Raw genomic sequence first — 104,303 nt, forward strand, 5'->3', positions numbered from 1 at the left:
ATTGCCAAAGCAGAAGGATTGCCTGCATGTTTGCTTTGTAATGAGAAGTTGTCCAACAACATAAAGACATTTGGAAAGACGTTTCCAGGGAAGGCATGCTAAATTTGCTGCCGACTACCCAGTTGGGAGTGAGAGAAAAAGTGCGATTGCACTACTTCTGGAGAAGTTAGAGGAGCGCAAAGGTGGATTTAAGAAGTGGATTGCTTCTCCAAACTCTACCACTGCTGCAAGTTTTGTTGATAATAAAATGTGGAAAACTGTTGACGGATGGTGATCACATGAAGGATTCATTCATCAAAATATCAGAGCACCTATTTTCAGACTTCATAAACAAAACCGATATAATCCAGAAAATGAAAGACATGCCTCTCTCCGCGAAGACGGTGAAAGAAAGGACCATAAAATGGCAGGCCACGTCACCGATCGGCAAAGCGAGGACATTAGTTCAGCTCCAGGGTACTCAAGTGCCCGTGATGAGTCGTATGATGGGATCGATATCGAACAGAAAGCGCTGTTATGCAGTTATGTGAACTCTGATGGGCCGTGAGAAGAAATGATGGAATTAATACCAATGAAAGGCCAAACGGGGGGGGGGTATATCTGAAAGGGCTTTTCCACCAACAAGAACCAGGTTCTAGTTCGGGGCCGGTGCCAGAGCCGGTTCTTAACTGAGCACCACCAAAGAACCGGTTCTTTTTCCACCGTTAACGGAGCCAAGTGAGAGTCACGTCACTGCGTCACTCCAAAACGTGATACGTCACTGATTTCAACAATGTGGCGCTGACAGCCTCATACAGGAACCAGGAGACGGACTGGATTCATCGGTTTAGTCCGGGTCGCTCCATCTAGTCTGACCTGAACCTCAGATGCACCAAAGAGCCAGAAGACATTACGTCTCTTCGTATCTCTATTGGTGTTTTTTCACGTCCGTCTTGTTTTAGTCTGGAGCCCCAGAGTGGACATAGAGGGGGAAAAAAAATAACGCGTGGATGAGTTTGGGGCTTATTTTTCAACATTTGGGCGTTACATTGTGAATATCTGCTCCTTTCACTTTATTTCTGGACGTGTCTGAATCAAATGCTTCAACATCGGAGAAGAATGGAGGTTTAATGTGATAGAACGAAGCTCTAAAAGCTGTTTCCAATGGTAACCTCCGTAAACACTGATTAAAGTTCTCTTTCACATGAAGCCGTTAAAAGGCTCATTTTATACCTATAAAATCCAAGCTTAGTTGCTGATGAACCAAAAGTATTCATTATAAAGAAGTTCTGTGGGTTAGAAAATAATATTGGAGCGTCTCGGAGCGGAGCGCCCCCTGCTGCCTCACACTGCCTTGCTCAGCGGCTGCAGCTCCTCAGCCGGCGGTCAGAACGCTAAATAAGACCTGGACGTGATGTTAGTTAGAATAATGTCACCATGAAAAGTGTGAAAAATAAACGACAGTAGAAAACTGCTTCTAAACTATATCTGACGTAGCGGACTGACAGCGGAGGAGCGCGGCAGCATCTCGAGTGCCGTGGCTCCGCGAACGCGAATTAAATAATCCCGTTCCCTCGTATTATTAACTTCAGAGAACGACTTATTATTTCATTCCCACGCGTTTTTTTAAAAAAAATTTCTCTATAACCTCTCCGGGGCTCCGTGTTCGCTGGAGTTTTCAGAAAGCCGGTTCAACCTCGCTTCCACCTTGTAGGCAGTGATACCTCCAGAGATACCTCCAGAGATAACTCCAGAGATACCTCCAGAGATAACTCCAGAGATAACTCCAGAGATACCTCCAGAGATACCTCCAGAGATACCTCCAGAGATACCTCCAGAGATACCTCCAGTGATACCTCCAGAGATAACTCCAGAGATACCTCCAGAGATAACTCCAGAGATACCTCCAGTGATACCTCCAGAGATAACTCCAGAGATACCTCCAGAGATAACTCCAGAGATACCTCCAGTGATACCTCCAGAGATAACTCCGCCCCCAGCTGGTGACGCGTCAGGTCCCAGTCTAGCTCCTCTCTGGTCCAGTAACGAAGTGGGACCAGCGTAGCACCAGTTTAGCCCCTGATAGGCCGGGGCTTTGGCAGTGGAAAGACAAAGAACTGGTGCTAAGTCTGGCCCTGGACCAGAACTAGAACCTGGTTCCCTGGAAAAGCCCCCTGTGAAGCTGTGCTGAAGTGTTTACATAACAAAAGACTAAACACCAACCACCTGATATCCGTGGCCACAGTGGGGGCTCCCAGTGTGAGAGGGTCACAAAAGGGGTTTGTGACTTCACTACAGAAAGCGTTGGATTGAAATCTGCTTGCATTTCACTGCATCTGGCACCAAGAAGCACTCTGTGCTCAAACAATCCCACCGGAGTGTTTGGAGGGGAGGAACCTTGTCATCCAGATCGTGAACCAGATAATGCTAAAAGCATTAAACCGCCGTCAGTTCTGTGAATTGCTAGATGAAGTTGACAGCGAATATTCTGATCTCCTGCTACACAACAAAGTTCTCTTTGTGTCGCTTTGTTCCGTGTTTAGAACACGTGACAACATTCCTGAAAAGCAAAAAGCTGAACTACCCACAACTTGAAAACTGGAAAACTGCACTTTATGGTGGCTTTGACAAGTCACCTCAACCTGCTCAGTAAAAGCCTCCAGGGCAGGGAATCACCGCGCTGCTAACACTGGAGGCTGTTCTGTCATTCGAGCGCAAACTGACTGTATTCGCCATGGATGTACAGCGAGGCACGCTCTCTCTCTCTTCCCCTCCCCGAGAGAGTTTAAAGATGCCAATCACGATCACACGCCCAACGGAGGTTATTTACAAAGTGTGATTGTTGATATACAAGCTGCGTTTGGGAGCAGATTTAGCGAGTTCCCACAAGAAGAAATGACACTGGCGTTCCCTGTCACACGCCTGGACATTGACCCGTCCTTGTTGAACACCTTCCCAGGAGTAAATCAAGCCGACCTGGAAATACAAATGGCCGATACAGCAGACAAAGATTTGTGGGTGTCAAAACTCCAAAGTCTGACGGCGGCGCTTGGAGAGGTCACTCCCCAGAACGCCTTCGCCGCCCAAAGCCTCAGATGGAGCGAAACTGAAATCCTCCCAACACCTGAGAAACTTGTGTTTGAAACATGGAATGCTCTTCCTGACCGTTAAAGGTGCAGGGAGAAATATGCATTTGGAGTATTATCCATCTTTGGATCAACATACACGTGTGAGCAGATATTCTCAAACATGAACTACATCAAGTCCAAATACTGCGCCCGCCTCACAGAGGAGAGCTCTGACCTCTGCCCTCCGTTCTCCATCTTTTCATTCCTCTTCTCTCTCCTCAGACTCTCCACCTCGGCCATGGCTTCACTGAGTCTGGCTGTCAGAGCATCAGGACATGTGGGCAGTGATAGGAGAGGTCCTAGTGAGGACCAGATGGACCTGTTCAGAGTCCTGTGTTATCACATTAATTCACTGCTTGTGCAACGTGCAATCAATTGATCTGCTATCCTAATCAATATATATAATAATACTGTCTGTGTACATGTCAGTATGTCTAACAGGAGTGAGGTGTGACATGTTGCTCAGCTGTTTGAGAACAGCCAGACAGAACTTCCTACTGGGATCAGGCTGAGGTTCTCCTGCTGGAACAGGCGGGGAACAGAACACTGACTGGTTCTGAGCAGCTCATTTATTTTGAAATGTAATATTCTACACACTGCAACTAAAATAGTCTCCGTTAGATGAACCCAATAGACCTTGATATTGTTATTGTTGTTGTTTGAGGGCGAGCTTAAGCCAGGGAATAGAGAGCATTTCCCACGGCTCCAGCTCATCTATGTCCCACGTTAATGTTATATGAGCTAAACACAACAACAACAACAATAAATATGTTTGTCCTCCCTGTCGAAGGTAATCCCACACAGTCCATTGTCCTTATTTTGTCTGTTTGTTCAAACAAAAGCAGAACAGTGATGCGGTATCGTTGCTGAAGTCCTGACAAATGCCCCTCCCAAGATGGCGGATGCACTGACGTATGTTCCTGCCAGTCATGAGGCGTCTAGTGTTTGTGTCTATGGGTTGCACAAGGACATAACATTGAAAGTGTATGGTCAAGAAGTTGAACCGGTTAGAGTGGTGTGATTTCTGGGCATGTGGCTGGATGAGAAACTCTGCCTTTCAGGAAGAGACTGGGGAGCATCGAGCGCATCACTCTTTAATATCTACCAGGAAATGATGAGAGCAACAATAGATTATGGAAGTATAGCCTCCATGTCAGCAGCAGAAACACATCTTGAAAAATTTGATGTTCAACAAGCACAAGGACTGAGAATATGTAGTGGAGAGTTTAAAACATCTCCAACTGCAGCAATACAAGTTGAAATGGGTGAACAACCATTAAGATTAAGGAGATTGAAAATCTTGTTGGCCTAGTGGATGAATATCAGGGGACATGGAATATCTCACCCAGTCAAAAATATATTAAGAGACTGTTGGGAGTATGAACACGTAGATGTAAACGGCTTTGGCTGTATTGGGAATGTGATCGCGGAGCAGGGAGGCTTAGGACAGATTAGTTTTAGTAATACAGTCCCACTATCAAATATCCCTCCCTGGTTATTTAATTCAAGAAGAAGAAGAAGAAGAAGAAGAAGAAGAAGAAGAGGAGGAGGAGGAGGAGGAGGAGGAAGAAGAAGAAGAAGAAGTAGAGTGATCAGGTATCTCCTCACAGACAGGAGGATCACAGTGAGAGTTGGCAACAATTACAGTGAAAGCTATAAAGTAGAAAATGGAGCTCCTCGAGGCAGTAGTATCAGACCAATTTTATTTGCAGTCATGATTGATGAAATATTCTCTAAAACAAGCAGATCTACCGGGTTTCATTATTTGCAGATGATGGAGCCATGTGGAAAAGGGGACGAAACATTAAATTCATGATAAAAGAAATACAGAAAGAAATTAAAGAAACAGAATCGTGGGCACTGAAATGGGCTTTCAGGTTTTCAGTTACAAAAACAAAAGTCATGATCTTCACAAATAGGAAACGACAAAATCTTAAACTATATGAGCAAGATTTAGAAATAGTAGGTCGTTTCAAATATTTAGGGATTTGGTTTGATAAAAAAAATCACTTGGAAAACACATATAGACAAAATTATTGAAAAGTGGAAATTTAAAAATAAAATATTATTAGATGTCTAAAAGCAAGAGATTAGGGAGCACATAGAAAAGTATTGAAAATAATCTTTATTGGTTTGATCAGGTCTGTTCTGGACTATGGATGTCTGATTTACGAGTCAGCTTAAAAAACACGGTTTAAAAAAACGACATCATCCAAAAGCAGGTTTTAAGACTGACGGTGCTGTGGAGCATCAACAAGGCCAATTGCAGCCATACAAGTAGAGATGGGTGAGACGCCTCTGGAGTTAAGAAGGGAGCAAAGAGCACTGACTTATTGGGCAAACTTAAAGGGACACGGGGACGATCATCCAACCCAAACAATACTCACATCATGTCAAGAAAAAGAGAAGGGGAAATCCCAGTTTAGGATTAGGGTCAGGGATGGACCATTGAAAACAGGATCAAGGAGAGTCGGCTGGAACATAAGAGTGTGAGTACTATGGTAAGATTTTCCATTGTTCCACCGTGGACACTAGAAGAAGCACGTGTAGACCTCCGTCTGTTAAACAATGAAAAAATGAAGTGTGGGAAAGAGAGTGCAGTAAACAAATACATCAGGGAAAAATATTCACAGTTTCTAAAAAATATTCACAGACGCCTCTAAATCAGTAAATGACCTGGTCGGGATAGCTTTCCTAGTTCCAGAATTAGGCATTATATTAAATGAAAGAAGAAATGATAACTTAGCAGTTCTTATGGCACTGAGGTGGGTGGAGGACGTCAGACCACACAGGGTGTTAACAGGGTCAGATTCCAGCAGTGCAATAACCAGGATCGGGAACTTTCATTCAGAAACAAGACAGGATATAGTTTAAGAGATAGCACACACAATACAAAGGGTTGAGAGCTTAGCAGTCCAGGTTCAGTTTATTTGGGTTCCAGCACACAGGACTAGAAGGAAACGAACTAGCAGACACGTATGCAAAGAGGACAACAGGGAAAGAGGGTGTAGGAATGAGTGTAGATTACAGTAAAGCTGAAATAAAGAGCATTGTAACGATAGAAATGAAAAAGAAGTGGCAGGCAAACTGGAATAACAACAATAAAGGCAGACACTATTTCAACATTCAAAACAAAGTGGGAGAGATGAGAGAAAGCAGCAGAAACAGCGAAGGAGAAGACATCGTCTCTCGGTTGAGATTATGACATACAAGATTAAATAATTCACTACACCTCATCCAAAAACACCCAACAGGAAACTGCGTTTACTGCGGAACGCAGGAGACAATTCAACACGTACTCACACAATGTCAACAGTACCATCACCACAAAGAAATACTCAAAGAAGCACTCCACAGACAGAAAATAAATCTGAACATAACGGAAATACTGAGGAGGAACTCAGAAGACAGTATATACAAGGACATCTTCACATTTTTAGGAAAAACAGGATTAGTAAACAGGATTTAGATTAAAAACCAGTCTGCTCCACACTCCCATTCAGTAGATGGCGGTAATGCACCCAACTGTGTATGCCAACCGCCATAAAACAAAAGAAGAAGAAGAAGCAGCAGCAGCAGCAGAAGAAGAAGAAGAGGACGAGGACAAGCTAGTTGTTTTGTCACGTGACCGGAAGTATGTGTTGGACGTCCCGTGTTGTTCGGAAGTGTTTATTTACCATCTAGACTGACACTTCCAGGAACTCTCGATTCACGACAATCAGCTTAATCCCCGGACAGGACCCCCCCTCTGCCCTTCAGGAGAACCGGGACTCGCTGGAGCCCCCCTGAGCCGCTCTGAGCCGCATTCCGCCTCCAGCCCGGAGCTCCCAGCCGGAGGCTAGCTGTAGCTCAGCGGCTAACGACAACCTTGTCCCGTCCGTCCCAACACGCGTGAGCTCCGAGCCGCGTCTGGTGGAGTGTCGGGTCCGGGTCCGGTGCTGGTTCTGGATCCTGCCGGGTCATCTGCTGATAGTCCACGGTCCACATCCAGATTGGCTCTGACAGGACAGACTCAGTCCAGTCCACCGAGAGACATGGAGGCAGAGCCGTCCCCGTAACACTGCGGCTGTGTCCGGCGGTGAGTGTGTGTGTGTGTGTGTGTGTGTGTGTGTGTGTGTGTGTGTGTGTGTGTGTGTGTGTGTGTGTGTGTGTGTGTGTGTGTGTGTGTGTGTGTGTGTGTGTGTGTGTGTGTGTGTGTGTGTGTGTGTGTGTGAGAGAGAGAGTGTGTGTGTGTGTGTGTGTGTGTCTCTGTGGAGGTGGAGGTGGAAAGAGTTCTGAAAATATGTACTCAAGTACAAGTACTGTGACATTGCTTCAATTGTACTCAGTTACAGGTAAAAGTACTGGTGTTAAAAATAGCAGGCATTCAATTTGATTTAAATGTATAAAACATCTAAGTTCAAATCACATTTATCAGATGAGAAACGTATATAAAAAAATAAAATCACACTAAAGCAATTTGTTTTGTAAACAAATGCAAATATAAAGCCGGCATTTCACTTGTTAAAAGAAAGACAGGAATGTTTCTGAACCTGCATAGAACAGTTCCAACTTTGAACGTTTCGCCAGACACTGAGAACAACAGGCAGGTACGTCTGAAACATCAACACAGTGGCAGTTCTGATTCACTTTACTTTCTGAACCTTTTGTTCAGTTTCAGCAGGAGCTGCTTTTCTACCTGAACTGAGTCAATCCGGCTCGGTTGAGCTGTGAAGAGTCGTCCAGTCCAGCCCAGCTAAAAGGTCGTCACTGTGATAGACTGATATCAGACAGCTGATACATCAGTCGGGCTCTACTCTGCTGCTCTACGTCAACCGAGAGCTGGGAACCTGGAGATTCATTTGAAATGCAGCTCCACTGTGGGCCAGGTTTTATTTATTTATTTGTTTAGTTTTTTTAACAGCTCACCTTATTCACTGAAATTGCTGCCATGAAATGACTATTATGAGGTAAGACTGTAAACACATGGCACACATGAATATATTGGGCAGTTTTCCAGTCAGCCCTAATTTATCCAACTGTAACAGTGTTTAAGGACCCCAAAATGTAGGAATAACAAGAGACAAGAGGGCAAATTACATTAATACAGCACGCAAAATAACTGGGTGGGTTTTGCACACAACTGCAAGGGATTGTGGTGAAGTGGACGCGTCACGGTTCAATTTCAATGGATGCAATTTATGTTCAGGCCTGTTGAATATAGGCCTGTAAGTAATAAATAACTACAGATTTATTTTATTGTAATCCCAGTGTTTGTCCAAACATCAAGCTAAAACATTTCCAAGAATTGTAGCTCAATCATCCATTGTTCTTTGCTGACGTCACAGGTTCATTGGCGCCAACGCGATCGGACAGCCTTATTGGCTGATGAGAGATGAGAGATTTGAATATTGTCTGCAAATTGTGGGTGTACTCGGTAGCGACTTACGGTTTTGAAAGTAACGAAGTAGATTACATGGTGTAAATTGTACTCAAGTATGAGTAAAATTACACACTTGAAAAAAATACTCTTAAAAGTACCAAAAAAATCTTCTTAATTGCAGTAACTTGAGTATTTGTAATTCATTACTTCCACCCGTGGTCATCATTAGTATTCAATCTCCCCACACGGTGTTCCTGGAACAGCTCCTGTGTTACAACTCAAAACCACACTCAGGACAGGATTAATGCCAGGAGTGTAGTATGGAGGCAATCGTGTATCATCCGCGGCCTGAATATTCCAATAATCAGGTCCAGCCCAAGTATTTTGGCCGTCTTTGTGTCCTCAACTTGAAATTTGCCGGGAAAACCTGTCCGTGGTCCGCGTCAGGCAGGTTGTCCCCTCATCACGGTGTGTTAACAGTGCACAGCGATGTGGCCGCTCAGTACAGGGTGTCCGCTCTTACCGGGTCACCTCCTCAGAGGTTCTACTCTATTTCACTCTATGTGTCATGAGCCTATATCATAGATGGGTTTGACTTTCTGAAATGACTGACAAACAATATTGAACATTTTCATGATATTCAAAGTTTTGGAGTATGAAGAGGCTGTTCATCTTGCCCTGTTGTGGAGTAAATTCTGGCATGATGGCTCCTGTGTGCAGGCCAGGACAAGTGAGTTTTACTTTATTAGACTTAAAACTAGGATTTAAGTTTGTTCATATTTTCACTGCAGATCAGATCAAGATTTAGTTTGCGTGAGCACACAGCGCGACAGAAAAGCAGCAAAATGACACAGGTGTAAAAGAGACAATGATAGCTCTCCCTCAGGGTCAGTCCTGGAGCGGCAGTCTTGGATTGGCGTGGGACATCGGCCATCTCCACGTTAGAATATAGTAGGACTTTCAGCCTCAATGAAACCGTCCTCTCTCTTCATGCCACTGTGTTGTGTCCTTCAGGTCGTGAAGAGCCTCACAGTCAGCAGTTTCCACCCCCCCACGCTGAGAGGATGTTGGAGGGTCTCGCTGCCTGGGTCCTGAACACATACCTGGGCAAATATGTGAGCAACCTGAACACAGACCAGCTCTCCATCGCTCTGCTGAAAGGTAAGAGCTTGTGCTGCATGCACGCAACCTTGTATGAATGTGAATTATTATGACTTTACGAGACGTAATGCAGATCACACTGTTTAAATGTGTTTTGTTCCTTCTCCGGTGTGTGAAAAAAAGAGACTTTTTAAGAAATCAATTATGTTAAAGATGTGTTGTGTAGGAACCAGGGCAATAAAGCCACGTTTCCACCGCAGAGGGTTTGGTTAAACTGTAGGCGGGGTTTAGAGCTCCGCAGATATGTGACGTTGCAACAGTAATCTTAGCCGGGAGCGACAGATCTGGACCTTATGAATCCTCTGTTGTTGTTTACATCGCCAGCCGGTTGGCTCCGTCCACGGCGACGTGACAGCCGCAACTTCCATGCTGGTTCCAAAAGAGCAAAGGTCGCCCCGACTTTGTGACACCAGAACGCACACCGGGGTCACAAAGCCGGTCGGTGCCGCTGGTTGTGACGGCTGCAACTTTCGCATGGAGGCAAAGATCGCTGACATGATGCCAGGACAGACACACGGGACGGACAACGTGACGCGACACGACGAGTGGACTTGGTAGAGCATAAATTACGGCCGTAGCGTCTGCTCCAGAGTCCCGGTCTCCGTCGTGCCTCTCGTCTGCTCTTTCAGAACGAACGCGAGAGTTACACAGCAAAAAACTAAACAAAAAAACCAACCAGTGTAAAGCTGAATATGTTAAGAGGATCTTTGACGAGTCCATGTCCCTGGATCATCACTGGAGACAGCTGGTAAAGACCTGCTTCTTTCAGTTACCTAACATCACCAAGCTCAGGTCCATGATGTCCAGAGAAGAACTCCAAATGATTATCCACGCATTTGTGTCGTCACGCCTGGACGACTGCAACAGCCTCTTCACAGCCTCAACAAAGAAGAGCTGCTCGGTTCCAGTTAGTCCAGAACTCAGCCTCCAGACGTTAGACCAGCACCACCAGGAGGAACCATCTTCCCCTGTGTTAAGATCTCTTCACTGGCTCCCTGCTGAGCTTCTTGTTCAATATAAAATCTTGGTGCTAACGCCTCGAGCCCTACATGGTCCAGCTCCTCCTTACATTGCTGACCTCATAAAGCCCTACATGGTCCAGCTCCTCCTTACATTGCTGACCTCATAAAGCCCTACATGGTCCAGCTCCTCCTTACATTGCTGACCTCATAAAGCCCTACATGGTCCAGCTCCTCCTTACATTGCTGACCTCATAAAGCCCTACATGGTCCAGCTCCTCCTTACATTGCTGACCTCAGTAAGCCCTACAGCTCGACTCGGAGCTTGAGATCGTCTGGGCAGAACCTGTTAAAGGTTCCACGTACCTTTTTAAAACCCGGGGGGACCGATCATTCAAAGCTGCTGCGCCCCGACTTTGGAATAAACTCCCACTGGACCTGCGCTCTCTGGACTCAGCGGACATCTTTAAAAAGTTCTGGACTCAGCGGACATCTTTAAAAAGCCTAAAAACACATTTGTTTGCTAAAGCAATCTAGTCCAATCGACTCACGCCACCACTGACTCTCGGCATTTGTTGTGTTTTTAAAATGTTTATCTGTTTTTATTTGTTTTTACTGTGAAGCACTTTGTGACTCTGTCTGCGAAAAACGCTATACAAATAAAATTTATTTTCTTACTCATACAGCCGACAAATTACAATATTGAGGGCGTGTGGTAAATCACTGACCAATCGGCAAACTGCTCCTCAAATCCTGACCCGCTCCATGGTCCTGAGTACCCCCACGGAGGGATAGCGGAAAAGCGTCCACCTTTGGAGCGATATTTTCCGGAAAATCACAAATTCTTGCGGTGGAAATCCGAACACTAACGGACTATACCAGTCCATTCCCGCACTTTTTGTGCGGTGGAAACACTCCTTAAGTTGGTTTCGACTGGGCCCAGACCAGAGCTCTTTATTCTGCAGCTGTGCGGCCACATGTGGCTCTTCAGCCCTTCTGTAGTGGCTCCATGAAGCTCACACACATTTAGATAGAAGTAAACAGTTTGAACTTTGTATTCATTTTATTATTTGTTCATTTTCATCTCTGACTCCGTGTCTCTGTGGGTGAACCTGACGGTGGCAGGCTCAACGGCTACAGAGACGTTGTTGTTTCTGAGGGCCTTCTCTCTTAGGTGCCATCTGATCTGATAGTTATTGGGCTGCATCATCCAGTGTCTTAACAGACAGCTAATCGGATCCTCTGGCTCAGCGCCGGCGAGATTTATTTGGGTCAACCACTCGACCTGTTTGTTCCATAACCTTCAGGCTCTTTTTATCCATCCACCCATTCATCACGGTTATCAGGGTATACCAGTCTGTCACAGGGCAAACACAACCACACACATTCACTTTCACTTTCATTTTGGACTGTGAGAGGACGCTGGAGTACCTGGAGGAAGCCCACGCACACATGGGGTGAACATGCAAACTCCACACTGGTCGTACTTGAACCCACGACCTTTTCGCTGTGAGCCAAGAGCGCTAACCACTGTGTGGCCCTCAGGATCTTTTATGAAATTCAAAATGACTTACTCCTTCCAGCCTCAGCAGCCATACAAAGTCTTGCATTTTTGTAACTGGTCGTACAATTTTGATCAGGAGTGTATAAAACTTGAACCAGTTTGGTTTCAGTTCATCAATAATTTTTGTTTTAAAACTACTCCAGCAGCGGTTAACTGTGTGCTTGTTATTTTCAGGAGCGGTGGAGCTGGAGAACCTGCCTCTGAGGAAAGATGCCCTCCGAGAGTTTGACCTGCCGTTTGAAGTCAAAGCGGGTGAGACCGGCTGCAGGTTTTGCTATAATCATGCCTCATTAATGTCACAGTATGAGTGATATGTGGGCTTTAACACACAACTTCTGCAGGTTATTTATGAGCCTTACATAAAAAGCTATTTGTTATCCTTCGCTACACTTGCGGTTAAAATAATAAGTCTGTGAAACCTTTCCTGGTTTATTGAATATAAACTGTGATCCATTCAATATCATAGTATTAATAAAGACTGCTCCCAATAAATGGATTAGGCACTTCCATTGGTGTGTGAATGTGTATGTGAATGGGTGAATTATATTTACCTTTATATCGTGCTATATACAGTTAGGTCCATAAATATTTGGACAGAGACATTTTTTTTCTAATTTTGGTTCTGTACAGCAGTGGTTCTCACTTTTTGGGGTCCTGGACCCCCTACATATTTAAGATCAACCCTGAGGGACCCCCCGCGGGTGGGGACCCATGTAAATGTCATAGGAAAAGGGTCCTTAATTATTTCCCCCCCGAGGGCCAAAGTCAGACCAGCATGTCAAACCAAAGGCTGGAACAAGCCCGGGGTTTTTTGCACTATGTCAAATCAAGTCAGCTTTATTTATATAGCACAAGTAGTGGTAGTCAAGGTGGTTTTAATAATAATTTAAGCCTGGGATTTTCAAAACTTGTGTTGAGGGTCACTTGAAAAAGCACTCTTGAAAAAAAAAAAAAAAAAGTGTAAAACCAAACTATCTACATATTTACACACTGAGAGAGACAGAGACAGAAATACAATGAGAGATATACAGTTCCTAAATCCTCCACTCTTCTTGTCGCAGTATTATCCCACAGCGGCAGTTGCTTAAAGGTGCGTTTACACATCAGCACCATGAGTTCCTGAGTTCATTCCTGACATTCTTAATGTGACCTCATGCATCTGAAGATGGTTCTGGCATTCCTCATATTCCTGGAACATCTTTTTAGCTCCAATGAATCTTCAAGAATATCAAGAATAACCTGTATTGGTGAAGTTAGTAACTGAGCGTGTGGATTAGTAGTGATGTGTGTTGATGTGTTCTACAGAGTGACAGCATTCGCTCCCTGCAGCATCCTCCTCTCTGATCAACTCCATGGAGTTTCTCTGAATGCTGAGCGATCTGGAGTGTGTCAACTGTTCAGTAGCTGCTGGTAGAAGAACTGGGGGGGGGTGGAGTCATGGGGGGGTGGAGTCATATGTTTTTAAACTCAGTTGTGGACCTGACCTGTTTTACGCCCTGGGTGAACACCCGCCTCCACCAGACGCACCTGAGAAGGTGATTCTCATGTCCTCTGGTTCTCGGTGTGTCCTAGCGGCTGGACACGTCTCTCATAGCAAAATCCACAACTGAATATAAGAAATTCTCCCGATTCTCCACATTCCAGACAGATTAATGAAAGTGACGATGCACAAAGAAGCACAGCAGCCTGCCGCAGCGCGCAGCTTTGAGCATATTAGTTTGCAACACCGCGGAACAATAATGCTGACGATGTGTAATGACTCGTGATGATCCGCCACCGTTTCCTGCTCTTACTTGTAACTCATGATAAAAGGTGTCGACTGTCCGTGACGGCGTGACGCCTCGAGCCTGAATCATGGAATTCAGGTTAAAATCGTGATCCGCGATCAATAACTGAGATTTGTGCCAAACTTGTCGTCGTTATGTGTAAACGCACCTTTAACAGCTCCACAACCGTTTTCTTTCTTTTCTTGCCGTGACTTAAAACTTCATCAACCATATTAATTGCGCTTTTTTTTTTTTTTTTTTTTTTTTTTTTAATTACTTCAGCATCAGCAAATTGTTTCTTAGCTTTGGCAAGGTTCCATGAAACAAGCGATGTTTTGCTCACTTGTACCAATGCCGACATACTGTAGACACGGAGGGCTTGCATCACGTTATGTTTTCATTTTCTGTTTTGCGGCTGTGGGATTTTGGAGGGCGGTTAGCATTAAAGCTGGCGGCATGCACAAAGTTGAAGTGATGATCCACTTTGCTGACAGCTCCGGTCTGCGTGCAGCTCAAGCATGGGCCGGCAATATAAAACTAAACTGTTCATTCCCGTCAGAGTTCAACTGAAGCTTTTCCTGCTCGACTTTTTCACGCTGCAGGCCATGTTGTTTCTTTTTGTTAATTTTGACTCACTGTTTGATGACCTTTGGTTTCGCGGGTCGTGAAATTGAAATCTGTAGACGTTCGAACAGGGTAACGCATTGACGTGATTACGTCCGATGCACTTAGACTTTGGCTTTGACTACGGTGTGGGATGAGGATTAAAAAGGTAGAGCAGCACTTTTTTTTTTCACCCACAAATTGCACCTTATTTCACGTTGATGTGCAGCTAATGGGCTAATGGGCCAGACAGGTGGCTCCTGCGGGCCGCCTATTGAGGACTCCTGTCATAGGATCCTTTTTTAAGAGATATTTGATTTTCACGGACCCCTTGCAATTACACCACTGGCCACTAGGGGTCCGCAGACCCCCGGTTGAGAATCACTGCTGTACAGTACTGAAATGAATTTAAAATTTAACAATTCAGATGCAATTGAAGTGCAGATTTCAGCTTTAATTCAATTGGTTGAACAAAAAGATTGTATAAAAATCTGAGGAACTAAAGCATTTTTTAAACACAAACCCTTTTTTTTCAGGGACTCAAACGTAATTGGACAAACTAAATAACTGAAGATAAAATGTTCTTTTCTAATACTTTGTTGAAAACTCTTTGTTGCCATTGTCTGCCTGGAGTCTTGAACTCATGGACATCACCAGAAGCTGGGTTTCCTCAGGTACTAGCTTAGCATGCTAGTTACCATGCTAACAAAGTTAGTTCAATTGAGTTGCTATTTGAGGGAAGGCCTAAAGTGGGGGCTAGGGTTACGGATCACTAGCTAATTAGCCGGGTCTCGCCCACTTTTGACCCAACCCTAGGGTTAGGGTCACAGGACCAACCCTAGCTGAAAGTGGCATGCTTTGTGTTATCTAAACACCAACCCCCACCATCCACGCCCACTATAGTATATTCTTATCTCTGGACAGCAGAAACATTAGGGTTGGGGTTAGGTGGTGGCCTATATGCCACGAGCTACATTAGAGTTTAGTTGTCTTTCAAAATAAAAGGCCCCCACATTTTTCTAAACAAAATTCCTTTTTTGTTAAAATCTTCAAAATTTATATTTGATCAATATTTAAAGGGGCCAGTGTCCATGATTGGGCCGACTCCGACCAGCCAGAGTCCAGAATGCAAGGTCCCGATCAAGGATGCTTGCAGCTTTAATTAGGGACCGAGCACCTGCAGGCCAGGACCCTATTGTATTTCATATGTTTCCTATTCTTTTTTCTTTGACTCCTCATGCCTCTTTGAGCCCAAATCTGACCCAGTAAACAAGCTCAAAAACTCAACAAATTCTGGCCAATCATCAAGACTGGTGAAACTTATAAGGAAAAGTAAAAATTAACCCCCAGATTGCTAAATTGTGCTTTCTAGCACCACCTAGAAACACTAAAACGGTCACCATGGCCCGTAGAAATGTTCTAGGGAGATCAAACCAAAACTGGATTGTTCATCTTATCAAAACCTAAAAATCACGCGCCGATACCCCTGACTTAAAGTCAACAGGATATCTGCAATTTGCCTTTCAAAGTAAGATTTGCACCCAAAAAAGGCCCTCATGCAAACGCTATTACCTCTGAGAAAGAATGAATTTGACCCCCTAAACATGCTCAAAAGCTCACCAAATTTGGCACACTCATTACCGGTTAAGAATATAGGAAAATGTAAAAAATAACCCTCAGCGTGACAAAATGTGCTCTCTAGCGCCACCTAGAAACATTAAAACGGCTACCTAAAAACACTAAAACAGCCACCACGGCCCAGAGGAATGTCGTAGAGACATCAACCCAAAACTCAATTGTTCGTCTCATCAAGACCTAAAACTCAAGTGCCGATACCCATGACCTAAATCCAACAGGGAGTCCGTAATTTGCCTTTCAAAATAAGATTTTGTTTTTATTAGCCGTCAAAATTCTGAACGCCGAATGCTGCTGCCTCCCTTCTCTCATTCAAATACATGGGAAAACCAAAATGTCTCCTCAAAAACAGCCATGACAGAACACCCCGAACAAGTGGCAACTGTGGCTAAACCGTGACTCTGAGCGACAAAACGAGCAGATCAGAAGTGCAACAAGAACCTGCCAAACAAGACGATGTAACACATGAGGGGAAAATTCCATCAAACATGACGTTTTTGATGAGAGAGAACAATGCTGTCATTTTTTTTCCCGCCGCGATTTTAAGATTGAGTCAAGATTGAGTCAGATGGAGCAAAATCGTGCATCTGCGTCAAACAGCGCCTCCTAGTGTCTAAGGTTTACGCCTGACTGCTTCGAAACCCACACACACTGAAAGACGACAAATTTTCCTCTCAAGAAATGATAATTTTATCAAAATATTTGCCCGGAAACTGTGGATTCAGAGACGTTGTTTCCAAAATATGTGGATAAAATCCGTCCTCTCTCCCACTGTGGTGACATCATTAACTGCAGGTGCGTCATCAGTGTTTGGATTACACAATACCACCAAAGTCCTGCCTTATGAGCTAACCTGCTAACATGTGCTACGTAAGTCCTTGTTCCTAAAAAAATGGGTATTTGGGGATTGACTCGATGTTAATGCTTTCAAAGTTTTTTTATGTTTTTTAATGCTAATGCTAGGCGAATGAGCTTAGCAGATCAGCATGTGAAATAAGACCAGATTCCAGGTCAGGGACACCTGGGGAGTGACCTGTGTCATTTTCAGGTAGATAACAGATATTAGCCTGCTAACAAAGTTTGTTCATTTGAGCTGATATTTGGGGGATGGCCTAAAGGGGGCGCTAGGGTTACGGATCACTAGCTAATTAGCCAGGTGCCGCCCACGTTTGACCTCAACCTAGGGTCAGGGTTACAGGACCAACCCGACCTGAAAGTGGCTTAATAGATCCTTATCTATGGAAACCAGAAAGATTAGGGTTCGGATTGGGGTTAGGTGGTGGCCTCTATGCCACAAGCTACATTAGAGTTCAGCTGGCTTTCACATTATTCAAAATAAAAGTCCCTTTTTGGTAAAACCTTCAAAATTTAAATTTGATCAATATTTCAATGGGCGAAAGGCCATGATTGGGCCAGAGGCCATGATTAGGTCGAGCCCGACAGGCCAGAGGCCATGATTGGGCCAGAGGCCATGATTGGGCCAGAGGCCATGATTGGGCCAGAGGCCATGATTGGGCCAGAGGCCATGATTGGGCCAGAGGCCATGATTAGGTCGAGCCCGACGGGCCAGAGGCCAGAGTCCAAGGTCCCGATCAAGGCTGCTCGCAGCTTTAATCAGATTAAACTTACTTCTGCAAGTTACTGTGTGTTAATATTGTTGCGTCCTGCAGGATGTTGGAAAGGAAGACGAGTTTCTTGTCTTTAAAGCCGCCTTATTTCTTAACAGAACCGCTTCTTAATTTTCCTCCAACCGGATACACACACACACACACACACACACACACACACACACACACACACACACACACACACACACACACACACACACACACACACACACACACACACACACACACACACACACACACACACACACACCTGACTCCACTCCCAGCAAATCACAGGCCAACTCGCTCTAACCAACATCATCACTAAACCTTGACATTGCATCAACAACACAATTGCAGACATGTTACACTATTTTTGTAATTTTATTGAGTAAAAAGAAATATTGGCTGGAAGCCCCCCCCCATTTTTATCCTGAGATGGTGGTGTTTTCGGTAGCTGGTGAAAGTATCTAACTTAGTTAATTTTAAAAACAAGTAATCAGTAAAGTAACTAAGCTACTTGTAACTAGTAATCAGTAAGTGTGGCAACACTGCCAACAGTACAGTAACATGCTGAAGGTAACTGTGACAAATTGAACTTTCTATATGTTTGAGTCTTACACTCGTCCATGTTCCAGACTCTTTCACGTCTCCTTCCTGATTTGTCTTGCTGAAATATATATCGAATTGTTTTAACCTCATTTTTCAGTTGTAGCTGCTGTGTGCAGTTTTACTGTGTTGGTCCAGTTATGTCGTCACTTCAGCTTCATGTTGTCATTTCAACCAGGTTTCATTGGAAAGATCACCCTCCGGATCCCCTTCTACCGGCCCCACAGCGACCCGTGGGTCATCTCCATGTCCCAGCTCAACCTGATCATCGGCCCATTGCAGCTGCTGGAGTATGACGGAGAGAAGGAGAGAGAGGAGGAAAGCAAGCGCAAGAAACTCCTCCTCAAGGCTCTGGAGGACAAATTCAGGGTGGGTGGATTGACAGGGCAGGAAGTAACTTAAGAAATTATACAGGAACACATTGTCCAGGATCACAGTTGAAATCAGATTCTGGTCCGAAGATACACTGACTATTCTGCAATATGAAATATGTGCAGCTCATTAAAAAACTCTGAGGTTACACGGAGCATAACAAATCCCAAACTATGTAAACACCTCAATCAGATCAGATTGGTCAAGTCTGATTGAAATGACGATGGGATAGTCGGTTGTGGAGGAACTCTGTTTACGAGCTGATCAGAGTCCATGTAACCAGCACATTGGATTACTTCCTGCTATCTGACCTCGTGTTCGTCTGATGTCATGATGGGACCCTTCACATACAGTATGGAAACACTAAAAGGTCTTCTTTGCTCGCTGCCGTCTGATCAGACTCTGAATAAGGAGAAAGTTTGTTCAATACTTCAGAGTAAAGCTGGAAGTGGTATCATGTGTCACAGAGGTCTTGGTGCAAAGCATCATGGGATTGATCCATACCTTAACCTGCACATCAACCTGATTACTTCATGCAGTCTTCATGGAAATCCACCAAACTGGAATCTAATCCTTAAGAGAAAAAAAAGTAAATACAGCTGCTTCATTATCTACTATTTTCATAAAGATTACCTCGACAGATGTTAGAAAATACTGTGTGTTGTAGAATTCCCGCTGCTTCCTCTGTGATACTCGGGTTCAGAAGGATGACATTGACTTGATGCTAGAGTGTTTATTCAAAGAAACAGTTGGAGGCCTCCTCACAGTCATGCAGACACAGACAGATCACAGACTCATAACAGACTGCCCCATGCCTCCTCGTGCCTTTACTTAAGTTCTGTTTCCCAGAGAATGTCTGATATTCACATTTCCCCACAACGTTAGTTTGCCCATATGTGAGACATTTGCTACTGTCGTAAAGGGGAGCCGCTGTCAAGATAGACAATACAGCAACTCCTCTGGAGTCAGTGAAGATTTGGTGTTACTTCAGATGAATGGTTTTCTTTCATTAGCTGCCTCCAGTCAGTATTAATGTAAAGGGGCCTCCTCTATAAAACATTGCGTAGGATCCATACTAAAAATGCACATGCAACCAAAAGCTGAAAATGGCCTGTGCCAAAGAATATTCAGATCTGTAAAACCGTGTGTACGCAAACCTGCATGTACTTTCCTTTTATAGATCACAGTCCACCTGGAAGGTTGCACAGTTCTATTTCATTCTGTTAGACTGCCAGAGGAAGTGCTTTAAGCACTGGATTATCGTCCTTGCGCATACGCACATCAAGAATATTATTACAGCAAAGTCACTTGTGACCTCTCGGTGGCTCATGTGAGTCTATATAGTCACGTGACACCGGAAGCTCAGTTCCTTTTCACCTTCTCCCCGCAGGTTTGTATATGTGGTTTGTCGTAACGATATTACTAGTTTCCACTACTTTCGAATTGGTTGCTGCTTGTTGCCTGTAGCGCTGCGCCCTGCGGTCGGAGCTGCGAGTCGTCTCGCCCTCCAAGGGCTGCACAAATGGCATTTCTGCGGACTTTTGATTAGAGCCGAGTAGTAGGCATTCAACACCTGGTGAGTACGTTGATTGTGTTTCCGCCGATGTGTTATGCTCGGTAGATTTCATTTGTAGCCTCCTGGCTTGCTGCACTTTATTTGAAGCCACAACTCGGCTTGTTTGGTCGATTACACACCCTGTTGGCTGTGTTTATCACATGTTTTGCGGTTTACGGCTGCTTCAGTTTGAATAGTTTTTTTATGGCTGCTTGCTTGTTTTTATAAAAAGCGACAGTGGTCTACTTATATTGGATCTGTTACAGAGCCTGTTACGAACCGGTAATGGCATCTCTGCTCGACCTGGTTCAGGGCCTTCAGGCTGAGCCTGGCAGCAATGTGGTCACTCCTCGGGGCTGGAAGTGGCATCACATGATGATGTGATGTCCGTGGCTGCTTCTGATACAATATTTCAAGGGAATTATGATCTATTAAGCTTCCGAGTCTCCGAGGCAGGCTCCCATACCTCTACGGGCTCTCAAGCTGCGAGGTAGGAATCTGTGACTGGGGCGATAAGAACTGGCCTTAGCTGATTGGGAGTAGAGGTGCCAGTTTGGCAACAGGCCCCCACTAATGCTTTCTTCCAATGCCAATCAACTGCAACGTTTTTTGGTGTTCCCCCTTCGGAGGAATACGTTCGACTGCGCTTGAGGTCCTCGAGCGCACCGCACAGGCGAACCGCACTAGCCAGCAGTTGGCGGGACTCCAGAGACACGCCCCTCAGCCCTTGAGTACCGGAGCCGCAGCTTCTACTGGACGGAGGTCAGTCCCATACAATCCTTTTCCTGAACCTCGTCGGCAGGGCTTCAGACCTCAAGCGCAGTCGAACCAAACAGTTCCTCGGGAACCACTGGTACGCTCCTCAACGTCCTATTGCTACGCTCCGGCAGCGGGGACTGTGCCAGCCAAACTTGACGCCAGGTCTAAACCAGAGTGGACATTGCCGTTAAAGCAAAAGCCTGCAGGGATGCATCCATTAAGCCCTGTGCTGGCTGGTCGTCATGCCGGCGAACAACAGGCTAATTGAGATGCAAAAATATTGACGAGGCACTTTGCATTGACCATTTATGGTAGTGTCGTGGATTTTCTGTTGCTGTTTTGTTGCATTGTTGTTGCTGCTGTTTGGAATAAAGTGTTAAAACAAGGTTTTTCTGTCAGGAGAAGTTTATTGGGGTCCCCAAGGCACAGGATCCTGCAGAGTGCATTCAGCTGTCTGCAGGATAGAGTGAGCGTCTCACAAGTTGCGCCTGTGAGTGTTAACCAGTGTGGAACAGGAGGGGTTTGAAGCAGAACAATTGAACTTTGAGTTTTGGCAATAGTGGACTGTTGACCTTGGTTCCCAGGCAGATAAGGCCTTGTTGGAGAAGGGAGTGAGGGAATCTTTACTTGTTGAAAGACGGCTGGAAAAGGGAGTGAACCAAGAGTTGCTAGCTTAAAGCCAGGAAGGTAGGAAGCCTATGATGATCAAATATAATGAGTATAAGGCCAAGATATCATTTTACCACAACAGTAGAAAGTGGTGACCAGAGGTCAAAAGGTCCTGTTCGGCACCCCCGCGCTTCTAGAGCCGGGCGGCCTAACCAGCGTCCCCCCAGGCCCCCCAGAGCCCAGGGCACACGCAGATGAGACCTGTCGTCCGGCAGTCAGAATTTTAACACCCAGGCATCTCAGTCTTTGTGCTGCCCGGAACCCAGAAACTTGATTATTGGCTACTCTGTCCCAGGGGTACCACATTCAATTCTGCCTTCGGCCTCCTGTACATGGTCGGGTCAAGATGACTGTGATTCAGGACCCGGTCAGGGCACAGACACTGTCACAGGAAAGGTGCTATTTGCCTGTGGACCCCCTGCGGGACCAGGTTATTTTTTATTCAAGGTACTTCCTAGTTCCAAAGAAAAAGAGCGATCTGCGCCCTGTTCTGGGACCTCATTTATAAAACATTGCAAAAGATTCCTACTAGAAATGTACGTGTGCCGAAAAGCTGAAACAAATTCAGATCGGTAAAACCGTGCGTACTCACATCTTCATGCACTTTCCTTTCATAGATCACAGTCCACCTCGAAGGTTGCGCAGTTCATATCCCACCCTCAACACGCCCGCTTTCTGCCATAAATGGTCACTGCAAAGTGCCTCGTCAATATTTTTGCATCTCAATCAGCCTGTTAATCGCCGGGATTTGACGCTAAACTCTGGCAGAAAAGGCGAAGAAACAGAATTTTACAGTGAGCGAAATAGTCATGGGGGAGGTAGAGGTCAGGAAAATTATATTATTTGGTTGTCACAGTTGTGAAATCACTAATAAAAGAAAAAAACGATCGGCAGCGCGTCGTCACCGCTGTGTGAGAACCACTGAGAGGTCAAAGACTGCAGAGGTGGAGAAGAAGAGTCTGATCTGAAGGTGGAGGTCAGAGGAGAGTGACATCATGGGGGGCAGCACTCGAGCTGGAGACCAAAACAGCCCCCATAGTTGTGACGGCCAGCGTGTGTGTCAGTGTCTGAAACATTTAGGTGGAGACCACGGCAGACCCATAAAGTTCACTTTTATCTGTTTATTAAATGTCTGAAATAAATATTTGAAGAGGGACTTGTAAAAAGGTTCAGTGGACTTTGTGTTTTAGCCTCAGTCACTCGAGAGTTGGAGGAGGAGGGTGACGAAGAGGTCGCCTGTTTCCAGCATCAGTGCGTCCCGAGCGCATGACCTTGCGAGAGGTTAAGGGACTGAGTTTCTGGTGTCACGTGACTGTATCGACTCACGTCAGCCACTGGGAGGTCACAAGTCACTTTGTTGTCATAATATTCTCGACCTGCGTATGCTAAAAGCACCACCTCTGGCGGTCATCCGGCATTCATGGAACCGTAGTTACATACCTAATTTTCGTTCATATCCGTCCACATTCTTCCATAAATGGTCAATGCAAAGTCCCTCAGGAATATTTTAGCGTCTAAATCAGCCTGCTGAACGCTGGCAGACTGGTGGCAGATCAAGGCAGATCGGTGGCAGGCTGGTGGCAGGCTGGTGGCAGGCTGGTGGCAGATCAAGGCAGATCGGTGGCAGACTGGTGGCAGGCTGGTGGCAGATCAAGGCAGGCTGGTGGCAGGCTGACTCGTGGCAGGGCAGACATTCTGCCTGCGAGCGCCTCGCTGTCGGGGATCATAATGTTTTCTTGTGAAATAAAGAGTGATTAAAAGCCTTTAATCTTTAAGTCTTTCGTCCAGTTTTTCTCTGTGAAAGTACTTTGAGAGGACTGGTGCTTTTAATGCTTATAAATCAAACTGAATCCACTTAACATGAGAGGCGAATCACTTTCAACAAAGACGCTCCGAGTTCGTTCAGGAACCTGGTCACACCAGGCTCACTGCCTGTTTTGGAAATCTTTTATGTTTACAGATTGTGTTTATAAATACTTGTTTAAGGGTTTTCTCATTATGGTTCATGTTATCCACAAATGTCTTAATGTTTTATACAGATAATAAATATACAGAGTCGTTTTCCGACCTTGTGCTCAGCTGAGGTTTTCTAATGGATCGTTCCTCTGACTCCACAGAGTGAGTGTGAGCAGAGAGGAGAGTCATACTGGTACTCTGTTACTGCGTCTGTGGTCACCAGGATCGTGGAAAACATTGAGGTGAGACGTCCAACTCAAGTATTCGACTCTACAAAATACAGTGTTTATATACTATATCAAACGTTCACATTGGTGTGTGAGTGGGTGAGTGTGATTAACGATGCGCGCTTTGGGAATGCTCAAGCAGTTGAACTTTAGAAGTGAAATCCCGTCACCATAAATCAGCAGGTGCAATAAGCCTGATAGTTCTTTGACATGCCAGCAGTTTTGGCTGTTTCTGCTTTTTACTGGCTAGTTTTTATCTGTTTTAACTATTTCACTGAAGGCTGCACAGGATCTCATTAACATGTGATCATTTGGAAATATCATTTATCACAGTTTAGTCAGCCTTTGAGATCTTTGTGTTTTACACGTTATTGCCAAATTGATGAATATGTGGTGTATTGTGTACCCCTAATTTGAGCTGTTTTAACTCTTGTATTTGTTTAGTCTTTTTAGCTGTTTTTGCTTTTGATTTCTAGGTGGAGGTTTTAGCTGTTTTAGCAATTTTAGACATTTGTAGCAATGTTATTGTGAGACTTTTCTTTATTTAGATTTAATCGGGGTTATCTTACCAAGCGGAGACTTTGGAAACTCAACATTCCTCAGCTGAAGTGAAAAAAAGCATACCCAGTCGGAGGAGACTCAGATTTTATTGGTTCAATTGTTCAACCTTTCTTTACCTTCATCTGGAAATTAATTTCCTGTTGTTAAGCCTGTTTTTTTAGATTGAATCTGTTATTTGGACCAATTAAACTGTGGTTTTCTGCCATCTGGGTTCAGCTGAAGATCCAAGACGTGCATCTTCGGTTTGAGGATGACTTCTCTGACCCGGAGAAACCTTTTTCTTTTGGAGTTTGCATCAACAACGTCTTCGCGCAGAACCCTTCAAAAGACACCGTAAGTACTTTCTACAGTGAATTAAAATGTTTACGTGTAAGTGTTACTGAAAATGAAATACATGCATAGAGACACACCAAAATACATTTAAAATACATTTACACATAATTATACAAACCATCTGAACAGGACTTCTTTTGGGATAATATATTATTGAGTTATTTATTTGTTCTCTTTTGTTTTTTTGCTGCTTTCTGTAACTTCATATCAAATACATCCAGAGACGTTTTGAAAGGTCTTTCTCAGCATTTGCATGATGCAAACTGAAATCAGACTGGAAACCTGCACACACACCTGTATTGCTTTGAACAAAGAAAGTGGTTACCTCAGTCATTGATAAACTGCAGAATTATCTGACTCACACCACTGGTATACATGTAATACAGTTTAAAGGTCAGATATCATGATGACTCTGGATCTATAAAATCCAGTTATTGTTATTAAAATGTTTGCTGTGCAGGTGGCTGGATTTCAGTATTTTAACGGGTTAATGGGAATGTGGATTCTCTTGTATTTGCAGGCCCAGAAGCTGCTCAGACAGAAGCAGTTGGAGATCCAAGACTTCAGTGTGTACTGGGATACGGAGTGTGAAATACTCGGGAAGCTGCCCACAAATGAGATCCAGGTGAGCCACATTTGTGGCTTCAGCACCGTGGAGCTGTTGTTAAGATTCTGTTTCCACACTGAGGCGCTTCAGGGGCTAAGGAAATGGGTTTCTATGGTCAAAGACGAGGGAAATGGGGAGGCTCAACTTGAGACGTAAAGTTCTTATCAGTCCAATAAAAAGATGACGACTCAATCATGCTCATGCAAACAGAGCAGCTGGTGGCTGACCTCTGTTAGTCTCTGCCAGAGACTGTGGCAGAGCTGTGCAGTCTGAGCTGCATTGAGTATTACCTGCATGAAGGAAACTTGATCAGCTGCTGCTCCTCTTCCTCCTCCTCCCAGTTTGCAAATCAAATGACAGTTAGTGTAATGTTATTTTACAGTGTAATGTTATTTTACAGTTTAATGTTATTTTACAGTTTAATGTTATTTTTCCCATAAACGAATTGAACCTGTCAATAATAAACATCGGTGTGTCAATGATGAGCCCGATCGAGGTTGGAAGGAGGAAGGAGACGATGTGTCACTTCGTGGAGGTGCAAGAGGAGAAACAGCAGCCAGCAGATAAACATCAATCACTCAGGCCATTTCAGCATTTCCACACCCACTCCTGCTCTCTTATCACTGCATATTTTGTCTGCTAAGTCTCGGGTGTGACCTCAAATCAGACATTTGCTCAATGTCTTCAGTTCTCACATTTTGCTTCATCACAGGGGGTTTTATTGTCGGCTTTCACTCAGATTAGATTGTTTCCCCACATTATATTGTAGAACTTTCTGTCTATTGTTTGGAGATGACTCTGTAGTAATCATTCATTTAGCTAAAACTTTACATTTCTTTCATTTGAATGGATGCAGATGTAGAAGTGACAAGGTCAGCTCAGGACTGAGGATGGCTTAAACCTTTATCTGTGAGGTAACTCATGTCCAAAATGAAGGAAGGTACTAATTAAAGTGGTGCTGCCTCATGGGCTGAACCACACGTCTGCCACACTGTGGACTCAGACATGTAGAAATCCTGCTGCAGACACCTGAAAAACTCAGGAAAAGTACCCCTACTCTCTCTATTGCATCAAACACAGCTTCAGCTCTTCATGACATTCTATTGCTTTTATTCTTCTTTAAAGAGTGGAGGTCACAGACTGGCTGACATCCACTCTAGAAAAACTGGCTTCACCAATGACTTGTTACCGTTCACAGAGAATCAGTCTATGGCAATGGTGTGAAAGTTTTAAAAGCAGTGTTTTTAGCGTGTGTGATTGTTCCTCACTTTGTAGGAGGCCCTGACGCGGTGCATGCAGAGCCGTGCGCATCACTACATCTTTGAGCCGGTGTGTGCGTCTGTGCTGCTCAGAAGAAACGCCTCCAAAGAGCCGCTGAGGTCCCGACAGACCCCTCGGATCGAGGGCCAGGTTCAGCTGGAGCCCCTGTCCCTGCGCCTCTCACAGGTCTGGGTGGAGTCCTTCATCATCACTAGCAGAAAGTTTAAAGAAAATATTAAAACACATTTATTTGTGTTCATCTTTATCTGCTTTAATCACTGAGCAGGGAAGACAAACTGTAAAAGGGGATGATGGGTAATAGAACTAGATGTAGTGGAAAGCTGCACAATGTGTTACGAATATAATTTTCCTGTAATTTCTGGCACATTCCTGACATAATGCATCTGAATAAGGTTCTTAAATGGGTGTGTTGGTGTGTGACATTCCTGATATTTGTGGAGCTGCCAAAACAATCTTCTAAGAATAACAAGACTCGCCTCAATACGTGAAGTTCTCAGCTGAGCATGTGGATTAGTTGTGATACGTGTTGATGCGTTATACAGCGTGACAGCATTGGCTCCCCTGCCACATCCTCCTCTCTGTGCAACTCTATGGCATTTCTCTGGATCTGGAGCGATGTGAACTGGATGGTAGAATTGGCACCCAGCACAGTGGAACAATATTGGTGACCATGCGTAATGACTCGTGATGATCCGCCACCATTTCGTGCTTTTACTTGTAAGGCATGATAACAGGATGCCTCTGCCCTGAATCTTATAATGCAGGTCAAAGTCGTGATCCGCTGTCAGGAATATAAATTTGTGCCATTCCTGACTTGTCGTCGTTATGTGTAAACACACCTGAAGCTTTGTGTTTTTCTGGAGCGTCTCTTGTGTTTTTTGTTCTGTCATGTAGGTCCAGTACCAGCAGATCATGGAATTTCTTAAAGAACTGGACCGCAGAGAGCGAGAGCTGCATTATAGAAAGTGGAGACCCAAAGTTTCCATTTCTGGGAAGTAAGTTCACCATTTTCTATCCAACGAAATGTCAACTAACCATTTAAAGATGACAGAATGACACTGTGTGATAATATGTGACTGAGATGTGCTTTGTCACTCGTCCTGCCTCCAGCTGCCGGCTGTGGTGGATGTTTGCTATTCAGGCGAACCTGAGTGAGATTCGGGAGCAGCGGAGGAGGAACAGCTGGGGGTTTGCTCTGCAGCGAGCTCAAGACGCTCAGAAGTACACCAGCCTGTACTTCAGGAAGCTAAAACAAGCCCCACTGGATCATCAGGAAGAGGTGCATCTCTGTTAATAGTGTGTCTGTCAGTCAGTGCACCTTCACGTCCTGAATAAGGATCAGAATGGTGATTCTCAACAGCAGAAACCCTTCATTTCAATACAAGAGCTCACAAAATGTTCCAACTTCAAGATATAACATCTAATAAGATATAAGACATCTAACACATTGAGACTAAAGAAGCAGAGTAGGACTTTTTTGTGAGACATTTAAATGCCTAGTGGACGTTTGATTATAACAAACAGGAGCTTCAACACTGATTTACTCAAAGCCATAACCTGCAGTGCAAATAAAGAGAGCACGACATGAGTTCTGCTTTAGAAAATGAGCTGCAGAGATCCGGTCCTGGGCTTTTTTTCTAAGTTTATCGAAGTTTTCTTTCATTCAGAAATAACTAAAGTAGGTTTTGTGAGCCTCACCGAGGCCTCAGCTGCAGCTGCTGCTTTGGAAACTCAGCACTGACTGTCTTCTAGCCTCTGAATCAAAGCTCAGGATGTGAGAGACGATCACAACTGACTGGCTGGAGGCAGCGAGCAGCATGGACAGACTGCCCCTCCATCACAGGAAAAATGCAGAGCCCTCAGGCAATCTCACAGCCACCTATCAAATGGGGGTACTAAGAGGAAACCGTGCTGACAGGTAGAACATGCAGACTCCACACAGAGGCTCATGAACTGTGACTCAGGTTGGGGAGCAGGCAGCTCTCCACTGTATCACTGTTAGAAAGGCTTCAGTGACCCGGCTGGCAGTCACAGACACAAGTGGTACATTACATTGTCGACAAGAATAAAGCTAAATGTCAGGGTTTAGGTTCGGTGCCTGGACGTTCAGCATCTTCCAGCATAACTTAGGATGAGCACATAGCAGCTGTGATCTCTGATGAGTAGTACTTTGTGTTGGACTTTGTACAGCAGCTGTTGTTTGGTCGCACTTTGTTTCTTTTGAAGATGGGCAGACAGCAGTGAGATCTGATCTGATCTGATCTGGTCTGGTCGGGTCGGGTCTGGTCTGGTCTGGTCTGGTCTGGTTTGGTCTGATTCGGTCTTGATTATTATCACTTTGGGCTTAAATTTTTCTGTTGAGTTTATAATAAAGTTTTTCTTTGTAAAAGTGCGTTGAGAGGATGATGTTGTATTTGGTGCCATATGAATGAAGTTGCATCGAATTGATAAGATCAAATTTAACAGCCTCTTCAGGAACTCTGTGAGATTTAATAATGTGATAACCGCCACATAAAGTAGTGATTATGAACAATTCAGTTGGAGTAAAGCCAATAACGGGAATTCTCACCAATAGCGTGATTAAATATATTGGCCAACATTAAAATAACATTCTGCCAATGATTAGGAAAGTGATGACAATATCGAAGTAAGCATTTAAAACTTCTATACGTGGTGGGTATCATAAGTGAATGTATAACAGGGACAAATTGAATAGAAAACACAAACAAATAGAGTTGAGTATATAAGCTAAAAACAGAATAAAAAGGAAAATCTAAGAAATGCAGCCAGTAATATTACCATACGTATAGATCTGTTTTCTCTAACAGAATCTGAAATGCTTTCAGACAAGCATGTTGGACTGAATTGAATCAGGTTTTTGACATTTGACATTTCTGATGACTATTTGTAAAACTCCAAAGAGAGGAGTACAGAGGAACAGTCAACACGAAACTCCTGTCATTGTAGTGCTGCAGTGAAAGAACAACTCCTTTTTCTGGAGAAACGAGCAAAACGAAGGTTGGACTGTTTGAATGTGGATGAGAATACTTTTCATCATCATGTGGTGGACCACTGCAGTCTGACTTAGTCCATTGTGCTGATCTGTTTTCACCACACACTTTTGTGTCTCTTTTGTGCGTCTTTTTGTTTGTGTCTGTGTCTGTGTCTGTGTCTGTGTGTTTGTGTTTGTGTGTCTGTGTGTTTGTGTTTGTGTTTGTGTTTGTGTTTGTGTCTGTGACTTTGTGTTTTTGCTGCTGCCTGTCTTGACCAGGTCTCCCTTGGAAAAGAGGTTGTTAATATCAAAGGGACCAACCTGGTTAAATAAAGGTTAAAAACAACCCACTTCTCTTCTCACTCAGGTTGAGCTGGAACGAGTCGAGGATGAGCAGACGATCGAGGAGCTGCAGAGTCTTCGAGAAATCGTCCACGACTGGTTCAGAAAGCAAGATGAGATTTCAGAGGTAGAATTCTGGTGTTTTGACCATCTCAAACCTTCAAAATGATTTTGTAAGCCACATTTCAGTTTGCACTCAACGCACATTTGTCTTTCAGAGTGTCCGAGAACCGAGTACAGACCCCCGGCCCTGCTCTCCCACCACGTCCATACCAAAGAGTGGCAGTTCTGGGATGGTGCAGTATCTGCAGTCCTGGTTCCCGGGCTGGGGGGGCTGGTACAGAGAGACTCATGATCCGGACAGACCTGAGGAGCTGCTTCCAAGTCCGTCCTCGTGGGATATTCTAGGTCAGAGACTCACCACAACCCTCCACACCATCAGGAGAACTTTATTGTTGTTTCCATCACTTCCAGCACCCTCGTTGCAGAGGTGGAGAAGTTTGTTAACTTAGTTCATTTGCATCATTAGGGTCCAAGCACTGAAAGTACTGAAGGACCTTATTGAAACTGTAGGTATTATTATTATTATTAGTATTATTATCATCTGTCAGCTTGAATGGAGGTGTTTTTGAGGGCCTTAGCATAGATAACTCTTTGGGAAACTTTGCACACTTGCTCGGCTCAACGAAAATTTCCATAATTTGGGGGAGTTACACATTTGACCTGCAAAATTGGAAAAGAAAAGCCCCAGAATCCCGTTTCACCGAGAGCTACAAAAATCGGCACCCATATGTAACAGACCAAGACGCACACAAAGTCTCTTATACCCATACCGGAAATTCAACAGGAAGTCTGCAATTTTGAAATATATATTGGTTTTTCGCAGATTTTGGACCAAATTGAATTTTCTGGACAGAACTATTCTGAAGGGGGTAATTCCAAATGACCTGAAAGTTGGCGTGGTGATAGAATAGAGATTGGTGAGCAAGGCGTATCAAAATGGCACCATAAGATCTGAGGGCGTGGCCAAAAATGGACGTTTTGCCAAGAAACAATGTAGTGTAGTGTAAAAACAGGAAGTGACGTATTAAAGGCATTAACATCACTTAATGGGCGACAAACTCGACAAATTGCATCAGAGACCGGCCTTCATCACAACCATATGATTGCTTTTGCTTGTATGCTATTTGGGGGTGTGGCAATGGCTAATCACACCACCAAACAGGAAGTGCAACGTAAATAGCTTGTACATGGTCAGATCGGCCTCAAAGATGACATATTACATCAGAGACCCCTCATCACAACCATATGATAAGTTTCAGTCATAACGCCATTTGAGGTCATGACCTTCGCCATTCTCGTGATGGAACAGGAAGTGCAATGTACTGTAAAAGGCCTTAACTTGATCGGCTTCAAATTTGACACATTACATCCGAGTCCGGCCTTCATCACAACCATATATTACTTTTACTCGTACCATGTGGCAGTGGCCAATCACGCCATGAAACAGGAAGTGCGATGTAAATAGCCTGAACATGGTGTGACCTACATCAAAGTTCACACATTGCATCACCGGCCTTCATCACAGCTACTTCACACGACCATCACCAAAGCGCCACCAGCTGGAAACAGGAAATGGGGTGTACATGCTTGGATCTGGCTCAAATTTCACACGTTGTATGAGAGTCCACGTCTGATCACAGTCAAAAGACATTTACAGCCATCGGGCATAGCGCCACACCATTTAGCATCTGCGTTAGCGTTTGCAAACATGCTAATTAGCACATACATTAATTATCATGGACTAACATTAGCATACGCTCAAATTAACATACATATGTGACATATTTCCCTGTCGCTGCTATGTGCTAGCTTTAGCTATCTTCATCTGCATATCCAGCAAGTTCTTAATGGCACTTAGTGTATTATTGTGATTTTTACCTGTCTACCAGAGTTTTGTATCTATGTAACAGAGATTTTAGGTCTTCTCTTTTTTTAATTTTCACTCTTGTTTGACTGTCAGTGACTTATGGCACTTTTTCACCATTTCCTCCTCAGCTTTACTTGAATTGACTCTACTCGCTATTGAGCTTTTTCCACTACGTGTTAATCCCCGTTACCAGGTATTTTCGTCGTTACTTGTACGGCCCAAGTTTCAAGTGAGCTAAGGCGAGTAGAAAATGTGACGTTGGGAGATGGCAGGCCGCTGATTGGCCGGCGCATCACGACACAGATGAGTCAGAAGGCGGCTCATTCACCCCGTCATTTATTTTTGGAGACTTTTATAGTTTTTTGCTTTTTCAAAAAACATGCATGAACATTCAAAACAACTGAGGGCAAGAAATGTACAATTTTATATATATATATATATATATATATATATATATATATATATATATATATATATATATATATATATATATATATATATATATATAAAATATACAGTACAGACCAATAGTTTGGACACACCTTCTCATTCAAAGAGTTTTCTTTATTTTCATGACTATGAAAATTGTAGATTCACACTGAAGGCATCAAAACTATGAACTAACACATGTAGAATTATATACTTAAAAAAGTGTGAAACAACTGAAAACACGCCTTATATTCTAGGTTCTTCAAAGTAGCCACCTTTTGCTTTGATTACTGCTTCGCACACTCTTGGCATTCTCTTGATGAGCTTCAAGAGGTAGTCACCTGAAATGGTCTTCCAACAGTCTTGACGGAGTTCCCAGAGATGCTTAGCACTTGTTGGCCCTTTTGCCTTCACTCTGCGGTCCAGCTCACCCCAAACCATCTCGATTGGGTTCAGGTCCGGTGACTGTGGAGGCCAGGTCATCTGGCGCAGCACCCCATCACTCTCCTTCTTGGTCAAATAGCCCTTCCACAGCCTGGAGGTGTGTTTGGGGTCATTGTCCTGTTGAAAAATAAATGATGGTCCAACTAAACGCAAACCGGATGGAATAGCATGCCGCTGCAAGATGCTGTGATAGCCATGCTGGTTCAGTCCATGCTGGTTCAGCCATGCTGGTTCAGTATGCCTTCAATTTTGAATAAATCCCCAACAGTGTCACCAGCAAAGCACCCCCACACCATCACACCTCCTCCTCCATGCTTCACGGTGGGAAGCAGGCATGTAGAGTCCATCCGTTCACCTTTTCTGCGTCAATGTCACCAGTTAACAGGGGCACCAGTGAAACCAAAACACTGGACAGTGAAGCACGATCATAACAATTCACGTTGTGTAATATTATCAATAAACATATAAAAATATATTGACCTTATTCTGCTCCGCCCACTTTCAATTCTCAGTTCTGCCGTATTTTGTCTTAGCATTTCCAATACTGAAAATTACATTGTGGTGGACGGCAGCCCAGTTTTTCTATCTCAGCTGTCAAGCCACAGAGCATCGATCCTCATGAGCAATGTTTAAAACTTTAAATTCAGAGATAGATTGTCAATCCCGTTCACCGTCCAGACAGTGACCACTGGCCAGCTGCTACTACGAGCAATGACACAACACTACAGTAGTCTCACCCACCGGAACTTGTTAGCCAAAATGATGCAATATGGCAGCGCCCTACTTTCGGCGCAGAATAAGGTCATTACTATTTAATTTATTATTTGAGCTGATATACAATGCACGCTCGCTCCGCATTATATCAGGGGTGATTACTTGTACATGACGAGGAAAAGCTCAGATGACTCAGCCCACGCCGTGGTCGTACTATATTGTAATGGTAGGCGTGAACGCGCACACGTCGGTCTGGGTTGAACCAGAGAGTTGATAACCTGCTTGATGGTAACGGTGATCAGGATCGTGCACATTTTGATAAGTCAACCCAGGAAACAGAGAGATCCTGGATATGTCGATCACGGTTCGTAGTACAGGCCTCGGGTCTGAAACATTAAGTAACTAAGTGAAAAACAATCTATATTCTACACCAGATGTTTTATTTGAAAATTATTCGGAATGTCTTCTCTTCACGACTTGAAAAAGCGCAAGCTATATTAGAGATATATTGTTGAACTTTGAGCTGCTCCTGATGGAAACACGGGTGGTTTGTGGAGTTGTCCCACACTCCATGACTCTTTAATGCTGTTCTCCACTCTCCGGATATCACTACACACTCTATACACATTCACATCAACCTGATGGGTGGGGCTTTGTACAGTAGGACTCCACCTGATTGTTTAGATATGTTGTCATGCAGAGCAGGAATGTTCAGTGCAGTTTAACATCATTGATCACATTTCACTCAGGATTTTGTGACTTTCTTTGGAATATTTTCTGCAGTTTTAGTGTCTTTATTCTGTTTATGAGCCCCAGCAGAAGTTTATGTTGCGACATTCCTGCATCATTTTCTCCACCAGGTTTCTCGGTGCAATGAGGGAGAGGGGGAGGGAGGGAGGGAGGGAGGGAGGGAGGGAGGGAGGGAGGGAATGTGTTTTACTGTAGTGAATGAGGGAAGGAAGGAAGGAGAGAGGGAGGGAATGTGTCCTACCCCATGGAGGGTGGCGGGGGGAATGTGTTTTATGATAACAGGTAATTGTGAATCAGATATTTACTCAGTGTATTGTGTGTATTTCTGCTTGTCTGACGTATCTTGGTGTTGTATGTACTGTTGTTTCCTCTTTTACCCTCTGAAAAGCTCTTCCAGGGACAAGAGTTGCAAATTAGTGTCGAGCTTCATACTCTATGTGCAACACATCAGATATTTTCTATGTATATTGCACTGTCCCTGATAAATAAATAAACTGAAATTGAAGTATCTTGAAATATCTTGAGTGAAGCTGCTGATCTTGTTGATTCCAGCCGAGACAGAGGACTTGTTTGACCCGCTGGAGGACTCCCACACTCTCAACACCTTCACAAAGAGAGATCACCTGTTTGCCCGGCTGGAGTTCTTATTGGAGGAGGGCAAAGTGACGCTGTTCAACCAGGACCGGCGGGACAACGCGCTGCACAAGAGTGGAGTCATTCAGCTGGAGTTCTCAGGTCAGACGCATTCAAACAGGATTAAACAGGAGTAATGAAGCTTCACTCTGAGGGCGGACAGTTTACACCTCACGGCCACAAGGTCCCTGTTCAAGTCCAGGTGAAGGCTTTTCTGTGTGGCGGTTGCATGTTCTCCTAGAGGGGGGGGACTCTAGAAGGGCTGGGTATCACCAGATACCTAGCAATACGATACGATCACGATATTTTGCCCACAATAACGATAATATCGCGATACAGCGATTCTGCGATAATCGATATATTGCAAGAAATTTCATCAGAATCAGAAGCATTTATTGTCACTCTACAAGTACAGGTACAATGAAATTGCAAATAAAGCTTGAGGGGAAGAGAGACAGCAAGAGGTGAGAAGAGGAGGAAAAAAAAGCAGATTTCAGACTGTGCTCTAACGGAGTACAGTTTGTAATTAGGAAAAAAACCCACCTCAGCACATTTAAAGCATCAACACGGATTACAACATATCTTCGGTACAAGCACATGTGCGTATTGGGGGGGGGGGGGGGGGGGATTTGCAGCTCGCTGCCGGAGGGAGGGGGGTCAAAGCGCGCTGCCACTTCAAAGGTGCGCCAGAATCTTCCACGATACATCATGATATCTGTGTCACTGAAGAAATTCAGAATTTATTGACTGCACTGAAAACAAAGTGTGTCCTGCACAGTGGCTCTTCTTAACACACATCGACCATAACTAGTCCAATATCCTTGTGTTACGTATAAGGTTATCTTTAAGGGAAGACTGATACAAAATAATGCTTCACCAAAATAATGTGTGTGCAAATGAACATAAAATCATTAAAAGCAAGTATAAAGTTTAACTTTAACCTGCACTGCATACTGCACATACACTTCAGTGCTAACACTAATTTGTTCTTTGTAAACTTGAAAACATTTAACTTGTGCTTCGTACTGAACTTGTGTAAAGTTAACCTAAACCTTTACTGCACACACATTTCAAACTGCATGTTCTTCTTCAGGAAGAGCAACTGGTCAGTGTGCTCAGAGGTGAGACAGCTCCTCTGAGACCTGATTATGTCGCCTGCGGTAGGAAAGACACGTTCCGCCGGTACACTGGTCCCTGGTCCCTGGGACACATAGATGTCTTTGGGCCAGCTTGGCAAGGAGTGGGTAGATCAAGCATCAAGGTATTGCTTGAACTCTGTTTCAGCTATGGAAGTAGCCGACAGAGATCAGCAAGTGCAGACTTCCTCTTCTTCTTTGGTGTGTGTGCATTGGTCTCTGGAGTCTGCTGCTCAGTGCTTCCCTCCTCCTCATCAGTAGGAGTAGGGCTCTCTTGAGATTCATCTAAGTCTGTATCTTCCTGTAAGAAGATTAACAGTGACACACTATTTACATTACTGTTACTATGAATTTTACATTTTTATGTGTCTCTTTTTAGTACCAATAATAACTTTGATTGATTTATAGATTTTTATATATTTATTTTTGTGCATGTTTGGATTAGATAATGACATCTAGCAGAAATTAAATGCACAAAAGAAACTATGATAAGATGACTTACTACTGTTAAAATGAATCCTAATACCTTCAGAGCAGCAGCCATTTACGTCAATTTGGCAGACGTGTCCTGAACATCTTGTGGCAATAGGAACTGCAGAGACTTACACCTGGGGTCTCAGGCTGATGAGATGTGCAGGAGGTTTTTCTGCTCCACAGAGACAGGTCTTGGTGGAAGGTGGTCTTAATCTCTCTGACAAAAGAGGGATCTTCAATGGTGCTGGTTGTGTCACTCAGTAGCTGGGCATGGAGCGGAGCGATGATGGAGATTGTTGGGCTCTTCTCCTCACACATGATATTTGTGGCCACCAGCATTGGCCTGAGTGCTTACACAACCTCTTCGGTATTTGTGGTGTCAGTCTCATTTAAGGTGCAGATGTCAGTGGTACTCTCTCTTACCTTAATGAAAGAACACAGGACAGAATAGAACTTTCATTATAAATCTGAATTTAATGTACATTTACAATTTTCATATTTATATTATTACAAATTCTAACCAATTTATATGTTGTTATTTGTAACCTATCAAAATTCAGCTTGCCTATGCTTTAATGCAATAACAGCGCATCATAGAACTACAAAGAAATAATGAGATGATATTGAAATTAGGAGCCTATTTTAAGCTATATCATTTATTCACAATCACAACCTTATTAAAATGTAATCTAATCTATATGATGTACAAACTAAACGGATGCACACGTAGATTTTAATACACAAACGTTACGTTATCAACAATATAAGGTTAGATTAGAATAAATAACCTACCTCGGGAGATAACAGGGCAGCACTGATGGCAGACTGCTGCTCCAGAAACCAGGCCAGCATCTCATAAGCGCTATTCCACCGCACAGCAACATCTGTAATGAGCTTGTGACGTGGCAGTCCAAGCATCCTTTGGTTTCTCTTAAGTGCATCGGCGGCTGAGGTGCTCCTGTTGAAGAACGTAGAAATCCTCCAGACTCGAGCAACGAGCCGAGCAACAGCTGTCAGTTTCAGGGCATGCTGTGAGGCGAGGTTCACTACATGTGCAAAACACCGAATATGTTGGTGTCCAGTCGGCTCAACAGCAGCAGTCATATTAGATGCGTTGTCTGTGACGACTGCTGGGTCCTTCCCTGTAAGCTTCCACTCCACCGTAGCCTTTCGCATGAGTCCTGCCATGTTAGCACCGGTCTGAGACTCGGACATCACTCGAGTCTGGAGGACGAAGGACTGCAGTTCCAATGTGCAGGGATTGTCACAAAGTACTCTGTGGCCCTGGAAGTCTAGGCATCGCACTGAGGTGCATTTTCCACTTTTGCTTTGGTCTCTGCGTCCAATGCAGGGACAGCTTTCTCAGTGAAGTATTTTCGACAGGGTATGTCATACCTTGGTTCCAGTGGATGGAGCATTCGGTGGAAACTGTCATTTTCGCCGACACTATATGGTCTTAGATCTTGTAGGCTGGCTTACAGAAACTTTAGCATTAGCATTGCTAACCGTCTTCTCCTCCACGGCGAGCACAGGATGATGGCGGACAAGGTGGCTATGCATGTTCGTTGTATTGCCGCTGTACTTCACCTTTGCGAGCCAGTTCTTGCAGATTGCAAACTCTTTATTAAGTGTTGTTCTATTGTCAGTAAAGTAAAAGCCGAAGTGGGCCCAAACTTTAGAGTTGAGATTCAACGGTGCGTCTTTCATGTGTTTTTCTCAGCTGTTTGCTAATCCTCCGCCTTGAGCCATTTTCCTCCCGTACTTCTTTTTTTAATTTCCTTTCAAAGAGCGACCGTAGCACCCACGCTCTTGCCAAGCGCCATCATGTGGAGGCTTGAAGTACTGATTGTGTGAATCCAAACTGTAGCAGGTTTTTGTGAGAGAATCTATTTAGAACGGCTCTATGTTTATTGTTTAAATATTGATATTTGGCGCCAGTGTATCAATAAAGTACGGCAAGACGAAATCTGGTGATATATCGTAGTATCGATATTTTGGCACACCACTGGACTCTAGGTTCTCGGTGGTGGTGGTGGTCGGGGTGGGTTGAGGTTGGTTCCCCTTCCAGTTGGTACAGTTGCTTTTTTTACTCCTTCCAGTGAAAGTTGAATGTGTGTGTAATGCATGTTCACATGTTTTGCAGCTTTAATTCTACTCATTATGGATGCCCACTGGTCCCACAGGCTCAAAGTCTTTTCTCTGGTGCACCACTTCCTATCTCTGAGTCTTCTGCATTTCTGAACAACAAGCAAACTCCACACAGAAAGCTCAGCCCTGACGAGAACTCCTGACACTACTATTTGAATTGTTCGTGTCGTGTTTGACCAGCATGTGGCTGGCATCTGCATCAGAGCACTTTTTAATGCAGAGAAGTCCAACATCTCCCTGTTTTCTGGTTGTTTTGACCGGGTTTGTTGCATTTGTCCACTCAACCATGCCTGTGCAGGTGTGAAGGTGATGTTGGAGTCTCTCCCTCGATCCGAGTCGTCTTTACTTTCCGTGAAGTTGGGAGGTTTGTTCCTCAGAGATTTGACCACTCATGGATCCGTCTTCCCGGTCCTGGTGTCACCCAAAACGGTAAGCAGTGATCCAGAAAGTATTTCTCTACAGTTTTTATAGTCTACACATTCCTCAGGATTTTAACAGTGGCTTCTTGTTTTAGGATAAAGTTGTTGTGGCCGTTAACCAGTCGATGAGCCAGTCCAGCATGGCTTCTGGTAAGATTTCTGTCAAAATATTCAAGCAATCTTTTTATTGTTAAACTTCATTCTCAGTCTAAAATATTTTTCCACCTACACCATTCTGAGAAGTGTGGCAAGTGGAAACAGGACCAAGACATGCGACTCACACAAAACAGTTGCATATAAATGTGTTTTTTGGATACATTTGTGCTTTGGTTTGTACATATATTAATTGGATATGCTTTCTAAGTTGTGAAAAATGTTCATTACACATGTTTGTGGCTCTCAATATAAAAAAAAAAAATCTAACTTCTTCCTAATTGAATTTGGTATTTTTATCTCCAATGTGTTCAGCCAGCATATCAAAATGAGTAAATAATTGTAGAATCACATAGGTGAGGTTGTGCTGGAAAAAAAGACACCAAGCTTTCAAGTTAACAAATTTGTTAAAAACCCCCTGACCTCAAAGTGTTAATATAATACAGCATTTAGAAAAGTGCTGAGCAGAGAATCTTTCATCATCTCACTTATCATATCCTAATGGTGAAGATGTGAATCACGTGGATATGGAGAAAATGGCTTTCTCCTCAAACCACCTGCTGCTTTGGCAATGAGAGTCAGTTCGCGTTAAATCACCCGTCAAAACACAGAAAGATACCAATCACAGAGAGGTGTGTGTGTGTATATGGTTTAAGAGTCCTGTTATTATTCAGCCCTCCTCCGACCACCAGTTTATCCACATGACACTTTCACAGTGCCATAACATAAAATCTTGTGATTGTTGGTTTGTTTTCAGGAAGCGCTGTAGACTGTTCGCCCTCCCCAGTCTTTGAGATGATTTATGAACGAAACCCGGTGAGGTGTAAGTTCGAGAGGAGACTGGAAGTGAACACGAGTCCACTGAACATCATCTACAACCCACAAGCAATAAAGAAAGTCACTGAGTTCTTCTACAAAGGACGAGTTCATTCCTCAGGTGAATATTAAAGCCTGATCTCCTTTATTTGCCGTTTTCTGGTTTATCGCAAAAGTCTTCATGATGGGATTTTTTCTCTCTCTAATATTTCAGTTGTGATGTCCTAATAGCCAGCCTGAAATTCAGATCTGGAATCAAGTTCAGTTTGCAAAGTTATTTACTGCTGCATCTTAGAAAATGTAAATAATAGTTTTGAATGTTCCCAATTAAATATCAAAATCCCAGTAATTCCTAAATTAGACTTGTGATAACTTTAGCTTCCCATTAAAATTAGAGGAAAAACATCATATTATATGATATTTTAATATTGAAGAACTTGAGATGTGTTTGTGGTTTTTAAGCTGAGATTCGTAGGAATTAAACAAAAAGCCTCCAATATCTCAGATTATCTGTAAATCCTAATTATGTCGAAGTTTGAATTTAATAAATAGATCTTTAAACAAACTTAATTGTTTCTGAGATTTGACCTCGTTGGTTTGCCTGCAGGCTTTGGCTACCAGTCCGAGTTGGAGCTGAGGGTGGCAGAAGCGGCCAGGAGGCAGTACAACAAGCTGAAGATGCAGACCAAAGCCGAGATCCGACAGACCATCGATCAACTGCTTGTCGGCGAGTTTATTGTAAGAAATGTTTTCTAAATGATAAAATATCATGGCTGATAGCTGGACGATTTCTGATTGATTGCTAAAATGTTTGTAGGAAAACAGTAAGCGCTGGACCATGAAACTGGACATCTGTGCGCCTCAGGTGATTTTCCCCGACGACTTCCAGTCTGAAGATCCCATGCTGGTTGTAGTAGATTTAGGAAGAATTCTCCTGACAAACTCTCAAGGTAATGAATGAATGATTGAATGAATCAACCATGAACTTTCCTCCTCACGTTCTAACCTAGTTTCTTGGCTTAATGTTTGTTTTTCAAATTTTTTTTTGAAGATCACACCAATTCCAGCTCCAAAGCTGCTCAGCCTGAAGGAGATGACATGAGTGATGACGAGTACCAAACTCCCCTCGCTACACCTCCAGAATCTCCACCTCCTGAACTCGACTTGCCCTCCAAAGCAGATCTCAAAAGCCCTGAAATGCCCTGCCCTCGATCCCCTGAAGGGGCACAATCCTACATGAGGAAGCTGTATGAGAAGTATTCCTTAACCTTTAAAGACCTGCAGATAATGGTTGGTCGCTTTAGGGACAACTGGAAACATCTTCAGGAGAGTGAGGTCGGTCCTACGCATGTGGTGGAGAAGTTCAATGTGCTGCTTCAGCTGGAGCAGAGGCTGCGCTACACGTCGGATCCTCAGCTGCCCGGAGCTGTGCTGTCAGGATCCTTACCGGACCTCAAGGTCCACATCAACCTGGAGAAGATGACGGCTCTCCGGAGCTGCCTGGCCAGGCTCAGCAATTCAGCAGTGAGTGAAGCCGGAAGAAACCAGGACAGAGGGTCCAATATCAGGTCTCCTGATCCACTCCGTCATGACAAGATCTTCCAGAGGGAAGACAGCTCCTGGAAGCTGCAAGGCTCCACCAAGAACCTGACCCAGAGTGTGATGACGTTGGAGCAGCACACACGGGAAGTCCTGGTGGAGTCCCGTCTCCTCCTGGCTGAATTCAATATCAACTACATGCAGCTGGGAGTGGAGAGTGACGGCCGCTACATATCCGTGCTCAAGGTTTTCAGCACTAATGCTCATTTTGTCAAGCGGCCTTATGATGCTGAAGTCTCCCTCACAGTCCATGGCCTCCTGCTGGTGGACACCCTGCAGACATATGGCTCTGATTTTGACCTGCTTGTGGCTTCTCACAAGCATCTCAGTTTTGACGTACCCACTGGCAGCCTCCGAGAGAGTCAGCCATCATCCCCTTTACTGTCTGACAGCAAATCTCCAGAGCACCAGCCTAGTCAGACCAATGTGTCCTCTGGTGTGTCCATGGACAGGATCTCCCCTCTCAGCTCCTTCCTCAAAGACCAAGATGCTCTAATTAGACTCGAGTACCAGTTTGTAAGCTCAGACTGCCCCTCAATGAACCTGGACAGCTCCTTTCAGGTCACCAGTATGCAGGTCAATAACTTGGACATCATTCTCAACCCTGAAACCATGGTGGAGCTCCTCAAGTTTCTACAGAAGTCCTTCCCCAAAGAGGAAGTTAGCTGGACATCACCAGTGCAGCAGAATCCAGCACAAGCCCACAGTGCGGACGAGGCGGAGACATATCAGGTCACCTATGACCAGAACAAGGACCTGTCGGTGGAGATCCACCGCCTCAACGTGCTGCTTCTTCGGACCGTGTCCACCGGCACCGTTCTGGGTGCTGAGAAGAAAGGCTTAAAGATTGCCACTGCCAGCATTACTGGTACCAAGGTAAATGTGTCCATGGGCAGTCGGCTGGACATCAACGGCTCTCTGGGATCCATGCAGTTAGTGGACTTGACTCAGGAGGGAGGAAGAAGCCAGTCTGTCGTCAGCATTGGTACTGTAGAGGACAGCTCCTCCGGTTTCAGCAGGATAACGTTTCTTTCCAATATGGATTCTTTGTCGGAAGCTTTGAATTTCCATCTGAAGGAAAAGTCCCCGGGGGAATGCTCTCTGCAGCTTCAGATGGCCTCGCTGCACTACAACCACTCAGCCAAGTTCCTGAAGGAGCTTAGTCTGTCAGCCAATGAGGTCGAAGACAACTTCCGCTCCATGTTGAAAAGTGCTGCCACCAAAGTTTCCACAGTTCTCGCCACGAAGACGGCGGAGTACAGCGGCATGGTTTCACTGTTTGAGACCCCATCAAGAAGAACCCGAACTTTAAGCCAGAACTGGGCTTATCCATTTGAGGAAGAGGAGGATGTTTCCATGGAGGAGCCCGGGTCCGCCTTGGACACCTTCTTAGTGAAGCTGACCCTCAACATTAGCATCGAATCACCAGTTGTGTCCATTCCTCGTAAGCCTGGGAGCCTCGAGCTGCTCATCGGACACCTGGGAAGCATAACGATACAGAACTTTGTGACTGGGAAGGACTCGGAGGGAGAGAAACTGCAAGTTTTGGTGCAAGACATCCGACTGTACTCTCTCAACCCAAGTCATCTGGTTTTGAATAGGACACAGAAAGGAGAGAGCTCTGGTAACACGGTCCCTTCCACCAGTGAAAACATCCTATGCGATGAGCCTCAGTTCACCCGTCATGATTTCTTTGAGTCCTTAAGCCGTGGACAAGGTGAGAAGTTTTCACAGGTTGTAAGTGGTTACATGTTTTGAATTTTTTTTAATCCATATGATTAGATAGCTGTGGACTTTAGGCTTCAGAGTGCATTTGGTTCTCATTCAGTCCAAAATGCTTATTTAGACAGTATATAACGGCTTCAGGTGCTCAGTAATCTGGGGCCTCACTTATAAAGCTTGCTTACGCACAAAACAGGTCCTGAAAGATGCGTACGCCACTTCCCACGCAAAGGTTGTGATCTATAAAAATAAACTTTGCGGGAGAATGTGCGTACCGGAACGCAAACTTTGAACCACGCACATTTTGGAGATGAGGAACCTGGTGGCTCCGATTGTGAGGTGGAGAATTGAAGCCAGATTCATCTCATACGTTTAATATCTTCATATATCAGACTTACAGAGAAACGTGATCATAAACAGCCGATCTGCAGTGCTATAGATGTTTCTTTAGTGGAACGTTACTGCTGAATCAGCAGCACAATGATCACAAGTCATAGTTTCATCTTCAAATGATCCAGAGCGATGGATAGAAGTGATTGATTACTAATGATATAGAGTGGATAGAACTGATTGATTATCAACTGTGACAAAGTGTGTAATGATCAGTCTAATTTCAGAGTAAACACATAAATAGTGCGGTGACAGTCGAGAGTAAAGCTGCAGTGTGGATGCTCCAGTGTTTCCTGTCCATGAGAGGACACACTGATTGTCTGTCTCCAGTCTCTGAGGACGTCGGTTCTTTTCCAGCTGCTTTTATTAGGATTTACAGCTATAAACATACAAATATACTAAACTGTATGAACACAGTAACAACTAAAGTGAGTCTCTGGGAAAGTCTCAGGCAATAAAAATGGCAATTGAGATGATTTACCAGTGGGTTACATGTAAGATAAAGAAATTATAGATTTTATATTGCTTATTTTATTATCATACATACGTGATACGAAATAGAGTTTAGTATATTTTTATGTTCTGGCTGTAAATCCTGCTAAAAGCCGCTGGTGTGGACGGGTACGGTCATGTGCTCAGGAAGCACTGCTGCTGGAGACAGACGACCTCCTCCACCCTCCTCCTCCACCTCCCGAGTGACTGAGGATAAAACCCAAAGTCCCCTGAGCCCTTTTACAGTCCCTGTTCAAATATTTAATTAATTTATTAAATAAACAGATAAAACAGAACTTTATCAGTCCGCTGTGTCTCCACCAAAATGTCTCCTTCCCTCTCCGACACGCTGACACAAGCTGGCCGTCACAACCGTGAGGACTGATTTGGGGTCCAGTAGTGAGCTCAGGTGCTGCCCCTCATTATGTTTCTCTCTTCTGACCTCCACCTTCACATCAGATTCTTCTCCTCCACCTCTGCAGTCACTGATCTCTCTGTGGCTCTCACACTATTTGCAGTGGTGACGATGCGCTGCCGATCGCTTATATTTTCTTCTATTGGTGATTCCACTACTGTGACACCAAATAACATCATCTCCTGACCTCCACCTCCTCCATCACTATTTCTCTCCGTAAAATTCCTTCTCTTTGTCTTTTCTGTCAGGATTTAGTGTCAAATGCTGTTGATCAACAGGCTGGTTGAGATGCACAATTATAGACGAGGCACTTTGCAATGAGCATTTATGGTAGAACGTGGGCGTGTTGAGGGCGGGGTATGAGCGGCACAACCTTCCAGGTGGACTGGGATCTATCAAAGTAAAGTGCAGATGTGCGTACGCACGGTTTTATACATCCAAATTTCTTTGGGCGCACGCCATTTTCTACTTTTGGGTGCACGTACATTTTTAGTAGGAATCCTACGCCAGGTTTTCTAAATGAGGCCCCTGGGCTGTAACTCTTCAGACCTTCAGATTTACTCAAAGATTGATTCCACTTACATCTTCAAATGATCATCAGTTGCTTCTCCTTCATTCACTTAATAAATGTGGCCTTGGTTAAGGGGTGTTGATGTCATCAGGCAGTGTCCTCTGATCATCATGTACAAAGACTCGTGTGGATTTCCTCAGATCCAGAAAACTTTGTACGCACAAAAACATTGCGATGTATGAATCTTTGTGTATGCGTGAATCCAACCACATTTCCTGTGTACGTCCTGCCTTGCCTTTGTACATCTTGATCAACATGGAGTTGAGCATACATGTTAGAGTACCCGATTCCTCCCTGTCCACGTCCCTATTTGAATATGCAAATCATATTGAGATGAGCAGATTTCCCTCTCTGCATGATCAGAAATGAAAACAAAAGTAAGTAAGACGTAAGAAGTCCTTCTCACCATGGGCGCCGGTTTATTATTTTGCCTGTTGGTGTCCTCCAGGAGGTTGTTGCTGGTCTATCCCGGCCAGTCCAGCAAAAAGTAACCCAATTCTCTATCTTTAACCACTGACTATTAATGAAGGTATGAAGACGAATAGTATTTAGGGGCCAAATACTCAATGCACATGACAGGGATTAATATTAAGTGCCCCACCCATGTCGCCATGTGGTCAAGAACCATTAACACCCCCCCTTGTTTCCACATGGGTTGTGGTTGTTACAGTAAGGCTGTCCATATAACCTCTAACTGGGTTATTTTTGGATGCCTCAGTCCATTTTTTGGCCTTTTGCTTCTTTACCAGCAGCTGTTTTTAGGAGGTTCACTCCCATAATGAAGAGGATGGGGAAGCTTGTGCAGCCAGTTATGATCCCTTTCTGCAGGTTTTGCCACTGGCTTGTAAAATGGGTTGTTTTAAATCCTAGCTTTGTATGCACCGTACTACACAATCTCACATAATGCTCTTTTTCCATCAGCCTTCCACATATTGAAAGACACAACCATCCAGTTCACCCTGGAGAAGGTTACTGTTGAAGACAACATAATCAACTTCCTGACTGTCGAGGAGAGCTGCCAGAGCTTGGGTCTGCTGAGGATCGAGGGCAGATTCGTCAACCCTCTTCAGGTTAGCAACAACTTTCTCCTTCATAATAAAACAACTATTATTTCAGTCATTGTGGAAAGAATTCAATATGACAATCGTATAACAGCTCATTAATCCACTGCAGAACTTCAGGTGCTTATTAATCATGTCTCACTTTGTTCTGTTTGGCCCACAATCACTGAGTGTTTGGATCATCATCAAAAGGCTTTGTTACAATCCAGTTTCATTTGTATATGATCATCTCTCTGCACTTATCAAATTTAAATACAAGGAAAAACCCAACTATTTTCTTCCACTTGTCACAGGCTAAAGTTTTATCTCCTTCTCTGGTAGCTGCTGGTACAGGCGCCCATCCTGTGGGTGCTGAAAAGATTGGGCACCCACTAAACGATTAAAAGCCAATTAAAAGATAAAAGTAAACATATTTGAATGAATTCTTAAAAAAAAATGTTGCCTAGACTAAGATTTAAACCCCGGCCTCCTTACATGTCAGGTGAGGATTATTAAAAAATTTTTAGCCATCTCTTTGTCTTTTATATGAACAATGTACAGCTAAACAACACACATTACAAAAGTCCAAAAAGAAAAAAACTAAACAAAACAAAAAAACAACAATAACAACAGCGGCCCTACTAACAATCAAATCTGTTCATCCGTCCAAATCTCATTAAAGACCGAGCAGGAACGGCCAGGACCCGATTGTATTTGGTTCGTTTCCTGTTATTATTATTAGGGGCCGAGCACAAAAGGCCAGGACCCTAATGGCTAATGGGGGGGGCGAGGGTTACGAATCATTAGCTAATTAGCCAGGTCCCGCCCACTTTTCACCCCACCCTAGGGTCAGGGTTACAGGACCAACCCCAGCTGAAAGTGGCTTAATAGATCCTTATCTATGGAAATCAGAAAAATTAGGGTTGGGGTTAGGTGGTGGCCTCTATGCCACTAACTACATTAGAGTTTAGTTGGCTTTCAAAATAAAAGCCCCCCACAGTTTTCAAAATAAAATTCCTTTTTTGTTAAAACATTCAAAATTTCAATTTGATCAATATTTAAAAGGGCCAGAGGCCGTGATTGGGCCAGAGGCCGTGATTGGGCCAGAGGCCGTCATTGGGCCAGAGGCCATGATTGGGCCAGAGGCCGTGATTGGGCCAGAGGCCGTGATTGGGCCAGAGGCCGTGATTGGGCCAGAGGCCGTGATTGGGCAGACCCCGACGGGCCAGGGTCCAAGGTCCCAACCAAAGCTGCTTGCAGCTTTAATTGTGTATGGCATTACTCTCCAGGAAGTTGTAGACAATAGTCCAGATCTTCCAAAATGTGTCAAGTTTGTTTTTTGAAAAATAGCTCATCCTTTCAAGAGCCAGAAAGAGAGTCATTCCTTTAAGCCACTTAGAGACACCACAGATTGCCAGTTTTATCATTTTGCCTCCAGGAAACACACATTGAATAAATACTTGACATCGTTTGAGAGTGAGAAATTTTCAGGATAGTTATTAGGAATACACAGTTTAGGGTTAAGAGGCACCTTTTTACTAATAATTTGACTGCACAGATCCAACACCTTTTCCCAGAAGCATATAATTAATGGACACTCCCACATACAATGAAACAGTTAGTGTGAAACAGTGTTAGGGATAATCGGGTTAAAAAGTCTGGTATACTGTAACAATTTGGAGTGTGTATTAACTGTATGAGTTTGAACTAAGGAGCAACCTGCTGACCACTTCTCAACTGTTAAATCGATCTGTAAATCACTTCTCCAAGCTCGTAAAATATTTTCTGAGGATTCTTTGCACTTGTTTATGAGCAAGTTATATAGTAAAGACACCTGTCGCTTGGATTGAAGATTTAAAACGGTATTCTCTAGGGTAGTTAAACATGGAAGCTCTAGGCTGTTATTTTGCCGAGACATAATGAAACTCCTGAGCTGAAGATATTTGAAAAAAGTGCTTTTTGGGAATGTTGTAAGTTGCTTAAAGTTCCTGAAATGACATTAATATGTTATCTTCGTAAAGTTCAGACACTTTGACTGCACCCTCATCAGCACAAAATTAAATCCTGATCACTTGTTCATGTGCTATGCCGGGCCGCGGCGGGGTTTGCCCCTCACTACACAACGCCTTTCCCACTGGGTTGTGGAAGTTATGAGGCATGCCTATAGCTCACAGGGGCGTACACTGCCTGCTGGTGTATGTTGTCATTCGACATGGAGCTTGTCAACATCCTCGGCGGATGTGTGGGGTCCCACTGGACGTAATCTGTGAGGCAGCCTCATGGAGGTCGCAAACAATGTTTGCGAGATTCTACAAAGTAAATATGGCGGCGCCCCACCCACTGGAGGGGGTTCTGAGACAGCAGCGTTCTGGGTCGTGAGGTTTCCTGAGTTTTTGATTCCTCGGGACTTTGTTGTTATTTGTCATCCAGTGCTTAAAGCTCCGCCTCTGGCGGTCTGAAGGGATGAAATAGGAAGAAAGTTACGTATGTAACTACAGTTATATGAATCCTGGATGACCGCCAGAGCGTTAAGTCCCTCAGAATTCTTGTGTGCTTGCGAGAAGCTACAGGACTGAACTTTTGGTGTCACGTGACAATAGAGACTCACGTGAGCCACCAGGAGGTCACAAGTGACTTTGTTGTCACAATGTTCTCGACCTGGGTATGCATAAGGATGATCATCCAGTGCTTAGAGCACCACCTCCGGCTGTCACTCCATGTCTCTCGGCGGCTCCTCCTTTATGAGCAGAGACGTGATTAAGCACCTGATGTGAATCTGCCTCACCTCTCTGCCACAAGCACGTTGAGTCTGATAAATATAATTTGAATAAGTGGATTAATCTCTTTTCTTCAGAAAACCATTTGTGTCCCATAACTGCCTGAACGTATTGAGGCTGCTGTTGTCGCCATCAACATTAATAGAACTTCATCCACAGTTTTTTTCATTGACTTTGCACTGCTGGCTCAGAACTGCCTAACCTGTTCTTCAACAATGACGATAGAGATTTAATCTTTCCTGTCGTTGTTTGTTCAGCTGTGATTCCAGGCTCTGTCAGGTTTTAAAAGGTGTTACCTGTGGAGTTATTCCCTGATCATTGTCTTGATTATGTCTTGATGGCAGGTGTTCCTGTGTAAACCTGTGTACGAACAAGTCCTGCAGACTCTGGACAATTTGTCTGTGACTGAGGAACATCGTGTGACACCGAGCCAGCCGCCGACACCTCCTCCACCCACTCCCTCCTCCACCAGACCGCACCGCTTCCCTGACCCCCAGGGGGGGCTTTTTGCACGGGATCCTCCTCATATCAGCTTCTCCCACTCGTCGCTCTCGTCTCCCTTGCCTCTCCAGGCTCACCAGCCCAGTGCTTTCCCTCCCTCCTTCACTCAGGTGAAGGTCACCTTGAATGTGACAGAGCTGCAGGTCCAGCTCAATGCTGACCTGACCCAGGGCTCACAGGGCTTAGTCAGCCTGCGCTTCCAGGACCTGGAGGGACACTTCTCTAAAGATCACCCTCACTTACTTGAAATCCAGCTGACTTTGCGTTCACTGCTGATGGAGGACCTCCTGGAGCAGAATCCAGAGTCCAAGTACAAACATCTGATGGTGTCTCGTGGAGCTCCCAAACCCTCTACTTTCACTCCAAAGGAGTACCTGTCACAGAGCTGTCCTTCAGCATCTAACGCTCAGTTCCCCGACATGCCCCGCTCGCTGCCTTCCCACATGGAGGAGGCCCAGAACGTCTTCCAGCTCTACCAGAGGCTTCCCAACACTCCCTCATCCAACACCCGCAAGTCCAAGAGAGACCCCAACTGCCCCAGCACGCCACCCCCTTCTCCCACTCGCCACTCGCCCTGTCCCGAGCTGTCTCCGGACTTCGATGATTCATTAGTTCACATCAGCATGCTGTTGGTGGACCAGAACCACCCGGAGTTCAAAACACGCTATGGCAATGTGGGGAGAAGCATGGACATTGACTTCAACTGTCTGGATGTTCTCATCACGCTGCAGACCTGGGTGGTCATTTTGGACTTCTTTGGTATCGGTTCCACAGCCAACAATCATGCAGTGAAGGTGTGTCTGTCTCCCCAACCTCTGCCGGGACATCCTCAGTTCGAACCAGACTTCAGTGAGGAAGAGACGACTGAGCCCGTCAACACCAAACTGGACCTGAAGGTAGGTTCCAGGTCAGCAGCTGTTAGAATCAGGTCACGTCATCCAACAGTGAAGGACTTGATCAAAATCCTCTTTCAGTTAGTGACATTAACTATTAGGTCACTGATAAATCAGAGGAATACCAGCATAATTTTCCTGGGCCTCAGTGACAGATTAGCATTTCATCCACATTTAATGTGTATAATCCAAGATTGGGCATATTGAATCATGAAAATGCCATCTTCTCTACCACAGGGGTTATTTAACAGTGAATAGAATGACATCTGGAAATGAAGAGAACACTAAATGGCTGTAAATAACTGTTGAATGGAAATACAGACTTTGACACAATCCCAACTGCACCTCGTTAGTTTTTAGTTTCATTTTCTTGTTGTCTACATGTATGTCAAGCATGAATTCACAGTACATACATCAGTGCAGTTTCGCCACGCTGGTGTAGTTTATATGTCTCATTGTGATTCTTTTCAATACATTCTGAAGCCTAAAACTGTTGACATTATTTTCAGGTTCATTCTCTGTCTCTTGTACTGAACAAGAAACTGAATGAGCTGGCCAAGGCGAGCGTATCCAAACTGTCCGCTCATGTGGAAATGCTTGGTACGTATTAATACCAACGCAACAATGCCGTCCAGTCTGTTATCCTGGTGATTCATTAATTCTAATATCTTGTGTGGAACTTCAGATGGTAACCTGTCATTACAAGGCAGTTTGGGAAGTTTGTCTCTAAGTGACCTGACCCCACATGGCGACCTCTACAAAGAGCGCTTCACCACACAAGGAGGGGACGCACTCATTTTCAACATTCTCAAGTTTGTATTGTTTAACTTTCTACCTTTAAGTACTCTACAGAGTAATAAACAGAAAAGCTGTCCTGCTTGTGTTATTGACTCTGTCCTGGTCCCCTCAGGTACGGGCTGCCCGATCCTTTCCTGGAGCGGGAGTGTGACATCAAGGTGTGTCTGCAGATGGCGTCGGTGCAGTACATCCACACCCAGCGCTTCCAGGCCGAGGTGGTGGCCTTCATCCAGCACTTCACACAGCTGCAGGATGTTCTGGGCCGACAGAGGGCTGCTATGGAGGGCCAGACAGTGAGTCCCGCCTGCAGGGGGCACTCACTATCACATCAAGACATTGGAAATTATTCAAACTAAACCCAACGGGTTTTTCACGATGATCTTAGATTCTGAGCTCCTTCCTGGGTTTGATGTGTTGTTTCACGTGTTGACTCTTCTGCTCTCATCCTCCTGCAGGTTCGTGATCATCCTCAGCGAGCCTCCAGGGTTCTGCTGGACATTGAGGCCGGCGCTCCAGTTATCATCATCCCAGAGAGCTCGCGCTCACCCAGAGTCATCGTCGCTAACCTCGGCCAGCTGAAGGTGCACAACCGCTTCCTGCCAGCAGGGGCTCCCGGGACTTTTTCCCTCCAAGACAAGGTAGAGAAACTCACCATGGCTCATGCCTTTTTCCCTTCTCTGGTGAGTCCTTCTGCAACCTTCACTTCTTTATACAGCACCCCCCGCCTCCCACCTCAATAACTGTATTCATTACTCATTTATCAGCATTGTCAACAAAAACTCTTTATTCTGTATCACAATATCATCATTGGAAGATCATTTCATGTGACATATCTCTGAAATGCTGAAAGATTTTCTCGTTGAGAAAAGAAAAAAGATGAAATGCTGAATGAATACAGCTTTGCCTGTTTTACTGTGTGTGAGGCATGCCTTCATAACTGCGTTTCTACCACCTCTTGACTTTTTTGTGATCTTATGAAAGAAACCTACAGAAGTTTGACTCCTAAGATTTGTAACTGAAGTAAACTGGTTAAACCATCATAAAACTCAGTCTCATGTGCTGAACTGTAGAGAGATTCGTTCAATAGGGTAATTCAAAGGCAAATAATTGAAAAAATAAATGGAATTTTAAGGGCAAACAGAGTTTTGCCTATTGTTGTTCATTCATAAGAAGACTCCGTTAATATTAATAGATGATTGGATTTATTATCTGGGGGGTTTTCAGTGGAAATCAGTTTTCTATTTTGTGCTGGGCACACAAAAACTGTTAGAGAAGTGAAATGTTGTCTAGTTCGAATCCCACTGCAGACGGACCTGTGGGCTGAAAGGCAATGGTGACCAGAATCAAGTTTCAGTGACATTTCTGTATTGTGAAACGTTTGTCTCCACTAGAAAATAAGAAATTGTATTTCCAAGACTCAATAAAACACATGGAAAGCTAATTATACTTTGAAAATACTGTTGGGATTTATGTTTTCTTATTAGCATTAAATAACTGTAAATAATATGTAATTTAACTGTAATTAATAGATTACTGAAAGTAATCACTGAAACTAATTTATGAATAATTGAAATTAATTAGTAGAAGTAAACTATCATTTACTCTAACAACTCCTAAAGTAATTAATTTACTACTTAAAGTTGATAAATTATCAAAAATGATTTATTACAGAAAAATTATTTATTTAGTTTAGTTTAGTTTATTAGTTAGTAATAAAAGGGGCAAAAAAAGGAAGAAGGTTTATTCAAGTTAATATTTCTGTTTAAAAATATAACAATCTTAAATAAAAGGGAAGGTGTGAGATCCGAGCACAGACTGTTACAAACCAGTGACTTGTCAACAATAAATACACAATAATCATGAGGAATCATTCAGTTCAGCAAACAGGCGTTTATTAACAAAAATGTATTAATTCACAAATAATTATGAAATCATCTCATAAATCAACACATCTAAGCAGCTAACGTCATCTAACATGGAGATCTACTCTACTAAACAGCAAAAACTATGTACAAAGAGTGTGTGTGGAGTTGGAGTGTGAATGCGTGTAATGACCTTCAGCGTCCACCAGGGAGAGGCAGACGTGGGAGGGTCAGTGTAGTGACCCACGCGGCCACTAGGGGGTGCAGGGGTGCGCTGAGGGAGAATGCGATGACTTGATGCGTCCGCCGGGCGGCGGTGCAACGAGAGATTGCGATGATCGATGTGGCTACTGGAGGTGTTCGGCGCGCTCTTTCTGGGATAGCGTGACGTCACTGGGCTTCGTGCACGGCTCGTTAGGCAGCGCTGTCTAGCCATTTTTAATTGGGGTCAAATATGCCTCGAGTTTATTCAAAAAACAATTACAGAAACATATTACAATGTATTTAATGGTCCAATTCTTACATTACCCAATCTTATAAGTTTCCATTAAACTTCGGGCAAGTAAAAATTTGTCCGGACAAGTATAAAGTTGTAAGCACTTGTCCGAACTTACAACTTGTCAAGCCCTGGAAACATAGAATAATCAATTTATTGTAGTGAACAGGCATTACAAGAAGGAGTAGGAGTCTGATTAAACAAAGCAAATGATCCACCACCTTGGTTTTAATGTTTTCTACAATGATGCATGAATATGAGCTAATAAATCAAGCAGCAGTCTGTTGTATACTACGGAAGAGTTTTAGGGCCACTGAAGAAAAAAACATTTCGGAGGCTAATAATAAAAAAAAAACATCTTTGTGGCCTCATAAAAAGTCAAAAATCAAATTCAAGATTTTTTTTTTTCACGGTGGAAAAAAAAGTCCATCCATCCACATGCCAGCGCTGTGACTGTTTCCTCAAACTGCATCAGACGGTTTAATGAAGTGATGAAAAGATGCTTCAGGACAGAATGCAGCTCATAAACACGGAGCAGTTATCATCAGTATCAGGACCAGAAGAGACAGAGCAGCTGCTGCCTGGTTCTGTAGAGGAACACAGTTATCATCAGTATCAGGACCAGAAGAGACAGAGCAGCTGCTGCCTGGTTCTGTAGAGGAACAGTTATCATCAGTATCAGGACCAGAAGAGACAGAGCAGCTGCTGCCTGGTTCTGTAGAGGAACACAGTTATCATCAGTATCAGGACCAGAAGAGACAGAGCAGCTGCTGCCTGGTTCTGTAGAGGAACACAGTTATCATCAGTATCAGGACTAGAAGAGACAGAGCAGCTGCTGCCTGGTTCTGTAGAGGAACACAGTTATCAACAGTATCAGGACCAGAAGAGACAGAGCAGCTGCTGCCTGGTTCTGTAGAGGAACAGTTATCATCAGTATCAGGACCAGAAGAGACAGAGCAGCTGCTGCCTGGTTCTGTAGAGGATACAGTTATCACCAGTATCAGGACCAGAAGAGACAGAGCAGCTGCTGCCTGGTTCTGTAGAGGAACAGTTATCATCAGTATCAGGACTAGAAGAGACAGAGCAGCTGCTGCCTGGTTCTGTAGAGGAACACAGTTATCAACAGTATCAGGACCAGAAGAGACAGAGCAGCTGCTGCCTGGTTCTGTAGAGGATACAGTTATCATCAGTATCAGGACCAGAAGAGACAGAGCAGCTGCTGCCTGGTTCTGTAGAGGAACAGTTATCATCAGTATCAGGACTAGAAGAGACAGAGCAGCTGCTGCCTGGTTCTGTAGAGGAACAGTTATCATCAGTATCAGGACCAGAAGAGACAGAGCAGCTGCTGCCTGGTTCTGTAGAGGAAGTTCATCGAGTACGAAGGACAAAGGCTCGGATCCCGGCTGCTTATTTAAATGTTCTTATTAATCAAGGAAATCCTGTGTAAAATCACACGTCCAGGAGCAGTAAGCAACCCGATATAGTCAGAATTAATTCATTTAATGTGAATTCACATCTACGGGCAAATGATGAGGGACAGACGACGTCTCTCCGTGAAAAAAAAAAAATCTCGAATTTAATTTTCGACTTTTTTTGAGGCCACGAAGGTTTTTTGTTTTTTTTTAGGCTCCGAATTTTTTTTTTTCTTCAGTGGCCCTAAAACTCTTCTGTAGTATGCAGTACAGTTACACAGCATCTTGCAGTATTTTGAATCAGGTCATTATAAAAATTATAATCACTGGAGAACTTCAAGCTGTCGCTGCACGATGTGCATAAGCCATTGCCTAAGCAAACGTGCAAAAGCCAATTTCACCACACAGCAGAAGGCAGATGATGAGGGAGGCAGGGGGTGACTACATTCTGAGCTGCTTTTCTAGTTTTTTGCCACCATAAAGGAAGAAAACTGCACCTTGCAACACAAAATGTAGCATTTAAAGAAAATCAATTGTTATTTCTATGATCATGATTTTAATATAACATGAAACTGTTTTTGTTAAACAAAACATACTTCACTGGGTGCAGGACTAGTGCAACCGATGGCTCACTAGTCCGCTCAACTATTCGGAAAGAAAACTGAACTCTATCCCTGGTTGTGATTGGGAGCCTTCTGGTGTCACACCAGTTTTTGCTCTTGCAACAGGAAGAGACTTAAGACCTCTGCATCCTCCCTTTTTGAACCCATAAGAACAAGAAGAAAATTCGGCAGTGACGTCAGCCAGCTGCTGAAAAAAAACCTTTTTCGTCAGGACTGTTCATACTCCGATAAGAAGCTGCCAAACTTGCAGGCCACGCCCCCTCACAACAGGCCACGCCCTCTCACGGCAGGTCACGCCCCCTCGCAGCAGCCACACGTCTGTGATGCGGCGTTTAAACTTTTCAACTGCACAGTTTATTTCTCACCTCCAGTGCTTTCAGAAATACATTTCTCTGAACTGTTTCAGTTATAAAAGAGAGTTTTTGTCCGAGCCACGATGTTGGTCTGGTTTTAACTACAGGAGCTGACAGCCGTTCGTGATGCGTTCAGGTGCATCATGTAAAAGCCTGCACTCCGACATTTCAATGAGCTGCGGCGCTCGTACAGTAGCGATGTTACAAGCTAATTATGATTAAAATATGACTGATAGTGATGAGCGAACTGGAACACGCATGCACAGCACACGGCAGAGCAGAAGTTTAGGCAGTGCAGCTCCTACATAGTTCGGCAGGATGGTTGGCACAGCCCAAACAAATTTCAAATGACGTCATTTTGTTCGACAGGACCTGCACTGCCGAATGTTCGTCTTGTTCTTATGGAGTATGAAGAGGTCTTTAGAGTCTCCTCCTGTTGCTGCCTTTATTAGCAGTTGGTATGGCTGCCGTAAACGACCAGGGGGGAACGCTCAAAGAGAGAGAGAAGAGAGAAGATTGAGGGGATGAGGTGGGGGGTTGGCAACATACAATACCCTTGTTAGTGCTACAAATATTAATCCTGGCGGCGGCATCCTTTGGTGGTGTTCTCAGTGTTCCGGTGCGTTCCGCTCCTCCTGGTGGACCGAGTCGGTGGATCCCCCTACCAGTGGAGTGCAGTGATGCAGCTTACAGGAGGGGGATCGGGGGGCCACCTGATGGGAATCCCGTGACCAATGGTGATTCCGGCCATGCGGTCAACACGTTTCTTTGTTCTCAAAGAAAACGTGGTACCCCCCTCTTTTCATGAGGGTGAATGAACTATGGATTTTGGCTCCAATAATACCAACACAGCGATCAGACCTGAGTGTTTATGTTTTGTTTTTACTGTGTTGTAAAACTGTGGATGTGCTTTTATGTTCATGTAAGTGTGTTTGTCCTTGTGCTCTTTCTCGTGAAACAGACGCAGGTGTTGAGTGCAGCAGAAAGGATCAGCGAGAAGACGAAGACCTCGAAGGAGTTCACCCTCAGCAGACCACGGGTTCCCCACTCTGGAATGTTTGAGGAGAATGACCCTCTTGGCCTGGGTTAGCATCGCTATGGAGTTGAAAGAGAAAAGAAAGCACGATAAATGAACCATAAACAAGTGCAAATGCACTCAGATATTTTTCTGCTGTTTGTTTCTCTTCCTTTTAGACCATGTGTGCCTGTTGGACTGCATGGCCCTGGACCTGCAAGAGATGGACATCTTCGCTGCTGAGCGTGTGTCCTGTCAGCCATGGGACAGCAGTGGGAAACTCACTGACACCTCAGACCTCATCTTCCCTTCATACGCTGTCCGTCGCACTGGACAAAACCTGCTTAAAGACCGCTGTCATCTCAAACTTAAAGTGGAGCGAAATCTTGACAAGTACGCTTGACTTTCGTTTCACTCAGCCTGCTTCTGCCTTTGTTCCAGCCTGCAGACAGTAATGTAATGAAAGCGTACAGCAGCTAACTGTGTGGAAGAAAACCTGCCATACAAGAATCACCAGCAGTCCAAACACGATAAAGATCTCCTGTCTGATACCATAAGAACCTCCCTGGTAACTACAGCGGAGCATGTTTGCTGTAAAGCTGCAGTGAACCGTGTTAAAATCCAGTCCAGACAGAACTGCAAACAGCTGCAGTCTTTCAGATTACTCTTACAGTTCTAATTGCTCAGAATATTAGTTTAACCAACTAAGGAAAGTGGAGTATTGCCATCAGATGGATTTTTACTTGGAACAAAAACCAGCACTATCTTAGTCAGAAGTTTTATATCAGAGGTGCAGGAGTGATGAGTATGTAAATATGTAAAGTAATCTTGGCTTCACATAAGGTTGAGGCTGGTTTGAAAAAAATGGAACTGAAGTTTAGCAGAACTTTTATTCGAAGTAACATCAAGTGTCTCCAGATCATTTTGGAAAAAAAAATAAAATTACTCCACGAGCTCCTGATTATGGAGCTTTGAGATCAAATGATGCAGACCACATTAGATAGTGGTGTTTCTGAACACCACCATCTAATGATGTTTGTGAAATACAGACGTGTTAAACTCACCTTGGTCCAGAAACAGAGGATCTAATTCTCAGCAGCTCTGAATCACGTATTCCCTCTTTACCATAAATAAATGAGGCTGGGTCTTATCTTTCAACATTTGGGCATTCCATAGTGAATTTCTGCTTCTTTCACTTTATTTCTCACTTCTATTTATGTGTCTGAATCAAAAGCTTCAAGATGGAGGAATGGAGGTGTAGAATGATAGAACGCTGCTCTACAGCCGTTTGCTTTATTATAAAGTTGTGTGGAGCGTCTCATAGCGGAGCAACACAGCCTCATGCAGACCTCTCCCTTCGTGGCCACAAGTAAAGAATCTCGCTGCCAGAGATTAAATGATCCTGTTCCCTCGCTTTATTCATTTGAGGTAACGACTTATTATCTCGTTCCCACGCGTTCTTATTATTTTCCTCTCTGGCCTCTCAGTCCACATTCTATATCGTTCTCTCGGGTCAAAATTTAAAAGAAGAAGAGGCAACATGAAGCCTCTGATCATCCAGCTCAGTTTTTATGTTCCACTTTAACATCCTGGGAGCAGCGTAGTCTGTCATGTTTTATGGTAGTTTAATAGAGCAGATAAAAACACTGCGCTGCCTCCACCACAATGTTTAAGACAAAACACAGAAGCACAGAGACTTGAAAGTGGGCGGAGCCTTGGGCGGAGCGGCGTCAGGGAAGCTAACCACTGTTGTTAACCTCACAGTTAACTTTGACGGCGACGTTAACTAACAGGATGACTAACCATGTTTTAAACGACGCATATTTAACGGTCAGTTAGCTAACGGCAGGTTAAGGATTTAACTGGCAGTTAGGGCTTAACCAGTGGTTAATATAACCCAGTTTTAACAACCGTGCCCAGATGTTTTGGTTTCCCAGGTTATAGCAGGAGTAAAGTCTTTATTTACATTTGGACCTGATATACCCTATTTACAATCTTCGGGGCAGTCCACACCAGGAAACCGGTTAACCTAAACCAGCTGTTTTGGCCTATCGTCCACATGAGGCCGTGTTTTAGGAGCCTGAAGACGGGTTTTTTGAACACGGGTCCCAGAGTGGGGAAATTCTAAAACCCCGGCTCGTGCCGTCCAACCCCCCGGGGTGTGGATGGCAAAGTAGGCAAAGACGATTATCCGTGGAAAAAAGATGACGTAATCGCCCCCCTCTTCCCCCCACCGCGGTCCGCAACGTCACCTAATAACTACAACAATCACAGATTACAAGCTCCAGTCGAGCTGCAGAAGCTACTGACGCTAGAAGCAGGAGGAGCAGGGCCATAGACCTATAGAATTAGAGTTATATAGTGGTTTATGTGCGGGGGTCTACTTCTAAATTTCTATATGGTCTGTTTTCTTCTGCGTTTCTGTTGTGTTTTGTGAGTCACAGCGCCCCTAAAGGCCTGGCATGTGTACTACATGCCCTGAATCCTCGTGTTGAGCCGTGTTCATAGTGAGATGTGGACAGAAGTTTTTGGGGAGAAGGCCAGGGAGAAAAAAGATCGTTTTTTCGTCGTGTGGATGTACCCTTGAATTAGTCATAATTACTTTACATACTTGTAAAGTAATACCCTTGAATTTGTCATAATTACTTTACATACTTTACAAGTATGTAAAGTAATTATGACTAATTCAAGGGTACATACTTGTAGTACATCTCCTCTGCCTGCTCTTGGCCTTCTGGTAGCAGGTTTGAAGGGTCTCTTGATCCTCTCTTATGGAGTATGAGTTCAGTATGTACTGGTTACTGTTTGAGCAGTATCTAGTATCTCATCCAGTATGAGTATCTATCTATCTATCTATCTATCTATCTATCTATCTATCTATCTATCTATCTATCTATCTATCTATCTATCTATCTATCTATCTATCTATCTATCTATCTATCTATCTATCTATCTATCTATCTATCTATCTGGTATCTATTGGTGGTGGTTTGATCATTGGGCAGCAGCCATTTCTCATCATACTTGTTTTCCATTTCCACTCCTTCGAGAGTTTTATTGCATCTTGAATAATGTGATTGTTAATATTTGAAGGTTTTTCTGGAAAGTATTGCTCTTTATATATTTCTGAGTATGTTTATAACCGATACTCCTTGCTCTCAGGGAACTGAGCCACGCGGTGCCCGACATGTCAGTCCACGGCAGCTTGTCATCTGTTCATTGCTCTTTGGATGTGGAGCACTACTGGCTCATCAGAGGGCTGCTGGAGAACAACCTAGGAGAGCCCATTGAGGAGTTCCTCCGGCCCTACAACCTGCAGGACCCCAGCACATACGTGAGAAAACGGCAGCCATGCACTCATGCAGAGTGACACACCACCTCACAAGCTGAAAGTAACACACGTTCTCCTTTTGCAGACGGTTTTAAGTGGGGACGTCTACACAAACTTGTCCTTCTTGGTTGACATGATGGATGTCAGTCTGGAGCTCCTGGATAGTCCCAAACCTGTTGAAAACAAACGCTCATTAGCAAGGTGTGCTCGCTTCTCCTCTTCTCATCACTTGATAAAGAAACACTCAAATGTGTATTTTTACAATCATGTTCACAAATTTTAGTCAGTAAAATAATGTTTGGCAGCTAAACTAAAGTTCAGACAAAGTCATTATAGTGGGAGACTTTAACATTCATGTAGGTGTTGACAATGATAGCCTTAGCATAGCATTTAGCTCTTTACTGGACACAATTGGATTTTCACAGAAGGTGAATGAATCCACTCATTATCTTAATCACACGCTTGATCTTGTCCTCACTTATGGTATTGACATTGATCAATTAATGGTTCTTCCCCACAACCCTCTGTTGTCGGATCACTTCCTGATATCATTTGAATTTACATTAACTGGCTTCATGGCGCCGGAAAATAAATTGAAACATAAGAGATATCTATCAGACAATGCTGGAGCCAAATTCAGGGAAGTACTCCCATCAATATTGACTTCAGTTCCATCCGTGGATCCAGCAGTAAACAGCTGTCACACCATAAAGCCCTACTCAGGCTGACTTGGTTGTAGATGGAACAGCAGCCTTACTTTGCTCCACACTAGATGCCATTGCTCCCCTGAAGATAAAAGCAACAACTCAGAGGAGGATAGCTCCATGATATAATGATAATTTGCGAACTTTAAAGAAATCAGCACGAAAGTTAGAGAAGAAATGGTACTTAACTCAGAAGTATTTCGAACAGCCTGGAAAGATAGATTGTTAATCTATAAAAAAATCCCTTCGCAAAACCCGAAATACCTACTAGTCTTCCTTAATAGAAGAAAACAAGAACAATTCTAGATTTCTTTTCAGTACTATAGCCAGGCTGATAAAAAGTCACAGCTCTGCCGAACCTCATATCCCTTTAACTTTGAGCAGTAATGACTTCATAAACTTCTTTAATGACAAGATTCTAACTCTTAGGGATCAAATTAAAGACTCACTGCCCAGTGCAGTCACGGATGGATCAACTACATCTTCAGACTTGTTAGTGGAGCTGGATTTCCAGTTATCCAGCTTCCACCCTATAGAAGTCCTTGAGTTCTCCTCAATCGTGGCTTCATCTAAACCAACACCTTGCCTGCTAGATCAAATCCCCACTAAACTGTTTAAAGATATTTTCTCCGTGATTACTACATTAATACTAGATCAGATCAACATATCTTTAATAACAGGTTATGTACCACAAGCCTTTAAGGTTGATGTTGTTAAACCTCTTCTTAAAAAAACCGAACCTTGACCCAGTGTCTTAGCAGGTTACAGGCCGATATCCAACCTTCCTTTTATTTCTAAAATCCTAGAAAAAGTGATTGCAAATCAGTTATGTGACCATTTAAGAAAAAATGACCTATTAGAGGTTTTAGAGCTTCTCGTAGCCTCAGACAAAGGACTGGTCTCTGTTCTGGTCCTGTTAGATCTCAGTGCTGCATTGATACTATTGATCAGAACATCCTATTACATAGACTAGAACACTTCATCGGGCTTAAAGGTACAGCACTAAATTGGTTCCGATCATATTTATCAGACAGGTTCCACTTCGTTCACGTTCACGATAACTCTTCAGTCCAGACTGAAGTTAAACATGGAGTTCCACAGGGTTCTGTCTTAGGTCCATTAGTTTTCACTTTGTACATGCTTCCTGTAGGGACTATAATTAAAAAACACTGGACGAACTTCCATTGTTGTGCAGATGACACACAAATCTATTTATCTATGAAACCAGATGATAATAACCAACGTTCTAAACTAGAAGCTTGTCTGGAAGACATAAAGGTTGGAGGAGCCATAATTTTCTGCTCCTGAACTCGGATAAAACTGAAATTATTATATTTGGCCCAAAACATCTGAGAGAGAAATGATCTAAAGATATAATAACACTAGATGGTATTACTTTGTCCTCCAGTACCACTGTGAGGAACCTGGGAGTTCTTTTTGACCAGGATTTATCCTTCAACTCCACATTAAACAAATCTGCAGGACTGCCTTTTTTCACCTCCGTAATATTTCCAACATTAGAAACATGCTGACTCAGAGTGATGCTGAAAAACTACTACATCATTTGTTACTTTGAGAGTAGGTTATTGTAACTCCTCCCTATTATCAGGGTGTCCAAATAACTGCTTAAAAAGTCTTCAACTAATTCAAAATGCTGCAGCGAGAGTCCTGACAAGAACCAGCATCAGAGATCACATCACTCCAATACTAACTTCACTTCATTGGCTCCCTGTTCAATCTAGAATAGAATTTAAAATCCTTCTTTTAACTTATAAAGCTCTCAACAACCAGGTTCCATCATATCTTAAAGAACTGCTAGTCCCATATCTCCCCAGAAGAACACTTTGTTCTCAGAGTGCTGGCTTACTGGAGGTTCCTAGAGGTTACTAGTAGAACGGGAGGTAGAGCTTTCAGCTCTCAGGCTCCTTTTATGTGGAACCAGATCCCAGTTTCAGTTAGGGAGGCTGAAACTGTGTCTACATTTAAGACCAGACTCAAAACGTTTCTGTTTACTAAAGCTTACAGTTAGGGCTGCGTCAACCCCCCCACCTCTCTCTCTACCTCCCCTACCCGAACCAGGGTGAGCTTCCAAAGTTTGTATCTCCCCCTCAATCTATCTCTCTGTCTATCCTATCCCTTCCTCTCCTCTATCCCCCCAATCTACCTCTCCGTCTATTCTATCCTTCCTCTCCTCTATCCCCCTCAATCTATCTCTCTGTCTATCCTATCCCTTCCTCTCCTCTATCCCCCCAATCTACCTCTCCGTCTATTCTATCCTTCCTCTCCTCTATCCCACCAATCTACCTCTCCGTCTATTCTATCCTTCCTCTCCTCTATCCCACCAATCTACCTCTCCGTCTATTCTATCCTTCCTCTCCTCTATCCCCTCACCCCAACCGGTCAGCAGGAAGCCTCCACCTCTGAGTCTGGTTTCTGCAGGTCTCTTCCTGTTGGAGGAGTTTTTCTTTCCACAGTCGCAAATAAATCTGCTTGCTCATGTGGATTTGTTGGGTTTTTCTCTTTTCTCTGTTTAAAGCACCGAGAAATGACTGTGTTGAATTTGGTGCTATATAAATAAAGTTGAATTGAATTGAATTGAATTGAATTAAACACATTCTTAATTGGACTACATATGAAACTTGACTGTAATGTACGTCTGAGTCTTAACAAGAAAATTAACAATGCTAATCAGAAATACCAAAAAAATGATGGAAGCAAAGAAATTTAAAAAGTCAAAGGAGTGCAGAAAAGTTTTAGTGATTATGCTTCACCTCTTGTCAGAGTCACAGTGAAAAAAGTTTAAGCACCCTAATTTATCTTTGTGTTATAAGTAGAACAGACAGTCTGTGTTTGAGACCTTAAATCTAAACACCGGTTTTCCTCAAATTTCTAACTGCTTTATTGTTGTTTGTTTTTCTCGACTGTTTAACTGTTACGCTGATATTTTTGCCTTTTCTTTCAAAGGTTTGACTTCATGAAGTCCAAGCTGCTTTTTGAGGGTTTCTCAAATGGATCCAAGTCTGTCAACCTGATGTCTCACTCGCTGCTGGCTTATGACACTCGATATGGTGGGCAGAGTAAAAGCAGTGCTGGAACCGATGGTCCAGGTTGCAATGTGTTTGACTGCATTCTTCAGCCTTCTAAAACGGGTTCAAACCGAGCTTCCCTGCAGCTGGAACTGCATTACAGGTAACTTCATGTCCACACACTGGCAGCTGGAGTCCACAGCTGCTTTCATGCATCATGTTCACTTTTCCCAACAGATCCACTCGGGACTCCTCCTGCTTCACCGTGGTCCTCAACAACCTCCGGGTCTTCCTGATCTTCGACTGGCTCAAGCTGGTAGAGGAGTTCCTGCGTGAGCCGGCAGGCAAGGCGTCAGGCACCATTGCACCTCGTCAGCGTTGCTCCAGCAACGCCTCCACGCAATCGGGAAGTGACACCGCCGGCGGTTCCACAGCCGTCGTCATGCCCAAGACAGTGAAGAGTGGAGTCATCACCAAGAGGTCCACCGTGCCCGTCACCCAGGACCGCTGTCTCGAGATCAAGATCAACATCACCGGTGAGAACAAGCACCACACCTGAACTGAGCCTCAGAACAGCCGGTCTTCTCTCAGCCCATGTTGATTTCTGTAAATGTTGCATCTGTCAACAGGCACAGAGTTTGTCGTTGTGGAGGATTTGTCGTGTCTGGATACCAACGCCATCATTCTGAAAGGCACCACGGTCCTCACTTACAAACCTCGCCTGTTGGACCGGCCTTTCTCTGGCAGCTTGGCAGGAATAGAGGTGAACTGCCGGCTCACTGTCTGTCACACCGTCTCACCATAGACATCTGAGCAAGCTGCTGCTGTCTGTCAGGAGAACAAATCAACGACGCATTCCTTGGTTACAGGCTGTGAAATGACCACATGATTAGAGTATTGCTTCTTCAGCAAGATACTTTAACCTGTAATTATATTCTCACTGCTCTCCTGCTGTGTTTCATAGCCTTGATGTGGCTCATTCCATCATAGAGGTGCTTTCATGGTGGTTCTCACTGCATCAGTGCAGACTGTCACCAAATATCTCCGTCGTCTTTGGGTTTGCTTTGATTTGATATCTGATGCCTCCAGGTGTTCTCCTGTCGGCTGGGCAGCGAGCAGGATACGGCACTGTCCATCATCGACCCAGTCAACATTCAGGTGGAGCTGTGTGGTAGCCCCACGTATCAGAGCACCTCTGGGCTGCTGGATGCCTTCAATGTAGAGGACATCCCACCACTGCTGGAGGTCGGTGAATGCACCACTACATGTATGAATCACACAGAGATACAGTTTGCATATTTGTAATGATGTCAGGAAACACTGTCACCGCTCTGAGTGATGTCTCTGCTTACTGAAGGTCATGTTCTCTGAGAGAACAAAGCTTTCCCTATTGACTGATTTGTTTCGTGACGTCTGAGGACATTCTTTTAACCCTATGAACTGGCGAAATGCATGAAATTCTCTAACAGATTCAGTTTCCCGCCCTGGACATCCGGCTTTCCTACAACGACATTCTGCTGTTCTTGGCCATCGCCAAGTCAATCCCCACAGCTGGCACTCCACCGGCCGTCCACGCTGACGGCGACACTGCACCAATGTCCGAAACTGCAACCGCTTCCAAAAACAGCTTCCGACAGAAAACTGAGGCTCTCATAGGTGTGTGTGATGGCCTCACTGGAAACAGCTTGAACTCACATGTTGAGGTCATCATAGGTTACAGTACTCTGTTATCACACTTATCGTGGAAGTAACTTCTGAGGTCATTTTTGTGTTCACAGAAAACCAGCTGACATGTTTGCAAGACCTTGGTTTCACAAAAGAGGACTGCAAACGAGCTTTGATCCACTGCAAAGGTCAGTGAGAGCTTCTAATCGCTTTTATCCACACTCTTCGTGAGAATCTGTCTGAAGAACGACCTATTCCTTGTGCTCAGGCCAGCTCGACCAGGCTGCCACATGGCTGCTGGAGAATGCAGACAACATGGCGGGGTTCTCCAGAGCCCGGGCCGACTCCGGGTCCAGCAGCCACTCCGCTCCACTGTCAGGTGTGGAGCTGAAGGCTGAAAGTGTGTGCATCTGTTTCATTGACGACTGCCTGGACTGTGATATTCCACTGGCCGAGTTCACCTTCTCCCGTAAGCAACATTTCTTACTCCCTGCATAAATACAGCTATCAAAGCGAACTATGACCCACTGGTGAATGAGGTAAAAGGCTCACTTGAAAAATGGACAACAATGCCCTTATCAGTGATAGGGCGAATTAACTTAATCAAGATGAACATTCTGCCAAAATGTTGATACTTGTTTCAATCTATTCCACTTCCTTTGCCAAAGTATTATTTCAAAGAAATTAATGTTATTTTTTGCAAATTTGTTTTGAATATTAGAAAAGCTAGACTTAGACTTAGGTTATTGTACCTGCCAGATGATAGGGGTGGCTTACTGAGGCCTCATTTTCAGTGGTACTATTGGTCTACTCAGCTGCGTTCGGCGATGTTTTATTTTTCTACACACTCCCCTCCAGCATGGGTCTCTCTCGAACAGTCTTCATCCAAGCTCTTGCTGTGCCTTTACCTATACTCTGCCGATACCAAGACGTTAAAGAAAGGAACAACAAATCCTTTTCTTAAAAATACTATTGATATTTGGTTTAAAGCTCATAAACATATTGGTGATACACCCTCCATCTCTCAATTCTCTCTGATCTGGGGTAACGCGCGGTTCACTCCGGGCACGTCAGACGGCCGTTTTAAAAATTGGGCTAAGCAAGGATTGCAAAAAATAGGAGACTTATATGCTCAAGGTGATCTCTTGTCATTCAATGATATCTGTTTGAAATATTATGTCCCAAAGAAGCATTTTTTTTTTTAAATATTTACAATTGAAGCATTTTATTTCATCAAAACATTGTGACATTCTACATGAGCCACCGCTGTCGTGCCGAGAGGGAATCGTCATAAAACATATGGAAAGTGGACGGCAAATATCTGTACTGTATACTGCACTTGTTTCTCACGACAAAAATCCAGCTTTGATAGAATGGCTGAATGGAGCTTGGATATAAGGGAAAATATTGATGAAGCTGAGTGGATAGTCGCTTGTTTAAAGGCTCAAACATGCACTATCAACACAAGATATAAATTATTACAACATAAATGGTTAATGAGGACATGCATAACCCCAGAGAAACTTAATAAATGGTCCCCAGACATTCCTGACACTTGTGTAAAATGTTGTACTGATAAAGGTACATTAATCCACTGTGTATGAGAGGGTCCTCAACTGGAAATCTTTTGGAAAACTGTCCCTTCAACATTAGATAAAATCGTTGCTACTCAAGTGCCTTGCCTGGCAAAATTGTGTATACTGGGAATCTATCCAGAGAACTTTATGGCGGACTCTAAAAGTAAGACTCTGATCGACTTTGGCTTCCTGCAGGCCAGGAGGATGATTGCACTGTCCTGGAAAGAGACTGGAATCCTTACTGTACAGTCCTGGATTTGAGAAATGTCATTGTGTGTTACATTGGAAAAGCTAACTTATATTATCAGGTGTAAGACACAAGGATTTAAAGAAGTGTGGACACCCTTAATAGAATTCCTTAAACAATAAGTGTGTTGCTATTTGGGAGTGTGATTTTATTAATTTTTTTGTTTCTTCTTCTTCTTGTTGCTTTCGCAATATTTTCTGTATGTTTTCGTATACTCAAAACAATAAGAAATATTGTTTAAAAGGAAACCAAAAAAAACCAACACGTACGCTGCGAGTATCCAATACCGCAAAGAGAAGAATGAAACACAATGCTTCACAGTCGGCACTCTCTGTATTTATTTAAAATCGTTTGTCAAGCCTCTGCAAGTGTGATTTAGATCTGTGCACACAGATGAGAATGAAGCATGTACGGCTGCTAGAGATGCACAGAGCTGTGTGCATGTCGGACTGACTGTGAACAGCAGTGTGTTTGTTGTTGCAGGACTTTACATGCTGCAGCGCATTGGATCCACTCAGGAAGGAAACGCCAGCTTCACTCTGTGTGGAGACTACTACAACAGAGAGCTGTCAGGTAACCAAGCTCCACAGAACACTTCAAACGTATTGACCAAAAAAGCATTTCATCTTCATCAAACTTAAGATATTTCTATTGCCAATAACAATAGGATGAGTGGACATGTTCAGATCTCAGACGTTCAACGTGATTTCAATAGTAAAACATGATATCTGAAAAACTTTAAATAATGGCAACTCCAAATGTCTTCCTTTATTTTAGTGCAGAAAGATCTGAGTACATTGAGGAAAAACATTATACACTTCAATAATTTCTACTCTTCCCCCAAAAAACTGCAATTATAATATTAATTAAACAAACAAAACCTCCAGTTTCAGAATTCAAGAAAATGTCCCCAAAAACTTTAATCCCTGAGCACTCTCAGTGCAATCACCCCATTGTATCTGAAAGACTTAAGGCCGATTCATACTCCATAAGAACAAGAAAGTTCGGCAGTGTGCGGTCCTGCTGAACAAAATGACGTCATTTCCTTCGACGAGCTCCCTCTGGCTGAAGAAATTAGTTTCAGCCGTACCAACCGTCCTGGCCGAACTACAGTATGTCGGTACCACACTGCCGAAACTTCTGCTCTGACGTGTGCTGCGCATGCGTGTTCCAGCTCGCTTATGACTATCAGTCATATTTTAATCATATTTAGCTTGTAACTTCATTACTGTATGAGTCCCGCAGCTCATTCACATGTTGGAGGATGGACTTACGTGATGCACCTGAACACAACACTCAATGCTGTCAGCTCCTTTGGTTAAAACCAGACCAACATCGCGGCTCGGATAAAAACTCTCTATTATTACTGAAACATTTCAGAGAAATGCATTTTTGAAAGCATTGGAGGCAAGAAATAAACTGTGCAGTTGAAAAGTTAAAAAGCCACTTCACAGATGTGTGGCTGCTGTGAGGAGGCGTGGCCTGCTGTGAGGGGGCGGGGCCTGCATGTTCGACAGCTTCTCCTTGGAGTATGAACAATCCAGCCAAAAAAGCATTTTTTCGGCAGCTGGCTGACGTCACTGCCGAGTTTTCTTCTTGTTCTTATGCGTTCAAAAAGGGAGGATGCAGGGGCCTTTAGGGTCTGAGCACAAAGGGTGTAGGACCCAATTGAAGATTCAAAGACTCAAAGTGTTTATTGTCACGTGTACAGTAAAGAAACGTGTTTCGCTGTACAATGAAATTCTTACTTTGCTGCCCACATTGAACGCCACATAATTGAAAAACTACAACAACTATAATAAACTTAAGCAATAGAAATATAAACCTATACATTATGCAAAAAGTCAATATGCAATATACAATTTAAGGTGGAAGTAAAAAATGCTACAGTCTGTACATAAACGTGCGAGTTAGTCAGCAGTAGATGGGACAGATGTGAACTGTACACGTGTGCATCTAAAGTGCATATCCAGTACAGAACTTGTGCAAATTCAGTGTAAATGAGAGGTATGGGGGGCATGAATAGTACATTGGACTCCTGTCAGCTGTTTAGGAGTCTGATAGCAGAGGGAAAGAAAGACTTCTTGAGTCTGGTGGTCTTGCATTTCACACTTGTGTACCTTCGACCTGAGGGTAGAAGTGTGAACAGTCCTTGTTGGGGGTGAGTGGGGTCCTTGATGATGGCAGCAGCTCTCCTGTGGACTCTGCGCTTGTAGATCCTCTGCAGAGAGGGCAGTGGAGTCCTGGTGATCTCTGCAGAGAGGGCAGTGGAGTCCTGGTGATCTCTGCAGAGAGGGCAGTGGAGTCCTGGTGATCTTTGCAGTGGTCTTCACCACTCTCTGCAGGCGTTTGCGGTCCATGACAGTAGTGGTGCCGTACCACACGGTGATGCAGTTGGTCAGGATGGGCTCAACAATGCAGCTGTAGAAGTTACTGAGGATCTTTGGGGACATGCCAAATGTCCTCAGCCTCCTCAGGAAGTACAGCCGCTGTTGAGCTTTCTTCACCAGCTGTGTGGTGTTGAGGGTCCAGGTGAGGTCCTCACTGATGTGGACCCCAAGATATTTGAAGCTGCTCACCCTTTCCACTTGCAGCTCCCGGATAGACAGTGGCTGATGAGGACCCCTCTGCTTCCTCATGTCCACTATCAGCTCCTTCGACTTGTCCGTGTTGAGGGTGAGGTTATTGTCCTCACACCATGTCAGCAAACTGGACACCTCCCTCCTGTAGGCCACTTGGCCTCCGCCAGTGATATATCCAATCACTGCCGTGTCATCCGCAAACTTCAGGATGGTGTTGTCCTTATGAGACACGACACAGTCATGGGTGAACAGGGTGTAGAGGATGGGGCTGAGGACACAACCCTGAGGAGTGCCAATGTTGGTGATAATGCTGGCTGAAGTCCTGTGCCCCATCCTGACAGTCTGGGGCCTGCCAGTCAAACAGTCCAGGAGCCAGTCACAAAGGGTGGGGTGAAGTCCAAGAGAAAGCAGTTTGTGGGGGAGCTTGTGGGGGATGATTGTGTTGAAAGCAGAGCTGTAGTCAATAAAGAGCATCCTGATGTAGGAGTCTTTATTTTCCAGATGGGAGAGGGAAAAGTGAAGGGCAGCAGCAATGACGTCCGAGGTGGACCTGTTGGGACGGTAGGCGTACTGCAGTGGGTCCAAAGTGTCCAGTATACTGCTCTGAATCTGGCTCAGCACCACCCTCTCAAAGCACTTCATAATGATTGGAGTGAGTGCTACTGGCCAATAGTCATTCAGGCAGCTGGGGGTGCTCTTCTTGGGAGGGGGGGCGGGGGGGTGATGGTGGTGGTGTTGAAGCAGGAGGGGACGGTGCTCTAGCTGAGAGAAAGGCTGAAGAATGAGGTGAGAATGTCTGTCAGCTCGTTGGCACATGCTCTGAGGGCCGGCCTAGGGATGCTGACTGGTCCTGCTGCTTTGCAGGGGTTGATCCTCCTCAGGGCTGTGTGTACCTGGGCTGATGAGACGACCAGTGGGGGTTGGGGGAGTTATGTGGGTTCCTCCTCTCTGTGCTGGGGGTGGAGGTCTCAAAGCGTGCGTAGAAGGTGTTAAGGTCGTCTGGCAGGCTGTCTGAGGCACTGATGGTGCTGGAGCTGGTCCTGTAGTCAGTGATGTGCTGCAAGCCTTGCCACATCCACCCGGAGTCAGCAGTGGAGTAGAAGTCATCCAGCTTCTCTCTGTACTGCTTCTTGGCCGCTGTGATGGCCTCCCTCAGTTCCTACTTTGCAGCTTTGTACTCACTCTCATTGCCAGATGTAAATGCAGTAGTGCGAGCACGCAGCATGTGTCGTACCTGACTGGTTATCCAGGGCTTCTGGTTGGGAAACTTGTTGACTTGTGCGGTGGGTATGATGTTGTTAACACAGGTTCTAATGTACTCAGTATAGTCCTGTATACTGACAGAAGAGTCCTCCAGTGTGGCTGCAGCTCTAAACACATCCCAGTCTGTCCTAGCAAAACAGTCCTGCAGTGTGCCCTCAGTCTCTGGGGTCCAGAGCTTAACGTGTTTGGTGCCAGGGGGTGAACGCTTCAGTCTTTGTCTGGAGGCCGGATACAGGAACAAAGAGATATGGTCCGAGTGTCCGAAATGGGGCCGGGTTGCAGCCCTGCATGCCCCATGTGTGTTAGTGTAGACATGATCCAGGGTGTTTGTCTCACGGGTGGGAATGTCCACATGCTGGTAATATTTGGAAAATACAGACTGTAAGTTGCAGTGATTGAAATCGCCAGCGGCAATAAAAACGGCATCAAGATGAGCCGTCTTGAGAGGGCTGATGACGTCATGAAGCTCGCCGAGCGCCACTGTGGCGTCGGCTCGCGGAGGAATGTAAACAGTGGCCAAAACCACAGACGTAAATCCCCTTGGTAAGGAGTAGGGATGACAGCTCAGCAGTAAAAACAGTCTGCCTGTTGTATGTTAGCAGCGCATGACAGTTGTGTCCTGTGGTGAAAACAAAAAACACACAAAGAAGAAAAAGCCGGCATTCGATCGCGGAGCGAGCAAACACATCGACCATGGCGGGCGCCATCTTGTTTGTTCTATAGCAAAGATTAGAATTCCTGGGTACCAGTTTCTCTCCTCTCACTAATGTCCTTGTGCTCTTCAACACACTCAATACCTGCAGCCTTCATCTCATCATTATAATCTGGTTTTGATGCTAACACGACTTCGCCCGCCATGAGGTTTCCGCTATAAATGCTGCATAACTCATCTTCTGGCCAAGATTCCTGTTTCTTTACTAATTTCATCAAAACTGGTTTTGGCCCAATGGTCTTATTTTTGACTCCCCCCTGTCCAGATTCAACATATATAATGTTTAACATTTGTTCCAGAGATTAATGGTATAGAAAAGAAAAAAAGATTGAATTAGGACGTCTTTACAGAGAACGTGTTTGGAGGGAATTATAAAACTGACTTCAAAATCTTACTATTGTGTCTCTGTGTTTGTTTGTCTCCATCTCTGTCTCTGTGTATTTCAGGCTGGGAGCCCTTCATCGAGCCCTGGCCTTGTTTCCTGTCCTGGCAGCAGCAGGCCGCTGGTCGACTTCACCCTCCTCGTCTTAAAATGGGGATTCGAGCTAAACAGAGACTGGATGTAAACATCACTTCGGTTCTGCTCGGTGAGTATAGAGGACATGTTCGTCTCCACTGAACAAACTGATGAGCGGCTTGTGGAGCTTCATTCAGGTGAGCCCGATGCTGCATTAAACTAGTCCAATGTGTCTGCCAGAACAATACAACACCACCAAAAGCTCCTGGATAGCAGACTATTGTAACAAGGAAGAACACACGCCGCAATCTTCACCCCCGCTGCCTTGGATCGGCTCTTCGGTGGATCCACCCAGCTGTGAACAGAGTGAGTTTTCACACCACAAACATCAGACTGCATTACAGCTCACACAGTAGTGAACTGGTTTGAGTCCAATAAAGACTCAAGAAAAGAGAGTTTCAGCAGTTATTCAGAACCCTCACACCTTTTGAGCATGACATTTCTACAAGACTGAGAGATTTTGAAAATGGACTGTATCATGATGTAATGACTAGTTTTATTGAGTTGATTGAACTGTGGCAGACCTGAGAGGTAAAACAAGGAAAGCACAAAAAGCTCCGGTGCAAACAGGTCACATCCCTTGTTGTTATTGTTTCTTTGGTGTAGTTGAAGCACTGTCCTGCACAGATGAGCCAACCTCATAGCAAGGTCCAGTCACTTAATAAAACTTGTTCTCATGACTTTTCTTTTAGTCTTCTCCTATATTGACTTATTGTTGGTCATATTTATATGAAGGTTCCTAAAGCCTTTAGCTGCTTTATTTGAAGTGGAACTATGAGGCTGACGCAGCTGAGTGAAGATAAACCTGTGTGTTTGACCTGGGATCTTCAGAGGATAGAACAGCTTTACTCTAGGTTCTAGATCTTCATCCTGTAAGAGGCCTGCTCCAGAGTTGTTCCTTATTGTGCGATAAAAGTAAAATGAGCATCAGTAAGTCGAAGCACCAAACATGGCACTTGTAAACCAGTTTGTTGTTCTGAAGATGATGGAGGAGAAGGTGAACTGAAGCATGGACTGAGTAGATGAAGGAGGGATGAAAGCTCTGACACTGTTGCGTGTTCCCTTTGCATGTCTCTTTGTTGTGCAGTAACTGTCTCTCTCTGCTGTCAGGTGCATCTCTTGCTAACCTTAGAACTAGGAGCACAGCCAGCTTGACCTGCCTCGAGCAGCATATTCACCACGGAGGTACAGTTGAGAGCGGAGCCGCCCACACAGCCTCCAACATCTCAGCTCTCATGCAGCTATCCTGAGGAGCTCCCGCAGCATGCTGCAGTGTACTGAGTGAATAAGCATTTCTAATAAAGCCCGTGCAAAACGCAATACATCACATTCAACTGTTCAACGTCTATTGTATCCACACTGTAAAAAAAAAACTAAATCAAAAAGGTGGTTTGAAGTCGTCCTTTATTCTCGCTCCCTCATTGAGCGCGACACTGGGCTGTAATACTAGGACACTTACTCACTCTGACTGTCGCTGAACTGACAGCTAAAGCACAAGCTACAGAAACCTCACCTGGTTGGACAGTGGGCGGCTGTGACTCTGGCGGTAGAGTGTGACATCTCAACATTGGCTGATTTGATACACATCTCTTGTCTGTCCACGTGTCTCCTGTCCGACACTGAAGCCCAATCTGCTCTCAGTACAATCAACATACATGTTCTTCTGCTCCTGAACTCATCATCAGTGGTCTGCCTTGAGGTCACCTGATGTTTGTCAGCATCAGACCTTGAACCCATCCGGGCATGCTGTGGATGGTCAGACCACCACTCATCTTCATTTTACTCCATTTTCTCTGGATCTGGTGTTCCCTCCATTCAAATGGAGTTTGCCTGTGAGTTTGCTCTTCTTCACAACGTGATTTGAAGCTCATTCAAGCCCAACAGTCTTTTCCAAGCCTGGAGAATCCATGTGCATCCACGTTCATCTGAACTGGCTGTAATAATCCAGGATATAATCTGCCATGTGGAATGTCAAATGTTATTTGATCATAGTCATCTGGATGAAGCCATATGCATCGTGTACTTCAGTGGAGCCGCCTCTCCAGTGTGATCTTGACATCCCACCACATGCAGCTCTTGCTGGTGAGGATGTTGGCCAATCACAGTGTCAGATGCAGACAAAGATCTTCCAATCACAAGAGACCCTGCTTCCTCCGGGTCCGGACACAGAGACGCAGAGCCAGTTCTCCCAGTTTACACACACACACACACACACACACACACACACACACACACACACACACACACACACACACCCACACACACACACACACACACCCTCCCTCTTCCAGGTGGTGCTCTCCTGTGTGTGAGCAGCTTTCTCCACGTATCCCTCATGTCCCTGTGGCTCCTCCCTTTAATGGGAAAGAGGTCAGCAGCCCTTGATAACTGTCAGGTGCGCTGCATTCGCCTTCCTCCACACTTCCCTTCTTCACTCTGCAGGGATAACTCTATGAACCAATCAGGCCACGTTTACACATACCCAGCTTTTTACAAAAATGGATATTTCTCCCTCTACGTTTACAAAAAAATCTTTTATTGACACAGACCCGCATACACACCTGGTTCAGAGCTACTATGAGCATGCCAAACCAGTAGGGGGCAGTATAACGAGAAGCATGAAGCTATGATAACCAATCAGAATCCTGGAAAAAAACACGACATCACAAATTGTGACGTAAATATCCACCTACCACCTTTAGATGCAACTGGAGACAGTTTATCCAGATCTCCAGTGTGGCCTCAGTCTTTCTTGAATCTTCCTCTTATGGGATTCAGCCCCCTGCCGGGCTATCTCTCACCTCCTCCATGTGACTCTCGGACTTTTCCAGGCGTTACTGCTTGTAGACTTGGGCCTGTGGCTGAACTTGATGTTGCTTTCCTCCAGTCTTCCTGGACCTTTATTAGAAGTCGTCCCTCATCAAACCCTTTGATTGCAGGCGGTGGATCTACAAGAGTCCTAAGAGCATCCGCCTGTTACACTGCTTTTACTTGTGGCTTCATAGTGAAGCCAACAGCTTTTAGAGTGAATGCTGGATGCTTCCCAGCTCTTCGTCTTGTATATATAGAGCCATTGTGCTCTGTGCACTGTCAACGGCCTCCTACTTGAGATGGTCTGCAGCTTTGCCAGCTCTTCTCTTCTCCTCATCAGATCTTGTGTGATTTCTGGCTCTTTGCTGCTCTTTAGCTCCTGGTGAAGGCTGACTGAGCATCTCTTCTCCTCTGCACCGGACCTCTACCATGCCCGGCTTCTGTACTCTCTCATAGCAGTTCATAGCATGCTTTCCTTTGAAATCTTGCCTGAGCATGTGTCCCACTGCATGCTCAGTACGTTGGAAAATCCTCTTGACATTCTGTAGGTTGTTGACTATGCAGCATGCAAAGCAGATCTCAAACAGGACTGTGTTCACACTTGTCAGGTCTTTGTTGAATTAACAAATTGAAATAATTCTGGTGTGACTTCATCTGTTCGCAGTGTTTTTTTAAAAAACAAAACAATTGAAAGAAGAACCCTTTACCAGTTTAGCCTTGATCAATTTTTAAATCACTTCTAATGTGGTTTGATTGAAGTCTGAATAAAGCAAAGATGTTTAATCCAACATAGAGTGGGAAGGTTTACAGAACCAAAGCAGCAACTCTTCATTGTTGTTTCTGCTGTTTTAACTCCACTATGCATTTGATTAACACTACAATAATCCTGACGTGTACCTCATAGTATTACTTCAGCTTGACTGCAAACTGATTGCAGACCAATTCTTTACCCACTATGCTGCTGCTGCTGCTACTGATGATGATGATGATGATGATGCACAGGTGTGAACACATCTCACTTTACAGTTTGACAAGTTGATTTTATCCTCCCTTTCTGGTATGATATTTATATAGAAGGGCTGTGTGATATGTATTTCAATTTATATATCGCAAAACCCTAACTGAAGTGATTTAAATGATGTGTCCACCCACTGCATTCGGCGCGTGCACTCTGCACGCCATCTTGTGTGGACAATCAGAGGGTCAGAAGCACAAAAAAACAAAGAAATTATTAAAAAAATGAAGGGAGGAAAATCCTAAAGTCCAATCTCAGTTACATTTTGTGTGTTTAGCTGATATCGTGCAGCCCTGATATTTCTAAATCTATATAGTGAAGTGCATGCTGTGGCTGAGCTATATCTTACCTGAAGGGTTTACATAGACCATGTAAAACTTGATGTCAGTCTTGCTGATGCTGCACTCATGTGCAGAACCTGAGGAAGGGATATTCAGCTCGGCTAAAAACTCTTTATGTAAATGTTGAAAATGTGAGTTTTTCCATCTTTGAACACAGTGTTGTTTAAAGGGGTACTCCAGTGGTTTGTAATTCGAACGGATCCGTCTCGGAACTACAGAGTTGTTCAAGTGAAAACATATAATAACTGACGATTTAACATCCAGAAACCTCCAGAGTTGAAGCAGAATAAACACAGCAGGTTACAGCACTTGGATTGATCGTCTCTCCTTCATCGATACATCCTTTTGGTAGTTTTATTGGAGTGCCCCTTTAAAGGAAAAATCCAGCACACCTCTTTGGCTTTTTAACCAGAAAGTGCAAGAACAAGTGCATAACTGTTGGAGTCAAACTTAGGTTTGAATAAAGCAGAGGAGCATGCCTGCTGGTCAATCATTATTTCCATTTCCACCAGATGCCAAACTGTCCAAGAGGAGGCAGCCGTTTGTGCCTTACGCTCTGCGCAACCACACGGGGTGCACCATGTGGTTCGCCACTATGACCACAACCCCGACCAGGTGAGTGCAACCCCATCCAGGTCTTTTAATCGCCCTGTGGAAGAATGAATGAGAAAGAGATAGACAACAAATACAGCAGGAGGCTGCTGGGCCATGGTCGGTGATTGTTAATGAATGCAGCCACTTCGAACACGTGGACTCACACAAACACAAAATGACATCAAATGAAAGTACATGCATTTTATAAGCCATATTTGTTCATCACTGTCATCATTGTTCATTTCTGGCTTTGGCTGCAACAGCAGTGTTGCTTTTAGCCTGGTTGGTTTTCATACCAGTACACATGATGTCACACACTGTGTAGCATGCCAACAAAGTTTGTTCAATTGAGCTGATATTTGGTGGGTGGCCTTATGGGGGCGCTAGGGTTACAAATCACCAACGACCCGCAAGGGTCGAGGTCCCAACCAACGCTGCTTGCAGCTTTAATTTGTTTTTATTTTCTTATTTTATTTAGTTGCTTGCAGTTGTATCTTGTACTTTCTGTTTTTATTGTTCTGTGCACAACTTAAAATAAAATATTTTCTTCCAAATGAAAAAAAGAACTGAGTTATGACTGTGATGTCGCTGGCTTATATTTGCAGGCGAAGCCTCACATACGTTATCACAGATCATCTTCCTTAAAGGCGTGAATAGAAGTGGCTTCAGCAAGCCTGGCAGGGACGTGATAGCCCATGCAATATGTGTTGTACTGAGTGATCGACTGAAAGGGGACTTTAGTTTCCATTAGAAAAAGCTAGACTGGTCATCACGTTTAATGGCGCAGATCGCTGGAGTTGATATCAGCCCGAATAATGAACAATCTTTATAAAATGGCACACCTTTCAGATTTTGTACAAAACATTTGTTTAGGATTGAGAAATTTAGTGAGATTTGATCAACCTAATATTGTTTGAAAAAGACACATCACCTCCTCTTGATTGTTTTTCCCATCCTGATATATGGCATTTATGCAATAAGTTCCACATTTGTTTCACAATGTAGAAGAAATGCATCATGAAAATCCATCAGATTCACAATATTAATGCTGTTTGTTCTGAACTGCTTCACGGTGCCGAGTTCAGATTTTTTAAAATTCTCCCCATGAATCTCTAAGAATGTTTTTATGACAGATAATGGTTCTCTATTTAGATCAAGCTTCTTCGTTTAGATCTAGGGTTCTCTGTTTAGACACTCCAGACTACTGTAGGAACTCTTCTGTGATAAACGTAGAGGTTCACTCTTCACGCTCTCTCCCTAGGGTGGCGCTGTCTCATAGCAGCAGTGCAGACTCCATCTCAAACGTCCATGGTCCAGGAACTGACGACACCCACAATGTGAGCCAGTGGAGAGAGGTGCTGCCCGGGGAGGAGATCCCCTTCGAGTTCGAGGCCCGTGAGAAACTTCGTCACCGGTACTAAACTGACACACCTTCACAGCACCAGAACTGATATAACTGAACAGAACTGATCCACCAGAACATTCTGTCAAATTAACAAAACTCTGACCGTGAGGAAAACTTGACGGTGACGGATGAATTTGTGATGATGTGTCTCTGATTCCTGCCGTGTCCCTCTTTGCAGACACACTCACGAGCTGAAGCTGCACCAGCTGCTGGTTCAGGTGTGTGGATGGGAACAAGTCAAACCCGTGTCTGTGGACAAAGTGGGTGTGTTCTTCCGCTATGCAGCTCCAGATCGGAACAACTCTTCAAACACCGTAAGCAACACTTAGAAACCAGCTTCATTCAAGGTCATTTGAAGGACTTTTGGACTCAGGTTTTCTTATCTGTGCCCACAGGTTGGCAGTCCGATCAGCAGGACCAACATCATCCACCCTCATGTTTATGTGAGTCTACCCAGTCTGATCCCAGCACGCTTTTTAAATGAGTGAAACATTCAGTTTCCATTGACACGCACAGGTACGGTCTTTAAAGATGTTTCGTTGAATCTCTCTGACCTCGCAGTTCTCGGCCCTTCCTCCTGTACGGGTGGTCTTCTCCATCACGATGGAGGGCAGCGCCAGGAAGGTGATCACGGTGCGCTCGGCCCTCATGGTCAAGAACTGCCTGGATGTTCCTATGGAGGTCCGGCTGGACAGCCCCTCAGCGCCCGACAGTGAGACACTGCTCTCTTTCTTTACTTTTTACTCTATTTAAACGGATGTCTGATGTTCTGTAAACTCCTGATCATTGCAGGAGATTAATATCATTTATAAGTAAATAATAATTTACCTTTCTGTACATCTTTTTGTACTGGCGTTGATTCATGGACTTTTGGAGTTTATACTGAATTTGATTTCATTCTACTCTTGGGTTTGTGGAGAGGAGGAGCTGACGGAGATTTAGCTTATTTATATTTTGACATGTGTTGCTGGAATCAAATTCAACATGTCTTTAGTTTATTTTCAACTTCTAGTCATGTTATTAGTAGGCTTTGTTTGTCCTGTTTTGTTGTGCAGTTTTAGTGAAGTCCTGTGGCTGTTTCTGTGTTTACAGAACCGGTGGTATTGCCCCCCATCCTTTCTGGCCAGGCCGTGGCCGTCCCCCTCCATCTGACGTCCTGGCGGCTGCAGGCTCGCCCTACAGGTCTGGGTTTGTTCTTCTGTAAAGTTCCCATCCACTGGACCAGTGTGGAGCGGCCTGGAGAGATCGCCAGCAGTAAGAGGGAATGTCAGTCCGCAGACTTCGATGACAGCCACAAGCGGAACTTCAGGTAGATACATCAGTCTGGCTCTTCTTCTGGCTCCCACATTCAGGACTCACATTTCTCTGCCATTTGCAGGTTTTGTGTTGTGACCAAAAAGGAGAACTACCCAGAGCAGCAGCCAGCCAAGAAGCAGGTATCTGGAGGTACCAAACAGATTTATCGGCAGCCGGGACACACCATCTACCTGCTGCCCACCATGGTGCTTGCCAACCTGCTGCCCTGCGACCTGAGTTACTACATCAAGGGAACGTCGATCAAAGGGACCCTGAAACCAGGGAAGGAGGCTGTGCTGCACGCTGCAGACACGTCTCAGAACATGGAGCTCGGTAAGGAGAGACCACTGCTGACAGATGGTTCTCCTACAATGTGTCCTTCTAAAGCAGGGGTGTCAAACTCATTTTAGTTCAGGGGCCACATTCAGCCTAATTTCACTTTGAGTGGACCGGATTGTGAAATGCGGAGCATCATTAGGTGGTAGGATTATGCTTCATGTAGCCGTAATTTCAGCAATATATACATTAATATTATCTCTTTCATGTTTGATGCCTCTGGTAGTTATACTTCCTTCGTCAGCTACATGTACAAAAACACTCGGCCTTGCTAAAGTTCTGAACACTGCTTCTGATCACAGCCATCAGAAAGTAAAGATCTCCTCTGTTGAGTCGGAGCCCAGCACAGGAGTCATGTAATCAGAGTGGTAGAGGACTAGCGAGGGGTCTGGTCTTGGGTGTAGCTCTGCTCAGAAATCCAGGACTCAGTATGTCTGTTCCCACAGTGAGATACAAAATCATGCTATCAAAGAAACTTAGTTTACTCACATAGCCTGGTTCCCTGAAAAGCACATTTCTTCAGGTCTCTTTCTGGAGGTCTCCGATGTAACGCTGAGACACTTGGAATTGCAAACTCCACGGGGACACACTGAAAGCATGATGTATTTAACCTGCCGTGACTCGTGGTTATTGGTGTTGGTCTTTCAGGAGTACTGTTGGAGAACTTCCCTGCGTGCAAAGAGCTGCTGATTCCTCCCGGCACTCAGAACTATGTGGTACGCATGAGGCTGTATGACACCAGCAAACGCCTCCTTTGTCTCACAATCCGAATCATCCTGCGAGCTCAAGGAGCGCTGAAGATCCTCATCTCTGCCCCCTACTGGCTCATCAACAAGACCGGTAACGTTTTCCTCTTTAAAGAAAACCCAGCACTGATTGTATCTGAAAATCAAACGATAACTTTCTGAACTTGTTTTCATCCTTCAGGTTTGCCGTTAATTTTCCGTCAGGACAATGGGAAGGCTGATGCAGCCGGCCAGTTCGAAGAGCACGAGCTCGCTCGAAGTCTGAGTCCATTACTCTTCTGCTACACTGACAAGGAGCAGCCTGCCATGTACGACTGTGACACACACAACGGCCATGTTAAACTGAGTGTGTGTTCCACCTGGAGCCTCCCTCATTCTCCCCTTCATCTTGTTCAGGTGCACCATGCGGATTGGAAAAGGAATTCATCCAGACGGTGTTCCAGGCTGGTGCCAGGGCTTCTCCCTGGATGGAGGGAGCGGAGTCAGAGCAGTCAAAGTCATCCAGCATGGAAACAGACCCGGACTCATCTACAACATCGGCAAGTTTCTGCATTCATACAAACCAAGCACACACTCCTGTGTACACTGGCTCTCATCCTCAGTGAGGGATTATCAAGCTGAAAGGTGAAAACAAACGTCAGGTGTGATCAAATCAACGGTTACAAAAAAGATTGCATCAGTGAGCTGAATAACACCAAACAACTCATAGAACATTGTGAAGGATGAAGAAAAAACATTTCAAAATGTTCTTCACAACAGCCTGACAGATGGAGAAAACTCTTCAGGGGTATTTATGTCCATGTCAGAGGCGACATGAGCGAAACCTTCACCAGAGGGAGTCCTGAAGGCCGGAAAACCTTGGTGAGCTTTAAAACAGGATATGATGAAGTTGAGCAGTTTTATCAACCGATGAGATGAAGGTCAACTTGCACCGGAATGATGTGAAGAGAAGAAGATGGAGAAGTGTTTAAAGTGCGATGCACAGCATGTGATCAGTGAAGCGTGGCAATAGCGTCAACGTGTATGAGGGCTGATCCTTTTATTGACTGAAGCAGCAGGATGAACTCTGGTGTGTTTCAATACATTTTATCAGCTCATATTCACATAAATCCTGAAGAACTCCCAAAGCTTTCTGTGCGATTACCCAGAAGTCAGTGGAACGTCAGTCATCTTACCTGAATTCAGTTGAGCTTCCAAGGAAAGTACTGAGGTCAGAACTAGAGGGAAATTTCTCACGAAGAAGCAGAAGCTCACTTCATTTGCTCATCTGTACTGCCTGTGGGTGTTGTTAATGGGGCTTTATGAATGAAACAAAGTAAAGTGAAGATAGCTTAAGTACAGTCTTGAAAAAAGACGGAAGAGGACAGACTGCAAAAGACTGCAGCCAAATATTAAAAAATGTTTACAAACATACATAGTCATGTTTTATAGCATAAAACGTGTTATTGCATTAAACTGTATATAATGTATTTGTGGCACATAGTCTGGTGGACAGGAATGGAGATTTAGTGATTCTTCTATTGCTGCAATACACATGGATCTGAACATTTGTACTCCAATATTTGGGATTAGCGTTGTATCTATGTATTTAGTGTGTGTGTTTCTGGTCATTGTGTTGAAGGATGTTTTCATTTGTCTTGTGGGACGGCCATTTCCATTGCTAAGATACCTTTCTGTTTGTTAGATACGATCCTGTACTGTCTGTGAGCTGAGATCCCTTTTTTTTCAGTCACATAGGTGTTTTGCAAAAAATGACACTATCAGTCAATTATAATCAAACAGTAGAACTGAAAAACACTCAGAACACTCATACATGCAACTCCCCCAGAAGCAAACAAAAAGAAAAAACTAACCTAACCTAACTTAACCTAACCTAAGCCGCAACCTCCACCTTGGTCACACATCCTACATTTTCAGATGTATAGGTCACTTTGAGGGACATTAATCCTTTGGACACGTTGAAGAAAAGGATCCCAGATATTGCAAAATTTATTGGACTAGCCAATAATTGAGAGGTGAATCTTTTCCAGTTCAATGAAATATAGAATGTTTCTAATCCAGCGAGTATGACAGTGAGGTCGACTCAATATCCAGGTGATCAGTATGACCCTGCTCGCCCAGAGAGTTGTAAATACTATAACATCCTCTTGGGGCTTGTGGAGTGACGCTGAAAGAGAGGCACCAAACAAAGCACTTGGCTTAATTTGCCTCCTTACAACCACCGACAGAGTATCAAAAATATCTATCCAGTATTTGCAGATAGGACAGAGCCGGGGGGGAGGAGGAGGGAGGGAGGGAGAGAGTGAGAGAGAGAGAGAGAGAGAGAGAGAGAGAGAGAGAGAGAGAGAGAGAGAGGGGTTAGGGTTAGGGTTAGAATAAAATAACAATGAGGTAGGCATTTGCAGTAAAAGATGTCCATAATGTTTAAACATCATGAGCAGAGGCATCACCTGCTTAGATTGGCAGGAGCTCACCTGTCCACTCAAGGTCGGACCTGAAACTATCAAACAGTTTCTTAATGTGTTTCTGGATGTGAAACAAGCTTATCGTCCAATCGGAGTAAATCCTTGAGGATCTGGGCCTTGAACTCGGTAGGACGGGGACCCAGCGCACCGTCAAGTAGGCCCACCAGCCGCACATTATTCCACCGGGAGTTCTTCGTCAGCACCTCCATGAGTGGTTAGCTTAGCAGCGGCTAGCTGAGTAGCACGCTCGTTAGCTGATAGATCAAGGCCCGCTCCAGTCTCTCCGTGAACTTTAAGTTTACTCTCCAGAGGGCCCAAAGCGGCCGATAGTTCCCGTTTTACAGTCGCAGAGATGACAGAATGAAACTAGGAGATGATATCTGCATGCATATCGTCCACCATCGTCTTAATACTTGCTAACAGGACCTTGTTTGCATCAGAAGTCCGGGGGGAGTCGGGCTCGGAAGACAGTCGGGACTTAGCACAGCTCATCTTCGTCAGGTCTGATTTCGCTCGGCTCGTCATTCTCGTTGTTGCAGCTGAAGAGCAAAAATCTCAAGAGTATAATACAAACAGTTATAATGCCCAGTATACAGGAATGGTGCGAATATGTGTAAAATTATATTATTAAAAAGTCCGATTTCAGGGAGCCAGTCCGAAATACATCCTACATCCTTAGTGCTCAGCAGCACCCCCTGCTGCAATCCCTTTATGTCTGTTAACTACAATTCCGTACTGTCTGTTAGCTACAATCCCTTTGTATTTGTTAACTACAATCCCGTACTGTCTGTTAACTATAATCTCATTCCGTCTGTTACTTCAGATATTTGGTTCTCAATAGTTTTGCAAACCACATGATGCATCTTTATATTTCTCTGTCCTCTTATATTAAAATTCATCCTTGTGTGTTTAATGCACGCAGGCATCAATGTTCGTAAAGGAAAAGGACGCTACAGGGACACCCACATCGTGACCTTTGCCCCCCGCTACCTGCTGGACAACCGCTCCTCACACAAGCTGGCCTTCGCTCAGAGAGAGTTTGCGAGAGGAAAAGTGAGGACGATGTCGATATCACCACTGATGCTGAAGAAATGATGTGTTGAGAGGAATGGTTCTCACTGTGCTCGGTGTTTAATCAGTGTTGAGATCTTGTGTGTCCGCGATATTTACCGCAGGACGATGAATAAAGTAATAAATGAGTGCCTGTGTGTCAGGGCACTGTCAACCCGGAGGGTTACATCTCCACCCTGCCTGGCTCCAGCGTGGTCTTCCACTGGCCCAGAAACGACTACGACCAGCTGCTGTGTGTGCGTCTCATGGACACGCTGAACTGTACCTGGTCCGGAGGCTTCGAGGTCAACAAACCAAAGTCTTTTCATGTCAACATGAGGTGAGCTACGTCCACAGAAACACTCAGCAGCACCACCAGGTGGTCTTCACCTCCCGGGGATTTTTGCTGCCTAATATCTTTAATGCTCTCCTATAGTCTCATTTATTTATTCTGGATTCTGTTGGTTTTCATTTTGGAAAACATCATCAGGTTCATAAATGCCCGTCCTCACTGGAGTTACGTTTCTTCAATGTGTTTTGGTCAAACACGTATTGTGTGTGAAGGTTTGAGGTTTTTCTTGTTTTAAACAGGGACACCCTGGGAAACTGCTTCTTCCTGCGGACAGAGATCACCCTGAAAGGAGCCACGTACCAGATCTCCTTCAGCGACACCGATCAGCTGCCTCCACCTTTCCGCATCGACAACATCTCTGAGGTGAGCCGCTGTCATTACAGCTTTTCAACATTTAATAAAAATAATAACCATAGAGCCTCACTGATCTCTCCTTCATGCCGTCCTTTGTGTCTGTAGACAGAATGTGGTGAAAATACAGACACGCACCTCACAGATCTCTTTAAAGCTCTTTTAAACACTGGGAATATAACAGGGCTAACTGTAGATTATTAGATGTGAGCAGTGGTCACAGCTTTGGACTTTATATTGTCCAGTTTTGTCTTTTTGTTCCTCCTTTGAGTAACTATATGAGTTTCAGTTGTGTCTACTGAGACTTTCTCTGGTTGATTTGATCTCACCTCCATGTCCTGCTTCTGTTGGATTATACGTCCCCAATAACTTATACTGAAAGCAATAGTTTCTTAGAGCCTCTCACTGTAATCACATTAGCTTCTAAAGCAAGCACCCGTACTGCACCAGGTTGGACCTTTAAATCCTGGTGAACAGGGCATTCGGGGCTGTCATGAAGCCCCTGAGCATTGGGAGGCAGCGGTTGTCGTTGGGCCCAAGCACACAAGAACTGGACAGTCAGGAACTGGAAGAAGATCCTGTGGTCAGATGAGTCCAGTTCCCAGCTTTATCTTCCTGCTGCTAATGTGAGGATCCGCTGAAGATCAGGCCAAGCATCTCCACCAAGCACAGTCCCTACTGCCACGCATGGTGGAGGCAGTAACATGGTTTGGGGATGCATGAGTGCTGCTGATCTTGGTCTTCCTGTCTGCGATGGCACATTGAACTCTGAAGCATTAGGCCATTCTTGAAAACCCTTTCTGCATGTGCATCTGTTCTGCTGAGGTCAGAACTGGATGTTTCAGTAACTCAAGAGGAACGAGACCAGATCAGCCCTCAACTGTAAGGAATGCTGGTGGGGAACATGGCAGCCAGGTCACTTACTGTGAATTATTTATACTGACAATGATGAGATCTGATTTATTGAAACTGTGAAGAGTTTAGTTTTATTAGTTTTTCTTATAAAACATATAAAAAACATTGTTTTGTTAATTGTATTTTTTTTTTTTTACATGTTTGCATCTAATGCAGCCACACCATTTCAAACACCAAAAAGATTTTTCCACAATGTTCTGTCCCTCATATTTTGATAAATGGCAGATCTTAACTGATGGCAGAAGACAAATATTTCATTCAAATATTTGAAAATGTGTTACATTTTAATGGTGTCCAACAACTTATTTCCACCGCCGTATACAAATATCTGTAGACCAGTTTTTCTCTCCTCTGTGTGTATATGTTTCTGCCTGGTTCACTGATCCACGACCTCATACCATGTATCAACACACTGTTTTTATTAGGGACGTCCCGATCACACTTTTTGGCCCCCGATACCGGTCCGATTTTTCAGAATTGAGTATCGGCCAATACCGATACTTTCCCGATCCGATACTTCCATTACTATTGCAAATATACTCAACAGTCTATTTTTTGGAGCAACTAAGATGTCTGAAGCTAAAAGCACTATTGGTAGAAGCTTTGTTTACCTAGAAATTATTGTAAAACTCACTTATTGAATCAAAATTCTTCTCAGAATAACTTAAGAACTTATTTATTCAGTCAGAACAACAAAAACCCAATTACACTCTGCAGTCTTGTTTCTCTTATTTATCTTAACTTAAACAACTTCACCTGGATTTTGTGGAAATTCTTTTTTTTTTTTTTTTTTAATGAAACCCAGTGAATCAGTTTGACTAACATATAAAGTATAAAAAAAACTACAACATAAACAGTATTCAGTAAAACCAATCAGCAGAACCCAATTCCAAAAGCTCTCAGGCTCCAAAGTAACTTCTTTGTGTATTAAATTCCAGTTTACTTTAAAGCAGTATGAGAGGTTTGACCTGAATGTCACTAAACTTTTACATTTCAATGTGAATTATAAACACTTAATTCCACTTCAAAGTGGTAAAACCTGTTTGACAAAGTACTCTGAACATAGTACTCTCAAAAACTTCTTCAGAATATCTCAGTCTCCCTTCAAACTAGTGGAACCTTCTGGGTTCTTGTTTCACCATCTCGCTCCCCTGTGGTACTGAGCCTTTATTATAAAGTGGAGAGTTTGCTGCTTCGGTGCGGCTTTTTCTTTAGTTGTTGTTGTAAACTGAGCGTACTCCGCCGCATGTTTACTTTTTAGATGTCTTATCAGATTAGTTGTGTTAAACAAAGCTCTGGTGCTCCACCTCTCGGGACTGTGGTGAAGCTCTGGTGCTCCACCTCTCGGGACTGTGGTGAAGCTCTGGTGCTCCACCTCTCGGGACTGTGGTGAAGCTCTGGTGCTCCATCTCTCAGGACTGTGGTGAAGCAAATAGTTCAACTGGCCACTGGACTGGTTTGGTTGTCAACATTAAAATCCCTCCAGACTGCTGGTTTATCCTCTCAATGGCTTCAGGCTGCTGACGGCGAGGTTGCTATTCGTCAGTTTACGTCAGGTCTCAAACGGGGCTCGCTTTACGGCAGCTGACGGGAAAAAGTTATTTTTAATTTTTTTTTAAGATCGGCGGGGTGATCGGCTGGATTTGCCGATTCCCGATCAGTCACAAATCACCAATATCGACCCCTATCCGATATCTACCGATCTGGTCGGGACATCCTTAGTATTTATTAATAAGAAAGAAAAACAGATTATTAACTCGGGCTGTTTAAACCATCATGAAATAGAAGATGAGGTGAATGAAGACGGAGCAGTGGACTTGATTAACATGCTTGGACTTCTGTCTCAGGTTCCCATCCAGTTCTGGCAGCACGGTGTGGCCGACATGCGGTTGCACACGGAGGTGAAGGCCAGCTCAGTGCTGGATTACGCCTGCGATGAGCCCACGCTGCCGCCGTACCTCACGCTCACTGTGAAGGGAGCGGGGTCATCTGAGGTCACGGCCGACATGAACTTCTTCAGAGAATACAACAAACTCTACTACGAGAACTTCATCTACATTGCAGCCACTAACACCTCCCAGTACGTGAGACGTCACAGCTCAATAAAAGCACGGTTTTCAGGACTCGTGCTGTGATGGCCACGTGGTTTACTGTGTGCAGGGACGCGGAGAGCCGCCCGGTGGGGAAGAAGCATCAGGTGAATCGTGCTGAGCTGGTTCTGGACGTGGATACCAAGTCTCAGAGGGTCATCCTGAAGAAGAAGGTACCCTTTCAATTTCAACAATGAAGCAGAATCTACAATCTGAGTGAAATGTCAAGATTAAAGTTCCCCTAAGAAAAAAAATACTTTATCACTTTAAAGTTACTCTACCAGAATCCACAAAGGACAGATCAAACTTTTAGGAGCCAGTTTTAGTTGTTGATGTACATCTCTAATACGATGTCAGTACCTTTCTGAAGGAAACTCGTCATTACACTCCAACACTCATTCCCAGCATTTATATTCCACGACGGAGGCCCAGGTTTGTTGACCTCTCAGCATCACGGTAACGCCCCAAGATTCCTGAAGCAAGAACCCGTTTGTACACGCGAGATCTGGATTCACACTGGAAACACGTTCAACGATCAGTTTCACAACATTTCAAACTACTTTAGTGGCTTGAAGACTTTGTCTTTGAGAAAGTCTGGCTTTTTTTTCACCCTGAGTTGGTGAAATGTTGATATTTCCGCTGGAGCTGCCACGACACCATCTTTCATATCTCAGAAACCCTTGGGGCCGGTTTCTGAAGATGAAGTCAGTTAGCAAAACCAAAACACAGTTTGATGGCTACAAATTCCGGGTTGTTTGGAATAATATCCACATTGGTGTGAGTGGCGATGGTCTTGTTTTCATGAATTGTGTTTATTCTCTGTGCTGAAGTGATACTTTTTATGGGAAGTATGTTTTTTAAAATGTTTTCTAGTAGAGTAACTTAAACTGTGAAACCTAGAATCCAGACAGTAAACACTTAGATCCAATCCCAACTAAAATATTTAAAGACATTTTCCCCCTGATTAGTACATCAATACTAGATCAGATCAACATATCTCTAATAACAGGTTATGTACCACAAACCTTTAAGGTTGTGGATGTTAAACCTCTTGTTAAAAAACCAACCTTGACCCAGGTGTTTGAGCAAGTTACAGGGCCAATATCCAACCTTCCAGTTATTTATTATTATATCCTATCATTTCCTAGAAAAAGTAGTTGCAAGTCAGCTATGTGACCATTTATGCAAAAACCACCTATTTGATTCTTTCCAGTCGTGTTTTAGGTTCATCAGAGGACAGAGACACTCTGGTCACAGTTACTAATGAGCTTCTCGTAGCCTCAGACAAAGGACTGGTCTCTGTTCTGGTCCTGTTCGATCTCAGTGCTGCATTGATACTATTGATCAGAACATTGATACTATTAATCAGAACATCCTATTTCTGGGACTAGAACACATCATCGGGCTTAAAGGTACAGCACTAAATTGGTTCCAATCATATTTATCTGACAGGTTCCACTTGGTTCATGTTAGCGACCCTTCAGTCCAGACTGAAGTTAAACATGGAGTTCCACAGGGTTCTGTCTTAGGTCCTATACTTTTAACTATATACATGCTTCTCGTGGGGAACATTATTAAAAAACACTCCATTAACTTCCATTGTTGTGCCGATGACACACAAATCTATTTATCTATGAAACCAGATGATAATAACCAACGTTCTAAACTAGAAGCTTGTCTGGAAGACATAAAGGTTGGAGGAGCCATAATTTTCTGCTTCCGAACTCGAATAAAACTGAAATTATTATAAAACATCTGAGAGAGAAATTGTCTAAAGATATAATAACACTAGATGGTATTACTTTGTCCTCCAGTACCACTGTGAGGAACCTGGGAGTTCTTTTTGACCAGGATTTATCCTTCAACTCCACATTAAACAAATCTGCAGGACTGCCTTTTTTCACCTCCGTGATATTTCCAACATTAGAAACATGCTGACTCAGAGTGATGCTGAAAAACTACTCCATCATTTGTTACCTCCAAAGTAACTATTGTAACTCCTTATTATTAGGGTGTCAAAATAACGGCTTAAAAAGTCTTCAATTGATTCAAAATGCTGCAGCGAGAGTCCTGACAAGAACCAGCACCAGAGATCACATCACTCCAATACTAACCTCTCTTCATTGGCTTCCTGTTCAATTTAGAATAGAATTGAAAATCTTCCTTCTAACTTATAAAGCTCTTAACAACCAGGCTCCATCATATCTTCAAGAACCTTATCTCCCCAGAAGAACACTTCATTCTCAGAGTGCTGGCTTACCGGAGGTTCCTAGGTTTTCTAAAAGTAGAATAGAGGTAGAGCTTTCAGCTTTCAGGTTCCCCTCATGTGGAAACAGTCTCTACTTTTAAGGCGAGACTCAAGACTTTTGTATTTACTAAAGCTACTGTTAGGGTTGTTTCAAGACACTGCCGTGCCCCGCCCCCCCACCTCTCTTTACCTCCGCCTACCTGAACCAGGGTCTTTACCCCTCCCTCAATCTATCTGTTTGTCTGTTTTATCCCTTCCTTTCCTCTCCTCTATCCCCTCATCCCAACCGGCCAGCAGAAAAGCCGCCAACTCTGAGTCTGGTTTGTACAAAGACTTCTTCCTGTTAGAGGGAGTTTTTCATTTCCACAGTCGCAATTAAATCTGCTTGCTCATGTGGATTTGTTGGGTTTTTCTCTATTAAAAGCACCTAGAACTGAGTGTTGTATTTGGTGCTATATAAATAAAGTTGGATCGGTTCGGATTGGATCGGGTCCGTGGACAGACAATGTGTGTGTTGTGTGCAGGAACCCGGGAAGCGCTCTCAACTGTGGAGGATGACCGGAGCTGGCATGCTCTGTCACGAAGGATCCTCTCCACCACAGAGCAAGCTGGCCCAGCCACGACCTCTGGACTCGTCTCTGGTGCTGGATATCGCTGGGCTGGCGGCGGTCAGTGACAACAGGTCAGTGTCATATTGGACTTTACGACAGTAGTCAAGTGCCATAAACAACATCTGCCCAGGTTACTGGGGTAACGCCCGAGTTACTGGGGTAACGCCCGGGTAACGCCCGGGTTACTGGGGTAACGCCCGGGTTACTGGGGTAACGCCCGGGTAACGCCCGGGTTACTGGGGTAACTCCCGCAAGGACACTTGATCCTTCTTGTTGTTAATCTGCATGCTGGTTCCGAGCCAGCAGTAAAGCTTTTCATTCATCATGAAGCTTCGTGTGAACATTCGATTACTTCACAGTTTTCAACCTGACAGGCTTCTTTCATCAGTGATGGTTGCTGCTGTCAGTGTCACATCAGATGTATTCTTCTTTCTGTCTCCCAGCTTTGAGCCATTGATGCTGAGGAGGCCAGACTCACGCCGCAGCACCACGCAGACCTGGTACTTCAGCTCTGGCATGCTGACCTGCGGACTTCCACGACTGGTGGTGCAGGTAAGGAGAGCAGATCTCACCAACACAGTGCTGATTATGAGCACGTTACAACATTTAGTGAACAGAAACAACATCTACCATAATCACTAGTTCTTCACCCTAATAGAGAACTTATTGGAATGTTAGGTTCCAGGTCCTGTCTCTTCAGATCTGTATTTAAAGTGAGACTTGTGCCCCGTCAGGTAAAGGGTGGCGTGGCTGGGCTGTACGATGGAGCAGAGGTGGTCCTGGGACCAGATTCAGGCCTGCTGGAGCCGGAACCCGAACAGCAGTTCATCAACCAGAAGATGAGACCTGGTTCTGGGGTTCTGTCAGTCCAGGTGCTGCCAGATGGACCCACACGAGTCCTGCAGGTGGGAGTCGAGCCATGAAACACAAAGAGAGAACATTGAACTGTCAAACAAAAGCACAAAGATACCTGCTCACGCACGTACACAGTGTAACAGCCATCACTGTGAGTATGTGCATGAATGGATGAAACGTGAAGTACATACTTGGTCAACAAGTCAGTCAGATATTCAAGAGTGAACCTGATTCCTTGACGAAATGTGAGCTGACGTTTTGGGGGAAGCTTTCTTGGTTTCATGCTTCTCTTCATATCCACTTAAATGAGGCTGGTTTGAATGAACTTTAAACCAAAATATAATACGGAGGACGTACAAACACATTTAAATACAAAATATCTTGGTTCTGTTTTGTTAAATTACATAAAACATTGAGAATGGATTATTTCCTCCATCCAAAAAAACATTGAAGAGTTGATGGTGACGATTAGTTTTTGGTCTCAGTTGTTGTATTTCCACAATATCCAAATAGATTTCTTTCTGCTTTTACTGGACGAACTAAACTCTTATGGACGTCTTCACAGTAACTTAAATATCATAACAGTACAGAATATGTAGTGGTTTGTGATCTAGAAAATATTTTATTCCTTATTTGGATGTTGCTCTGTAATTTGTACTGTCCATGTATTATATGCTGTTTCCAGTGAATTTTTCATCTATTGTAATACTCAGAAATGCCTTTTGGTCACACCTCGGCCTGAATCTCTCATCACTGTTCAAACCTGATAATTAAACAGCTGTTGATGTTTCTGAAACTGTTTCACAGGTTCAGATGGGCCGATGAGTGATTTTCTAAATACAAACTGCTGCGCCAGGGAAAGAAAGTAATCTGAAGGTGGAAGTAATAAACACAGTCAAACATGCTCCTTAGAGTAACTGACACAGTTTGAGGCAGCAGGTGGCTTCCTGAGCAAACGGCTTGGATTGGCTGGTGACATTGTGCATGTGAATGGGTGAATCTAAGTTTTGGTGTGAAGCACTCACTATAAAATGTTCCATTCACACCACAGTCCAACCAGCTGATCACTTCAACCTTTAAGATGAGAACGATCAACATCCCTGACATAAAGAGCATCTGTGTTGTAATCTGAGTGGTGGTGATGAACGTTTGGCTGTTTGCAGATCAGTGACTTCAATCAGAGGAGAATGATCAGGAGTTCCTCCAGTACAGAGCAGGACAAGAACAAGGAGGACGACAAGGAGCTGGAGCAGGAGCTGGAGGTGAGACGTTCACCTCAGGAGGACTTTTTTACATGAAACACGACTTGTTCTGACTGTTCCAGATGTTTTACTGTAAACATGTTGCAAACTGCTCTCCATTTCTAAAACCTTGCATAGGATTCCTATTAGAAATGTACGTCTGCCCAAAAGCAGAAAATAGCATGCGCCGAAAAAAATTGGATCTGCACGCACTTTACTTTTATAGATCCCAGTTTACCTGGAAAGTTGTGCAGCTCATCTCCCGCCCTCAACAAGCCCACTTTCTACCATACATGGTCAATGGAAAGTGCCTCTTCAGTATTTTTGCATCTCATTCAGCCGCTAAATCCTGACAGAAAAGACGAAGGAAAGGAAGTTTACGGAGAGAGAAATAGTCATGGAGGAGGTGGAGGTCAGGAGAATGATATTATTTAGTGATCACGGTAGTGGAATCACTAATAAAGGAAATTAAAAGCGATCCTCACTGCTGGAAATACTTATTTTTTCTCCCTGGCCTTCTCCCAAAAAACTTCCGTCCACACGTCACTATGAACACGGCTCAACACGAGGCTTCCGGGCATGTAGTACACATGCCACGCCTTTAGGGGCACTGTGACTCACCAAACACAACCAAAACGCAGAAGACGACAGACCACATAGAAATTTAGAAGTAGTTCTTGCATATAAACCACTATATAACTCTAGTTGTATAGGTCTATAGCCCCGCTCCTTCTGCTTCCAGCATCAGCAGCTTCACCGGAGCTCGAGTCCGTAGGTACGTCCGAATTGTCCCTCCTGTCTCCTTATCGATCGACTTCTCCTGAACCCCGGAAGTGTTCTGTGTGGCGGCCATGATGAGGACTGTCCGAATTCTCAATAAGCGAAGGAAAGGAGGCTTGTTGCTTCATTTAGAACCTCCTTTAGCTTAGGAACCACTGATGGTTGCTTTATCAAAGGAGACCAGCTCATGCTGCCACACAATTCCTTGCGGTGACTACATTTAAAGGGACCAGCTCATACGAGTGTTCAGGGAACCTCAGGACAAAATCAAGCTGCAGCGCCCTCCAGTGGCCCGGCATACTAACTACATCGTTGTCTCTGTGTCCGCTGCTGCAGTGTAAACACTAATTTTGTTTTGCGGATTAGGTGTTGTCACATGAAACGTTGTCGTGTAAACAGGGCCTAAAACGATACTACACTGGGCCCGGCCGGTACTGGTATCTTTTTTTTCCTTTTTTTAACCTCACTGTGTTGTAATTTGTACCGAGGAGAGTCGTCAGTCTCTCAGTGGGGGAAGCGTCGGCCTGCTACTCCGCTTTCTGTCTTTCATTCAATTAGGATTTTGTAGACATGGGAGATTGGCCAATGGTTTCTTTTTTTTCTTGCACTCCGGTTTCCCACAACATCCCTGGACACAACTTCAAAATTTAAAAACAACGTATTTTCAAAACAATCTTCTCCCAACCGAGCTTGTATTTTGAAAAGAATACCGGATGTGCATGCGTAAATGACACAGCGTTGTGTCCATGTGAGAGTGAGCCTGCCAAACTGACTCAAACGTCCTGTGGAAACTCTGTAAAAAGAAATAGAGTGCATCACTAACGGAGCAGCAAAGAACAAGAGTCTGGCGAAAGTGAGGAATAAAAGAGAGACAGAGACAGAGAGACAGAAGGGAAACAATGGCTGCTGCTACATCCACAAGGCCATAACTGTCTTCTCTTTTTATTTGAAAAGTATCGAAAAATATTGAAATACATTTTGGTATCGGTATCGATACCAAAATGTTGGTATCATGACAACACTAGTGTTCATACAGTTTAGTATATTTGTATGTTTATAGCTGTAAATCCTAATAAAAGCAGCTGGAAAAGAACCGACGTCCTCAGAGACTGGAGACAGACAATCAGTGTGTCCTCTCGTGGACAGGAAACACTGGAGCATCCACACTGCAGCTTTACTCACAACTGTCACCGCACTATTTATGTGTTTACTCTGAAATTAGACTGATGGTTGCACAATTTGTCACAATTGATAATCACTCACTTCTATCCATCGCTCTGTTTCATTTAAAGATTATCGTGCTGCTGATTCAGCAGTAACGTTCCACTAAAGAAACATCTATACCACTGCAGATCGGCTGTTTATGATCACGTTTCTCTGTAAGTCTGATATATGAAGATATTAAACGTATGAGATGAATCTGGCTTCAATTCTCCACCTCACAATCGGAGCCACCAGGTTCCTCATCTCCAAAATGTGTGTGGTTCAAAGTTTGCGTTCCGGTACACACATTCTCCCGCAAAGTTTATTTTTATAGATCACAACCTTTGCGTGGGAAGTGGCGTACGCATCTTTCAGGACCAGTTTTGTGCGTAAGCAAGCTTTATAAGTGAGGCCCCTGGTCTTTGTTCTCAGGTGGTGGTGAACCTAGAAGAAGGTCTGGGTATGTCTCTGGTCAACAAGGTTCCTGAGGAGCTGGTCTTCATCACGCTGTCTGGGATTGAAGTTCATTTCACCCGAACGGCCACCAACGAAGTGCTGGAGCTGAGCATCCAGAACATCCAGGTGCACGCACGCACGCACGTTCGTACATGTCGACCTGCATCCTGCAGACAAAGAGTTTCTCATGGTCAGACGGTGGGATACTGTGTTTCCAGGTGGATAACCAGCTCCTGGGAGGCACCCAGCCTGTGATGCTGTGTGTGACTCCCAGCTCCAGCGACAGCACGGTGAGCGACTGTGGTCCGGCCCTGCAGGTCAATTCTGTCAAAGTGCCGAGCAGCCTCATGCTCACCGACCTGTTCAAGGTGAGGAAGTCACACACGTCTGAGCAGAGGTTGGACTGAGCGTTGGCGCTGTCTGTTGTCGCGTTGAGGTGAAGTCAGTATTCTGTGACGGAGAATGTGGTGATGTTTCACAGCACCTCATGGTGACGGCTCGACGCTTCACCGTCATCATCGAGGAGAAACTGCTGCTGAAGCTGCTCAGCTTCTTTGGATACGGACAGACAGAAGCTGGTGGGTCATCAATCACTGACTTAACACACACACACACACACACACACACACACACACACACACACACACACACACACACACACAGATTTGCTTCATGTGGCGTCCTGACTGTGCAGAGCTGGAGAAGCTGGATGAAAATCTCCACGAAAAGGCCAGCGAGGACACGGGACCCCCCAAACGTTACTACTTTGAGAATTTGAAGATCAGCCTGCCTCAGGTCAAACTGAGCGTCTTCACCTCCCACAAGTTACCCCCGGACCTCAAGGTGCCCCCACACTACCTCCTCCTCTTTAGAGCCGCTCGCTTCACACCTCGCTAACCTCTGTGTGTGTGTGTGTGTGTGTGTGTGTGTGTGTGTGTGTGTGTGTGTGTGTGTGTGTGTGTGTGTGTGTGTGTGTGTGTGTGTGTGTGTGTGTGTGTGTGTGTGTGTGTGTGTGTGTGTGTGTGTGTGTGTGTGTGTGTGTGTGTGTGTGTGTGTGTGTGTGTGTGTGTGTGTGTGTGTGTGTGTGTGTGTGTGTGTGTGTGTGTGTGTGTGTAGGCTCTGAAAGGCACTCTGGGCTTCCCTCTGATTCGTTTTGAAGATGCAGTCATCAACATGTATCCGTTCACCAGAGTTCACCCGTATGAGACTCAGGAAATCATCATCAACGACGTCTTGAAGCACTTCAGAGAGGTGACATCATCTCACACACCTGCTTACTGTGTGTCCCAACTGATCAAACAAACTGTCACATAATGTAAAGAAGTTCAATATTTGAATGATGTTTCTCATGGATTACATGTTATATTTTTGATCCTTGGTTTTGGATTATTATAGAAGCATGACTCATCGTCTCGTTGTTCAAAGTGTGGAGTTGACATGTTTCCTCAATGTCTTTTACTTGTGATGGAGTGTGACTCCACTAGTGTATCATCAGTTATAGAATATATATTTTGAAGACATCCCAGGCCTCAAATTAAACTAACTGGAACGAGATGTACTCTACTCACAAAAAGTCAAGAATATTTTAATTTCGTGTGAAATTTATGGAAAAGATAAAAACTTGATGCTGGAGTGACATTATATCGTGAAGGTAGAGCATTAAGTCATTCATGGTGATTTCCTCTTCTCAAACAGTTTCTGATGCAGGAATGACAGCGTCTGGTCTGGTCTGTTTTACAGGAGCTCATCAGCCAGGCGGCTCAGATCCTGGGCTCGGTGGACTTCCTGGGGAACCCCATGGGTCTCCTCAATGACGTCACTGAGGGCGTGTCTGAGCTCATCAAATACGGCAACGTGGGGGGTCTCATCCGCAACGTGACCCACGGCGTGTCCAACTCTGCAGCCAAGGTAGTATGCTCAGAGCAAGGCCGAGTCCGCCTCTCTCTGTTCTGTTCTGTTCTGTTCTGTCCCGTACCGTACCGTCCCGTACCGTCCCGTTCCGTCCCGTACCGTACCGTACCGTCCCGTCCCGTACCGTCCCGTACCGTACCGTACCGTACCGTCCCGTACCGTTCCGTCCCGTCCCGTTCCGTCCCGTCCCGTCCCGTCCCGTTCCGTCCCGTCCCGTGTGAACTGCTCTTTTGTGCTTTTTGTCAGTTTGCGGGGACTTTATCTGACGGGCTGGGAAAAACCATGGACAACCGGCACCAGACTGAGCGGGAGTACATCCGGTACCACGGCGCCACCAGCGGGGAGCATCTGGTGGCAGGAATCCATGGACTGGCTCACGGTACGGACACACCTCAGAGCTCTGTTCAGACTCCTGGTGGGTCACAGAGAGAGCGACGGCGTGCGGCTGAGCTCTGGTGGTTTGACTCTGTGGAGGACAAAACTTTAACGAGCAGCTTTCAGTCTGAACGAAACTCTGGAAAACACGGCAATGTGAAGTTTGTGTCTCGGCATCGTGTTTTCTTTCTGTGCATTCGTCTTTCTTTTCCAACTCACAGATCTCTGTGATTCTATTTGTCTTTTTGTGGCTGGATTCTGTCTGGTTTCTATAAATTCTCAGAATGTAGTGTGTGCAGTATGTTTAATCTTAATCTGTGCATCCTTCACTCTCCTGTGTCCCTGTTGTCCTCTCAGGTCTCAGGGGGTCACAGGTTCACCAGGACAGATCAGCAGATTTCTGTTTAGATAAATGTCGAGTAAAGAAACGTACCGATCAGCCAGAACAGATTTAACTGCATTTCAACATGTCTTTAAAATAATCCTGCAATTTAATCTGTCACTCATGAATAATATTACCTGATGTACTGTGTATGGATTAATGCAGCGCTTCTCAAAATACCTTCATACATACATGCAGAGACAGACAGACAGACAGACAGACAGACAGATTGAGACAGACAGACAGACAGAGACAGATTGAGACAGACAGACATCAGGATGCAGACGCACAAAAAGCAGAACTTTTAATCTGTTTTTTAAATCTAGTAGGTCTTTCTTTAGTTTGCATCTCTTGTTATACTGCTGGTGGTTAAAGTCTATTTTATTATCTTAATTAGAGTCGATTCTAAAAATGGAATTAAAGATTTCAGTTTTTATTTTAAAGCTCCACTGCTGGACTTTTTCCATTTTAACTTGTAAATGAACCTTGTCCTGGAGTTCTTGTCTGCTCTGCTCTGTGCTCCTCCTGAATGCCGTGCTCCTTCCTTAGGGATCATCGGAGGCATGACGAGCATCATCACGTCCACGGTGGAGGGGGTGAAGACGGAGGGGGGGGTCAGCGGCTTCTTCTCAGGCCTGGGGAAAGGTCTGGTGGGCACGGTGACCAAACCGGTGGCCGGAGCTCTGGACTTCGCCTCAGAGACGGCGCAGACGGTCCGGGACATGGCGAGTCTCACTAACCACCGGTCAGTGTGTGGCTGTGGGTGTGTGTGTGTGTGTGTGCGGTTCCTCGGTGTGTAACGGTGTGTGCTTCCTGTCCTTCAGACTGTGTGTGTTGCGGGTCAGGAAGCCTCGCTGCTGTAAAGGTCCTCAGGGTCTTCTGCCTCGATACTCTGCAGTGCAGGCCGACGGCCAGGAGCAGCTCTTCCATCTCACCGACAACATCCACTCCGAGTTGTGAGTTTCTCTTGGTGTGCTCGTGGTGTTGTTGTGTTTTGTGGCAGGTTGTGTGAGTTTCTCTTGGTGTGCTCGTGGTGTTGTTGTGTTTTGTGGCAGGTTGTGTGAGTTTCTCTTGGTGTGCTCGTGGTGTTGTTGTGTTTTGTGGCAGGTTGTGTGAGTTTCTCTTGGTGTGCTTGTGGTGTTGTTGTGTTTTGTGGCAGGTTGTGTGAGTTTCTCAGTTCCTCGTGTCTCCAGACCGTCAGACTGAAGCTTTGGTTGTGTTGACAGCTTCATTGCTGTGGAGGCCATCGACAGCTACTGCGTCCTCATCTCCTCCAAGGTGGTGTACTTCCTGAAGCCGGGGGAGTTAGTGGATCGGGAGGCCATCTTCCTGGAGGTGAAGTACGACGACCTCTACCACTGCCTGGTCTCTAAGGATCATGGGAAAGTGTATGTGCAGCTCACCAAGAAGGCTGAGAACACCAGCAGTGGTGTGGCCATCCCGGGACCCTCGCACCAGAAACCGATGGTGAGTTCACGCACGCACGCACGCACGCACGCACGCACGCACGCACGCACGCACGCACACACACACACACACACACACACACACACACACACACACACAGTGTGATGTTGCAACACATTTTTCAAGTGAAAACGGTAAACTTAAGTTTACTTCTGGTCATTAATCTCTAGAAGAAAAGCTTCCAGAAGAGAATGTTTCTGATTTGTCTGCACTGGAATCTTCTTGAAGCGAATGTCTCATATGTGATCTATGCGGACGTGGTGCTTCTAATAACTACTCTCATTCCTGGCACTCTGTCCCACAGGTCCACGTGAGGAGCGAGAGCCTCGCCATAAAAATCTCCCAAGAAATCAATTATGCCAAAAGTCTGTACTACGAGCAGCAGCTGATGCTGCCTGCCAGTGAGAACGAGGACTGCTTACTGCTGGAGTCCTGATCTCCAGCTTCTCCGCCGCTTGTTCAGTGTCTACAACAAAAGTGTGCTAAACATTTCAGTCACGTGACCTGTGACCGCACACACACACACACACACACACACACACACACACACACACACACACACACACACACACACACGCACACACACAGTTAAACATGCTATGCAGCGTTCGTCTGGCTGTAAATGTAGAAAAGTCTTCCACCTGTATGTTTGTGAAAAGACAGAATTGTACATAGAGAGCTCCATACCAAGACTATAAACTAGTGTACATACTGTGTAAAATAAGTAGGATGTGGACTTTAACAAACTGCCTTTACAATTGAATTTTGTGTATAAGAGACTATGAAGTAGACAAGAAGGAATTGCACTGACATGGAGAGGTGACCTGCAGCGTCTGCTTCATGGACACACACACACACACACACACACACACACACACACACACACACACACACACACACACACACACACACACACACACACACACACACACACACACACACACGATGCCTGTCACTGTCTAAACTGCCTTTTACATCCCAACAAGTGTGACATGTACCTGCTTTTATGGAGGGATCTTTTTTATTCGGGTTGTTATGAGCTTGGAGACGAGCCTCTTCCTGGTGAAGCAGCTTCCTTCGTGTGGAGGAGCTGCTGGTTTGTTGGGTTTGGTGGTTTTTCTGAGTGAGTTGAGGACGAGCCTGTCCGGGAAGTGATGGAGTTGTTTGTGATCTGTGAGTGAACCATCTTCCATTTCAAATAAAGCATCAGACATTTACTATTGGAGTGTAAATACCTTTTATTTCCTGCAGTTTGTCATAGAAAGCAGCTTAGTGTCAAAGTGTGGATCCTTGAAAGGAAAAAGAATTACATAAATATATCATTTTTATATGTGTGTGCGTGTATATGCCCAGATGGAAATTCTATGTTGAACTTGAAGACCACAACAGTCACTCCCAAAACCAGTTGAACTTGTTAACAATGAATCTACGTATCAAAGCAATATTGTACAAATGGAAAATGATCTGCAAACGAATGAAAAGACGAGACGTGCCAAACAAATATATTACTGTCAGTAAGTAATAGTCAGGATTATCATGAAATATTGGGGAAGTGGTAGGATAACATAGGTTTTACTTCTTCTTATCATTTTTTTGACATTTTGTATTATAATATAGATATATAGATATTTGTGTTTCAATCACATACACAGTATGTGATTGGAAATCTCATTCTGGGATCCCACCAAATTCCACTCTGGGCCTTTACATGTATGTGTGTGTGTGTGTGTACAAAAGTTACAAAATTGCAAGAATTTGCTTTTTGTGCTATTGGATCTTAGAAAATGTTCTCAGTAAAGCTTCAAAGTCCAAAAAGAAGAAATGGGAGCAGAAGACCAAATGAAAAGCAATTTATTGAAAACAACAACTTAACTGAAACAGGCTGTTCATCAGTGGGTCAAAGGTTTAAGCTCACGGCCTTCAAAAGCCAAAATCTGCACAGAATTGGATTCCATGACATTTTCTGTCACGTCTTCAAACTGTAAAGACCTCCTGATGGCAGAGGCAAAACATCTCAGCGCACTGAGCCGGACGATCTGATTGGTTGTCCGTCAAGACACTCAATGATACTTGTCCCTAATTAAGGATGTTACTGGTTCTGACTGTCGCCCAGTCACCATCAGAGGGCATCTATGAGGGAAGGGCTTCAGAAACAACAATGTCTTCTTCAAAGCCACAAACTTGTCCCTTTGGACTTCGCAAGAACCAAACATGGGACTTTCAAAGGTGGAAGAAAGTTTTATTCTCCGACAATAAAAAAAATGTAACCTTGGCTCTTCTGATGCCTTCCGATGTTCCTGGCATGACGAGGAGACGCCACCTGAGGTGTTTTTTACGCAGCACAGTGGAGGGGCGCTGTCATGGTCTGGTGCTCTTTCCTTCAATGGAACAATGGAGCTTCAGGCTGTGGAGGAGCGTCAAACAGCAGCTGGCGATGTGGAGATGTTTCATTTCTCACGCCCAGCTGGCAGAGGACTTCGTCCAGGAGAATAACATCACTTTTTCATGCCATCCGGTGTATTTCCCTCATCGAAATCTCATTAAGAACATTTGGCGATGGATGGCAAGGGAAGTTTCCAAAAATGGACATCAGTTCCAGACAGTGGAATCCCTTTGTGAGGACATTTTCACCACTTGGATCAACGTTCCCACTAGTCTTCTGGAAACTCGCATCAAGCAGCTGAAACGAAAGTTACATATGTAACTACGGTTCTATGAATCCCGGATGACCGCCAGAAGTGGTGCTTTAAGCACTGGATGACGTGTAACAACAGCCACCTGGAGCGATTGAGTACTGCGTGTAGAGGAAAACGCCTTGGGGACAAAAGATGTATCCGTCCACAAGGTCACTCCAGAGCTATCTGCTGCCCACCTTAAGTAGGACTCATGGACGGATAGGGCTTGCAGTTCACTTACACGTCTACCTGAGGACATGACCAAAAGAAATGGTGTCTTAGGGCGCGTTCACATTCCCCTGTTTGATACGGACCAGAGTTCTCTTCAGGGACTTTCTGGGAAAGTCCATTTCATTTGGGGAAATGTGAATGCACCCTGAACTCGGTTCTGGAGTTTTTAAGTGGAATCTGATCCCCTTCAAAACACCGGTCTCTGTCCTCTTTGAAACGGACTTTCGAAGAGGCGGGGTGAAGGTTCGAGGGGACGAGACGTGGAGTGCAATGCATTTTGGGTGCGCGAATCTGAAAAAGACGTGGAGAAGAAAGTGGAAGTCCTGTAACATTTGTTTTCTCCCGGAAAATGGCTCGTACACAGATGTGGAGTAGCGTGGACGTGGTTCCTTTACAAGCGATCTTTCTGGCGGGTGGGGTGAGAGGACAGGGGAGGACCTGACGTGTGCAATGCATTCTGGGTAGTAGACAGCTAACCCCGCGAATCAGAAGAAGCAGACGCAGAAAGAAAAAGTTTGAAAATACCTCACTGGTGGACATGGAGTAGTGAGGAAGAAGTAGTGTAAAAGGTGCTCATTGATATCTGGTCTGAAGACGACATATTGTGGTTCTTTGTGGCTACCCATTAGCCTCAGACTAATTAGCCTAGCGTGAATGGACAACTCGTCCACAAAACTGCAACCCCAGGCAACTCGTCCACGTGATTCCGGACAACTTGTCCACAACTATTTTATTCAGCATTATTGATTTGAAGGATTGGATTTCAAAGTATATTTGACACATTTGGAAGGATTATAAAGTACATTTGACACAAAAACATAAGCAGTGGTTGGTTTTGCTCTGGGCGAAGTGGGCAGCTGGCCAGAGCGCAAACTAAACAGGGGCACACCGGCTTAAACTTCAGAAATACGGTTTTCAGAAATGTATGAATATAGCGATGATCAAATGGTTGTCCTCGGACATTGAGAGTGTGCTGAAGATCAACAGAGCGCTGAGTGCTGCTTTTAGAACCAGGAGGGGGTTTCGGCAGGGCTGCGCTCTCTCAGGTATAGGTCTGTCTAACCCGAGCTTCCTTTGTTGACCTCGGTGATCACCATCAAGAGAACACCTCGGTCGGCCATCTTGCTCCCAGGACCCAGCCATCTCAGGTTGCCGCCATTTTGAAATGTTGTTTCTTGTGATCTGCCATTTTGATTTGTAGTCTCTCTCTCTCTCTCTCTCTCTCTCTCTCTCTCTCTCTCTCTCTCTCTCTCTCTCTCTCTCTCTCTCTCTCTCAAACTTCACACTGGCGTATTGTCATAGTAACAGTACATCTCACACACACACACACACACACACACACACACACACACACACACACACCTTGTTCGCTCACAATGTTTCCTGCCTTTATTGGGGCTTTGGTGGGTTTTCAGGTTAATTTCATTCTAATTACGATTTGCATT

General features: G+C 44.4%; 1 protein-coding gene across 2 annotated transcripts; it reads left to right on the forward strand.

Annotated features, from left to right (window-relative positions):
* Nucleotides 1-9,533: 9,533 nt before the first annotated feature.
* vps13d (vacuolar protein sorting 13 homolog D) lies at nucleotides 9,534-101,171 on the forward strand (the record flags this gene model as incomplete). Of its 2 annotated transcripts, XM_080469480.1 has the most annotated exons (68): nucleotides 9,534-9,630; nucleotides 12,328-12,405; nucleotides 18,552-18,742; nucleotides 23,846-23,926; nucleotides 24,689-24,805; nucleotides 25,326-25,430; nucleotides 26,688-26,858; nucleotides 27,588-27,688; nucleotides 27,804-27,972; nucleotides 30,053-30,154; nucleotides 30,246-30,435; nucleotides 34,847-35,029; nucleotides 38,984-39,114; nucleotides 39,200-39,254; nucleotides 40,015-40,194; nucleotides 40,681-40,811; nucleotides 40,891-41,023; nucleotides 41,125-43,389; nucleotides 46,184-46,332; nucleotides 49,424-50,476; nucleotides 50,983-51,073; nucleotides 51,159-51,285; nucleotides 51,384-51,564; nucleotides 51,727-51,909; nucleotides 56,979-57,102; nucleotides 57,212-57,425; nucleotides 60,195-60,366; nucleotides 60,449-60,564; nucleotides 64,032-64,256; nucleotides 64,331-64,629; nucleotides 64,723-64,856; nucleotides 65,183-65,338; nucleotides 65,563-65,749; nucleotides 65,872-65,946; nucleotides 66,027-66,227; nucleotides 68,066-68,155; nucleotides 72,586-72,726; nucleotides 72,837-72,962; nucleotides 77,336-77,438; nucleotides 78,679-78,831; nucleotides 79,001-79,136; nucleotides 79,218-79,265; nucleotides 79,384-79,534; nucleotides 79,915-80,131; nucleotides 80,201-80,451; nucleotides 81,103-81,294; nucleotides 81,382-81,508; nucleotides 81,597-81,739; nucleotides 84,588-84,718; nucleotides 84,880-85,055; nucleotides 85,307-85,430; nucleotides 88,181-88,413; nucleotides 88,494-88,596; nucleotides 91,196-91,353; nucleotides 91,726-91,834; nucleotides 92,017-92,187; nucleotides 93,301-93,399; nucleotides 95,794-95,943; nucleotides 96,036-96,185; nucleotides 96,299-96,395; nucleotides 96,512-96,660; nucleotides 96,934-97,068; nucleotides 97,558-97,725; nucleotides 97,975-98,107; nucleotides 99,035-99,230; nucleotides 99,310-99,441; nucleotides 99,712-99,952; nucleotides 100,257-101,171. In XM_080469480.1, 68 exons carry the CDS (start codon nucleotides 9,534-9,536, stop codon nucleotides 100,386-100,388), a joined length of 13,032 nt encoding a protein of 4,343 aa, XP_080325606.1. In that variant the 3' UTR covers nucleotides 100,389-101,171. The 2 variants fall into 2 exon arrangements, with proteins under 2 accessions (XP_080325606.1, XP_080325607.1); XM_080469481.1 differs by lacking the exons at nucleotides 97,975-98,107; nucleotides 99,310-99,441; nucleotides 99,712-99,952; nucleotides 100,257-101,171 and having other exon boundaries at nucleotides 99,035-99,069.
* Nucleotides 101,172-104,303: the final 3,132 nt, after the last annotated feature.

The sequence above is a fragment of the Lipophrys pholis genome (genome assembly GCF_963383615.2).
Source record: "Lipophrys pholis genome assembly, chromosome: 8".
NCBI lineage: Eukaryota > Metazoa > Chordata > Actinopteri > Blenniiformes > Blenniidae > Lipophrys > Lipophrys pholis.